This window comes from Conger conger, chromosome 9 (genome assembly GCF_963514075.1).
Source record: "Conger conger chromosome 9, fConCon1.1, whole genome shotgun sequence".
In the NCBI taxonomy this organism is placed as follows: domain Eukaryota; kingdom Metazoa; phylum Chordata; class Actinopteri; order Anguilliformes; family Congridae; genus Conger; species Conger conger.
The window spans coordinates 10897391-11003980 of record NC_083768.1 but is presented as its reverse complement, the minus strand read 5'-3'; the positions used below and the strand labels follow the sequence as shown (position 1 = coordinate 11003980).

The following is a 106590-nucleotide window of genomic DNA, read 5'->3' as shown; positions in this document are numbered from 1 at the left end:
CCCAAAATGCAAGATTGTCCTCAGACCTGGTGACAGTGAAGACCATAACACATGGATAACGTCACTGCCTTGCTCCTCTAGTCCCTGGGCCACGACTCGTGCTCTGTCAGGGTATGTTTGACATCCTGAAAAACAGCCCTGTCTGCAGCAAGTAAACGCTTTAACATGGGGTGAAGGTGATCACACTCTGGTATTAAATCTGACATCCATCTTGTCTTCTAAGAGCATGAGAGCACCTAAAGCATTGCAGAAAAATGTGCCCTACACCATTACCTTTCACTGCTGTAACTGTTATGTTAGCCCACCCGCTACCTGCATCTATTTATTTAAAAATGTACTCACTTAAATTAATAGCCCAGCATCACAAAATGGCCGCCAACATTTCATTTTGTTCTGAATCCAAAGGAAGCATTTCCATGAGATGCAGGCACATTGCCATGTTCCACAATACCACACACACGCACACACACACAGTACACGCATACACACACATAAACACATACACACAGTACACGCACACACACACACACAGTACATGCACACACACACACACACATAGTACATACACACACACACACAGTGTATGCACACACACACACACGCACACACACAGTACACGCATACACACACATAAACACACACATAGTACACACATACAGTACATGCGCACACACACACACAGTACACGCATACACGCACACACACACAGACACACACACAGTACATGCACACACACACACACACACAGTACACGTATACACACACATAAACACACACACAGCACACGTATACACACACATAAACACACACACACACACACACACAGTACACGCATACACACAGTGCATACATACACGCACATGCACGCATACACACACAGTACATGCACACACACACACACACACACACACACACATACACGCACACACACACAGTACATGCACACACACACACACACACACACACACACACACACACACAGTACACGCATACACACACACACACACACACACAAAGGCCCTTTGAGCAGACATGCCACGTCAGGCTCCAGACGCCATGCGGCCTGCATCTGAAGCACAGCCCTTCATGGGGAGATGGCTGATGGCAGCCCTCCCAGACAGAGCAGGGATTATACCCATCCCGCCCCACAGATCTTCAGTAATGGGGGAACTGTGCTTCAGGTTCGCCTGGCCGTCCTGTCTCCACTGGAGGAGATACCCACTGCGCTCTATCTAACCTAGCACGAGCAGCTAACGGGCGGCAGGGCTACTGTATGTCAAAACATGAGTGTCACCACAGATTAGAAGCCAGCTCTGTGAAATGCTAACATTGTAAATACATCTGTGTAGACAACTCTAATATATACAGTATATTTAAAAATCTGTACACCTTCAGTCATTACTGTGTCACCATTACAACACTTACGTTGAATTGTGACTTACGGTTATGGACAAATCATAATTGAATCCTGACTATTGGGTCTCAGCAAGCAGCTTTTAGACAAATAGCACTGTTCAAGAAAATCAAGGGATTTTTTTAAAATGGAGAAGTTGATTATATATCTAGCCAATAGACTGAGAATGTTATTGAAATGGCAGTTGGTGCAGTAATCAAATTTTAAGTGAAACAGTTGATGGGATACATGCGTTATGTCGGACATGCAGTTCCAGGATAGCCTCTGGAGACATCTCCCTTAAGCTGTACGTCTGGGGATAATTAGGTTGTGATTTAAGGAGAACTTTGTCTTCAAATTCAATTTAAGCAATGTGATGTTGGCTGTACTGGAGCATCCCAGCTAGCACGATAACCCATGGCAAAACAAATGCATTCTGTGTAAACCCCTCCCCCAATAAACCCCCAACCACGGTTCTACATTTCAGCCTTTTTCCGAAGCAATTTGCTCTGAGTTAGGCATATGTTAATGCATTTGACTTCAGTTCAGTTGTGTGATTTAGAGCACTCAGGCTTGTCAAACACCATTCCAGCTACTTATTATTTCTGACCCTCCGGAGATTTAGGTCAAGGTGGCCCGCGTTTGACGCTACGGACAGACTTGGGGAGTGCAGATTCTGAAGAAGTTCAGCTGTCCGGTTTTTCAATTACTTTTCAAATTTTTTCTTAGTTTTTTTCTTTTTCATGAGATAAGGAAGAAGAGTTATTGATGGAGGTCCTAAGCAGTTATTTTGCATGTAGAGAGAGCCTTTTTTTGTAGCCAAGGGGAAATTTGAATTCAGGGAACAATTTAGTTTTCTTGCTTTTAATAATTGACCTCTACAAAAAAAAAGCATCACCCTTGAGTTCATTCATGCCTTGTGGCACAAAATAATGAACTTTTTTCTACCCATCAAATACAAGTTTCTCATCTCATTTCAATATAGCATTAAATCAAAAGTCGCGATGACCTTGGACTAACAATTGCTACAACATCTCTATGTAATTTAATGTCAGTTTCTATATAAAACTGTATCAATAGGATGCCTCCAAGAGGGAGTTTTTTTCTGCAGAGTTAGGTTTCTGTTTTGCATAGGAATGAAACAGAAATCGGGGGGAAAAGGGTACATTTAATGTGCTGCTGGTTAGCTCATTCATTTTTGACACCAAACTGAGGTGCATTGATGTGCCCCATGATCTCGGACTGAACCCAGTGCCAGTGCTGGATGTGACTGGCAGATGGAGTGAACAGCTATTTCATCACTCAGGGTACGGGAGGATTCATTGGGTTAGGGGTCCAAGTTTCATCGCCCCCTGTTGGCCAATTTCGTGCCCGTGGACTGCATGCCAAAGCCAAATATGAAAGGTCCTCCTCTGACTCAACTCTGTGCAAGCTTAGCTACAATCTGCAGTGTGAAAAGAAGCAGCTGACGACACCGCATGGTTCAGAGGAGAACTGAAATCTCCAAAATTAACAGTAGAAACATTGCAGGAACACACCGTATACACACACACACACACACACACACACACACACACACACACATACAGTATAAGAAAGCACAGAATGAAATAAGTGCTGAATTTTTTAATACATTAAAAAAAAAGACAACTGTATGTATCCATTTGAAGCTCATGCACAAACAAATGTCAGAATGAACATACGTCTCAGTCCAAACTCTTCTCCAAATGCTCCCTTAACCTTGACTGAAGCGGACCTGGAGGAGCAAACACCACTGACATTTGCAGAGTCAGACGAAGAGGGGGGATGAGACGGCTGGTGAACACACACACCTGGTCCAAGGCAACGCACACACATACACACATCCGGCTTGCTGGCACAGTGGTCTAGTGCAATGTGTTACTGTGCAATGGGCCTTCACTTTTGGAGAGCTAAGGTTTTTTTGGAATGTTTTTCTTTCAAGGGCGGCATGGATGGTGCAGTGGGTAGCACTGCTGCCTCACAGCAAGGAGGTCCTGGGTTCAAATCCCTGTCGATCGGGGCCTCTCTGTGCGGACTTTGCATGTTCTTCCCGTGTTTGCGTGGGTTTCCTCCAGGTACTCTGGTTTCCTCCCACAGTCCAAAGACATGCAGGTTAGGCTGATTGGAGAGTCTAAATTGCCCATAGGTATGAGTGTGTGGGTGAATGGTGTGTGTGCCCTGTGATGGACTGGTGACCTGTCCAGGGTGTATTCCTGCCATTCGCCTAATGTATGCTGGGATAGGCTCCAGCCCCCCTGCGACCCTGTTCAGGATAAGTGGGTTAAGGTAATGGATGGATGGATGGATGGATGGATGGATGGATGGATCCTGAAATTCAGGGAGTGGATGCCACTGTAATCGTAGGATGGAATCGCTGCTTTTATTACATAATTCTTGGGTCTTATCGCGCAGTGTGACAGCAATGAAACACGGGATATTGTCAGGGCTACATCGCACAGTGTAAAAGATGGATCAACAGCTGTGCAGATCTTACTGTGACTACACTGGGGCTTACATTAGCAGCAGGTCGATAATGTTCAGTTAAGAGAATTCTTATATATTTGTCTTATACCTTAAAGATAGATAGATAGATAGATAGATAGATAGATAGATAGATAGATAGATAGATAGATACTTTATTCATCCCGAGGGAAATTTTAGGCATTCAGTAGCTTATACATACACATATATACACACATATCTCACACACATAAAGATCAAAAATTAAAAAATCTGAAATAAGGTGCTATGGTAATAAAAATAAGGTGCTATGTTAAATTAAATAAATGTGCAATCAAATAAATGTGCAATCGTGGTAGTGCAAAAAGTACAAAGTAAACAGTAAACAGTAGATGTGGTGGAAGGAGCAGAAAGAGACTCATGGTGAAAAGTCCAGTTATCCCGTTTTGTGTATTGTATAAATGAATGGCCCATGGAACAAAGGACCTTCTTGACCTGTCTGTTGAGCATGTCAGAGACAGGAGTCTGCTGCTGAAGATGCTCTTCTGTTGGTTTAGTGTGTTATATAGTGGGTGGCGGTCATTGTCCATGATTGCCAGCATCCTGTTCAGTGTCCTTTTCTCTGCTGTTGATGTTGTTAAGCACTCCAGCTCCATTCCAACTACAGAGCCAGCTTTCCTTACCAGACTTTCCAGTCGCCCAGCGTCCCTTTTCTTAATGCTGCCTCCCCAGCACACAATGGCATAAGAAAGGACACTGGCGATGACAGACTGGTAAAACATCCAGAGGAGCGTACTGCAGACATTGAAAGGCCGCAGCCTCCTGAGGAAGTAGAGCCGACTCTGCCCTTTCCTGTAGAGTGCATCAGTGTTGGCTGACCAGTCCAGTTTATTGTCCAGGTGTACCCCTAGGTATCTGTATGTGCTGACCACCTCCACATTGACCCCTTCAATGGAGACTGGCAGCATAGTTGGCTTCGTCCTCCTGAAATCCACCACCATCTCCTTGGTTTTGGGAATGTTCAGTTGCATATGGTTGACATTGCACCACTGGACAAAATCATCCACCAGGTTCCTGTACTCATCCTCCTGCCCATCCCTGATACACGCCACTATTGCAGTGTCGTCTGAAAACTTCTGCATGTGGCATGACTCTGAGTTGTGCCTGAAGTCAGATGTATACAGGGTGAACAGGACCGGTGAAAGCACAGTCCCCTGTGGTGCTCCGGTGCTGCTGACCACCTGCTCTGAGGAACAGTCCTTCATCCTGACGAACTGTGGTCTCTCCGTCAGGTAGTCTGTAATCCAGGATACCAGGTGAGTGTCTACCCCCATCTGCACAAGCTTGTCTCTCAGTCTGGCAGGCTGGATGGTGTTGAAGGCACTGGAGAAGTCAAAGAACATGATTCTCACAGCACCTTTCCCCTTGTCCAGATGAGAGTGGGTCCTGTGCAGCAGGTAGATGTTGGCATCTTCCACGCCCACCTTCTCCTGGTATTCAAACTGGAGCGGGTCGGGTGCGTGGCGGACCTGGGGACCTGGGATCTGAGGATGTTAAAGGGCTAAGCACTAGACTGCATACTCCCAGGTAGAAGTTATACTGCTGTGCCTTTGTGTAACACACCTAACCTTTTTTTTCTCCTTTTTTTTTTCTCAGTAAATACCCAACTGGATTGAATAGCTTTCCTACCTCTTTATGTATGCTGCAAAAGCTAGCTGAAAATCAGTACAGTTGGGTGTATGTTCTCTACAGGAGACTGAATTTAACAAATACACTAGCATTTTCCCTGCTGCAATGTTTTGATCTTTTACTGCACATTTCACAAAGGAAGAGACATTTCAATTGCTCCAGAAAGGAGGATATCACCACACATGGTGATGCTGTTTGAATGCCATAGTACCAGTGCCAACCTCTGAGTATTTGTTTCTTCTTTCTTACAGCATACGTTTTCTGAATTTGTATTTGGTAATTATTGGGTATTGCCACCTAATACAATTATGGACTAATCTGCATAACAAGAGCTTTTCATGAAAACAAAATGCTTGTTTGAATTTTGAAAGACCATTTTACCTTCTCACAATGCAGTTATCGAGCTAGTCAATACTCCCAATTTCTAGTCTTTAAGAAAATATAATGTGGTTTTTCAGAACATGACCATTAGCTAATGTTTAGTATTTACAGGATCCCATTTAGAATTTGTTCTGAATTAGTTTCACATTTATTACACAGTGAATGTGTTTACACTGTAGACAACGGGTGAATCTAAAACTACAACACTGACTGTGGGATTGCATCAAATGCACTCAAACCCTCCAATAACTGCCACTTGCCTTCATCTTGTGATTTCGCATCCTCTCCTTATACCACGGCGGGTTGTAAGTTTCAAGCCAATTAAAACGAGCGTTCATGGAGTGACCCTCAATTATTCGCGGGGCGACATGGCTCAGGCAGTAAGAGCAGTTGTCTGGCAGTCGGAGGGTTGCCGGTTCGATCCCCCGCCCGGGCTGTGTTGAAGTGTCCCTGAGCAAGACACCTAACCCCCAAATGCTCCTGAAGAGCTGGTTGGCGCCTTGCATGGCAGCTGATCGCTGTCGGTGTGTGAGTGTGTGTGTGCATGAATGGGTGAATGGAGAAGCATCAATTGTACAGTGCTTTGGATAAAGGCGCTATATAAATGCCTGCCATTTACCATTTATTCTTGTAAATGACAGGTCAGACCTGTCTGTTTGGAGAACTCCACCGATATAAAATATAAAGACCACCTGAAAAAAACACACAGATAATTTACACTCACAAGCACTTTATTAGGTATTTATTAGACTTATTTTTTAGACTTCTACTGCTGTAGCCTGTCCACTTGATGCATTGTGTGTTCAGCGATGCTCTTCTGCATACCACTGTTGTAATGTGTAGTTATTTGCGTTACTGTCACCTTCTTGTCAGCTTTGACCAGTCTGGCCGTTCTCCTCTGACGTCTCTCATTAACAAGGCGTTTCAGTCTGCAGAACTGCTGCTCTCTGGATCAGCAGTTTCTGAGATACTCAAACCACCCTGTCTGCCCCCTCACCCATTTCTACATGATTGGATGCATTGCACTGCTGCCACACAATTGGCTGATTAGATAATCGCATGAATATGTGTAAATTAGTGAATAAAATAATAAAGTGCTCTCTGAGTGTATATTTTATCTCTGGAAATATACCTGCTTGGACACTAGACACAGTAGTACCTCCAACACATTCAGTGAGATGAATAGGAAGTTGCCTGTTCCTTTTTTAATGCAAATGTCTGTCCTTGAAAAGTTTTTATGTCCTTTATGTTTTAAGTCACCTCACCTCTGTGATGAATCCGCATAGCAACTCACTGTCTTATTCGAGCCCCGTGTCCTACATTCATACTGTGTGCGTTATTTGGATTATTATCTCTTCTTCTTTCACTTTGAAGGGCTCTCTTTTTGTGGCTTTTTCTTTGTGGGCCCCGTGTTTGCTCTCTCTGTTGAGATTATGCGCAGGAAGTCACAATCACAGACGCTCACTCTGTGCTCGTTCTTCATTTGAAATGTCAAGGTTCACCTCCCGCATCCAAACCTCCCACACCTTCCTGGAGATCTTCTCAGTTTTAAAGTGCACTTACATTGGTCTCTGCATCTGCGTTGAAGTTGACTGTTTTTTTTCTCATAGGATTTACACTTGACCTAATTAGGGTCACACTGTCTTGATAATTGATTATGGCCAATATATTTGAGTAAAATACTTTCCCTTGGCAGCCAATACAAATACCGATGTGCCATCATTTCATTTCACATTTCATACTTTTCGCACATAATGAAAACCAAACCATTGCATCTGTCTCTGTAGTTCTCAATGGACACTTGACTTTGATGCTAGGTCATATCATGGCCAACAATGGTCACAGAAAACAACTTTTACACTCTATTATTGGCATTTGGCAGACGCTCTTATCCAGAGTGATGTACAGTTGATTAGACTAAGAAGGAGACAATCCTCCCCTGCAGCAATGCAGGGTTAAGAGCCTTGCTGAAATCTGGCTGCGCGGATCTTATTGTGGCTACACCGGGATTAGAACCACTGACTGCGTGTCCCAGTCCTGTACCTTAACCACTACGCTACAGGCCGCCCCACCAATGCACAACTAGACCACCTTGCAAGAATATTCGACTTGAAAGCCTTTTGGTCGACAGTTTTTTCTGATGTTGAAAAACTGAAATAACCTCAAAGAGTGCACTGCTATTAATTCTAATGCCGGAACATGCAAATACAATATGTATAATTTAATATTTGATAAAAGGAATCTTGCCACTTGAAGGCTTGTCTACCAGTGACATTTTAAGAAGAGAACCTTCAAAGACTTGAAGTCTGAGGATTATGTAAAAGAAAACATGGATTTTTTTGAATGCCTTAAAACATGAAAACGAATGCTGCTTTTTGAGACTGATTATAACCATTACATTGCATTACATTTACAGTTTATTTAACATCACTGATCATTAATCTTCAACGATTTCGTAGTTAATGCATTTAACTGGTCGTTGGAAAGCGTGTCCTTACGGTGGTTCACTCTAGCCCTTTGGGACTCAAAGCGATGAAACCAATCAAGTGCACTTCATTTCCGATTTCCAATATGTGATTTTTCTCAACAAAAAAAAAAAAAAAAAAAATTCTCACTGTTGAGTGAGAAATGAAAAGCTAACGCTTGCTGAAACTTCTTTTCCAGAGAAATGGCGAGGACAAAGAGCCGGGCGTCTCTGCTGCAGTGATTCAGCGTCGCCGCGGTGGGCCTGGTTAATCAAAGCCCCGACCCCTTTTCCGGGAACCCTCGCCGAAGGAAGAGCCCCTGGGTGGTTAAGAGATTGGGCCGCGGCTTACCTGCACCATCACCGGTAGGGAGCCCTGCCCCGTAACAGCAGACAGATAAGCAATTTCTCACCTCGCTATAGGGCCTCCCCCCCCCCCCTTCCCCTCACGCCGTCCCCCCACGGCACTCTACCCGCCCGGCCCTGCTACCTAGCTGCAGGGGTCGGATGCAGTGTCAGTGTCAATTAGAGAGCAGGGTGCTCCTCATCTGCATCTGGGTCTTGTCCCCACGGCAACCCTGGGCTGGACGTGTCATCGGTAAGTCAGTGGCCATGAGAGGGGGGGAAATAAACAAGTGCGACAGGAGATGGTCTCGCTCGTGAGAACCTATCTTTCAGCTCCTTTTGAAAATAGCTGGTATTCGCGATACTCTCCGGAAACATCCACGCTGTCCTTTGTCGTCATTAATCGTCTCTGTTGTTATAGAAACACACAATTACATTAATTTAATTGCAAGTGCAAAATGCTCTTGCTGGGTGTGTGGGTGTGTGTGTGTTTGCGTGCGTGCGGTGTATTGTGTTTATGAGAGAGAAAGAGTGAGAGAGAGAGCCAGTGTGAGAGAGAGAGTGAGTGAGAGGGTGAGTGAGAGCGAGAGAGAGCACGTATTTTGTAGTTTGTATGTTCCTACACAAATACGTCTTGGTATACAGAAATCCCCTAATGTATAGACAAAATTCAAAGACATGGACAAGATCTTGCAAATATTGAAATAAAATGTATTGGTTATTCTGTTGGGTGGACCGTGCTTTTGTGTGGTTGCTACATTTAACCCAATTTCAGAAACAGATGGGCATTGTGGTTTGTCCACTAGATTATAATTCTAATTCTAATGCTAATTAGCAACTGAACAACTTACAGTAGCACACACTGTTTCACTGTGCAGCACTATATTATTGAATTGCACTGAAAGTGGTGTTGACAAAAAAGATGGCTCATTTCCACTGAAATTATGTAAATAACACATGGCTATAATATATGAATAATATATTCATTTGTTTATTCTATTATTTCTTATGCCCTCAGCTTTTATGAATTCACCACTTACAGTATCCATGCACAGATGCTATTCTTATACAATTGGGTAGCACTATAGATTACCAAAATAAGTACTGTTTAAACAATAATCCCCCGATAGGTATTAGATTTACCAAGCTGTCACTCTACCACCGAAACCCACAAAGGTGTGTACGCCACTCACTTATACAGAGCATGCCAAACAGTACTACAGGAGAGCTAGCACTGACTGGGGCAGAGGCCGTACTCTCTCACTGATATGACTGAAAGCCTCTGAGCATCCTGGGAACCACAGACGGAATGCAATACAGCAGTGATCCAGTGATCCTAACTCACAACAGTCCTTGTGGAATTAAACCAATTTTGCATTCATTATACAAAATAGATTGGATATTGACATAACTCGAGCTCAATTCTTCTAGGTAACCTAAAATGTAGGCCCGGGTTATGCTGGTTACAAGCTCCATTACCCGTTCAGGCCTGTACAGTAGCACTTTAACCCTTTGAAGGGTAGGTTTTTTTGGAGGGGAATATTCTAGAACTCCATTGCTTTCCATTACCAGTAGTGATTGTCACATTAGCATTAGAATTTTTGAATTTAGTTGAGAGCATACTGATTGCATTATTTGAGATCTTAGACCTTAAAAGGGTTAAACTAATATTGTGAGTCCTATATATTCTATTTTTGTTTATGGTATGATGATGTTCAGAATAAGCCTGCCCATTCCGTCTGTCTATCTCAGCCCTATCCAGAAATGAGTTTCCTGGCCACTCCATTCTCACCAAAGCGGACCTTCATGAGAAAAGTACTGTACACTTTCTCAAAGAGACGAAATTATCTGAAAATGAAAACATATGAAGTCATTACTAATTAATTCACCGCTGCTTCATCAAGGGATGTGCTGGGTCTATTTCTGCAAGCAGAGGTTTAATTTTTCATACTGGATAGACATCTCTGATAAATACATCCGATAAGAAATCTGGTGGAGTGAGGACTGATGAGACACGACAGACTGAAATAGGATCCTCCGCCTGAGCCACACAACAGAAAGTGATCCCCATCACATTAATCTGCAGAAATGTCTTCAGTGTGTATAATTCAAAATCATTTATTAAAAACAATATACAATAACTATAAGTACAGTATTTCTTGTGCAGCCTGTTAGTCAATTCTATATATTCTATTAATTAACAGCTTTTTTTTTTTAGTGTCTCATGAAATTAATTTAGGGAAATAATGATTGGGGGAAAAAAAAAAACCAATAAGAAAGGTTTTGTCTCTCGCATTCTTACCGTTTTGGTTGTACTCGAAAAATCTGAAAATAATCCAACTTATAACGATTTACCTAGCAGCTCGGGAAGGTCCAGATAGAATCAGCGTTCCGATATGATTACAGCTGTCAAACAGCTGAAGCAGTGTCTGGGTGGGGGGTGTAAAGAGGGGGTGGGAGTGGGGTGGGGGGGGGGGTGTTACAGGCAGATTTAATTTCAGATAATAAATACTCTGTTTTGCTCAAAATATGAACTGCAAGGACCTGCAGCATAAGAGCAGTACACAAACAACTGAATAAATAAAATAAATACAATTAAAAAATAAAATAAAATAAATAGATAAATACAAATTTGTCAAAACTGCAATGGACCGTGGTTGTGAGTAGCGTACATTTGTATGCATTCAGTCTAATGGATGGTCTAGCCGAATCAGTTGAAAGACCAAAGGCTGTGTTATATTAACTCAATACATTTTGTATACACCCAAGTTAAATATTCACTCACTAAATGAGCAGCAAAAAAAATTAATGAATGTTAAAAGAAAATTGAGGATTATTACAGTGTCATTTCTTTTGAGTGACTCCAATGTGCTGGAGGCACAGAAATAATTTGACACTTAATCATTGTGATTCTCAATGCTATTGTAATGTGGAAGACCCGTTCGATCTCCAAATGTTTATTCAACATGTTTTAATGTTTTTAGAATTTCTCAAGTCCTTCCCCAATGATAAATAAAACAAGCACTTAACATTAAATATATCATTTTGAATATGTTTTCTCTAAAGTTGTGACAATGCGAAACTAATTATAATGCCAGCTTCACAGAGGCTTTTTTAGCTGCATTTGCAGCCAGTAGATCTTTTGCAAATTGCTCTGCAGACAGGATGTGACTCACACTTGAGAAACCTTTCATAAAGACTCAATTTTCACACTCTATTGTATACCCCTTTCACACACAAAACCCAGGGGTGACACAGGATACTGAACAGGGGTTCGACCCACGTTTGACCCACACTGCACTATCGTGACGATTAAGCACCATTCACACACAACCCGGGTTTGTGAGCTTACTTCTGCAAACATCACTGCCAAACAGGCTTGTTATGTTCTGACTCTGTTAAAAGTGAACGTTTCAAAGTGCTGAATGTTTACCCTCGATTTGCACTAGATAATGCTCCGGTAAAGAAGGTATGAAAGTATGGTCAGGCAATCCTAGACTTTATAGGACTACTACAATACGTAAGGGCTTCTTGAAGCATCTTTACGATCAAGAACAGTGGAAGCAGTTTCTGAGTGGGCTGAGAAGTCATTGCCAAAATCTACAGAGGAGAAGTGCCTTCCTGGAGCCCCCAGTGGGTACTACAGTGACCCACGTAGAGTAACCCACGTCCCCCACTCCTACTTAAGCTGAATCAGGTCAAACTCGCATAGAGAAACCTACGTCCCCCTGTTCCTACTGAAGCTGAATCAAGTCAAACTCCCGTAGAGTAACCCACGTCCCCCATTCCTACTTAAGCTGAATCAGGTCAAATTCGCGTAGAGAAACCTACGTCCCGTTGTTCCTACTGAAGCTGAATCAAGTCAAACTCCCGTAGAGTAATCCACGTCCCCCTGTTCCTGCTGAAGCTGAATCAGGTCAAATTCATGTAGAGTAGCCCATATCCCCCATTCCTACTGAAGCTGAATCAGGTCAAACTCACGTAGAGTAGCCCATGTTCCCCATTCCTACTGAAGCTGAATCAGGTCAAACTCCCGTCGAGTAATCCACCTCCCCCATTCCTACTGAAGCTGAATCAGGTCAAACTCACGTAGAGTAGCCCATGTTCCTCATTCCTACTGAAGCTGAATCAGGTCAAACTCGCGTAGATAAACCTACGTCCCCCTGTTCCTACTGAAGCTGAATCAGGTCAAACTCCCGTAGACTAATCCACGTCCCCCTGTTCCTGCTGAAGCTGAATCAGGTCAAACTCCCGTAGAGTAATCCACGTCCCCCTGTTCCTCCTGAAGCTGAATCAGGTCAAACTCACGTAGAGTAGCCCATGTTCCCCATGCCTACTGAAGCTGAATCAGGTCAAACCTGTGTAGAGTAACCCACGTCCCCCTGTTCCTGCTGAAGCTGAATCGGGTCGAACCCACGTAGAGCCCAGGCCATGACCAGGGTCATGACCCTGACCCAAGCAGGATAATGCGGATTGACTCTTTCTGACACCAATGGCAAACACTGGCTATACACACACTCTGAGAAATAAAGTGACGTTGGGGGTACATTACTGTTATTCAAGGATCCAATGCAGTGTGCCCCAGCAACAAGCATTTGGACCTTTTTAGGCGCTTTCCGTGCCTTTATTTCGGAGAGTGCTTTCCGTACCTTTACACTGAAAGCAGAATTAGATAGGTGGATGTGTTGTGCATCACAGTTGTAAATATAGACTTGAAGCATGAACATACTGTAGGTGGTGCATCCTGGTCTGAAGTGCATATGGTTACATTTGCTCACTCAGACACACCACAGATAGAAAAATTTCCTACATGAAAATAGTTGCCAATATAGAGTATGCTTTTGGCATTGTATCCAATAAATTTTGACTGTATCTTAGTCATTCAGTTGCTCACTATACACATGAATTCACTTAGAATAGACCTCTAAGTGAATTCTGATTAACTAGAACTAACAATGTTTTCGAATGAAAGCCTGGCATAGTGTGGGCATTATTCATTCTGTCATTTGTGCTTAAGATTAAACAGATTAATTTAATATTAGCAGGGTAAAGGTCAATACGTTTTGCCGACTCTGTAACATGTACTAGTCTGAAACGTGTAGGTGGCTTTCCATAGCCAAACTGTAAATTAGGCCTTTTTTTGAGAATAATTGGAATTTAGAATAATTAGCTTGCTGTCTGATTCAGCAATAAAATGAATGGTATGCTGCTATTTCAACAGAAGAAATGACTGTATGTGCAAGACTTGCCTTTGTTTTAATTCGGTGATTACGTTTGGTACATATTCAATTTCATTCAGTATCTAATTAAGACAAATGCACTTCTTTTGTGCTCTTGTGAGCACTTCATATGGCACTAAAAGCCTTTGATCCTCCCCCAACCCGCTGAATAAACAAAAGGTAGGATAAGCATTTGTGTGAGAAACTGACGGCAGACGCAGTCTCCAGGAGAAACGAAGCAATCCATATTTTTAATTCAGTCCCGGAGCCACACAATGCCAATGACATTGATTGAGACGTAATGCATTTTGTAGCCGTGGCGGCTGGGGTGGCCTGTAGCGTAGTGGTTAAGGTAAAGGACTGGAACCCGAAAGGTCGGTAGTTCTAATCCTGGTGTAGCCACAATACAATCTGCACAGCTGTTGGGCCCTTGAGCAAGGCTCTTAACCTTCCATTTCTTCAGGGGAGGATTGTCTCCTGTTTAGTCTAATCAACTGTATGTCACTCTGGATAATAGCGTCTGGGAAATTCCTTTAATGTAATGCTTTTCATAGAGGCTTTGTGTCTTGGATTAGGCCATCCTAGTTGTTCCACATAAAAAAATACTCGCATTCGATTAATCTATTTTCTCTCTCACACACATACAGTACTGTGCAAAAGTCTTCGGCACCTGTATAGCATTCTGTACTGATAAGATTCTTTCAGAAAATAATTCAATGAAAGGACCTAAATAAACATACTATACATTTTACATTGCATTTTTAGCAATTTGGCAGAATAGTTAAAAACTGAATCAAGTCAATCATTTTTGTGACCACCATTCGGCGTTAAAACTACATCACTTCTCTGAGATAGCCAACGCTGTCCTGCAGTTCTATAAGACAATCAGCAGGGAGGTTGTTCCAAGTATGTTGGAGAACTTGCCACAGTTCTTCTGCAGACTTTGGTTGGCTCCTTGCTTCTGATCTCAGACAGCCTTGATCAAGTTTTTATGTAAAAAGTAGTAAATTGCTCACAGTAATATGTTACTTTTTAAAATTAAATACAAAAATGTCTCTGTAAAATTAAATCTTTTGGAAAATGAATATTTGGAAATCTCAAATGTGTTCTTTTATGCTAACACACACAAATAAATAAACATATATCTAATAAAGTCTAGGGTGCCTAAGACTGCACAGTAGTGTAGGTCTGGCATGGAACTAAAAATAGCAGTAGTCACTCTCCTCAACGGTCCGAGACCCCGCCATCTTCGCCACGCTCCTGGTGTTTTTCTCCAACCTGTCGTTACCCAATCAAACCCCTGGGCATGTTCACAACTGCACCTCCGTCCTTCCACTCAGACGCCCGCCCTCCCAGAACAGCGACCTCTGTACTGCTATTTACTCCATGAAATAAGTGACTAAATAAGGCAGTTAGACACGGGCATACCCCTCGATATGCTCTGACTATATTTACACTTCAGTTTGAATTACTTTCATCTACATGGAATTAATGCGTTTAGACAGTGGTTGCATTGTGATGCGGTTGATCTGCACGCACGAATTAGCTGTGATAGCTCACCCGTGCATGTAGCATTAACAGTAAACAACAACATGAAGCCACAAGATCTTTCGATCTTCCTTTTTATTGGTCTCTGGGGCTGAAGCCAACCTGATGCCTCCAGTAGCTATGTTCCATCATACCGACGGAGATCTCCTCAAATATTAATGTTTCCATCACATACTTCCAATCCTGCTTATACAGAAGCATCCCCTCACAATGAAATTACGCTCGCCCCCCCCCCCCCCCCCCCCCCGTTTAACATGGATGATGTCATTCCATACCTGAGCTGTGATAGTCTTGGCAGAGAAAACAACATCAGAAAATGAAATTTAAATAGGTGGCACAGATGGTGCAGTGGGTAGCACTGCCGCCTCACAGCAAGGAGGTCCTGGGTTCAAATCCCGGTCGGCTGGGGCCTCTCTGTGCGGTGTTTGTATGTTCTCCCCGTGTTTGTGTGGGTTTCCTCCGGGTACTCCGGTTTCCTCCCACAGTCCAAAGACATGCAGGTTAGGCTGATTGGAGAGTCTAAATTGCTCGTGGGTATGAGTGTGTGAGTGAATGGTGTGTGTGCCCTGCGATGGACTGGCAACCTACCTTTCGCCCAATGTATGCTGGAATAGGCTCCATCTCCCCTGCGACCCTGTTCAGGATAAGCGGGTTAGGATAATGAATGAATGAATGAATGAATGAATAAAATAAAAAATAAAAAACACATATGTAAGTGGTATAAATAATAACTGTAAAGATATGATTCCACTCATTCCCCCCCTTTAAGTGCGGAGCATTAAAACAGATCTGTATCAGATGTGTCACAAAAACAAATGTAGGTCGCATAAATGACCACTACTTGTGCTTAATGCAATGATGTGATGGAGACCCAGAAAGGTTTGTGCCAGGTTTGAGTCCACCAGCATCATATCTGAGCGAGAGTGGGCGGATTGAAGGTGAAAGAAGTGGTGGTTGATTGGACATTTCTTAGAAGCCCATTGCGGGGAATGCTGAGGATTGCTTGGGCATACAATTACAATTGGACAATCTGACCTTGAAAAATGTGAGCATTGGGGAGCCGCGGTGGCGCAACAGGCTAAGACGCAGCAGACTTGCGGTTGCAGTTTGCTGCAGTTGCACACCGGGGACCGGGGTTCGATTCTCGGTCCTGCCAAAAGCCAAGTTTGGCCGGCTCACGTGGGGCAGCAATAATTGGCTCGCTGCTCCAGAGGGCGGGACTTGGCAGGGTTATTAGATCGCTGCACAATAAGCACCTCGGGCGCCTCGGAATCACGGCAACGGGCACGAGACGAGACGGCTTGAAGAAGGCGTGCCGCTCTCATTCGGGCCGCCGAGGGACGGGGTACAGGCGGTACATCTAATACGACTACCTCCAATTGAATCAGACGAGGTACAATTGGCTACCAAATTGGGAGAAAAAGGGAAAAATCGGGGAAAAAAAGAAAAATGCGAGCAAATCACATCTTGCCCAATGTGTTCATTGGTTAATAGGTCGTAGGACACACAGTGCAGCGCATGAACAAACATTTGGATCACTTCACACACTAAAATAAAGGCACACAACAGGCTAAGATGCAGTTTGAAACTTGCGGTTGCACACCGGGGACCGGGGTTCGATTCCCGGTCCTGCCAAAAGCCAAGTTTGGCCGGCTCATGTGGGGCAGCATAATTGGCTCGCTGCTCCAGAGGGAGGGGCTTGGCAGGGTTAGCTGATCGCCGCACAATAAGCACCTCGGATGCCTCGGAATCATGGACACGTTTAGAGAGATGAGACGTCTTGAAGAAGGCGTGTTGCTCTTCCTCGGCCTGCCAGGGGGTGGGGTGTGGATGGTGCATCTAACACTAACTCGAATCGGAATAGAGGGGGTTACAATTGGGAGGAAAAAAATAATAAAGGCACCCATGAAAAAAGCTATGAGTGTCAGCATTAGATACATATCTGCATTAGATATCTTAGGCTGACACAAGCACAAGGATCCAGTGAGAGCATAGCACAGCAGTACATGGACTGCCACTGTACGTGACAGAATTAATGTTCTGTAACTTTTTAGGCAGCAAAAAGAAGGAGGCTGGAAACTGCTATTTGCATCTCGCCCAAAAAAACATATTTTGAGTGCCAACAACCTGCTGTTATGTCCATTACTTATGATTGGATGCTGAAATAATTGACCAATTTAGTTTGCTAATGTCGCACGCCTTTCACTCGAGGTATAGCTGATACGATGCCTGTCGCGGTACTTTGTCAGTTCTGAGAATTGTGTTGTTCAACATGACGTCAAAAAAAAACAAAAACACCTTGTCATTCTCCATTAAAATAACAATTGTGAAAAATTGCTTTTGGAACAAGGGAGATGCTGAGAAGTGTCCAATTTGGGTAATATCCTTGTCGTGACCAAACATTGTTTACTGTATATCACTTGGTGAAGCTTTACAAATTGCCCTGCTCTTTTGTTGTGCACTTCAGTGTTCAACAGCGGCTTAATTTCAACGCAGTATGCTGGTGGAATATGCTGGTGGAAAAGACGCAGCGATTAATCTGTGTCCCCTGTAAGGGGCCGGTTTCTCTGGTCTTAATCTCAAACACCATATATTATATTATGCTGAAACCTATACTACAAGGGATATAAAATAAAAATAAAAATTATATATATATATATATATATATATATATATATATATATATGTATATATATATATATAATATTTCCACCGTTACATGATTTTGTCAAAAACACTTCTATGTTGTCAAAAAATGTGAAAAACCTAAAACCTTTTTTTTCCTGCCAATTCTCAGGAGGTTAAAACTGCCATATTCTACTGCCAGTCAATAGAAAAGATCTAGTCAGTCAGAATGAAAAGCTGTCCTTGCCATATTTACAAAAGCTGCTGCATACTTTTCCCCCCTCGCATAAGCACGTGCCTGTAGGAACACAGTGATTTGCAGGATGGTTACAGTGTGCGGATGAGTTCTATCCGGTGGAGGTAGAGAAGCCACAATCAGTATGCAATAAAGCAGGAGAGAGAAATGATACCCTATGGTGCAGAATGGAAACAACACAAGAGGCAGGGGAGGAATCTGAATGACTTTGTATCTCTTATCAGACTGTTGTCCAATACTGCATTTATGTGCTGCAGCGATGGTATATGTGTCTGAGAGCAATCAACAATATGATATGCCAAGTGTGGAGCTTAATGAATTATCTATACCATATCTGGAAATTGAAAACTTGCAAATAGATTCTAAAACACCAGGCAATATATTTTTTTTTTTCTCATTTTCAGCACACTGAATAACATCAGATACCACTGATGGTGTACTCATACAATGGCACAGAAATAAAAATAGATTGTTTATTTGCAACATTTTTCGACACGGTTCCACGTGACTCTGTGTCTGTTAGTTAGCGAGCTGTCGTGTTGGTGTGATGTATGACATTATTCAAATAAAAACCAGATCCAATGTTCAGGTGCAAAATGTTCCTACATGGAGCAATAGTAACTCACACATAACCAGAGAAACACACATCCGGGTCCCCTTCCTAATCAAACAGTGCGACGGTGTTCGACGCTACTGTGTATTGGATCTCATATCAGGAAAAACAAGTCGATGTAATGTCTAATCGAGCAGGATTAAGGCGGTTGGCGATCTGTGCCGTCGGGTAGTAATTGGAGAGAGAGGATGAAGAGAGGGTGAAGAGACATTGAAATTTCAGCGCTGATGAAATACTGTTTCATGAGCTGCTCCGCTATAGCTTTGAAAGCAAGCACTAGTTCAATGAAATAAAATCATTTCACTTTTTTATCTTTGTGGTTACAGCTTGATTTTCCATTAAGATACTCTGTGTTATGAGCAGTATTGCGGTGTGTTAGATTTCAATTCAGGAAAGAAATTAAAACTCATGCATTGGAAAACATACCCGATGTTTTATTACAATGTCTAAGTAAATTTAACTTAAGTTCATTGCCTGAACTCATCCCGACTGCGCTTTAGAGTAAAATGAAAGAAGGGGGTAAATGCATGTGGTTTGACTGATATTTGCTGCATGTGAACTGGTGTGTATAAGTGTTCAAATTTGAAATATTGCTATCACACCTGGGTGAAAAATGTAGTTTTTTTTTTTTCTGGATCCAAATATATTTTTTCATGCTGACCTTGTCAGTTGTACTGGAACCTATGAAATACTCTCGAAAAGTGCAAACCCCACCACTTGGTTGGCTAAATTGCACCAGGAAAGATCAATTGTGCACAGAAAAAGATTTGAATCCAAAACAGTGACTTATTTGACCCAGGTCTGTGTCCTCCGTTTTGTGTCCTCATTCTAGTCCTCCATACGGGGCTGACTGACAGGAGCCCTCAAAAAAGAGTGCTGTAATTGTGCAGGTGTTGGGAGGGCTGAGGTGGGGGGGCCCAATGTGAGGTCTTCACACGTGGCCCATAATCCCCGGCAGTCCTCCTGCATCATGCTATCCCGGCACTGGGGCTGCTGAAGTCTATCTGCCCATGAAGTAGGTCCTGTTAGATTAAAAAAACTATGTTCCTACAAATGTAATGTATTTGTGTGTTTTCCTGTCGACACATATTGGTTTGAAACGTAGGCCTATGTTTCACATGAACAGATACAGCTTATGAAATTCCTTATTACATCGACATATGTTATGGCTCATAACAGTTTCCATACAGATTACAGATTTTTTCATGTAGGCTATTTATTTATTTTATTTAGCCAACAATCCTTATTTTACTGCAACCTGAATAAGAAATAATACCAATAATAGCTGAGCACAATTATATGAACATATTGCATTCACCTAGTAGTGGATGTATACTGCAGCATTACATATCTGCAGTATAAACTGTGTTCTGGTGGTTGTTCGGAGACTTGGTGTAATTTTCTATGATAGCTAGCGCTACACTCCTACATGGATGAAACACGTTCAGCGTGTGCGCGTTTTCGGTTTTCCAACCAGGAAAGAGTCATATTCCTCCCTGGGAGGTTGTCTGGGTCGGGTGTTAAATATGGAGCATTACATTACATTTCATTATTGGCATTTGGCAGACGCTCTTATCCAGAGCGACGTACAGTTGATTAGACTAAGCAGGAGACAATCCTATCCTGGAGCAATGCAGGGTTAAGGGCCTTGTTCAAGGGCCCAACGGCTGTGCGGATCTTACTGTGGCTACACCGGGGATCAAACCGCCGACCTTGTGTGTCCCAGTCATGTACCACTACGCTACAGGCCACCCATTACACATTACAGATACACACTGTCAGAGCCAACGTAAACATAATAATGATACCCTGAATACAATGATCATGTAGCAGACCCCAAGTGTATCGTAGAAAAAGCATACATACATCCCAGTATTTTAGCAGGTGCTGGAATCATTGAGGAATTACTGTGCTAAACTAGACTGATGATTTACACTGATGACCCTGAGTTTCCCAATCATATCCACAAACACTTGAGTGTTTTTATGTGTTGAAATATTTGTGTCTAGGCTCCTAATGTGCAATTTCCTTTCTTCTCATAATCTTCTGTACTGGTCACCACAAGAGGCCACAACATTTTCCAGTTGACCCAACCCCGAAATCTTTCATAATTTCATTCTTATTACTCTTTATTCCTCTTATTCTTCCTTTGGAAAATGCCCTCTGTGAAGCAGTGTGTGACAGCCCGTCTGTGAAGTGTGCTGTGCTACATGAAGACAGATTGACCCAGATTGTTGTGACTGGTTGTCATTTTATGGGTGAAGTCATATAAAGGGAGACACAGCGGAGGGAAGAGGTGCTGATGTGCCCCTCTGATAACGTGTCATTTGAAAGCGTTGTGCCACTTTTTTGTCACTTTGATGACCGTGGTCATTCTCAGGATAACCAGGATTTACTGTACAGTGGGAAAAAAAAGTATGAAAGATGGAACAGAGGAACAGAAGGGACAACTGACGGTCCTGAGTCTGGAATAAACTATTTACCATTTCGGTCCATTTGGGCTTGTTCACTTGCTCAAAGTTGATTCGGTAGATTTGCTGTGGGGACTTGCAAACGGAGAGGAATGAAGAATTGGTATGATAGCGGTCACAGTTCACTGGCTCAATTAGAAAAATCCTTGAAAGTGCAGCCTCAGGGGCATGTTTATTTATTTATTATTATTATTATATATTTCTTTACTCATTTATTCACTTCAATAATTGAGCCATTTATATTATGCACAGCATTAGTAAGTAGCAGCATATAAATGTCGGCAAACTAGCTGAGGTTTCTACTGTATTTGGCACCCAAGTCTGATGAATCACAAATTGAGTTGAAAGTTTAATATGGATCTGAGGGGAGAGGACCAAGCAAAGCTTTATGGGTCAATAATTTACATACTTTAGAGTTTAAACCCCAAGACCACTAAACACAACAATACAACTGGAACAGCTATGTGAATCTGTGAAATAAGGATTATCTGTTCCAGCTACAATGCTGTGGTTTCTGGGGTTTGAGAAAAGCACTCTGCAGTCGACCCTGTATGATTACTCTGGGTGACTTGACTGTTTTTGCTATCTGTGTGTTCACTCTTCTCACTTGAAATTAATGTTTTCACACTGACGTGACACTCTGATGGCACATTGGTTTACTGGCAAAAAACATTCACGGCTGGTTCCTGAATTATTTTAGGATCAAAGGTCCTACACTTTACAATCCCAAAAAAACCTGACTTCAGGGTAAGATTCAAGATTATTCAATTATCTGTGGTGCAATTCAGAGGGCCTTAACAATGCCCCCAAACAAAGTCTAGAGTATGTTGCGTTCCAAGGCTTGGGCAGATTGCCGTGTTCATGCGTGTGTGCACACTGTGATGGGTATTGGCAGTGGGATAGGGGAGGGTGAGCCTTCGCCGCTACATAGCGAGAATCGCGGCCCTTTCAACATAGCAGGTAGAGCAGTGCGAAGTGAGAAGCAGCATTGTGATACCGTTGTCACATTTGATTCATCTGCTCATCCGCCTTCCCCCCTGCCTTCCTTTATGGATTATGAGACGGCGTCGGAAACGTGTTTTACGAGCTCCTTGACAACAAAGCCCACAGAAGCGGCAAAGCAGAGGAAAACGGCCACAAAACGCTCGCAGATGCAGAGGGAGATAATTCTTCAAGGATAGCGACTGTTCTCATTAAAATACTCGTCAGAGCGGGTTTAAGACTTCTGACGGCACTTGAGGTGATAAAAAAGAAGAAGAAGAAAAAAAGATGGAGCCTTCAGAACCGGGATCAGCTTGATCTTGGGCTGAACCAAAACACCAGTGTAGGCTGTAATGAGGAGAATTTTATCGGTGCAGTGAGTTGTTTTACACCTTTCTGTCGGTTCATTTTCTTATTTTATGCCCATGTACCAGCCCCTCATTCTCTCTGCCTAACATCTACTGTATTCTCAAATTAGGAGAAGGACAATTGCTAAAAGCCAAGAACCAATTGCATCTATTTTTGTGCTAATCCATTTCCTTGGAGGCTAGACAATTATGAACAAAAACACTTGGACTAGATGTAGAAGTCCATGTGAGATCTGTGATTTCTAAAAAAAAAATAATAATAAATTAAAACAAATAAAAAAGCTCAAAATGAATTGCAGAGAAAAGTTTTTTCTTAGAAAAGTGCCTGGTAAACTTCTAATGTTCAGTGTAGACATTCTTTGTGACTAGTGCGACTAGTCTGAATTGGGTCCTGGATTTATAGCCCAGAAGACACACTGCTCTCCTTCACCATTTTCAAGCAATTCTAGTCTGTGAGATTGCCTCCGCCAATGACCAATGTTCACTTGTTAGTGTTAACTGATCTCTCCTGCTGTGATCACACCTTGGCCCAAAGTTCTGTGACCTTGTTCACCTGCATCAGGTGACACCCTTTTAGGGCGAGTATTGGCTCAAGTGAGCTCTCTCCCCCCTACTAAGGCTGTGTTCGAATTGGCCTGTGTCCTCAAAAAGTACTTTGTGTGCTCTCTGTAATGCATTCCGTATGCTGCTTAGTGTGTGTTTGTTTAGTACGCAATGGGCAGTGTGCAAAACATTTTCTCCGTACTTTACCTACCATACTGTGGAATTGTTATGGAAACATTTCGCCCGTGTGGCCGTGTTCATATGTTGGTGAAGAAAACCGTAGTATTTAAGAAAAAGTGAGACGTGTGCTCCCCCCAAAATAAACTCAGTGAAACTCAAATCATCCTGGGATTTTAAGTACAGTGCAGGTAAAATTGATCAACCAGTGTATTCAACAACAACACTCACTGAGCACCTGTACACCTACTTATTAATGCAGTTATCTAATCAGCCAATCGTGTGGCAGCAGTGCAATGCATAAAACCATACAGGTCAGGAGCTTCAGTTAATGTTCACATCAACCATCAGAATGGGGACAAAATGTGATCCCAGTTATTTTGACCGTGGCATGATTGTTGGTGCCAGACAGGGTGGTTTGAGTATTTTTGTAACTGCTGGTCTCCTGGGATCTTCACACACAAGGGGGCGGCCTGTAGCGTAGTGGTTAAGGTAAATGACTGGGAGATGCAAGGTCGGTGGTTCTAATCCTGGTGTAGCCACAATAAGATCCGCACAGCCGTTGGGCCCTTGAGCAAGGCCCTTAACCCTGCATTGCTCCAGGGGAGGATTGTCTCCTGCTTAGTCTAATCAACTGTACGTCGCTCTGGATAAGAGCGTCTGCCAAATGCCAATAATAATAATAACAACTCTGGAGTTTGCAAAGAATAGCGTGAAAAGCAAAAAACACCCAGTGAGCAGCAGTCCTGCAGGCGCAATGGTGTTGTTACTGAGAGAGGTCAGAGGAGAAGGGCAGGAAGGAGTAACGCAAATAACCACACATTACAACAGTGGTGTGCCGAAGAGCATCTCTGAACACACAACGCGTCATAACTCTAAGTGGCTAGGCTACAGCAGCAGAAGTCTAAAAAATAAGTCTAATAAATACCTAATAAAGTGCTCATTAAGTGTATACTCATTTGTAGGCAAGCGTTCTGATTTAGACACGGCCTAAGAGTTTGCCTTCATGCAAACCTATAAATATCACAGGGTTAGACACAATCTATACCATCATACACCATCCTGCTTGGTGACACTTCCCCCCTGAGTATTTCAGATGAATCATATTTGTTGAATTTAATCCAAAAATAGACTGATACAAGTTTTCACACTCTATGATTCACTGATCCACTGAGTCAAGTCAGGAATAAATGCGAATACAGACCAGTCCAATTGCTTCATGTGTTTTCAGCATTATTATACAAAGAAAATAAATTGCAGTAGCTTAAATGTTGAATTCACCTGACAATACAATTGGTTCTCGAACCATACCTTCATGCAACTGCATCTCTTCTTCTCTCTTTCACATGCACTCACTTCATTTTGCACTTTTCATTCTTTCCTCACACACTTGAGTCCTCACCTTCATCTTGAATTACACCCACGCACCAAAGTAGGTTCTTAATGTGAAATATCGGACTTAGAACCACCTTTATTTGCTTTAGCAATACAGTATAATAGCTATTTTGATATTTAATCACTATTTTTCTTAGTCAAGAAGAGTGCTTACAAATTGGACTTAAAAAGCACATACTCCGAGCAATATCAATTTAGTCTGACATTTTGCCTGGGCTTTAACCTTGGTGCTGGTGCTTTTTCTAAAGTTCACATTGAACTTCTTTCTAAATGTTATTCCATTGAGGGCCTAATATCATAAAAATTCTAATATTGTAATTATTATTGTAAGGCAAATCATATACTATGTTTCAGAGAGCAGGCACAGGTGTCATTTATTCAAGTTTCATCTGAGAATACAATAACCTGTATATTCACTACCATACAGTATAAACTCTTCTCAACTGATCATGATTCCGAGCAGAACATTTCATTGTCTGAACTATGATCTGTCAGATAGTCAGTGAATAATAATAATGTTTAATACCAACATTTAGAATAGGCCCAATATTTCAGATTGCAATTTTGTACCTGTCCCAAACCCATGGGCCATGTGGTGCTCCATGAAACCGCTTTGGGCAATATTTTGCTTCACAGATGCCTCATTCGTAGCAAGCAGCCAAATACACTTTCCGTTCATCCGAGTTGGAGCTCCAGGAATAGAAAGTGTTTTTGGGAAACGCCAGTCGGCCCCAGGCGCGGCCAACGAGGCACATCTGACTGCACCTCTTGATGAGGAGCAGGTGATAATTCTCCGTGGCATTGAGCAGAGCCACCACAGGTGGGAAACAGGGCTTCCGTTGGGCAGGTACGGAGCTTATCTGATGGGTGTTTCGCGCTGGAAGGCTCCTTGGCGCGAGAGCCAGCTCCAGGGGCTCAGATGGGCAGGAGGAGCCGGGCCCCCCGAGGAGGGAGGCTCTCAGCCCACTCGGGTTTCCAGGCCACTTAGCGAGGACTCCTAAAAATTATGATTTTTCAAGAAATGTTCCGAGTGAAAACGTTCGACTTTGACTCAACATTTTACTCTTTTTAATGTTTCACTTTGCGTCGATGGAGGCCATTTTTCGCATACAGTACACACTCTGACAAAGGCATTACATTTACAGTGATGCGACGGGCCTACGTTTACGACTGGCCATTTGTGAGGCAAAAATAAGATTATGGGAAATGACAAAACAAGGTAAGAGGAAAAAGTCAATAATTTGTTTTTTAAAAATCCTACACCATGAAAAAATATAGGTGTTAATTGATAAAGTTACTTCAATAAATTGCCTCTAAATGCAAATGTATAATTTGGCTGAAAGCAGCGAACATGCATTTTCTCACAAAAACAATTTAATGGATGAGAGCACTTACCAAGTGCATGGAAAGTTAATTAACTTCACAAAGGTCAGAATTAGAAATAGACCACTGAAAGGTCATCCTGGGGTTGACATTTGGTGGACACAGCTTAACAGGGCCATGGTGTTAATGGGTGTTTTTGCAGGTTGTCACCGTTATTGCATTGCTACTTTAATTCCTTATCTTTTTTTACATGGAAAGTTCTACTTAAATGGGAAAAAATGTACATGGTCTTCTAGAGCACTGTGTCGTGCACTTTTTAATATTGTCACCCAAATTACAAATACCTTTTAATATTGTGAACCAAATTAGAAATTAGTACATTTTAGGGATGCATCAAATACACACACTAGCCTGGTGGACCACAGACCAGGCTTACACACCTCTTACACGCATTTTGTGTTCCTAGTCATATTTTTAGAAACACAGTTCTGTGGTATTCTCTGAAAGGTTTGGAAGGCCTTGGACCGGGTCACAGGACAGAGGGACAGCATCCCACAAGCTTTACTTTTGCCCACCGGGATAATCTGATTACGTGTGGAGGTGGTTCCAAAACTTTTTGACCCTTGGACTCAAGTACCCGTTTAGCAACAACACATATCACATTTTGCTTGCGTAATTGCTCAAGCAATGGTCTGTCTTATAGGCATGTTTAATTAACGTGTCCCATTTCAGTGCCTCCTGTTCCCCCAAACCCAGCAGGGAAATGGGGCCAGTGGTGAGCCGAGTGTGTGAGCTGCCTTTTAAAGGACTTCCGCACAGTTCTACTTCTTCTATGGTGATGCAATCGGCTCACAAACACCACGCTCCCCAACACTGAAAGATGTCGATGAAACTGATTTTGTTTCAATTCTATTACGTAAAAAGCCAATTAAAGAAATATCCCCGGAGCATGACAGGGCTCAGCACAAACCGACAGCAAAAAATATTGTCCAGAATTATTTTCAAGGCCAAAAAATCATATGGATTTGATTTAACTGCAGCGGTATCTGTCTGGCTCATATCAGGATTTGTGGAGCCATATTTCAACATCGAGAGAGAGACGGAGACGAAAAAAACACGGACGAAACGCGACAACCGACACTGGCACAGAGGAAAACAAACACCCACGCCGTCGCCATTGTAATCAGGGCCAAAGATGATTATTTACAGCGAAGGCGCGGATGGAGTGCCAGGGCGGGCGAGAGTCTGATTTCACTCTGCATTACGGCACAATGGAGTGTTGATTGGCAGTGCTTAATAATTCTATCTTTTTGGAGTGGGAACGAGAGACAAAAGGCGGGCCCGGCAGCGTCGAATCAATATGCGTCCCCCCTCCGAGTGCTAATAAAGGAGTCACTCTAACGGCCCGACCCGGGGCCGCAATCATGGCCACCGCCCGCCTTTTGTTCTTTGGCTGAATTTGGAAGCGCGCCGAAAGAAATTGAAAACGGTTCTCCGGTGTGTTTGCAAGGCCGCGCGCGGAATATTGAATTTTCCCAGGGTTTTTTCGCCGGAGTGCCGTTCCAGGCACTCGGGTTTTTCGGGAAACGCGAGGCAGAATGCCCCTGCTCTGGAAGTACTTTTTGAAAGGAGGGTCGAACAGGTTTTGGTGAGGCGGTGAGCGGCATCCTTGCAGATACAAGGCCAGGCCCCGAGAAAGTTCTTATGGGAGTGCAGATGCAGGTAGACCCTGAGAAGGTCCTTATGGGAGTGCAGATACAGGTAGACCCTGAGAAGGTCCTTATGGGAGTGCAGATACAGGTAGACCCTGAGAAAGTTCTTATGGGAGTGCAGATGCAGGTAGGCCCTGAGAAGATCCTTATGGGAGTGCAGATGCAGGTAGGCCCTGAGAAGGACCTTATGGGAGTGCAGATACAGGTAGACCCTGAGAAGGTCCTTATGAGAGTGCAGATGCAGGTAGGCCCTGAGAAAGACCTTATGGGAGTGCAGATGCAGGTAGGCCCTGAGAAGGTCCTTGTGGGAGTGCAGATGCAGGTAGGCCCTGAGAAGGTCCTTGTGGGATTACAGATACAGGTAGACCTGCAGATACAGGTAGGTCCAGCACTCCTGCTCAGTCCCTCCATTTTGTTTCATGTGTCAGAATTTGGACACTGAAGGCACTGGATGAAGATCATGGCTGTACTGTCATAATAGCACATCTTCTTCAAGGTTGTTCCAGAGCAATCCTGTACGCAAAGCAAATCTGTAAGTGACATGCTTAGAGTCATAAAGGTTTGGGGTCCCTGGTGTAAAATCCAGCTATGACCAGCTTAACATCTCCAGCTACCAGCTGTTTCAAAACATCGTTTCAGCTGCTCAAACCATGTTGAATATGGAGCGGGTCTGAACTGGGCAACCTACTACCAGCTATTTCAAAACCTAGCTTGAGCTGTTTTGTTTTGTTTTTTCCAGCGAGGGAATCAATTGTTTGGTCTTCTTTTTTTTGTTCTTTTAAAGTCCTACTCTGAAATAAATGAACGAAAGAAAAAACAAGAGCCTTCAATAAATAATTGTATTTGTATGATGCCTACAAAAGAATTGTCTGTGCGATTGTCCAGCAGGCTGTTCCTTAAGGCCTTGCACATTCAGCGAATAAAACTTCACTGCGTTTCCCCTGTCCGTGTCCACTTCAGACGCCCGAACGGGCCTGCGAGAAAAGTGCTTAAAGAGGTTTACGATGAAGAGAGCACAAAAGTGTGCACTCTCCGCTGCAGAGTGCTGGAGGGTGCTCAAAGCCAGGTCCTCGTGCGTTCCTGAAGGGCTCACTCATGCCACTTAATCCATCAACATCCCCCCCCTCACCCTACCCCCGCCCCCCCCCCCCCCCCCCCCACCCCACGTCTATCGCCCAATCAAAACAAGAGCCGCTGCTGTGATCTGGAATTCTGCTCAATTATTTTTCCAAACCGCACATTTACCTTAAAATGTCGGTTAATGCCGGGGGCTGTCTGTGTCCTCGGCTACTGGCTCTGTCTAATTCACTGCACAATGGCAGAAGCGCTGTCTGCCCTGAAGACCATAACCCGGGGCAATAAAGCTTGGCAATCGCTTGTCTTATCTAATATTTTTACATAAAATAATATGCCAACATCTGCCCAGAGACTGGATGTATGTATCACCAGTACCACTGACTATTTACCGAATCGTAGGGTGCGAAACTATGAGTCTATATATATTTTTGCTTAGTCCGGTGAATATGCAGATCATGTTTCCTTGTATTTTCATATTTTGCCATTGAATATGCGAAACATGCTTTAGAGACGTTGATGGGGTAGGGATATTTATTGGGGTGAAAGGTACCAAACCCTTACAGCTTCCAATTCAGTTTATATGCGTAGTGCATTTTACAGACTGTTACTATACAAGGGCAGATAAACGTAAACATAAGCCCTGAACCCACAAATATAAAATTTTACATTATTGGCATTTGGCAGATGCTCTTATCCAGAGTGACGTACAGTTGACTAGACTAAGCAGGAGACAATCCTCCCCCGGAGCAATGCAGGGTTAAGGGCCTTGCTCAAGGGCCAAACGGCAGATTTTATTGCGGCTACACCGGGATAAGAACCAGCGACCTTGCATGTCCCAGTCATTTACCTTAACCACTCATGAGACTAATGGCAAGTTTAAGGGCCTTGCTCAAGGGCCCAACAGCCATGTGGATCTTATCGTAGCTACACCGCTGGTTCAAGTCCAAAGCTACACCGGGGCTTTAACCAGTAATGTTCTGGGTCTCAGTCATAGCCACAAGGCTACATGCTGCCCCAAAATACACCGGTCTTATGATGCAAACTGCATATTTAGCAATCCATTTGTAGAGCTGGGTGTCAACCAAGGCTCATTAGATGAAGCATCTATTACAGCAACACCAGAGACATTAAACCCAGGCTCTGACCTTCAGGTGTAGTCTGGTCATATAAACGCAATGCAACAGATTACTGATATCATCTCTCACACTGGTCTTAAAACCAAGATTCAGCAAACGACTAAGGTTCAATATTTCAACAGCTGCCCTGCTAGCTCTGAATGAGGCAGGACATTATTTAACACAGACTTTTAATTTAATTTTGTAGTATGGCCTTGAATTTACAGTGCTGTCTTACACAGAAGCAAGACCCCTTTTCAATATGCCCAAGGCCATATTCTAATCATCAGTTATTAATGCATTGATCAATACACAATTTTGGTGGGACATATAGCTTTTATGCAAATAAAATGAGAAACATGCTTTGCTAATAAAACCGGCTCACTTCGAATTATCAGCTATCCCTTGGCTATATAACATGGCCCACCCACACAAATTAAATATCATAAATATAAAATATAACTTCTTATCCACGCATGTGTGTCACTTGCCGGCATGTATGTCACTTCTATTTCTTATTTATACTCTGTGCACATTATGTCTCTGACGTATAACTAGAACTTGCAATATTTAGTTTCCTCCCCCTCCCCCCCCCTCAACATTTTTTACTTCCAGTAAGCACTTTAGCATTGCAGTGATATAGAACTTATTAACATGGCGCTGACAGAACTGCTGACCAGATGAGAGGAGGAAGGGGCTTTCTGAATTATGAACACAGCCACACGGGCGCAATGACACGACTCCGTTCGTGTCAGTCTCTCACATTCCCCGCGCGAGGGGAACTCTTTATTGAGCCCTGCCAGAGAACACAGGTCCAAATCATGTAAGGACTGGCACGCACTCGCAGATTTAAAGCTCGTTATGCGCCGTGTAATTGCAGGGTCTCTCGTGAGCTGGGCCGCTCTCGAAATTCTGATGAGTGAGAGTATCGCACAATCAGCCCGACTGCCAGAGTCAGGATGCTTGCTTTCAAGTCCTGGGAAACAAAGGGAGTTGTGGGTAAATGTTGGACAAATACGTCTGCAGTGAAGAGTTGCGGTCAGAGTAGGGTAGGTTCAGAGGTCTATTATGGAGAACAGCCAAAACGCTGAATCTGCCTTCCAGACTGACTGGGGAAGGTCGTCCCTCCATTGGGGGTGGAGGAGAGGGGCGAGGCGGGGCGGATGGACCGGCCGCAGGGTGCTCGGAGACGGGCAGCCAGCTGGCGGGAGGAGGCTGAATGGAGGGCTCTGGCACGAGGGCACGGTGTAATCATCGTCTGAGGATAGGAAGGGGCAGGGCCGTTCACAGCTTGGTACGCCGGTGTGAGAAACTTCAACTGGATAAGGACAGCCACTGGCAGCAGGCGAAGGGTGTTCAGAAGCAGGGTTGCGTGAGTGAAAATACGGGCTAGCGGGAGGATCTCAGCGGCCTGATGCTACGCGCTGGGCTCTCGGGTGGCTGCGTAGACTCTTGGGCGAGGAGGGGTTGGATCCTCTCGACATTGTGACGGGAGAGGCAGCAGACCTGGTTGTTCCGGTGAGTTCTGTGAAATTCAGCTAGTTATCCAGAACCACACCTCAGCTGAGCGGAGCAACTGTCAGCTTTCGTGGACAGACCATAGCTGACAGGAACAGGAGTCGTGTCTTCTCAAGGTTGAGTGTCAATCGGTGTGTGGACATCGATGGTGCAATGTTAGGGGGGCGTGCAGCAAGACATGCATTGACTTCGGTATGGGATGGGAAAACTTTAACAAACGGGTCCCAAAAAATAAAGCATTCGACTTTGAGCTACTGATATTTGTTCTATTATGACATAATGTCTTTATATGTTTTCTTCTTTTCTCAGTAAAATGTTAAAAATAAAAATGGAATTGAAGAACCATTGATAGTATTATTATACCCCAGCATCAGAGTGATGAGGAAATTTTGCAGAGCGTGGACACGGCTAACATGGATATAGAGCCTGCGACCTTCTGGTTAATGAGAAAAAATCAGAAACGGTATTTGAGAGCTTTGTTTTTTTTGTTTTTTTTATACAGATCCTAGTTGTGGAAGTCATTTTGGCCTGCTTTCTAAATTCTCTGGGCACCAAAACTCTAGAAAAATGAACAGATTTGACAGTGATTCTCCAGAGACTGATCATACTTTGCAGTAGTCTGGAGCAAGATACTCTTCCACAGTTAAAAAAAACCCCCAAAAAAACCCAGTTGTTTATTTCCAGCAAGAGCACAAGCAATTTGTCCTTAGACTAAGACTCTGTATGAATTACTTCTTTTTTTCTCTTTTTTCAATAACCACCTTTTGGCATAGGTCGTTATTGAAATTTCACTTTTGCAAGAGGCGAAAAAAAAGAAAAAGAAACTGAATGTGGCCCCGGTCACATTTTCTGCCCAAAAAAATGCCATGCTTAAAATTTGGGTTCTGCCAATCATTTTTAATTCTCATAAAGTGCTACTATTACAACCTTTTTTGACAGTGCCTTGGAGAAAGGGCGATGGAATATAACCAAATTTCTATTCTGAATTCCCAATTAATTTTATTTCTAGTTTCAAGGTGTGTAAACCGAGATACAAATTGTTGCTTATATACAGTATATATAGATAAGTGGACACGATGTTCCTGAATGACCTTCAGTATGAATTTCAGTCTCTTCCATGGTAGACTGTCAACAAATTTCTGGAAATTGCCATCTCAGTGCTTTTGTTGTCCCCAAAGACATTTACTTTTCCGAAGGTCATTCTGAAAACAGGAAACAATGACCCTTTGATCTTAAATCTGGGGAGGGGGGGGCGAGTGTGTGAGTGTGTGTGTGCGTGTGTGTGTGCGTATAAGGGGTGGAGTGGTCAAGAGAAAATGACAGGGTGTTTTTTTATTCGTCTTTGATGTAATGACGGGTTCCGAGACCAAAGTGGCACTTTGTCCGATGAAAAGCTGTCCTCAAAAGCAGAAAGGCTGCTCGCCTTCTCCTCCTCCTGCAAATGATAGGGTTCGCTTCCTTGACCGTCATTAGGGGAAATTGCTGAAATTGCTGGATGAAAATCTGGCCAAAAGTTTTAATAAACATGTAAAAAGTAAAGAGACAAAGGGGACAGGAACATTTGGTAGGTACAGGAATATTTTGAGGGAAAATGTCCCTAGAATGGCACAAGGAAAACAAGGTTTCTGGCTGCTCAAATCCTACTCACCAGGGACAGATGCAAGCAGCCTGCTCTGCACACAATCTGTACACACACCCGCTCTGCTACTGTAGTTTAAGCAAAGTCCTTTGTCATCTGGGGTCCTTCCGTGTGCGTATACATGATATCAAATGTATGATTGCACAAATATCAGCTACTTGCTACATTTAGGCATGCGGTCACCCTGCCTTCTCTCTTCTTCTGGATTCCTTCTTCACCCTACATCCCAAAGAATGGACGAGACAGCAAACTTTCGGCCTGCCCCAGGACCTGACAAAGCAGTGAGGAAGTTGCTTTCTTGTCAACAAGACCAAGCGACAATGACAATGATTGAAACAATTTAGTAGAGTTCAAGGGCACCCTCCCTGTCTTCCCCACCCCTGAAACGTCCCTCACATCCTGTCGATTTTCTGGCAGTTCCAGGGACGGGGCAGTTGATTGAGTCTCCTGATAAGAGCTGTTCTCTTAATCTTCTCTCTTAACCAGCCCTCTGAGCCTGAAGACGTCCTCCGCTCTTGAGTGACCACTGGAGATGCTCGTAGGCCTTTTCCGCTTTTTGTGTTTTTTAGGGGTTTTGTTTTGTGTTTTGTTTTGTTTTGTTTTTTTGCACCGTTGACCGCACTCCCTGAAGGCGGCCATTTTCCATTTACTCTCTGGCCATCCACTCAGCCACATCACACACGGCTGAAGCCCTTCCTTCCCCTCCTGCTGTGCCAGCCTTATCTCCAGGAAAGACCGCTCAGTTCTGAAGGCAGAAATCCTATTGGCGAAATTGATCTGGAGATGTGTGGTTGTTGTCTCGTGTTTTCCCGACTGGGCGGCCCAGTGTGGGGGACTTGGTGAATCTGAAGTGCTCTGTACGGGGCCCCGGGATGGCGTGTTGTGTGGTGTGGATGTAGCGTTAACTCTTTGAAAAACTATGCTTGGATAAATAGACGAACCGAAGGAAAATCTATACACACTTCATCAACGCAACATATTTCAATAATTCAATAATTGGAAACGGCACAATGACCGTGGGGGAAAATCCATTACAGATACATGGTACATATGGCTCTGTGGATTCTAGCTGGATGCAGATGTACAGTGTTTGTTTTTTTGTTTTTGTTTGTTTCTTTGTTTTGTTTTTGTTCACTGTGCCAAAAACATACAGTATATTGTCAAGATCTTGACAAGCTGCCTCAGTAATTGACTTGAGGCCTCTGTTTGTGTTGTATAGTCATTCTCATGCAATGCCCCTGCGTGTCTGCATTTCCAAAAAAAATAAATGTTTAATGAAATTCTGCAGGTAGAGCTGTAAGTTAAAATTATATTCACTGTAGGGTTTCGCACATCTTTATTTAAATCTACTGCATCCACATTTCTTAACTGAAAGCCCCTCTTAGTCGTCTTGTTTAGCATTTTTGGTGCTCACACATTCTGTCTGTATTTTGCTGAAGCATGTGTGAAAATATACCGCTGTTCTCACACATGCCTTGTGTATGTGGGTATAGAAACAGCTGCAGCTGCCAGTGGAGATGTCTGAAACAGAACATGGAAAGACATTTAACAACCTGTCACAGGGCAGTGTCTACGTCTGCGGTAACATAACAAGTGAAAGTGTTAAAGTGAAAAAAAATGTTTCTTTCAACCTATTTTTAAAAATGAAATTAAAATGTGTCACCCATCGTTGCCCATGTTTTTAGGATATACTTTAATTGTGTTTAATTGGAATCGTGACCTATTTTGATGCATTTTTTACCAAAACAAAACACACTAATACACATCTGAGAGGATAGTGTCACAGGTTTCAGTTTTACCGTAGATATTTAAATTGGTAATAGGTGACACTGACATATTCAAGAATACACAGCTGATGTGTGGTGAGCATTCTGGTACAAAATGGCCGCCCTGCATCAGTCAGGTGTGTGCCATACACTGCTGCTGGCTGAGACAATCTTCCCCCTCATCGTTGTAAAGCGAGTTTGCCGGGTGGTGAGAAAAGTGCTTTATAAACGCAAGGAATTCATTATTATTGCTGCTGTTAGTTATTTAACTGGACATGATGCACTATAGTAATACAGACCGGGGCCACATTCAGTTTGCCACTGGCAGTTGCATCCACAGATTGATAGCTTGCTAGTAACTAAGATAAAGACGGATGTTTTAGTTTTAGTTCAGTTTTTGCCACTGATTGCTCGCCCCTATCTCTTTGCTATCAGTCAGCGAGATATATCCCCATCAATGGGAAAAGACTGTGCACATATACACCCCTCAAAATCACCTTTAATGCCGAAACCGTCCGCGGCTCTCACAACAACGCCGCGACGTGCCCTCTTAACGGCGTGTCACCGGGCTCGGAAAAACACCGCGGCCCTGACGGATAAGTGCACTGTGTCGGCTCGGGCTCCATTTCGTGCTCCGGACAAAGAGCACCGCGAAGAAAAACAAAAGCAATCACCGGCGCCGCAGATGACTTCTCCCAGCTGGGGTTTCTGGCCCGGGCTGACCCTCCGCAGGGAGGGGAGAGCTCGCGATTATTGATTCTTTCGTCTCTCTTCCAGGCGCGCGACGCCGTTCGCCCGGGCCCCTGGATCCGGGATGAGCGAGCGTCTCCCGCCCTGTCTCCGGCCGCACTACATCACCCGTCACTCCCAGCCGAGCGCCTCGCTCGGGGATTAATGGACTCTGGTGAAATGTGCCCCTAACACGGAGACAGAATGTTTTTTTTGCTCATGATGTGAGTGTGTCCGCGCTCCTACGCTACGGAAGAACAGGGCCGGGCGGAGATCTTTTGAGGGGCAGGTGCCTCGATGTCTCCTGTTGGACTAGCCACCTGTCACGGTTGAACGTGTCTTGCACAGGAATTAATGGACGCAGGTGAAATGTGCCCCTAACGTGGAGACAGAACTTTTTTTTGCGTATGATGTGAGTGTGTCTGTACTGATACACTACTGTAAGAGAGGGTTGTGTAGAGACTGTTTCAGAGACTGGTGTCTCGATATCTTGGGCTGGACTAATCACCTGTCACTGTGAACAGAACATGTCTCGCCCAGAGATTAATGGACGCAGATGAAATGTGCCGCTAACACGGAGACGGTACTTATTGCGTATGATGTGAGTGTGTCTGTACGGATACACTACTGAAAAACAGGGCTGTGCAGAGACCTTTTGAGGGCCGGGTGCCTTGGTGTCTCCAGTCCGATTAAATCACCTGTCAATCTGAATGTGTACTGGGGAATAATGAACTTTAACATGGAGTCAGTGCTTCTGGTCATACCCTGGGGAATGTGCCTATCTATGACTGAACATGTCCTTAATTTAGAGGAGCTTTCTTTATGACATATGTACCAGCTACATCTCATCAGTATGTGCAGTTATAAATGTGGACATGGATGCAGGCAATCAAACTGTTGATATTATGTATTATGTATTTACAGGCTATACCTTTACATTTTTAGATCTTAACCTTCAGTTTCAATGTACAGTGTAATGACTATTCAATGCAGGCACCACATTTAAAAACAAATATAACATTCATGTTTCTAATAATGAAATGACACCCTTTATTGGCATTGTTTAAAGCACATTAATGTGTAAATGTGTTAAAAAATCTATATCAATGTTCAACTTATTTTTTCATTATCAGCAACAGCTATATAAAGCATTGTAATAATGAACTATGAATGCAGTGGGCCTTTGCCAGGAAATAATAAGAAATACTAAATAGGAATATGAACAACAATATGAATAAAAAAATAAAGAATATGAAAATGAAGACACCAGTGTGAGAGTTGCATGTGTCATCTCCAGATAAACAATCTATTGCGCGGCTGCCACTGGAAGCACTATCCGTACGCATGTGACTAATCAAATGTTGTTGCCAGAAGCAGAAGCGCAGAGAACAAGTGGGATTGCTTGATGTAAATAAACATAAAATAACAGGCTCCCTCCAAAACAACCATCTCCTCTTCATGTTCCTCTCATTATTCAACCTCTGGGTCCTCCTGTCCTTCAGGCGGGAGCGGAGGAGAGTTTCCTCCAGGAAATACACGACTCTTTCTCTCACTGTGATCCGTCGCTTCGCCGAGACTGGGGGTTTTTCAGGGGCACTTGAAACGCAGAGGCACAACGCACACAACCCGGCGTGAAACTCTTCCCTAATAAATAAACGAAACGCATGCGGCAGGCGGGGAGCGGAGCGCCGTGAACCTGGCCGACTGGAGCCGAGCGCTCGGTCTCCGCGTGAATAAAAAGCAGAGCGTATGAAAGCTTCAGGAAACAAAACCAGCGAGAGCGGCTTCATTCCGCGCGTTTTCATTACATTCCGTGAACTTTTGCTGGCGGAGTACTGCCGGCTTTTAATCCAAGCGAGGTTTCAGGATCTCAAAACCTCACTGAGGCAGCAAAAAAATTAAATAAATAAATAAATAAATAAATAAATCTATTTCTTGATACCTCATGTCGGAGATGTTTATTCATTGATCCCCTTCCTCCAAATAACCCCCTCTTTTGCCATGCATATCTTGTGAAACAAACACCCGCCGCTTCAGAAACCTCAGCGCGGCAACGCGCGGTTGGAATGTTATGCTGTTTTTTCGGCACGCGGTGTCTCGTAGCTCGCACCCGTGTGAGCCAAACAGCCACTCCGTTCAGACTCCATCTGGCTATTAATACGATGTGTGTGTGTGTGTGTGTGTGTGTGTACTACGACACTACTCCAAATGTGAATATACATATGTACATTACATCACAGGCATTTGGCAGACGCTCTTATCCAGAGCGACATACAGTTGATTAGACTGAGCGGGAGACAGTCCTCCCCTGGAGCAAATGCAGGGTTAAGGGCCTTGCTCAAGGGCCCGACGGCTGTGCGGAACCGGCTGTGCAGAACCACCGGCCTAGCGGGTCCCAGTCATATACCTTAACCGCTACGCTACAGGCCGCCCTTATCCAGAACAACGTACAATGTAGTGCAAATCGAACCCAGGGACAAGTGTGATGAAGACCTCAGAGGAAAGTAGAGTACAGTCATAGCGTGACCATGTAGATACAGTACAATTTGACCCCTTGAAGAATACATACCAACTAGCATACCATGGTTGGCAGCTAGAATACCCCGAGTACAACGATAACTATATACAAGTGCTATTATAATCTATGGCATGTAAATATGCTATATTAGTTAGTTGATTGTGGAAACATGATTTAGTTTTGTACAAGATCGCACACAGAGCAGCAGTGTAGTGTATTTTGGTGGGAGGGAGGAGCACATCAGAGGCTGTGCTGACGTCAGCGTGAATGTAATGGTACACGCCACACTTTAACTAGAAGGGCCTCTTGAGCTGACATATGTCAAGGTCCTCATATTATTGCACTTGTTACAATGGCCGAGTCCTGTCCCCCTCTCTCCGATTTCTCATTTAAAATTTGGACCTGGTCCACTCATCCATGAACCATGACTTCCACACAGCGTGTTGAAGAGAGAGAGGTGCTCCACCTGATTGGAGGAGAGCCACTCTCTCTATTACCTACGTACTTGGTAGATGGAGAGCAGCTTCAACGGAGTTGAGGCGACGACGGCCGTATCTGTTTCTGGTTTTCATGCCCGTCTCTGATCGTAGTTATTTAATAACCCCTAACGTTTACGCCATCTGGCATTTCGGCTGCAGCGTGTGCTAAGCGTGTGAATGACAGCCGAAGACTGTTGTGTCCCTGTCTCTGTGTTACGGTGATCTAATCTACAAGTGAACCAGTGTTGGTGCATGTAGCCAGTTTGCTTATTTATTTAGAATAATTGGGGGAAATAAAAAAACATGCATAGCATACACAGCGGCCCTCCAGGACCTGGAATTACCAACCCCAGAGCAATAGTATGTGTGGGTGTTCTGGCTGTACCACACTAGCATCAACAAATGCTTGCGGAGTAGAGGGCCCATATCCTTTATCCAATGAGACTTTAGTAACTTGATCGTTATCAATCTATATGTATGCCTATTTGACCTATTTAAAATGGCTATATATCACCCACAGACAGTACTGTACTAATCTAAAGGGTGTAGGGAGTAGGGTACTCCGAACCTAGTGCCCAACACTAAAACCACAAACATAATAATTGTGTAATGCGTTTGGTAGCCATGCTGAAGTGTGGAGCATCAATACAGGCCAGATATTCCAGGTCTATGTCACAATATGAAGAATCCGAGGCTCATTATTTATTGTGCGGTGAGTTGATCACGAAACGTTCATTACTACAAGCCTCCACGAGAGAATAAGAGTGAAAAGGAGTCTTTTATTTCTGTATGTTTTACACATGAAAAGCTGAAGGCCACACTGTGGGGCACTGTGTTCTTGCATTGGCTACACAACTGCTATTATATTTATGCAAAACTGAAAAGAAAAAACATCAAATGATGATCCTGGCCATTGAAATTTGAAGAAGGACAGAGGGATCATTTCATCACGTCGTTACCTCTGCCTGGTGTGTGCGCCGCGCATCTGAAGAAGTAACGGGCGCAGGAAAACTGCAAACGCTCCGGGATTTTCATTTGTTTGAGGGCGTGACTCATTGCTTCCTCTCTCATGCTATGATTGTATTGTGGCGAGCTTGTGGGCTACAGCCCCAGTGCCCCACTGCTGGAACACAGCGTTCGGTCTTCAGAGCACAAACACAGATAAACACAAGTTACACAACATTGTATTGTTGTGTGTTGATTAGTTACACAACACTGTATCGTGTGTTGATTGGTTACACAACATTGTATCCCGTGTTGATTGGTTACACAACACTGTATCGCATGTTGATTCTGACATTTCACCAGCCTGAGAATAACCGCACATGCAAAAGGTGGGCGGGGCCACCCCATCACAACGTGACAACAAAAGCCTGTTGGATTAATGCGCGGAGCGGTTCTGAGGGGTCAGCTCTTTGCGATACTGCGGTACAAAAGGACCACAGCTGGCGTGATAATTACAGTATTTTAATGAGTTTTCCTGAAGCTTCTGTGGAGATAATTGGATTTTTCCTACAGCTGTTTTATGAAATCCTATATTTAATTTCTCAAGAAAATCAATAGCCTTGCTAAATAATAATAAAAAAGGAAAATGTGTTGAGAATTACTTGACAACCACTTGAATCTGTGTGTGTGTGTGTGTCTATGTGTGTGTGTGCGTGTGAGTGTATGTGTGTGTGTGTGTGTCTGTGTGTGTGTGTGTGTGTGCATGCGTGTGAGACTGAGGAGGGGGAAATGTATCTTGTGCGCTACACGAGACAGAAAAAACCCAAGGCTGCTGGGCTTGAGTCTGTTCCTGGGCCTTTTGTGCGAGTATCCTTGTGCGAGTATCCTTGTGCGAGTATCCTTGGGTCGACTCAAAAACAACGATCATCCAGGAGATCGACCACAGGAGACAAACTGCTGAGCTTTTCCTGGAGGAAAATGTGCAAGGCATGAGTTGTCCACTGTGACCGTATGTTCCGGCTGCTTTGAATGCAGGTATACACTCACGCATGAGGAGGTATAGGTATACACTCACGCATGAGGAGGTATAGGTATACACTCACGCATGAGGAGGTATAGGAATACACTCACGCATGAGGAGGTATAGGAATACACTCACGCATGAGGAGGTATAGGTATACACTCACGCATGAGGAGGTATAGGAATACACTCACGCATGAGGAGGTATAGGTATACACTCACGCATGAGGAGGTATGGGTATACACTCACGCACGAGGAGGTATAGGTATACACTCACGCATGAGGAGGTATAGGTATACACTCACGCATGAGGAGGTATAGGTATACACTCACGCACAAGGAGGTATAGGTATACACTCACGCATGAGGAGGTATGGGTATACACTCACGCACGAGGAGGTATAGGTATACACTCATGCATGAGGAGGTATAGGTATACACTCACGCATGAGGAGGTATAGGTATACACTCACGCATGAGGAGGTATAGGTATACACTCACGCATGAGGAGGTATAGGTATACACTCACGCATGAGGAGGTATAGGTATACACGCACGCATGAGGAGGTATAGGTATACACTCACGCATGAGGAGGTATAGGTATACACTCACGCATGAGGAGGTATAGGTATACACTCACGCATGAGGAGGTATAGGTATACACTCACGCATGAGGAGGTATAGGTATACACTCACACATCACAGAGGAGCGTCGCCCCTCACACCAGCTGGAGGACCACAGTGGGACACTTTACACACACACACACACTCACACACTCACACACACACTCACTCACACACTCACTCACTGACTCACACACTCACATACAAACACACTCACACACTCACTCACTCACACACTCACACACAAACACACTCACACACTCACTCACTCACACACTCACTCACTCACTCATTCACTCACACACTCACTCACACACTCATACACACTCACTCACTCACACACTGACACACAAACACACTGACACACTCACTCACACACACACTCACTCACTCACTCACACACTCACTCACTCACACACACACACACACACACACACACACACACATGCTTTCTTACACTTCCCACCCAGACATGGAGCTGGTCCAGGTCCCCGTCCACGCTGCTGCTGAGTGGGGAAGCGCCCCTTCGTCACGGTGCTTCAGCGTGCAGTGACAGGGGAATCCGTGCTCATTGAAACCACGCGTGTTCAGAAGCGGTGCACGCGCTGCACTCTGCGGCCCCGATAAAACGTCCGGTTTGAATTCACATGGGGACGAAGCAAAGCAGAAGGGTGTGACAGAACCAGGCGTCGTTGAGATGTGACCTTCCGTATCGCGAGATCACAACACACTTGCGCATTAATTGGATACTTTCCCGAGGCAAGGCCCGAGACAGTTTGTTCATTTCCAATGGCATGAGTGTCAATTCGACTGGCTTTCTCACAGAAGAGTAATATTGCATTGGCCCTGCATAATGCTGGTAGACTCGATGATGATGCAGACAAGCTGTACCAAACACGTGGTGGTGATCACCCCCCGGACCCCTGGGGACCGCAGATCAGGGTGGGGTAGGAGCTGTCTTTCCAGACCGAGGGGGGGTTAGAGCCTAATTGAACAAAAATAAATTACATATTCAGTTTGCTCAAACATTCTCTCTCTGAAATATTAACTATGTCACTTACTTTCTGGCACACATCCAATCTGATTCTTGTTACGCATTGAGCAGTCAATTAGGTGATGCTCCACAGTATTGCTGTCTATATTTAAATGAATACGTGACACGTATACAGTACGTGCTGTATGGGAATGATATCGCATTGCTCGTTTTTATGTATTTTACGGAGTTAGCTGTCCAATGTAAAACCCGGAACAGCTCTTCTCACTTATATAAATATTTATAAACCTTTATTTGACTAGGAGACTAGTCTTACTTCAATCCGTGTTGCCGATTTGAGTGAGGTCTGGGTATTACTCAGTACAGTTATCCAGCTCACACTCTAATCCTGCGCGTGTGAGTGTACCTGTACAAATGGAAGCCACCGTATGGGGGAACTTTATTTGGAACACCAGTACACCTACTTATTAATGCGATTATCTCAACAGCCAATCGTGTGGCAGCAGTGCAATGCATAAAATCATGCAGATATGGTTCATGAGCTTCAGTTAATGTTCACGTCATCATAATGGGGACAATAATGTGACTTTGATCGTGGAATGATTGTTGGTGCCGGACAGGGTGGTTTGAGTATCTCAGAAACTGCTGATTTTCCACGTATAACAGTCTCTAGAGTTTGCAGAGAATGGTGCGAAAAGCAAAAAAAAACATCCAGTGAGCAGCAGTTCTGCAGACATAAATGTCTTGATAAGAGGGATCAGAGGAGAAGGGCCAGACTGACAGGAAGGTGACAGTAAGGCAAATAACCACACATTACAACAGTGGTGTGCAGAAGAGCATCTCTGAACACGTCAAACCTCTAAGTGGATAGGCTGCAGCAGCAGAAGACTTAATAAGTCTAATAAATACCTAATAAAGTGTTCACTGAGTGTACATAAACTTGTAGATTACTGGATGTGACGACAGTTAGGCGGTGGAAAGTACCGTATGCCTATAATTCAGTTCTAATCACAGGAAAGGAAACATAAGATTCTGGATGCGCTAAATGGCCGCTTCTCTTCATTATATATTCTTCAGTTGGAAAACCCACACAGCGGAGATATAATGTGTAAATATCTTTGGCTGATGTGAGGTGTGGCGCTATATGCCAGACCTCTAATCTAATCACTGCCACTTTCAAAAAGGCAAATATAATACATGTGCGCGTTCCCAGTCAGAGCATCATACATTCTGAAGGGGAGGATTAAGGATGTAGCATGTAGGATGTTCAGTGAGAAATGATTTCTATAGCTCATGCTGGAAAATATTTTTCTGTTCATTTTAAGCCCTGGCATTGTCAAGGGTTTATGAAATGTCCCTGAATATATGTGTGTTTTTATTTTTTTTCCACCTTTTTTTTCCTTGCGCAGGTAATGAATGCCTTTTTCGCATGCCCTCATTCCTGAAAATACAAGGTCTCTTGTCATATAAAAGAAAGCCTCAGGAAGTGAATTGAAATTTTATTTCTTTATTGAAAATTATACACATGACTTCAAGTCAAGAGCAATTTTGAAATTTCCAATACAAAACTGGGCTGATTACATTTCTATGTACAAACGAAGAGAAAAAGCAGTGGAGCGTGAATCTGTGATTGTCTACCAGACTGCGCAAGGCTCGCCATGTTATTCAATTAAGCAGAAATGTCCTCTCTTTTGGTTCAAGAAAGGCCACTTAGATATCCACAAAACCATACTTATGCTCGCAGAATGTAAACAAGCAAGGCCGTCGTTTCACTGGACACGGTCTGTTGTTATGGCGATCTCCGTCACACATGACCCGTCTCAATTATTTGGCTGCACATTACCACAAAAAAAAAATATTTTGAAAGAAAAAAGCAAATAAATCAAATAAATTGAAGTAAAGAGAAAGAATGCTTCGTCAAGTCTGCTTACAAACACCACTGAGTCTCATCAATAAAGTTCAGTTACACTGTCAATATATGGTAAAGTATAAAGAGAGATAGAGGACACATTAGTCTCCATGTCTGCATAAAATAGTCGGTTGTTTTATTTTGAGAAGCTATGTGTTGGCTGCTTGCCCACAATTGAAGGATAGATAGCCATTCCCCTGGAACGACAGAAGCAAGTCTCGTTGTTCCAAAAGATCGTACAATTGCACAACTGAATCAGTCGCTCTGCAGAATGCCAAGAGTGCCTTCACCATATAGGAGTCCGTAAGCTGGGCTGTTTATTTGCAGATACACAGTTCCGGTAGTGACACACCAGTCAATACTGCTCAGATAATGATGTAAAATTAAGCCCAATAAATGATTATTATTATTTTTTACAAAAGGCAATCATGATAGTGGCTCTTTTTTTTTTTTAAGTAAATGAAACAAACATGATGTGGAAAAAAGAGCCGTGACATCATCAACACTGCCTTGCTTTGAAAAAAAATGAAAGTGCAGGTTTTGTAACTGTACTCAAGAAGGGTGCCTTCCTATACAAAGGAAATTAAATAATCGTAATACATGCTTATCAACCGTCCTTACTACCTTTATTTCTGTTTTATGTTTCATTAGTGCCTGCAGCTCCTGTGCTTAGGAAACACTGCAGCATACTAATACTGTTTTTCGGTCAAACTCAAAGGCTCGACGAAAATCTATAGACAAGCACCGCTTTAGGAGCCAATCCCCTTTTACAACTCACACCTGTGTCCTGCCCCGAACGTCCCGTGTCTACAGCCAAGCCGCGGCATTGACCAGGCAGACACCCCGTCCATGTAAAACGGGGAAGCCATTTACCGGAAGGATTCTACTTTACTTTTGTGAATAACTTGGACACCAGAATAGCACAGAGGAAGAATGATGTGAAATCGAAAATTGTACAGATTGAAAATGGGCGATTTGTCTTTCCCGGCTCATTCAAAGCGGTTAATGACACATGTGAACCCACCCCCCCCTACCCCAGGCTGGCAGAGATAGAGATGACACGACACGGGACCTTCTGGTCTGTGTCATACACCTTAATTAATCGCTCTTCTCTCCTCTGTGAAATCGGCGACGCGCAAAGCAAAGGATCTCCGCTCTCTCAAAAAGAATCAGGTTGTCCAAACGACGCTTTCTCCGCGGGTGAAACATCACCGAGCGTCCGGCCGGTCTGCCTCACAGCGTGAGAGCTCAGCTCGCTGTAATTATCCGGCCAAGGCGCCTGGTCTTTCCAGTCACATTCTCGGTGAAAAATCCCGATTTATCTCCCACAGTCCGCCTTTTAGTTTACTCAGATAAAATACATTTCCTGCAGCTTTGGTTTACATGAACTCTTTCTGTAGAGGAAGACACTTGTATCTCCTTTTGTTAACAATAATGTTGGATCGACACAACATGCATCACTAAAAAATGCATGGCGATAATTCGCTCAAAGATTCAGCACGGTATGCCATGTTAGTATTTAAATTTTATTTTCTGACGTTAACGTTACTTTTCTTTACCAACTAAGCTACCACGATAAAGTTCCACCTCTTCTAAGTTCCATTGTGCCTATCCCAGCTCATCTCTGCTAATTCCCTTAATTAAAATGGTATTTATTAGGACTTAGTGCCAAGGCGAATGAGATTTCGATTGCCCTTTTAGATTTCGTTTAGCAAACCAGTTAACAAATAATTAGATTTGCTTTACGACGGCAGCCGTTCTCAGACAATATTCTCCATCTTCATTATCTCCACTTTGCAGCAAAATGACTAAATTATTCTTTGAGGTAATTAAGAAATCGTATTAGCAATGGGGTGAAATGTGCCTCCAAAATCCTACGGATAGCGGTTGGGTAGCAGAGCTACGAGATGGGCGTATTCGCAGGAATAATGATGACACGCATTTTTTATGTTGAGGAGAGAGAGAGAGAAAAAAAGAAAAGATGTTTGAAGCCGGGGAATTTACTGCATGGGGGAAAAGGCTAAGGCGGAGAATGGCAAGAACCAATCTCTCCGGACCGGCAACCAATACACATTAACCGCAGGAGCGTTCCACAGAGGCAGTTTTATTACCTGACAGCGCCCGTAAATTGACAGCAAACCGCAGAACAGGACTGCAGCCCCTGCCTCTGCGTTTGGGTCATGGCCTTCCTGTGCCCGCGAGACTCTGTCTGAGACAGACAAGAGAGCCAGGCTGTTATTACCTGTCTCACCCGCAAGACTCTGTCTGAGACAGACACGAGAGGCAGACTGTGATTACCTGTCTCACCCGCGAGACTCTGTCTGAGACAGACACGAGAGGCAGACTGTTATTACCTGTCTCACCCGCACGACTCTGTCTGAGACAGACACGAGAGCCAGACTGTGATTACCTGTCTCACCCGCAAGACTCTGTCTGAGACAGACACGAGAGGCAGACTGTGATTACCTGTCTCACCCGCGAGACTCTGTCTGAGACAGACACGAGAGGCAGACTGTGATTACCTGTCTCACCCGCACGACTCTGTCTGAGACAGACACGAGAGCCAGACTGTTATTACCTGTCTCACCCGCGAGACTCTGTCTGAGACAGACACGAGAGCCAGACTGTTATTACCTGTCTCACCAGCACGAGAGCCGGGCTGTTATTACCTGTCTCACCCGCGAGACTCTGTCTGAGACAGACACGAGAGGCAGACTGTTATTACCTGTCTCACCCATGAGAGCTGGGCTGTTATTATCTGTCTCACCTGCGAGAGAGCTGGGCTGTTATTACCTGTCTCACCCACACGAGAGCTGGGCTGTTATTACCTGTCTCACCCACACGAGAGCTGGGCTGTTATTACCTGTCTCACCCGCGTGAGCTGGGCTGTTATTACCTGTCTCACCCGCACGAGAGCTGGGCTGTTATTACCTGTCTCACCCGCGAGACTCTGTCTGAGACAGACACGAGAGGCAGACTGTTATTACCTGTCTCACCCATGAGAGCTGGGCTGTTATTACCTGTCTCACCTGCGAGAGAGCTGGGCTGTTATTACCTGTCTCACCCACACGAGAGCTGGGCTGTTATTACCTGTCTCACCCACACGAGAGCTGGGCTGTTATTACCTGTCTCACCCGCGTGAGCTGGGCTGTTATTACCTGTCTCACCCACGTGAGAGCTGGGCTGTTATTACCTGTCTCACCCGCATGAGAGCTGGGCTGTTATTACCTGTCTCACCCGCGTGAGAGCTGGGCTGTTATTACCTGTCTCACCCGCATGAGAGCTGGGCTGTTATTACCTGTCTCACCCGCGTGAGAGCTGGGCTGTTATTACCTGTCTCACCCGCACGAGAGCTGGGCTGTTATTACCTGTCTCACCCGCACGAGAGCTGGGCTGTTATTACCTGTCTCACCCGCACGAGAGCTGGGCTGTTATTACCTGTCTCACCCTGTCGCCAGAGCAGCCTCCTGTCTCACCCGCGGCAGAGCTCCGAGTGAGGGCCAATGGGAAAAGACGCTCCCAAACGGAACGACAAAGCACAGGCAGCCTCAGCCAATTAACCCTTTAAGGTGTACGGTCTTAAATAAGAGTCTAGAATGAAACTGAACATTCGACTGATTTTATAATTTTAAACAACAACAAAAAAAACATCTCTCTCTTCACAGGGATGAAATCTAACTTTTCCCCAGCAACACTTTGAACAGAAGGATCATTTTGCCACATATTTTTATGTCTGTCGGGCCATGCCCACCTTCCTCCATTCACTTATGTTAAAGTTGGAGAATAAGCCAAGAAAACAAGATTTTTGAGCAGATAATATACCAGCACACTTCCCAGTTCTGTTTTCAGTTGGCCCCGATATACTGTATCTTTATTATATCTAAATGAGCCACAGATGGCATGCTTTGTGCATTCATGGTTGGTGAAAGAGCCAGTTTAAAGCATTTAAACGGACTGAAATCATGTATGGAGAGCACTGTTGTTCCTGTCCAACAATTGAAAGCCATAAACAAGTTCATGGCTGTTCTTAACTAGTACTTCACATCAGTCAACCTATGTCAGAGGGCAGCTTAACGTGTGTGTGTATACACATGACTGTGTGCGAGTGTGTGTGTGTGTGTGTGTGTATGTGCTCATGACTGTGTGTATGAGTTTGTGTGTGGGTGTGTGTGTGTGTACACATGACTGTGCGTGAGTGTGTGTGTGTGTGTGTATGTGCTCATGACTGTGTGCATGAGTGTGTGCGTGGGTGTGTGTGTGTGTGTGTACACATGACTGTGCGCGTGTGTATGTGCGTGTGTGTACAGAAAACAGTCGCATCCTTCACAATGAAGGATGAGGCTAACTCGTGAAAGCTTTTTAAACAGCTGACCACAGCTGGCCCAGTGCCAGTCACCACTGAGGACCTCTCCTCTCCTTCTGATGAAGCCTTCAAGCAGGCACCTTCCAGGAGAGGCCAGGGGGCTGCAGAGCCGGGGCCACATCTGCAGGAGGGGCAGCGGGCCAGGAGAGCTCCCTTCCTCCCCCTACAAAGGGAGCACTCCACCTTGATGACAAATGCCACTCAGATATTTTATTTATTTTCAACCCGCAACAGAAAAGAGATGAATCCTCCACGTTCAGAGGAAGCGGGGGGGTTCTAATCGTTTTCTTGAAAGAAAAAAAAAAAAACGTCAAAGGATTTCTTATTGAACGATACCTGTGCCTGTGAAAAGGAAGAATGTTTTTCATCGTTGTTGCTGCGGTTACTCTAAGAAATGCCAAAACCAAGGTTCGGTTTGAATTGAGAAACGTGTAAAAATAATACAATAATGACTGGCAATATAATAATATATCAATCTATTTTTATTGCAAGTCATCATTGTTGTAAAGCTCCAAAAAGAAGTGTGAACTTAATTCCTCAGTATCGCGTGAAGGCTCCTTGACTTGTCCTTGACTGCTCCATGCCCCTCTTAAAAGCACATTTTTATGAAGTTTTACTGTAGTGTCCTTGATACCAGAAGCCGTACTGTTTGGCCTGCCTATAATTTGTGTCTAGTAGTCAAGATCACAAGGTTTTACAAGCACAGCCCCGGTAAAGCAAAGGTAGAATACAGGGAACTCCACCTCCCACGGATGTAGGACCCTTCTTCAGGATGCTGGACCCAGTGCACATTCCCAGTACAGCGCTCCTTCACACTTATGATTATTAAAATCTACTGTAGCTGTCAGAGCATGTGAAATGTAACCTTCCATTTTTTTAATGAGTTGACTTTTTTTGACACCCTCAAAATTGATTTGAAAAGGGGTTCAGATGTAAAATAACTCCTAAAATGTCGAAATGCAGACCTACCCGCTACTGCTGTCCCGCAACATGATGCTAAACACTCTGAGTACGCACCCGGAATTCACAGACCTAAGGGAACAGGCTCCTGAACATAACTGCACTTTTCTTATAAAAAAAGAAAAAAAAGAAGAAAAAAAAACACTACTCTGTGTCAAATTGTTTACTGAAAGAATGAAAGAGAGTGTTTATTCTCCTGTTGGGATGGGAGAGGTGTCAGTGTAAACAGGAAGCAGGTCCCTTTCCTCAAATGGCAGATCAGGGCTTGACAGCAGATTCCAGGGAGGATGTAAAAAGTCTTTTGCACAGTAATGGAGCCATGTCTGGCAGACACATCTTTCACAGGAAACATTGATCAAATTTATCTTGTTCTCGCTCACCCCCCACCCTCGCCCCCCCCCCTCCCCGTCTGTGGTATGTCCATATGGTGATGTATTCCAACAAGGAAATCCATGAAAAGATCCGTGAAAAAAAGAAAACGGTCGATACTGATCAAGATGTACATAGCGGAATGGACCACTGGGCTTGTTTAAAATGCAGCTGCGCTGACTAACCACTACAGATAAGAGTTGATAGAAAAAAAGGCTTTCAGTTTTGCTCAGAGATATAACTGCAGCAGGATTCCGGTGAGCGCTTTGCAACCGTGATGTTGTAAGGACTTTGCTTAGCTGCGGGGAAGTCTCTGCAGAATGTTCCGGACGCTTGTCCAACACGCCCTCACCACCGGGCCCAACTCCCACTGTAGCGTCCAACACTTAGCCAACCTGTCTTTTATAAACTGTCCTTTTTTATCACCAAAAAAAGTTCCTAAAGTTTCTCTTTTTCGCGAATCCGTAACACACAAAACTGTCAATAATACATTTATCTCCGTTTCTCCCGCCCCCCATCTCCTTTTCATCTCATTTTTAACTCTTCAAGTATCCGATCAGATTTTCTTCACCATCCGTCTAAAAAGTTTCCCCGCACGTTTCCCGGGCGATGACGGTTTGTCGTCCGCCGGTTTTTTTGTAATCCGCGGTCGGAGCCTGAAGGGGGCGCCGGGGGGGGAGGGGGGCGGGGGCGGCGGTGGCGGCGCTATGAGAACAGGTTGCTCCCGTCCGCGTGGCCGTACAGGTCGGCCAGCTTCTTGAAGCGCGGCCCCCACTCGCTGAGATAGTCGTAGTTGTGGTCGGAGTCGGCGCCCAGCGACTCCAGCGAGCTGAGCGACTCGGCCGCCGAGCCGCTGCCCTCGAAGGCGTACGTCTGCAGGGAGTCGTAGGGCGGCGCCGACGGGTCCAGGTCGGCGTCCTTCAGCCGGTCCCAGATGAACTCCCGGAAGACGCCGTTGTCGGGCGCGGCCTTGTAGGGCGGCGGGCGGGCGGGGAACAACGGGGCGGGCGCCTCGGGCGTCACGTCCCGCCGCGCCTTGTGGTCGCGGATGACGTTGAGGTTGCGCAGGGCCACCATGTCGAAGGCCTCCGTGTCCTCCTCGCCCCCGCCCTCGTCGTCGTAGCGCACGATGTTCTCCCGCACGTCCCTCTCCTCGTCCAGGATCAGGGGCTCCTTCTTCCTCCGCCTCATCGTCACGATGAGCAGCACCAGCACTGCGGGGGGGGGGGGGGGGGGGGGGAGCGACATGTCAGGAATCGTCACAATCATCTGTTATTTAGCAAAGCGATTTACGGTTGATTTGACTAAGCAGGGGGACAGTTCCCCCTGGAGCAGTGTGGGGTTAAGGGCCTTGCCCAAGGGCCCAACAGTTGTGCAGATCTTATTGTGGTCTTATTGTGGCTACACCGGGGTTTGTAGGTCCCAGTCTCCAACCTACCGAGTCTCAGTCATGTACCGTAGCCACTAGGCGGGAAGCCTGGAGCCTATGTGGTGGGGGTACAACAATATCTCCCAAAGAACCCAACACCCAACCCTCTCAAACCAGTTCAGCAGCCACATATATAACATCATTCACTCAACCTCAACTTCAGCTTGAAACGTTACTAAAGTTTTTAGTTATAAAGCAGTTTGAGTAACAACAAAGTGTAAGTGCCAAAAACATGTCTGTGCAGAGAGAAAAAAACAAAAAAAAACAACAAAAAAACCCATTCATTTGTGAAAACAGGCCATATTTCTCACAAACAACTTTCCGAGCGGCCTGTCTGCTTCTCTTGTCCAAAACGAAAGTGACATCTCAAACCGGGCAACCCCCGATGAGACGACCAACTGCTCAGAGCCGCCCGCGGCCCGCCCAGCCTTCCGCCCAGCCTTCCGCCCAACCGCCAAACGCCGGAGATGGAGCGGAGGAGTGTGACGCTAACAGAACGCCAGCCGGCCTGACTGACTCAAGAGAGGGGAGCGCGGGGGGGGGGGGGAGCGCGGGGGGGGGGGGGAGCTCTGAATGCCCCCCGCGTCCAGCTCAGAGCCCCGATCTCCCATCAATCGATCAATCAAACAATATTTACACATATTTACAAACACATTCTCTCCAGAGGGTGCAGCTCAATGCGCTGTACAAACATTTAAGACGAGACAGAGATAAATCAAGATGAAAATGATAAAAAAAATTAGGGGAAACACACAAAGTGGCGCGTTTCCAGCAGAGGAGGAATCGGAGGTGAAGATAGAAAGGTGGTGCGGGGAGAAAGGAGTCGGGGGAGGTGTTGTTTATCATTCACATGGGCCAATAAAGCCAGCAAACATACACACAGTGAGCACTTTATTAGGTATTTATTAGATGTATTTTTTAGACTAGAATATCCACTTAGACGTTTGAAACGTCAGAGGTGCTCTTCTGCATACCACTGTTGTAATGTGTGGCTATTTGCATTACTGTCACCTTCCCGTCAGGTTTGACCAGTCTGGCCCTTCTCCCATGACCTCTCACATTAACAAGCCGTTTCGGCCTGCAGAACTGTTGCTGTTTTTTGTTTTCTGCACCATTCTCTGAAAACTCTAGAGACTGTTGTTTGTGAAGATCATCAGTTTCTGAGATACTCAAACCACCCTCTCTGGCACCAAAAATCATTCCTCTCTGGCACCCATTCTGACATTGGGTCTAAAAAACAGCTGAACCTCTTGACCACTTCTGCATGCTTTTATGAATTTAGCCACATGATAAATATTTGCATTTACAAGCTGGTGTACAGGTCTACCGAAAAAAGTGGCCACTGAGTGTATTTATAGTATTACTGACAGCTAAAAGAACCATCCTACATTATTTAATAAATGTAAATCTAGTAAATCTGTAAATCACCATGAATAAACTATCTAAACATGAGATTTAGGATGAAAACATGTACCTATGTAATTATTATATACATACTGATTGTTTTAGATTTTAATAATTTAAAATGCTAATGATTAGCTAAAGGCTAACCGTACCTCAACTATCACCCATCATTTGTGGAACTGCCCTGAATTCTTAAAACCAGAAAGTAATTTTCAATACCGTGTTCACTGCAACAGCCCTCCTCTGAATATCCACCAGAATGTGTAATGCTTGACTCATCTGTCACAATTCCACAAAATTACGATCAAAGTACTCTTCAATGTAAGCTTTAGGCCTGATGGATTACTAAATATGAATAAAATGAGATAAATACACACATATACTAACACAAGAGCTTTAGAGCAGCCAGATATGTAGTAAATTACACTCTACTACTCACACAAGCTGCTTACCCTGGAAAGTGCAATGCTGAATCCTTTTTAAGGGAAAAGCATATGACTATCTAAAAAAATATATAATACATGAATAAATAAATAAGCCCGGATTAGGCTAGTCGCAGAATAATGCTCTCCCCTGAACGTACAGACACAAGAGAAGTGCTCAAGGGTTGTGTGTCCAATTGGTTTCGATTCATTTCAGTTTCACAGGATCTGTTCCAGGGAAGAATGTTCTGAAAGGAAACAGGGGAAACGTTTTGCCTGTTTTTTGTCATCAAAACAAAAAAAAAGGTTAGCTGTTCACTAGCACATGCACACGCACACACACACACACACACACACACACACACGGTTTATCAGACCTGGGTCGAATATTGTCCAATTGTTTTGAATTTAAAAAAATGTCAACGCTTTACTGAGGTTGTCTGGTGTATTGGAACCGATGACATACACTCAAAAAAAGAAAAGAAATCCCCACCCTCTGGTCTTCTTGGTTGACTCTGTTGCACCAGACAAGATCAATCGGGCACAGAAATGAAAAAAAGTATTTTAATCCAAAACAATTACGTATCAGCCCCAGGTCTGCTGTTTACATGTGTTGACTTCACAGACTCGCCTAATCCATAACAGCTTGTCTTTTACATTCGCACAGCACGGATCTTCACTGGTAAATAAACTTTGAAGGTGACAGCAGCCTTACTGTGTTTGGAGTCAAACAGGTTCTGGTTATTATCGGCGCAATTATCCAGCTACAACACCTTGACATATGTTAGCTCCCGCCGGTTAACACGAAAAGGACACAACCTGTAATCGCCTACGAAGCTCTTTGCCGTCTGCTGGCTGCAACACGGAGGGAACCCTCCGGAAAAGGACGGTCCCCCCCCAGCAGCCCACGTCGAACTTTTTACTTTTTAACGTCCGAAAATAAGCGGGCGCGGGGGCAGGGGCGGGGGCGAGCGCCTAATGATCCGTCCGTGAGTGAAATGCGGCCCGCGAGCCCATGTCTTCCATCAGGAGCGCACGGCGAGGCCCTCTCCGCAGGCGAGGCGCTCTGAGAGCGGGGGAGCGGGAGGAAGACACCCCCCCCCCCGCGTAATAAAACACTGAATAGAGAGGGACGCGGAGGAGGAGGAGGGGCGGGGGTGGGCGGCTCACGCCTCGACTCGGCCGTAAATCTGGGGCCCGTTTGTATTTTTCCTGTCCTGACGGGAAAGCCTCTATCTTTCCAATTTATTGGCTAAGAGGCGGAGCGATTTAGGGCTCGTAAGTAAAAGATCGGAGCTGTACTCTGAGCCGGCAGAGCCTACCTTTACTCCCGAATCAGAGTCTAACTTAATAAACCGGGTTCTGGGAGGAGATGTTTCAATTTTATTTCGCACAAATTGCCAGTGGCTCTACAGTAATGACACAACTGGATGAATATTGAATGGCTAGAAAGAAGAAAATCACTTCTATTTATGACATAATTCGAAACAAGACAATACACATCGTAGCCCACTGCATGGGGGAAGAAGTCAAATGTACTACAATCATCCCTTTATTGAGCTCTGCTCAAAAGCCCGTGCAGCGTACACATGTATAAAGGCTTCATTTAGCCAAAGCCCTGCCTTTTGAAACAAGATGGATGAAGGGATGGAAAAATGGATCAATTCAACATTATCCTCAATTTGCCGTAATTGAATAGCCAAAACAATCCATCATGCCGCAATCGATGCAAAACGGACGGCAATATCTCGCTGTGCCTCGTTCTCATCGCCGTGGTTACAGTGAGCTGGCATTGTTGGATTACCCCCGCTGTTTGTTCTCTCACTCCCTCTCTTGCTCTCTCTCTCTCTCTCTCGCTCTCCCTCTCTCTTTCCATCCAAGCACCCTCGATATGAGCCAAACACATGGCCTAAGGACTCCGAGGTGGTGATTCTGTCTGTTCCAAAGCCCACAGCCCCGTTGTGTACCCTGAATATCCACGGAAACCTGTCCTCAGCTCTGGCACCATTGGTGGAAATTCCGTGGTGCTGACCAATGACAATCTATGGCAAATCTTAGAAATCTAAGTCTCTCCCCATCAACCGGTCATGTGATCCCAGGCAATATATGACAAACATATCCTGATTTGGTAATGTCATCATGCAATACTGTTTGTGTACTAAGAGCTAAACGTGTGGCTTCATCACTGCGGTACACCTGGCTTGGATTACATGGAAAAATTTTACCACCTAATGGTTTAATGAATATAAACGTGTACTGTCCCTTGTACTTATACGATCCAATAGGAACCTTGTGATTCCGTCAAAAAACCCTACCTAGTTACAGGGTTATTTGCCAGCAAAAGGGTTCTTTGTATGGGAGTTTTCACACTTCACACCTATGACAGAGTGTTCCATAAAGGGTCAAAAAAGGGTTCCCCTATGGAGACAAAAAACCCTTAAGTTTAGAACCGGAAATTGACTGCCTTCTGGTCCAGTTTCAGCTCTGGGGTCGGGTAAAGTGCAGTACAATGCAGCTACCATGGTGACGCAAGTTCTTTCTTCCCCATTCAGAACGCCGATGACTAAATGCTTTCCAGTCACTGTGTGCTAAATCACCCCGACTTTGCAGCAATCCTTTCGGAATTTTCCGGAAAGCTGGCACGGATCCCTCCGTTTGGAGTAGCAGGCGAGGGCAACATTCACATTAAGGGGGAAGGCAAAGGAAGTTTAAAGGCCAGATTTACTTGCATAGATAAAATCTTACAATGTGTCAAGTGAAAGTCTTTTTTAAAAATAGTGAAATAGCAAACTGTGACCGTTTCCATGTATATTCATTCAGACACGTGTAGCCTCGGCTCTTACAGAGCTGAGAGTGAAGAGAGACCCAAGAGTCAACCCGTCAGGGTGGGGTCAGGGTGACTCCATACACACACACACACACACACACACACACACACCTTGGTGAAGGACAGATTCCGGCACAACAGAAAGTACAGCTTCAGTGCTGACTGAGGCAGAGATGACCGTGTAGGTATATGTGTATTACTGTGTAGGTAAACTACTGTGTATGTGTATTACTGTGTAGGTAAACTACTGTGTATGTGTATATTACTGTGTAGGTAAACTACTGTTTATGTGTATTACTGTGTAGGTAAACTACTGTTTATGTGTATTACTGTGTAGGTAAACTACTGTGTATGTGTATTACTGTGTAGGTAAACTACTGTGTATGTGTATTACTGTGTAGGTAAACTACTGTGTATGTGTATTACTGTGTAGGTAAACTACTGTGTATGTGTATTACTGTGTAGGTAAACTACTGTGTATGTGTATATTACTGTGTAGGTAAACTACTGTTTATGTGTATTACTGTGTAGGTAAACTACTGTTTATGTGTATTACTGTGTAGGTAAACTACTGTGTATGTGTATTACTGTGTAGGTAAACTACTGTGTATGTGTATTACTGTGTAGGTAAACTACTGTGTATGTGTATTACTGTGTAGGTAAACTACTGTGTATGTGTATTTCTGTGTAGGTAAACTACTGTGCAACAGTCGTAGGTGCAGGTGTAAAAACACATCCATAAAGTGAAGATGCTTTCAAAAATAATTAAATACCAAATAATTTACTATAAGGGCAGTAAACAGTTCAAATAAAACCAAAAACAGTTAAACCTAAATCAGATCAATATTTGTGACCACTCTTCGCCTTTAACACGGCATCGATTCTCTGAGATAAACTGCCCTGCAGTTTTACTGTATAAGAGCACTGGCTGGCGGGTTGTTTCAAGCATACAGGAGAACTTGCCGCAGTTCTTCTGCAGACTTTCACTTGACTCTGTTCCTCCAGGTATTGCCAGACAGCCTTAATCAAGTTGTTTTTTTTTCTTCTGAAAAGTGGTTCATTACTTATTATACAACGGATAGGTCTGGTCCATTGTCTCTATTGGTCAGTTTGCGTTCCAGCCGTGCAAATATCCATGATATACTAAATGGAATTTTCACACATCTTTTAATATTACTCAGCGTTTGTAGATCTCTGTTATCTACTTTGTAACCAAAATTAACATTATAATCATTTTGCCGCAAGTACCCTAACATTACCAAAGTAAAACACAATTAGTGATTTTAAAGTGTTCTTTGACCTTCTCGAGGATTTGGAATGGAGTAGGAACGAAGAAAATAACTAACAACTAAGGCAACATCCTCGGATCGAAATACCAGCAAGACCGCCCAACCCCGGCGAAGCAAATGATGACTTGGTCTTAAAGACGCTATGAGTTATTTCAATAACTGCACGTTATCTGACAGTGTCCAGATAAACATCTACAACAAAGATAAATTAACTTGTGTGCCAGTGGCGTCAGATGTAACGTAAGCAAGCTAGCTAGCTAATGTTAGTGCAGTGGGGATACATTATTGCAAGCAGCTAACGTCAGCACCGTTGCTTAACTAGTGCAGTGGGGATAATACCGTTGCTTGGCAACCAATAAACTACTGTTAAGCGGAAGAATACATTTACCATAAAACATAGTTCCATTAAAAATACATTCTTGTAAAGTTTGTCTTGTCTTTATTTAGTGAAAATTTGAAAGATAAATGTGGTAACCGTTGTATAAAAGCGTTATGGAACTCGAACCTGTGGTATATCCTGGATAGTGACACAGCTAGAGGGTGTAATGGCACGGTTCTTGTTCCATAACGCTTAAATATGGACTTTATTCAATGAAATAAAAACATGTATTTTTTGGGAAAATTAATGTTTGGAAATCTCATATTTGTTCTTTTAACACTAATGCAGAAAACAAAAGAAACATCTAAGACCAAATATATATAATATTTAAGCCTTTTATAATATTTAATATATTGTATATAAATGTTTAGGTATATTACTGCATAAGTACATTACTGTATTGCATACCATATATTCATTGGTTATGGGTATGCACTTCGCTCTGGATAAGAGCGTCTGCCAAATGCCATTAATGTAATGTAATTTACTGTGTATTACTGTGTAAGTACATTATGTGGAGGTATATTAGCAGTAAGAGCCCAATTTTGGGCATGTGTGCCACTGCTTGGTACTGATCTAACAGAGGTACTGGCCCATCCAGGGCCCTCTGATGAAAGGGCCCCTGGCACGGTGAGTCAGTCCCAGGCCCCAGCTGGACTCCGCTGGTGCGGAGAGGAGGAGGACAGCCCTGCGGACCACTGTAATTATGCTCCATGTCATGGTGCGGGAACAGAGCAAGTCAACAGGGGAAACAGGGTTCAGCAGCAGATGTGATAGCTCCAACACACACTGGTACCTGCTCTGGTAAATCCTAGCTGTGAAAAGGTATCTGTGTTTACATAGACGAGAGCATAAGCTTAATCGGCTGTGGTGACTATATGTAAGTTTTTGGATAGTGACACACTGTTTGTTGTGTTTGGCTGTGTAATACAGCACACTGGATTTGAAATGAAACAATGAATGAAGTAGTACAGGCTTATGTAGGAACTGCAGCTCTTTCTATACATAGTCTCCCCCATATATAAATATATATATATATATACTGTAAAGAGAAGGTGGATGTCTTAAAGAGCACACTATCCTTCTTTGACTCTGATGTTGTTTATTCGCATATCTCTCCCCAATTATGCATAGTCACACACTGGGCGACACCCCTGGGAGTCGCACAGGAGATGCAGTTATTTTTCACCAGCGTTTCCTTGGAGAAAGTGTGACTTCTTTACATAAATAAACAAACAAACAAACAGAAATCATCACAATTCGTGGGACCCTGGCAAAAATAGGGCACCGAACAAAGACGAAACAAACCCAACGACACAAAAGCTAGATTTCGATCGGTCGATTGGTCTGTCTGTGTAGTCTCGTTTTAAGCCACCTACTGTGGAACGGACCCTTGCTGCTCAACACAGCCTTGGTGTGACTGCTTAACCAGCTGGTGTGACCCCAGATTGCCCTGGTTCCCTCTCCCTGACCGAGCCATACCGCATGCACATTTAATAATATGCCAGTGACTCAACATCATTTTACATGTCGTGATATTACGCTTTTTTGTATTTGTTTAATAACGTGTTTGACCGCTGGTTGACACCACCAGCTGCCATACATTTCTGTCTATATAAAATTGTTATATTTCTATATGCATGCACAGATGCACGTACTGTATGTGTGTGCGTGTGGGTATAAGGTAACCAACTGGCAGATGTTGTTGAGAAAAACACAAAAACAGATGGGGGGGGGGGGTGGGTAAAAAGAAGAAGAATGCATGCCATTATAACGAAATGCCACATTGCATTTCCAGTCAGCCGCTGCAAGGCTGACCTCCCCCCTCCTCCTCATTGGTCCCCGTGAGTGGGACCCCGGATGACCTCACCCCTCCGGCTCCAGTGTGGGCCGTGATGAGCCCGGGTGCTGCCGGAGTGACAGTGGCCTTCACGGCAGCTGTCAGTGGCTGAGATGCGCTCCCTAAATTCTTTAGATTGCATCAGAGCGCGTCGCCGGGGCCCCCTTCCTGACCCCACCTGGCTGTGCAGAACAGCGCCACGGAGGTGGAGCTCCACGCGCCACGCTACTGCTAACGTCTGTCTGATAACCCACCTGTAAATCACACAGGGGGATAACTAACGTCTAACTAACCACCAACCTAAAACTAGAGTCACGCCGCTACGCTATTCACTAACTAACGTCTAACTAACCACCGACCTAAAACTAGAGTCATGCCACTATGCTATTCACACAGGGGGGTAACTAACGTCTAACTAACCACCAACCTAAAACTAGAGTCATGCCGCTACGCTATTCACTAACTAACGTCTAACTAACCACCAACCTAAAACTAGAGTCATGCCGCTACGCTATTCACTAACGTCTAACTAACCACCAACCTAAAACTAGAGTCATGCCGCTACGCTATTCACTAACTAACGTCTAACTAACCACCAACCTAAAACTAGAGTCATGCCACTATGCTATTCACACAGGGGGGTAACTAACGTCTAACTAACCACCAACCTAAAACTAGAGTCACGCCGCTACGCTATTCACACAGGGGGGTAACTAACGTCTAACTAACCACCAACCTAAAACTAGAGTCATGCCACTATGCTATTCACACAGGGGGGTAACTAACGTCTAACTAACCACCAACCTAAAACTAGAGTCATGCCACTATGCTATTCACACAGGGGGGTAACTAACGTCTAACTAACCACCAACCTAAAACTAGAGTCATGCCACTACGCTATTCACACAGGGGGGTAACTAACGTCTAACTAATCACCAACCTAAAACTAGAGTCACGCCGCTACGCTATCCACACATGGGGGGTAACTAACGTCTAACTAATCACCAACCTAAAACTAGAGTCACGCCGCTACGCTGTTCACACAAGGGGGTGAGGATATGCAGTGGCTGGATAGCATGTAACAACACAAAGCTCCACGCTGGATGCTACTGCTAACGTCTATCTGACAACCAACCTGTAAGTCACGCCGCTATGCTATTCACAAAGGGGGGTGAGGATATGCAGTGGCTGGATAGCATGTAACACACTTGTCTGGGATGGTTCAATTAGAATTTTCTGCAAATGTACTCAGTACTGGTCCTGCACAGTAAAATATTCAGTATTAAATCAAGTCTCACTGAGTACGCAGGGTCCGATTTGGATGCGTACTATGTTAGCAGTGAACACTGGACATTTTACTGTGAGTGAAGCTACAAGAGCAATCATGGCCACATGGAAACTACAACTGCAAAAAAAATAATAATAATTACATGATTACCACAGCAAAGGAAAATCAAGGTGTCATGTGTAGTCAAGTACCGTGGATTGATTTTTCATTTTTCAGGAGAGAATCCTGAGAGGCTGGTTGGGACCTGTTGTTTATGAATCATTACTTGAAATCAGCTTGGCTATGTTATCAGTATGATGTTTTGTGTGTCTGAGGGATCTATGCTGAAGCAAGACAAAATAACAAGTTGTTTGATGCGGCACACATTCATATTTTCATTGAATACTTCGTTTTGAGTCCCCCTTTTGTCATCTCTCCTTCTGTGGTGTGAACTGTGCGTTTGCACTTCATTCTGAGGAAATGGCAGTTAAATAATCACTTGAACAAAGCCGAGAGCCTGTCGCACTGGCTGGCAGAGTCAGGGGTGAATGAGCCACTGACTTTTGGTGACTGCAACACGACGCTAATGAATTCCTCAAGATCTGCACCCATCTGTCCCCAAAGGCTGCTCCAGCCCCCCCCCCAAACATCCCCCCTCTGCCGTGACAGAATGGTACGAGCCGACATTAATAACCGGGCCTAAAATAACTGCAGAAGGCCTAATCCAAACGTCCCAGGATGATGCAACTGAGGGGTGGGGGGGGGGGGGGGGGGGGTTGGTGCTGGATGAGTGTAGCAATAACTCAAGACGCTGCAAGACTGCGGGAAAATTGAGTAAAACCCCGTCTGCCAGTAGAGTGGAAGACACAGCCAGTAGAGTGGAAGAGGCTCTGTTGCACTTTATGCAAATCTAGCCCAGAAATGTCTGTCTGCTCTCAGGCGCGGACGTCAGTGGTCACAGCACCGACTGCACTGATTTCTAGGACACAAATGACTAATTACAGTCACCGCGTTTATAACGGAGACTTTTTTAAGAGCAACGTACGTTTGATCGTCAAAGTGAAGTTGTGGTGAGATTCTTCTTCGTCTGTTTTAAAAGCGGTCTTGGAGGCGGAGATAAATTATTGGGAAAGCTCGTGTGGCGGTGAGGAGGACAGCTACCTTCCTCTTCCTCCCTTCAGCAGTGCAATCACAGCACAATCTGCTGATTGATCGCCGACTCGTTACAGGGAGATTAGGAATGGGAACAGTACAGCCTGCTGAGAGGACCGGCTACGTGAGCCGTGTTAATGGAAGAGAGAGAGAGAGGGAGGGACAGAGAGAAATGAGGGAGAGAGAAAAATAGATGGAATGGAGAGAGAGAGAGAGAGACAGAGACAGAGAGAGGGAGAGAGAGATGGATGGAGAGAGAGAGGGATAAGGAAAAGAGGGAGAGAGAGAGGGAGAGAGAGTGAGAAAGAGAGACAGAGAGAGAGGGAGGGAGAGAGAGATAGAGAGGGAGAGAGAGATAGAGAGAGAGAGAGAGGGGGGGAGAGAGAGGAGAAGCTGTCACAGGCTCCTGCTGTGACCAACACAATATTTACACACAGCTGCACTTTTTAAACAAGACGTGAGGAATAAGAAATAAAATCAGACACCAATTAAAACAAATAAATAAATAAACTCTCCCCCATGTTTAGTGATGTTCCCGACCTTTTTCCCCGAATCTCCAGAAACGGGAACGTTGCTCAGAGAGGGAGACGGAGCGCTACATTACTGGCAGCACAGAGCGGAGCCAACTGTCAAACCCTGAGGAAAGAGCCCACTCAGGCCAGACAACACAAGTCATGTATTATTAATGCAACTGCTGTGCAAGGGAGAGTCTACCCTCCGTTACAAATGGTCCTGACTCTCATCAACCAGCTCGCCACCAATAATGTCACGCACGCTTCACACCAACTTTGCTCAAATAAAAATCTAATTGTGACACGTAATAAATTATTAGCTTGCCAAACAAATGTAAGAAAACAGGTAGCGATGCTTTAGAGTAAAGCTTGTTTAGTTTGTGAAAGTATTGAAAGTATTGTTGCAAGTTCTGTTTTGTTGTCAATTTTTAAAGACAGGTTTTTGGTCTGATGCTTTTGCACATGTACACAATGATGTATGCATTGACTGAATGTTTGAGTAACGTTTTTCAGGAAAAACATAAACTATATGATATGATTTTCTGTTTGTATACTAAAAACTATATAAGGCGTGTAATAGTTCACAGCTTTGTACCAAACCACAACATAAAGCCAATTGTTTGGCCAATTTTCATTATTCACATCCCAACTGACACTGAGCTCATCAAATTTAGACATAAATATGATATAATTTTTTCATATTTGCATTCTCTTTGCATTCTATAGGGAAAATCTATATTTTAAATTAACCACTGAATGGAATAACACATTTATGATTTGGATACTGAACTGAATAACGAGCTTGCTTATTGTCAGTGCACTAGTAGGCTATTGATTTGGTAATGTTTGCAGCAACTGTTTCTCACTATGTTGTGATACACAGGCACACATACACGCGCACACACACACACACACACACACACACACACACATACACACACACCAATCTAACTGAATCTTGAGCCGAAGGACCTCAACAGACATTGGCAGACGGCAGCATTAAGACTTCTTCTCCTTTGGGAGACATAATGTGGTAAATTTGGAAAGAACGTATGTCAGGTCATATGTCAGGCGAATAATCCATATCCGACTGAATTAAATAATTACAATGTCATCCAGGAATGGAACCACACTCCCGGCTCAGAAGGACCTTCCCTCAAAGGAGCTTAATGGGATATTACTTTCATTCCAACTGAACCCAGGACAGTTTTATCTGCGCAAATGCTTGTTTGAACCGGCAATGCAATCCAACCGCAATGCAAAATGCATGGTAATTACAGCACTAAGGCAAGCCAGCGTGTGACACAAACCGCACAATACATTTCCCCATAGTCTGAGAGGGACGACTTAATCAATCAATCAATCAATCAGGCACCCATAAACCCGGGCGTGCAGTGAACCACTGCAGAAACACTTGGGGATTTTATCACTTGTGCCAACAGGGCAGGAGAGAGTGCTCATCAACAAATCGATATTTGGTAGTGGAAATGAATACATCTCCATTACAGTACGTGGGGGTTATGAGCAGGGTGATCAGCACCGTGACTAACCAGCTCTGGGATGAGCAGAGACTTAATGCATTTAGGAATATAGGTATAGGTGTCAATAAGTCAATATATAATGCTTTGTAATGTGTTTTGATTATTCTTATAACACACTGTTTGTAACTACACTTATATTGTGTTAAGAGCACATAATAACAGTTTACACGCATGTTATAATGCATTATAGACATCGGCTTCATGAAAAGTGTTACCATCATTTTCTGTGCTTCATTTTGTGAAATATTTTGATCTGAGACATGAGAAGGCGGAAGGCGTGATGGTTTTGTTAATAATGTTCAGTGCAGGAGGATGAATTGAGACGTAGGCCTCAAAATGCTTAACAACATGTTATGATTATTCTTATAAAGATTTTGTAGGTATTTATAAATTCTGTACACTGTATTATCAGCGGTTTATAAGTATAAGTGTAGTTATATAATATAATAGACATAGAAAGTGTCTGAACTAAAACTGATCTTTTAGTACTGACAAACTGGACTAAAGCTGGAGCGGGCGTGGCTGGAGAGGGCGTGGCCAGAGTGGGCGGAGCTGGAGCGGGCAGAACTACAGTGGGCAGGGCCAGAGTGGGTGGGGCCAGAGTGGGCAGGGCCAGAGTGGGCGTGGCTGGAGTGGGCAGGGCCAGAGTGGGTGGGCCCAGAGTGGGTGGGGCCAGAGTGGGCAGGGCCAGAGTGGGCGTGGCTGGAGTGGGCAGGGCCAGAGTGGGCGTGGCTGGAGTGGGCAGGGCCAGAGTGGGTGGGGCCAGAGTGGGCAGGGCCAGAGTGGGCAGGGCCAGAGTGGGTGTGGCCATAGTGGGCGGGACCGCAGCAGGCATGGCCAGAGTGGGCGGGGCCGGGGCGGGCGGGACCGGAGCGGGCGGGGCCGGGGCGGGCGGGGCTTACCCAGCAGAGTGAGCACGCAGGCCAGGATGGCGATGAGCGCGCCGGTGCTGAGGCCGGCGGGCAGCATGTAGGCCTCAGCGGGGCTGCAGGACTGGGCCACGCCCTCGGGGTCGCAGTTGCACACGCGGATGGACAGCGTGTTGGTGCTGCTCAGCGACGGGCTGCCGCTGTCCACGATCAGGATGGGCAGCCGGTACAGGGCCTCCTCCCGCCGCCCAAACCCCCCGCGCTTCGTCAAGATGGACGCCGTGTTGTCTGCGGCAAAAAGCACAAAACCACTCAGTCTCAGTTTCAGTCTTAGTATTCAGAATAAAAATCTTATTTCCGTTCCTTTTCTTTCCTAAATAAGACTAGATATTTAGGAAATATCTAGATATTGCCAATGATACGAGAGATTTGGAAGAATATTTCACTTCAAGCAAACCTTAAATCAAGCTACTATTTTCTACTTGAGAGAGAAAAACACATTTACCATTACGTTATTGTAAGACTAAAACACATGTTAAGACAGTGAATGTTAAGACATGTTAACATGGTAAGGCAGTTTCCGCAGTGCAGAGATGAGTGCAGGGTCAGGCTGTGTGTGTGCAACAGGCTGCGTTTTGTTTTATTGATACACGTTTGTTTGTGTACATACTGTACATAAACAAAACCTGCAGGTGCGTGGGACATTAAATTAAGATTCAGTTAGTCTCCTCCAAGCCTTGACAGTTGATTAGGGAGGCAAATGGGAGGACTAACTTTGTCAATGATCCGCCAATAAATCAATGCTGACAGACTGTTAGTGGAGTTCTGCGACTTCAGACCCACAATCATCTGCACTATCATCTGCCCTATGCCTCGATAGAGTTGTTTCTGTTATGTTAGCAATGCTAACCACACTGCCCTACTCCAACCAACCCCCTCGACCTCTGCCATACATCTCTATAGAGTGGTATATGTTATGTTAGCAATGCTAACCACACTGCCTTACCCCTACCAAACTAACTAACACTAACATTGCTCTACACCTCTCGAGTGGTGTTAGCAACGCTAACCACACTGCCCTACCCCAACCAACCCCCCCTCATGTCAGCCCTACCCCTCCATAGAGAAGCTAGAAACACATGGATCAGTTACTCCAACAATCAATAGGAAAAGCACAATAAGAAAAGATCAGTCAATGGAGAAACAGAAACTAATATGTACGTAAAGAATGAAAGAACCCGATACATAACGAAGGAGACGCGGCCACACCTTTGTTATCTCTGAGCGTGAAGTTGAGGTTGCCGGCCGCCTCGGCGGTCAGGGCGAAGAAGAAGCGATGTCCGCTCGGTGGCTCGTCCCTGTCGACCGCGCTGATGGTCTGGATGACCTGGAGCGGGAGACGGAACACACTGAGCCCCCATGGCTGGATGGACACCGAACACGACCACTGTGCGACCGCAGACGGCTTCATCCTTTCCACTGTGGTCAACCATCATCATTTAATACAACGCAATTAAAACTGACACATTTTTTTGGGCACATTTGTATTTTTATATTGCATCCGCAGATGAAGGACGGAGATCTGATCGAAGCAACCCCCAGAGCTCCCATTATTCTGAGCACCTAAACCTCAAAGCCCTTGACACAACCATCCTTTCAATATAGACATAGCCAAGAAAGATTTTTAAAAAATGCGGGAAAGATGATTATCCTCCCAACCATCAGGTGGCGCTGAAAGAATATTCCCCTGAAATTGCGTGGTGGCCTAATCTCCGGCAGGCATCGGCTGGGGAAGAAACACTCGGCGCAAAGCCCCGCTCCCCGGCCGGGGACCTGCACATACTCAATCCGCCATAAAATCTCTCCGAGCTGGGAGTCGGCAGGGAGGGAAAGGCGACCGTAAATAGACTCATCGGAGATATATTTTAACCAGCAGTAGAAATATGACCTTGTGGCTTTCCCAGACTTATTCTGTATTTGCTTTATTTATGCAATGATGGGTTTATACCCAGCACTTACAGTAAGTGATTATTTGGCAAGGGAGAGAAAGAGGGTTTTGGATATGCTTTATTTCTCCTCAATATGTAGGGCTCACATAAATAAGGCCGGGGATTTATTCTGTTCAGGTGACTGATGTGGCCATTTCTTCCCTCTGTCACCGCCGTAAAAACGTGCGCGGCGAACCTTTTTCCTATCTCTGGACTCTTAACAGTCGCGTACAAATTACAGGGATCTTACAAATCAATGGAAAACACAATTTAGAAGATTAACAAACAACAGAGGCCTATAGCGGAATGGAAACCTCCTGGGTTTATTATTTAAGTGGGTGCCTGGGTGCAGGAAGTGTAGTGCAGCTGAGGGGAAAAAGGACAGAGAGAGAGAGCCAGCAGAAGGGTTCAAATTACAGGCTAGCCAGGGGAGCATAGCCCCCCATAAGAGACTCAAGCTCCCCCAAATCAGACCTGAACCCCACCCCCCACCCACCAATAGCAATAACAGTGACTGCAAACCCCCGCACATTCACGTTGTCTGGATTCTCTGAACCGGGGTGAAACTTGCCGACCCAGGGTGGGCTGAGGGAACAGTTCTTGGTGGCCGTGGACCAGACCCGGGGGTTGAGTCCAGCTGGGCCAGTGGTCAGACACCTCATTTCAAAACAGTCCCATCAGCCCACACACTCTTGCCCACACACTCTTGCCCTGAGCAGACAAATAACTTCTGACCTGACTATTCAAAGCAGGCTCGAGGCCATGATTATAAAACTGCCCTCTCATTGTACTCTTCTTCTGAACTTTTTTTTTTTTGTTCTCATGAACAAAACTGTCAGTAATACAGTCTATAACACACTCTAATGTGCAAAGCACTTTCTCAGCACCTCCGAGTTTGACATAACAATTAAAGTAATATACTGTGATGACCGGAAACTGCTTTACAGATTCTCATTGGGAAATATTCCACATTAAGTAATTCCATTAGGGATTGAATCCTTCACTGAAGAAAGTGAAAAGCGTCAATTGGAATATTGTTTCCCTGGCACTCCCTCAAGACTAACAGGCCGGGGCTCTGAGCTCAGTCCATCTGCAGCGGGACCTATGGCATCTCACCAAGCACAATACGCTTAAAACTAATCGCCAGATCATTCACTTATGAATCATAGATAATCAATTACTTATCGTCGGTATTTCAGTTGATTATTTTCACTGGGTTCTGCTGTGATGTTGACACGCCAATAGACAAAGGACTCTGACATCTATTCCAGGGCTGAATTCAAATATTCAAATATTTTTCTATGCATTATTGAGCTTGTCAAGTGTATTGAAACCTATGAAAATACAGGATTCCCATAAAGTGCATCCGCTGCATTCTGCTCCTATTGGTTAGCTCGATTGCACCAGGCAAGATCAATTGAGCACAGAAAAGTATTTGAATCCAAAACAATTACGTATTTGACCCAGGCCCGATACATACCACAAGCATTAATGGAAGCAAGTAGTGAAATTGGCACAGTGAAGCGGAGAGGATGTAAAAACGCCCGTTTAAAACTGACCGTTCAGAATATTTTCATCTGAAGGAAGGTATTAAAAGAGTTTTTTCGCGGGACATAAATTAAGGCGGCGCCGATCACCCTTCAGAGCCGTTCATTAGCGGAACACCGATCCGCTTTCCCGTGTCGTTAGCTCCTCCGCTCTTCCGAGATTAATTCTGTCTTTTTACGGGAGGCGCGGGGGGTGGGGGGGGGTGCGAAAGGAGAACGGCGCAGAGACGTTAAAATGCACCGCCCGCGCGGCCGCCCGGAGGAAAAACGAGGCTCCCGGGCCAGACAAATCAGCGCTTTAACGGGGCCTGCGTCGCTACGACGGCGCGAGGCTACGCCGGGGCTGGATTTACGGCCGGGCGGAGAGAGAGCAGACGCGCGGTCGCCGGCCGGCGGATTAGACGGAGCGGAGCGGAGCGGTGGCGGCGTAGGCCGGACCCACAGCGCCGCGGGGGGGAGGACATCGGGAAACGTAACGCGCGGGGCGTAGAGCGCGGGCTGCGGAAGGAGGCGGGTGTCCAGGGGCTTGGGGGGGGGGTCCCTCTGCCTCTCGGCTTTAACTCGGAGCAGTAACGGAGCCCGCTTCTAACGCTCGAAACAAATCCTCGCTGTTTGTTTTACCGTGCCGTTATGATGGCGAGCCGCCCAGGCTTCCGGTCGGCTCTGACTGGAAGAGGAAACTGACGTGTCTTCCTCCTGACACGCACGACTGGGAAGTAACTCTGAGGTACGGTACGGCTGCCAACCGTACGCCCTGGGCACGGGGCTCACACAACTCGCCCTCACACACACCTGTAGTTCCCCGTATGTGTGCGTGAATGTCCTGTCACAAAAAGTGTAACCGCCCCCCACCCTGCCAATAGAACAACCCCTGCACCCCAACTCTGTAGCAGAAGGCTATATTCCAGGATGCAGATTGAGTGCACAACATTACTTGAGATTACAAATCTTGAGAATGTACATTTCCTGCTAATCTCACTTTTACCATCGCACGGATACGCACACCCGTGCGTTCTCCGTGACTACGTTCCACTGCACACCCGGACGGAATCACTTCCCGGGTAATGAGCGTGGCGCGAGTGTGTCCGTCGTCCGAGAACGGAAAAGAGACGGAGAGGAACGCTGGCGCCGTGCGAGTCGGAAGTCGGAGGCCCTCGGATTTGAGCCGGCGTTATTTCAATTTGAAGGCCTCTGCATTTGATTATCCACGCTCCAGCGGTTCTCCAAACCAACTTTTAATTTGATCTTCCCATGCGGCGGCATCAAGGGAGCTTAGAGCCGGGCGGAGGGGAGGGGAGAGAGAGGAGGGCGGCCGGCTATTCGCCAGGCGGAGGAGTAGCATGGGCTTATTTTATTGATATTGGCTGAGGCCGGCTCTCACCAGGGTAACATGCCAATTATAATGCTCAACTGCCGACTCGGTCAAAGACATCAGAGAGACCAGTAACCGCTGGGGAAGAGCGCGGCAAAAACTCAAACAGTCATAAATATATAGAGCAATTTCCATTTCAGAGCCGGAGCCCGAGACACCTGTGTCCACTGGGCTCCACTGTGACGGGAAAGCAATTTGGCCTCTAATATGAAAGAGAGCCTTTGAACAGAGCCTCAGGACGTACGGCACCCCGGGAGGGACAAAAAAAAAGGGCCCGCGATGTGTAGCTACAGAATAGCATTTTCCAAGGGATCACTGTGAAGTGTTTTTGTATTATTATTGTTATTATTGTTATTTTTTCCAAAAGACGTGTCTTGTTTGATGAACCCACGGGCGTCTTGACACTCCAGCGAATCAGATGTCCCTGGACCGGGGGGTGGGACGGGCCCGGCCTAATTGCGGTGGAAACAAACGCCGTGGCGTCCCAGGGCGAAGCCGCTCTCCTTTCTGTGTCTGTCGCTCCCTCCCTCCGCTCTCCCTGTCTCTTTCTCTTACTCTCTCCTCTTTTTCCGTGCGCGGAGAGGGACGAGGCCCTGACGGGAGAGACGCATTGTTGCTAAGCGCCCTCACTCCCGGCTCAGAGTCGTCCAATCAGGGACGCAATCAAGTTGTTTGTTTTCGCCGATTCGACCTCGTTATTCAATTAGAATTAGATGGCGGGGCAATTTTCCGCCGGCACGCGGGGGAGAGGAGACGGACCGGAGGGAATTAGCAGGTTCAGGGGGAGAAGAAGGAGAATTTACACTCAAACGCATGTGCAGATATATTTTTTTCCGTGCGCTGATTTCTCAGCACTTAGGGACCGGAGAATATATTACACGCAGGAGAGATTACCAGAATCAGCTTGACAGCCGGATGAAGACCTGCTAGCTCTTGCCGCACTTTCATTTCTGCTATATCTGAGTTGTGGTGATTGCTGTGTTCTGGCTATGTCAAGTCCTAACAATACATCATTGATTTCAACTACTAAGAAACATGAACTGAAAGGTACCGCCGCGGAATTAAATTTAATAAAAGCGTGAGAGCTTTGAATTTGGCTTCATTTGTCTGTATGTCTACTTGTCTGCATGAAACAAGTACAATAACAACATTTTATTATCCGCTGTTAGGGGTCCGCAATGCACACAATAATATTTAATATCCGTATCCGTACCTGAAGCATCGAAGTACAACTGAAACCTGCTCCGACTGGTTCTCACTATTGTGAGTAAGATGGTATCAACTTCTGCCAGGACTCAAGAGTCAACATCCGCCCTTTGACTTGAGTTGGATGGCTTAAAGTAACCAACTGCCATTCTTCTGACCTCATTAGGACTGGGGCATCAAGCCAGGAGCCACAGCCTCTAAGCCAGCGCATTCATGCGGCACTCAAATTTAGAACACGGAGAAGCGAAATACAGTAAGCATCACGCTGTTTGCCCCTCCATCTCTGAACCTACAGCAGATTTATGTAGGTTTTGCAGCACAGTGGCAAAATGGCCCGGTCTAACTCGATTGCCCTTTTGTAGCTTTTATCCATATTTTTATTTGCTGGTCTCTGCCTCTGTGCCAGAATGAGCATATGGAGCAATTAAGGAAGGAGCTGGTTTGATTCAGAAGACCCAGCAGTCACCCAGCAGTCTCTGCACGCTGCTGTCTCAGATCTCACACACTGCAGATCTGAGAGCACAACATAGCCCTGGATTCAGTCAAAAAGAACCGGAGAAGGAAACAAGCTGCTGGATCCCGAAAAGAACAACCCACACACACACACAGACACACACAGAGACACGCACAGATACACACAGAGACACACACAGACACACACACACACACACATACACACACAGAGACACACACAGCACACACACACACACACACACACACATACACACACAGAGACACATACAGCACACACACACACACACAGGGACACACACATACACACACAGAGACACACACATACACACACATACACACACAGCACACACACACACATACACACACAGAGACACACACAGCACACACACACACAGCTCACACACACACACAGGGACACACACATACGCACACAGAGACACACACATACACACACATACACACACAGCACACACACAGCACACACACACATACAGAGAGACGCACAGCACACACACACAGGGACACACACATACACACAGAGACACACACACAGCACACACACACACACATACACACACAGAGACACACACAGCACACACACACAGTGACACACACAGATACACACAGAGACACACACACACAGACACACACATACACACACAGAGACACACACACAGCTCACACACACAAGCTCGCAGACACACACACGCACAGCGCAAACACAGCATGTATACACGCACACATACAAACACATAAGTCTTTCTCTCAGAGTTCATTATCATGTTAGAGCAAAGGGCCTTTTTACCTTTCCTGGTTTTGTTGACAGGTTACTTCATCATGGTGGATTAATTTTGCATTAAATGGCTCCTTAATATAAAAGGCCTTTGAGGGTTTGAATGAGCCGAGGGAGAGGCAGCTTCCCACTGCTTTGGTTCATCCACGCACGGCAGGTTCACTCAGGCAAGCAACGGCCGGACTGCTGCAAATCATCGAGCTTCAAGACCGGTGACACAGAATTAATTAACGGGTGCCGACGCTAACGATCCTGAAAGGCCCCGCCTCCCACCCAGGCGGCTGTGCTGTAAGTGGCTTAATTAGTGTGGAATATGACAGCGACTGGATGCTATTAAACCAGGCCCCAGTCGGAGTCAGGAAGGCAGAGTCCCTCTCTCCGAGGGAGGTGTGGGGGCCAACGTGACTGCGCCAGGGACGTCACTCCTTGGCCGGTGGGGTGTCAGGATCCATCAAAACTGCAACCTGCTAGAACATTTTTGTAATTTTGTAATTTTTTTTTTACCCAGCCGTGTCAACGATCGCACAACGCGCGGCCGTTGCGAACGTCCTGCAGTAACGGGATCGCCATGGGAACCTCACGAGCGGAACGGTCACAGCCGGCGCGGGCGGATCCCCAACGGGACCGCGGTCGGTCGGACCGCGGTCGGTCGGACCGCGCGGCGTGACCGGCCCGGAGAGCCTGGGCGCCGGGGCCAGCCGGCAGAGCGGGCGGCGGCCTCCACGCGCCCCTGTTTCACACCCGCGTGTGCGGGCAGGTGAGCAGAGCTCCGGGTAAACACAAGCCTCGTTGCAGCGACGTGCCACGGTTTGCCAAGGACAAATGAAGATGATTTATTAGACGGTTTAAGGTCTTTATCGCAAACGGGCCGGTGGTGTGAATCTTTCCCCCGGCGCATAAAGACGGGGGGAGGGAGCGGGACGTGGGGCGGGTGACGGTGGCGGACGTTCGCAGTCGGAAGGAGGCGACACGCCCCGCTGCTGATGACACCGCGAAGGAACCGGTGCCGTGGTTTTTCCTCCGAAACGTCCGCACTACTCCGTTTCAGCGCCACTTTGAACAAAAGCTAAACGCTCAGTGAGCACTTTATTAGGTATTAGTCAGATTGAATTTTTCACACTTATTAAGTCTTCTGCTGCTGTAGCCTATCCACTTAGAGGTTTGATGCGTTGTGTGTTCAGAGATGCTCTTCTGCATACCACTGTTGTAATGTGTGGTTTATTTGCGTTACTGTCACCTTCCTGTCAGCTTTGACCAGTCTGGCCCTTCTCCTCTGACCTCTCTCATTAACAAGGCGTTTCTGTCCGCAGAACTGCTGCTGCTTTTCACACCCTTCTCTGCAAACGCCAGTTTGCGTGAAAATCCCAGGAAATCAGCAGTTTCTGAGATATTCAAACAACCCTGTCTGGCACCAACAATCATTCCGCAGTCACTTAGATCACATTGTTTCCCCATTCTGATGGTTGATGTGAACATTAACTGAAGCTCCTGACCCGTGTCTGCGTGATTTTATGCAGTGCACTGCTGCCGCACAATTGGCTGATTAGATAATGGCATGAATAAATAGGTGCTCAGTGAGAGTATTTCAGCTCAGTTATAGCAGATAGCTGTTCAGGCAGTGGGTCATCATTTAAAGACACACACTGACAAACGGATTTCAGAACCTGAAAAAAAAACCTGCCTCGGACAGATGCAGTAAACATCGATGAGCTACTCTTTATTCCCACGATTACGTCTACTTTCATCCATTGCAATGCCAGACATCAGCACTGTTGTTTCACAATCAGGGAGACGGACTCGGTGGCATAGAGAGTATCACTGTCGCCTCACAGCAAGAAGGTACTGACACTACATCCCAACCAAATTTCTGTGGGAAATTTACATCTACATGTCCGGTCTGCCAGGTCTGCCAGCTCTGGTCACCTTATGGTTCCCTCACTACGAGCACCTGGCGGTCGAGCTGCACGTTCACGCCTTTCTGTTCTGGTTCCTCAGTGGTGGAATGACTTGCCTACCACTGTCAGGACAGCTGAATCCCTCCCCCTATTTCAACGCAGACTAAAGACACACCTTTTCAAACTGTACCTTAGTCCTCCCTCCTGATCCCCCCCCTCCCCCCTTTCTGATATCCCTCTTGTCTAAAAATTGCACTTACGATGACTGTATTTTTTGTTTAGAACAGCACTTCATATGTATTTTACTAGTTACGGATGTGATGCTTTAACTTGTGGAAGAACCTATGCACTTGTAAATTGCTTTGGATTAAAAGCGTCTGCCAAATGACTAAAATGTAAATGTACTGTCCGCGTGGGTGCCTGCTAGTTTCCTTCAAGTCTGTAGACATGCAGTTGGCTAACTGGAGTGTACACTCCATTGGTATGCATGTGTGAATGGCGTGTAGGCCCTGCGTTAGATCCATGGTGTATTCCTGCCTCTCACCTAATGCATGCTGGGATAGCATCCTCCCCCACCCACTACCAGGAATATAAAATGGATGGCTGGAACAGGCTAAAAGCCGTTTTTAATGCTGTATTTTCTGGGTATTTCATTAGCATTTCTGCCTTTGCAGTCAGACACTTCACACCTCTTTTCATAGGAATGCTATTAAAACTTTAAACTGAGTGAAAAAAAACTATAAAAATGAGTCAGTTAGCTTTTGTATACTTCTGCCACTGGATGAATGTTGTTAGGGAGAAATGTGCACTTTCTCATTCAGGGGCCAATTGCTGCTCTGGACTCTTGGGCCAATGAGGAGACTGAGTCCTCACCATGGAGACGCCATGGTAACCATGGCCACTTAACTCAACGCCCTGCATCCAGACCCCAATGCCATTCCAGTTTCCTAATTCCTAAATACAGGACAACGGATGCATGATGGGATGACATTGGCTCAGGAGGTAAGAGCAGTCGTCTGGCAGTCGGAGGGTTGCCAGTTCAATCTTGCCCTGGGTGTTTCAAACTAATTGCTCCCAGTGAGCTGGTTGGTGCCTTGCATGGCAGCTACTTGCCGTTGCTGAGTGTGCGTGTATGAATGGGTGAATGAGAAGCATCAATTGTACAGTGCTTTGGCTAAAGGCGCTATATAAATGCAGACTATTTACAGTTACAGTTGCAGGGCTTTACAGTAGAGGGCTGGTTATAGCTTCACTTGACTGAAAAACTATTCAAGCAGGGTAAAGATGTTATTTTTTAATGCTCATATTAGACAGTCATGAGCTTTAGGCTATGATTATACATGATACAAGTAAATGCGCTTTCCCCATGACCTGAAGCACACAAGCAAAGCTTATCTCATGGCCAACTCACAGATTTAGGTCGCTACCCTTGTATTGTGCAGTAATCATGGACGTGTTGTGAAATGGCAGCATCCATGTTCACTGTTGTCTTTCCATAAATGTGCATAAACAACAAAATAAATATATTGCAAAACCTAGAGTATATATCACATATAGTATGTTTGTACACATATCATTATAAAATATTTGCATAAAATTACACTGTTCCAAATTTTTTATCAAGATATGTATTTTAGGTCTCATACTTTACAGTAGACAAAGCAGAGTTTGAAAAAGCAGTTTCAGAAAGTAAAAGACCTGCCCAGCATTTGCTAACTAGCACATTTCTTCACCCAGGAGGTAGAACTAATCAGTGAAATGAGTTCATGAGTGGGAGAAACACATGGCAGGACTTTTACTTTCTGACCCCTGGACTTTCCACTTGTCTGATGTACCTTCATTTTACAGCGGTGTAAGCTAACGGGAATAATCGGGCCGTACCTGTCCGGGGCTCGCACTCTCACACAGGTAGGTCTCGTACTCGATGGCAAAGACTGGCGCGTTGTCGTTGATGTCCATCACCGTGATGAGGGCGATTCCCTTTCCGACTTGGGTCGGGTCCTCTGTAACGAAACAGAAGTGGGTGAGACGCATGCAGCTAACCTCAATTCCACAAAGCCATCCTCAGCCGATTGACCAGTCAATCACAGTGCGGCTTTCTACGCAGTGCGTATGACTCCGGCATATGAGTGCCAACCAAGAGATGACATTGCAAAAAATGAGAAGACACAACTTCTCATTTCAGATGTATTGCACTGTTTTGAACGGAAAACCGGCATCAAGTACGTTCCTCCAAAAATAAGCATGTAGGGAACCGCGAGTTCAACGGCATGCGCACCGCGGTAAAACTAAAACAAAAAGTTCTCATGGTTTATTCTGAAACCAGAACGGGTCTGCAGAGGTAGCCGTCTTTCTCGCTGCGCCAAGGGCAGTCCGGGAATTAAAGTGCCGTTAAGACAGACACTGAGGGCCTCTGTTTGTTCGGTGCCTCCGATTGCCTGCACTGATCATGTTTGTGTTCAACTAACTCATTTCCTGAGTCTCCTCAGCGCGGGGGGAGGGGGGGTCACAAACCCGGGCGTTTTTTTTTCTTCCCCCGTTCAAAAACTCAAAAGCTCCTCCTCCTGTTTTATTTATGCGGGGGTCTGAAGTTTCGGCCGGGCAGACTGATCGCACGCTTGTAAACGAGACTTTTTTTTCTTTAATTCCGCGTGTTTATTTTGAAGGAAGGGGCCCCTCAGGAGGGCTGTGGCGATGGAGGAGATGGCTGCTCGGCCGCGATTGATGCCAGCCCATCAGATGCGCTCTCATCAGCTTCCCCCGTCGGTTTTGACTGCTGTCAACAGCAGGCCATCTGGAGAAGGAGTGAGAGATCTGTCTCTTCTTTCAGCCTCACAAGCAGATGCAAGTGGGGTTTCCAGGCTGTCCATACGCTGACTTAATTACACAACAGCTATAGATTTGGCAGATCCTTATCGCCATCATGGATGCACCAAAACACTCTCAGAACGCTATTACATACTATGTTATTGGTGCCAAGTATAGTTTCTTTTAATTATTTTAAGTGTTCCACAGTGGAGGGGAACCCATCGTTGTCAAAGGATGTTTCATTTAGGAGGTTGAGTCTGTGCCTCTGACTGGTGGTTGAAGAGCTTTTAAAAAAGGTAATATGTCAACATACACTCAGTAAGCACTTTATGGGGTATTTATTTGATTTGTTTTTTTTAATTATTAAGTCATCTGTTGCTGTAGCCTATCCACTTCGAGTTCTGCTGCTGTAGTCTCTCTACTCACAGGATTTATCTTGTTTTGTTTTTCACACCTCTCTCTGCAAACTAGTCTCTTGTACTCCTGACCCGTATCTGCACGATGTTATGCATTGCACTGCTGCCACACGATTGGCTGAATCGCATGAATAAGTAGGTGTACATGTGTACATGTGTTCAGTGAGTGTATGGTCAAATGCATGCAAAACATACAACAAAATACACAGCCCATATTTCAAAATATATTTTCTGTTTCCAGAAAGAAGATATAATCACAGGAAAAAAAAAAACCTCTAGTTCACGACTAGCTGATTTTCATGTGTCGTTTTGTCTGCCCTGGAAGCACTGTGTTACAGGTCTGGTGCTCATCTAGCCCCGCAGAGCTAACATTAGCTAACTGACCGGAGGGGACAAATATGGCGGCATTTCCTCTTCGGCGGGGCCTGTGTATTGATCCAGGCTGTTCTTCAGCGGCCGTCTGTTCGGCGAACAGCTACCACAGCACCCTCCATCGGCCGTGCGGGTACCGAAGGAAGCGCCGCAGCAAACGCGAAGCGTTCTCACAACGTTACGCGAGCGTTCTGTCAGCGTTGCGACATGGCCGCGGTGTTGGGAGAAAGTTTCTTTGCGCTAGCCGGGCTAGCAGCTGTGGGACAGGCGGCGCTAATCTGCCTCCCTCCCCCCCTCCCTCCCCCCCCCCCCCCCCCCCCCCCCCGGTGTGGGGCGCGGGCCTCGCAGTTTAAGCACAAACGCGTCCAGACGGCAGGGAAGAAGAAGAAGAAGAAAAGATAAATACACGCTGGCGATTACAGGCAGCCGAAATGAAAAAAAAGGCAAATACGCGCGCGGGTTTCTCCTCTCTGCCGCTGCTGGAAATAGACTGCGCACATCTGGCAGATATTTCACACACCTGCTGTTGATTTACCAGAGTGAAGGGGTGAGAGGAGGAGGAGGAGGAGGAGGAGGAGGAGGAAGATGAGACATGCAGCAGTTAATTAGACCTCTCTCTCTCCCTCTCGCTCTCTCTCTGCCTCTGTCTTCAACAGGTTGTTAGAGACAGAGGCTCAGGAGCATTGGCCCCTCTCTCTCTCCCCTCTCTCCCCCCCTCTCTCTCTTCTCTCTCCCTGTCACCCTCTCTCTCTTCTCTGTCTTCAGCAGGTTGTTAGAGACAGAGGCTCAGGAGCATTGCCCCCTCTCTCTCTCCCCCCCCTCTCTCTCTTCTCTCTCCCTGTCTCCCTCTCTCTCTTCTCTCTCCCTGTCTCCCTCTCTCTCTTCTCTCTGTCTTCAGCAGGTTGTTACGAGACAGAGGCTCATGACTGCCGTCTCTCTCTCCCTGTCTCTCCCTCTCTCTGTCTCTCTCTCTTCTCTCTCTCTCTATCTCTCCCCCTCTCTCTCTCTCTCTCTCTCTCTCTATCTCTCCCTCTCTATCTCTCCCTCTCTATCTCTCTTCTCTCTCCCTGTCTCCCTCTCTCTCTTCTCTCTGTCTTCAGCAGGTTGTTACGAGACAGAGGCTCATGACTGCCGTCTCTCCCTTTCTCTCTCTCTGTCTCGCTCTCTTCTCTCTCTCTATCTCTCCCTTTCTATCTCTCCCCCTCTCTCTCTCTCTCTCTCCCTCTCTCTGTCTCTCTCTTCTCTCTCTCTCTCTCTATCTCTCCCCCTCTCTCTCTCTCTCTCCCTCTCTATCTCTCCCTCTCTCTCTCTGTGACAGCGACACAGTCACTTAATGACCCCACAGAGCACGAGGCGTTATTTACAGCAGCCTTCATCGTGACACAGGTCTGGCCTCGTTCCTTTCTTTCCGCTGGTTTCCTTTCTGAACCCGTGACCCGATGCCGCGGACCTGTCGTCGCCACGGCGCTGTATGACTCACAGGCCGCCGCAGGAAGTAAATGAGTGACGACTTTAAACACAAAGAAGTCTTCGACAGCCGCGGATACTGGAGAAAACCGGTGAATGTGTGAAAGACTGTCTGGTGGACACAATGTCCCACTAAATGCTTACAGCTGAGACAGATGTTATTTCTTTCCCTGACAACAACTAGTACAAATTACACTTAAGTACATCATGTTTATTTATTATGTATATTTTTATGTAATTAAAAAATCTTTTTTTCTTCTTTTTTTTGCCCAAGATAAATACATACAATGTATGAACTACTTCTGAACTTTGTATCATACATTTTACTTTAAACCATGATCACCATTTATTTATGGAAAGTCAAGTGTAATTGAACTACCAGAGATTTAGTTTGGTTAAAGCAGACTTATTAAGGCATACTTTTATCTATATATTATTGTGGCTACACCGGGATTAGAACCACCGACCTTGCGTGTCCCAGTCATTTACCTTAACCACTACGCTACAGGCCGCCCCTAAAACGCAACGCAATGTAATGGCTTGTTACATTACATTACATTACATTAATGGCATTTGGCAGACGCTCTTATCCAGAGCGACGTACAACAAAGTGCATACCCATAACCAGGGATAAGTGCGCTGAAAGACCCTAGAGGGAAGTACGATTTCAACTGCAGCGTACCGCAGTACTGTATGAGGTGTATCATAGCGAGTCTGTATTAGCATGACGGGGGAGGCAATGCGCTAAGGAGAGCTTCGGATCAAGGACATCATCAAAGGACATAAGATCTACAAAGAGCTGGGCAAACTTTTTAAGCGATTTTTCTTTACTTCGCCACACCTCGAATCAAACGCCGGCCTCTTCGATTCACTTTCCCTATCTGCGCTGCTCCGGTCTCATTACCCCGGCGTAGACGTGTTCGTGATGTTTCACTGGCGGAGGCTCCAGACGCCCCGCTTCGGTGTCCTAGCGGGCTCTGCTCTCTCAAAAGATAAATAGGAGAAGACATTTCAATCTTCTCTGCCACGCCGTATTCCACGGTGCCAGGGCGCCGCGTCACAATGATCTATAGAGCCGGGGAGCACGCTAGCGCCAGGAGAACGTGCTAGCGCGACGGCGAGTCGGAAAAAAAACTATCCCGGGGCGGACTGTCTCAGCCCTGTTCATTTTGGAGATCGCCGTGGTGACGGTCCCGGGAGCACCCACGTCTAGAGAGCGAGGGGGAAGGGTCGAAATCGCCCCACGAGCTCGAACACACTCCCCTGGTCAATGGACAACCGGTCAACCCTGCCAAAGAACACCCGTGATGAGATGGGTGAAGATACGAACACGTGAGTTCCCCTGAGTACAATATGAAATATCAATCCTACTAAATCAACTAATACAAAATATGCTACAGCCACTCATGTGCTGGGGACTGAATGTTTTTATCATGTAACAGAACACCTAATTCTGTCTGCCAAAACACTTTGTCAGGGATTATTCTATATGCGCATCCAACGATAACACCTTTTTTCATCTGAAGCTACAGGATGTACCGTACATTTTACAAAAAAAGCCCACTTAGGTCCAAGAGTGAAGGCCTCAGTTTGTCATTCCTTTGATTACTACACTCGGCTGTTTCCTGAGCTTTCACGCGGGATTCAGGTACTCTTCATTCCTCCCTCCTCCTCAAGAGCGCTCTCCAGTCTGGAGAGGAGGAGAATCTGACCACAGGAGCCGTGATGTCACAGACCGAGTTCAGCGGCAGCCAATGTGTGCACGTCTGCGAGTCACATGACTCAGACCATCTCTGGAAATGGAGTCAGCGGCGTCAGGGCAGCGGAATGAAGACGTCACCACGGACAGTTCAAGTGGGAGGGGGTGGGGGCTGTGTGGCTGTGCTCCAGCCGGTGACAGCTGAACGATGTTGGTGGGCAGAGTCTCACAGTGTCTGTGTGTGTGTGTGTGTGTGTGTGTGTATGTGCACACATGGATGTGGGTGGTGTGTGTGAGTGGTTGGGTGAGTGTGTGTGTGTATGTGCACGCGGGTGTGGGTGTGTGTGAGTGGGTGGTTGGGTAAGTGTGTGTGTCTGTGTGTGTGTATGTGTGCGTGTGGGTGGTTGGCTGAGTGTGTGTGTGTGCATGCGTGAATGTGCGCGATTGTGTGTGTGTGTGTGTATGTATGCGTGGGAGGTTGGGTGAGTGTGTGTGGGTGGTTGGGTAAGTGTGTGTGTCTGTGCGTGTGTATGTGTGCGTGTGGGTGGTTGGGTGAGTGCGTGTGTGTGTGTGCATGCGTGAATGTGCGCGATTGTGTGTGTGTGTATGTATGCGTGGGAGGTTGGGCGAGTGTGTTTGTGTGTGCATGCGTGCATGTGTGTGCAGTTGTGTGTGTGTGTATGTGTGCGTGGGAGGTTGGGTGAGTGTGTGTGGGTGGTTGGGTAAGTGTGTGTGTCTGTGTGTGTGTATGTGTGCGTGTGGGTGGTTGGGTGAGTGTGTGTGTGTGTATGTATGCGTGGGAGGTTGGGTGAGTGTGTTTGTGTGTGCATGCGTGCATGTGTGTGCAGTTGTGTGTGTGTGTGTGTGTGTGTGTATGTGTGCGTGGGAGGTTGGGTGAGTGTGTTTGTGTGTGCAGTTGTGTGTGTGTGTGTGTGTGTGTGTGTGTGTGTGTGTGTGTGTGTATGGGTGTAATCTATTACTCACGGCTCTCCAGGGCGAGGATGGTGATGTTGTGCACTGCGTTGACCTCTCTGTCCAGCTGCTTGGCGGTGCTGATGACCCCCGTCATGGCATCGATGTTGAAGAAGCGCTCCAGGTCTGTGTTGCGGTCTATAGAGTACCTGGACACAAGGGGGCTGTGTTTCAGAGAGGGGAAGGCTGACCGCTGTTCCTGTACAGCTAACGGCAATGTCCGATGCCACTGTGTTGCCATGGAAAACTATCTTTCTGGTACAAAACAATCACTAAAATTCAGTATGCAAATTCCATTGTTAGTTATTTATAACATTACCTATTTGGCCAAACATGAATATGCCTTTACAACCACATTCTATGGATTTCCAGTATATATCAGGCAATGTAATCTTAACCCTGTGTCATAATTCACCTCACAGGTACATTTGCACCAGGTTCCTATACAGGAGCATCACTGTAATCACTGTATGGAAATTTCACACGAGAAAAAAATTATAAATAGAAATAATTTAAAAAAATAGCATAAACAGCAGCTTTTGTTTGAACATTTCTGAAACCTGCTACAGAAGTTTCCTTTTTCCTGATTAATTAGGTCCACATGATGAGACGCCAGTGCACTGAGGTGCCCTGTCACTGGATTCACAGGTACCCGCACCTGTCCAATTAGCCCTGGAGCTCCCTGCTGTCAGTGCCACTTTAAACAGCTGACAAAACCTGGCGTAGTCTGCGCACAGGCAACGCGCGGCAACACAAATCACAGACGCACCGCATTCATAATGTTCAAGAAATGTGCTTCACCGAAAAACAAACATTTTATGATCCTCAATTTCCGATTCTCTGAATCATAAACGAACGCATACTAACCAACAAAATGCCATCTCCCTTTGACTGCCCTGCTAATCCCTGCTATGGAATGATCCCTTCTTGTTAAACAAAGATGACATTTACGCCTAGCAAATGCTAGCCTGACACACACCATGCATTCATGCACAAACACACACACCCACACACACACACACACACACACACACACACAGCATTTCTTTCACACCAGGGGGAATACATGATAACATCCTTCCTACTTTAAAAGCCAAATCCTGCTGCCCTTTCATGGATATTGTTTTTCAATGTAAGCCGTATTCTATGACTAAATACAGTACATGCTGCTCATCAGCTTTTCCGTGCTCGACTGATCTCGCCTGGCGCAACCAAGCCAACCAGGAGGGCCCGAAGGTGGGGTTTTCACTTTTCGAGAGTCAAATACACCAGACAGGCTCAGTAAAGCATAGAAAAGTATTTGAATCCAAACAGTTATGTATTTGACCCAGGTCTGTTTTCTCCTTTGGAGGAGAAGGCGAGGTAAAATACCATCTTGTTTCACATCAATCCCAAAGACAAGAGGGCTTTAGGGAATCCTGCATTGGCTCTGCCTCAGCAGGGATGAAAGAAAATGGAGGCGATTTCGTTTTTTTTTCTCTTAAGGCCAAGCAGGGAGAATGCCAAACATTTTGTATATGCGGGGGATTCGCACCACAGTCATTGTGCTTTTCAATTGATTGAATTATTGAATTACGTTCCCATGATGAAGTGTATATATTCTGTCCATTTGTTTATTTATCCAAGCATAGTTTTTCAAAGAGTTAACGCTACATCCACACCACACAACACGCCAATCCCGGGGCCCCGTAGAGAGCACTTCAAATTCACCAAGTCCCCCACACTGGGCCGCCCAGTCGGGAAAACAACCACACATCTCCAGATCAATTTCGCAAACTCACAGACCAATGTGAGCGAAGACAATCCCCGATGTGTTGTATCAATGGTTGGCATTTATATAGTGCCTTTATCCAAAGCGCTGTACAATTGATTACTTCTCATTCTTACACGCACTCACACGCCAACGGCGATCGGCTGCCATGCAAGGCACCGACCGGCTCGTCAGGAGCATTCGGGGGTTAGGTGTCTTGCTCAGGGGCACTTCGAAGGGTGGGATCGAACGGGCGACCCTTCGACCGGCAGACAGCCGCTCTTACCGCCCGAGCCGACGTCGCCCCGCGTTGTAGAGCGTAGAGCAGCAGGCTACACCCGGCCCGGCCCCCCCCTCCCCCCTTACCTGATGGTGTTGCCGGTGGAGTCGGGGTCGTGGGCGGAGACCGTGCCGATGACGGTGCCCACCTTGGCGGCCTCGGACACCGCCATCCGGCTGAGGGGGGAGGAGAAGACGGGCGGCTCCTCCACGTCCTCCACGGTCAGGCGCACGGTCGCCGTGTCCGAGAAGGGCCCCGCGCTCAGGAAGCGCGTGTCGATGTTCCGGTTCGTGGCCTCGATGCGGAGCGTGTAGCTGGACTTGGTCTCGTAGTCCAGCCCCTGCGGAGGAAACGCGGAGGCCCGAGGAGTCAGACGCGGGAGGCGAAGCCAGGAGGAACTCGGACAGAGCCGACTCAAAAGGGCTCCCCTCCCACACGCACACACGCACACGCACGCACACGCACACAGGCCACACAGACCGTCTGCGACCTTGTAAAGTTCCCACATCTGAAATGAAAAGGTAAACATACCTTTCCGCCGCAAATTTGCTATTAACTTACACTGCAACGCTAAAGCAAAACATTGATTGGAGCAGAGAAAAGAAACTAAGAAATATTCCATTTCCAGCAGGTTTGCGAAGATTTTCCCTTGCAATATGTATGAATGTCTTTATTGTACAGAAAAATGCTCTCCTTTAAATAAAAGCTGACAGTCACTTCCACAACCTGATAAATGAGTAATTGCTTTGGAATCTGGGCATTTCAATTTTGCAGGTACCTAACAAATAAGAGCACGGAGACATGGCTTCCAGCCCCTCAACAATTAATTATGGCAACTTCATTTACTGTCCTCAGCCGCAAAAACCAAGATAGGCTAAAAGAGTCAACGGCTTTGGCAGCCATTCAAAGATGGAGGCCATAGATGTTGGAGATGTGGTTCCATTAATTAACCTTGTTTATTTCTATGGGGATGATTAATGTGCAAGCTGTGTGATCCGGAGAGATGCTTTTCATCACTTTAACACCTCCAGAAATACACACACAGGGGGAGTGCTGCTACAGAGATACACTCTCTGCATACAGAAAATCTCATTTTCTATTTTCACTTCTTTTCGCATTATGCATTGTACGCGCATGTGTGGCAGATTGCTTTTTCTACAATAATGTACTGATGCATTGTACACAGAAAATAATTCACTCCCGATGGAGATCTTGTTTCTCAGATGAAACATTCAGTAAGTGTAGGGTTTGAGAAACAGTTATTCGAATTAAAAAAAAAGAAAAAAAAAAGATGTTTTTTTATTTTTATTTAATTAAAGAATGGAATTTATATTCACTATAAGTGGTACTCAAAAGTAGCACAGTAGCAGCCCTCATAGATGATGCAGGCCACAATATCTGTAAATATATTGATATTGCTTGAGAGGGCTTACAGCCAAGCAGGGTAAGGGATGGATGATACATCCACACATCCACAAGACATGATGTGTCTTCAACTGCAAAACTGCCTACCTGGTCACAATGCACAACAACGCTGTCTCAACCGTGCAGTTATTTAACACATTTCAAACTGAGGCATTATGGGTGTACTTGTATGCGATATCTTAAGAACCGTTCATCTCCTGAGGTTGTAAACTAGCAGCCCTACCTGCACAACAACGCTGTCTGAACCACGCGGTTATTTAACACATTCGGGTGCATGCGATATCTTAAGAACCGTTCCCCTCCCGAGGTTTTTAAACCAGCGCCCCGCGGGTCCCGGTCCCGGGGAGGTGACGGGGCGGGTACCTTCTGCAGAGTTATGACTCCCTCCTGCGTGTCTTTGTCGGGGGTGACTCGGAACGCCCCCAGGCCGTCCCCGTCGATAATTCGGAACTCCATCTCGGCGTTGGCTCCCACGTCGGGGTCCGCCGCCTTTATCTTGGCGACCGCGGAGGCCAGCGGCAGGGATTCCGGAACGCTGAACTGATAGGATTCTGCCCGGGCCCCAAACACAAGTTATTGATGAGACCGTGTTCTCAATCTTATCGCCCGCCCGCTAAACCTCCCCCCCCCCCCCCCGGCCCGCGGATTAAGCCGGGCCGCAGCTGAGGGGTGATTGCGAAATGTCCCGAAATGTCACCGGGAGGAGCGGCGAGACTCGGTGCGCTGGGAGCGCTTTCAACTGGGCAATACAGACGCCTATCTGTCATCGGCCCACTGGTGCACAATGTGTCACACCCACACAGCCACAAAATGACCTGTGACACAGGGAGGGGTGTTTTTATACCACCATTCCACACACAGGCACACATGCACACACATGCACACACACATGCACACACAAATGCGCACACGCCCACACACACAGACACAGACACGCACACACGCGCACACACACATGCACACACAAATGCGCACACGCACACACACACACAGATACACAGATATACACACACACACACACACACACACACACACACACATGCACACACAAACGCGCACACACACACACACACACACAGACACGCACACACAAATGCGCACACGCACACACACACACAGACACGCACACACGTGCACACACACAGATATACACACACACACACACACACACATGCACACACAAACGCGCACACACACACACACACACAGACACGCACACACGCGCACACACACACACGCACAGATATACACACACACACACACACACACACACGCACACACACAGATATACACACACACAGACACGCACACACAGACACGCGCGTGCACGCACACACACAGACACGCACAGACAAGCACACACACACACGCGCACACACACACACGCGCACACACGCATGCACACCCACACACACGCGCGCACACACACACACACACAGATATACACACACACACACACACACACACACAGATATACACACACACTCGCACACACACACAGACACGCACACACACACACGCGCGTGCACGCACACACACAGACAGACACGCACAGACAAGCACACACACACACGTGCACACACCCACGCGCGCACACACGCACGCACACCCACACACACGCACACACACACAGATATACACAAGTACTCTTGCACTTCATGTTTGTTAATTGCAGTGCTCGCATAAACAACTAAACCCAAGACTAATTTCATCATCTTTCACACCGAAATGAAGAAACAAAATTATGATATGACTCTTACTAAATAATTAAAAAGACCTGACGAGAATGGATTGCCGGAGGGAGGGGTTTTCATTTGAGCCAATAACAGCGCTCCTGCTGATGGGTCAGTAAATGCACAGTAACAGCCTGTCAGTAAAGTACTGCATGCTCAGACGCAGGGGCATTTTGCAGCAACATAACGGAGACGTGTGCTGAATGCACATTACACAATGCAAAGTTACGTTACCGCACATCAACTTCAGTAGGGTTAAGCCAGCGGAAATCTAAACAGTAAGCTGCAGAGAACGTTGAGCTAATCAACTGGGAGCTTGTCTTCTCCCTGCACCTGCCATTTTGTGGTGGATATACCGGCCAATTCCAAAATGGCCACTAATGCCACAACCACCCAAGGCAAAACCCATCAGTGTAGTCCTAAGACAGGCATAGCAAGTAGCAAACACAAAAGCACGTTAGCATGTTTAAAAGTTGCTTGCCTTCTGCTCCATTGCTGTGCGTCACAAATAACTGCTAAAGTTATATTAATGCGTTGTCTGATTGTCTCCAATCTGTCAGCTCTTTCCCTTTAGGGTTGGGCCAGCTATGGCACCTTAAAAGCATGTTTCCCCACGGCCATAGCAGCGACAGAAATCCTCCAGTGCACTGGGCAGCACTGGGCAGTACAGTTTTAATCCTTCAAGGTTTGAGAGCACAGATATAAAGATTCAAATGATCTCAACGGCTCTCTAACATTCTTACGCTGATCTAAATCACGATCACCACCGGCGATTGAAAGCATTCTTTCCGGAGCACTGATTTTGGCAAAGCCTTTTCCTGCTCACCCACTCTTTAAACTTTTTTCACCCAAATACTTTTTAATGGCGTGACCCAAATGAGAAATTTACTGCCTTTCGGGGACCGTTCCAACACACATACTAGCCAAGCCAGGACCTCATCTCAAACACTCTCGGGACCCACTTTGTGCCCTGGCTCACAGTTTTAGAAACAGTGCTTTAAATGATGGGCAGAAGCCAGGAACAGTTGCACTCTCAAATTTGCAAAAGTCCAGCCTACAGCAATAACTGAAGATAAAACATTTTCAAATAAACTGACCTGACTAAACTTGACCACTTCAGACCAGCTCCCAGCTCAACATGGTTTAGCTGGTTGACCAGTTCATACCAGCCCTCAGCTTGACATGGTTTTACCAGCTCAAGCTATGTTTTGGTCCACATAGCTGGTTAAGCCAGGTACCAGTGCAGACAGGCAACCACCACTATCTAGTTGACCCAGCTAGACCAGCTTTATAACCAGCTTGGCCATGCTGATTGACCAGCACATACCCAACTAGACCAGTTTATCACCGGCTCAATTTTCAAGCTTGTCAGACACTGGCAATAGCAGGATTCTACAGCAGGGGGGGTGTATGTCAATATCGGATGGGCAGGAAGAGCAGAGGACAGACAGGGCAGAGGCAGGAAGTGACTCACTGCGAGAGAAGCGGGGAGGGTTGTCGTTGACGTCGGTCAGCGTGACGGTTACGGACGTGGTGCCGGAGAGCCCCCCCATCTGCCCCACCATGTCCTTCGCCATGATGACCAGGAGGTATTCGTCCCTCGCCTCCCGGTCCATGTTGGGTAGGGCCGTCCTGATGATACCTGTGGAATTGAGGTGGAGGAGGAGAGAGAACGATTAGAGTTAACGCATTATGAGGCTTGCCGTGGACGGAACTCCTCTATTGAGATGGATGAGGACTTGGGTCCCCCGTAATTAGTTTTGATTTCTACTCCATTTAGAGCGTATTTTAAACACCGCAATGCGCGGCGAGTTCAAAAACGTCTTTCAAAAATCCGGACGACGCATCATATCTTCTGCTCTTGGCTGTCGTATTTACTGAGAAAGATCGCTCCCGAGTTTTAAATTCACCTCAACCGATCCTCCGGCGACATTAAACCGGGACACGCCCTGCATGCGTTATGAGCCGACGCGGTGTAACCGGTGTTAATCACGCCGTTCAAAGACGTCTCTCATCCCAGAGGTAACCGCTTCCAGACGCGGCTGTGCCAAACGCTTCGCACCTGCCTGATAAACAGAGCTAAATCACAGCCGTAAAAGCCCTCTCATTGACAGGGGGCACAGTTTGTTCAATTTGAAAGATGTCAAACCAGGTACGTGCGATGTATGGGTTTGTGCCCATGTGGTTCCCCTTAATAAAATGCAGTAAAAAAAACTAAACAAATGATATAAAGAGGGAGAGATCTCACCGATGGAAATCAGTCGCTTACAGTGATACTTCTAGTAATAGCTGTGGAACCTCACACCCTCCCTCACTTTTCCTTTATTCATTTTCCTCTTTCAATTGACACCTCTCTTTCTATCTATCTATTTATCTATCTATCTATCTATCTATCTATCTATCTATCTACCTATATGTCTTGTTGCCTTTCTATTGCTCGCTCATCCTGAAAATATCAAAGTTGGTTAATTTAATTAGTTGATTATTTGTTAATAATTGCAGTATGTCGACCCCTGACTCAGAGCAAGGTTTTCCAGATGGCAATAAACAGCTGCAGCAGGCATGCAGTGTGTACTGCCAATTAATAACTTCTGCTTCCACGACGAAAGGCGGCTTTTTAAACGAGCAAACATTGTAATCCGAGCAATCGGGAGAGAAGATACAGGATCCAGGCTATAAAGAGAGAATAAAACGGAGAGGAGATCTGAAGTGCGAAAAGCAGTGGCAGATGTTGGGGCCTGCGCTGAGACGGCAGGAACAGGACGGATCAGATCGAACGTGCGTAACGACGCTCGAAAAACCCGATCTCCGTGAGGGACAGGGGGGCCCGCAAGCATCGCTCCACACCCCCCCGTCCCCCCCTAAAACCGCCGTCACCCTGGAGACAGAGCGATTAAATTCCCCGCTCCCGTAACACAGCACGGGCCCACGTCAAGCTGTGCCACGCGCTTCTGCCCGGGGGCCAGAGCGGGGTGCATCGTGGGCCGGTGTTTACCCATCAGGCTCGGCGTCCCCTGCGCGGGTCCACCCGTCAGACGCACACACAGCTGCAGACGTTCAGCTGCGAAGCGTCTGCCGGCCGCCATCTTGCGGCTCGGGTCATTGTGGCTATGTCGAGTTGGGCTATGCGTGTGCCAGCCCCATGGCTGCGGGTTTGAATCCAGGAAAGGGGCGGCGGTATCGGGGGGGGGGCCCGCGTGGTTCCTGCAATCAAAGCGGTCATGGGGAGGAGGGCTTTGAGCACAAGATGAGGGTTTTGGGCTATTTCCTGGAATGTACATTTATTAAGGGAGGGGCTGTGCGGTTTTGTTTGAACCCTGTAGCTCAACCCTTTTCAACCCTGCTTTGAACCATTTTCTTCGCCGCAAACTTCAGTCGATCACCAAGGTCGACTTGCCAAGCAAGATGAAAAATGCTGATTGAATGCAGGCCATGGAATATTTGTGTCCCTATACTGCTGACCTAGAGTTAATTTATTCTGTTATTTAAGCTTCACTCTTTGGCAAAGTGAGTAAAAATGTTTAATAAACTGTTTAGTAGATCCGGTAGATGTTGTTTTTCTTATCAGTCACAGAAGAAGTGTCAATCTAGGCATATTTTCAAGGCAAGATAATGCTGTACAGTGATGCAAATACTTTTTAATTAACATTGCAAATATTTGCAATGGACATGTGGAGTGTGATTACGTAGTAAACCAGACGAGTGTACACATAATACAAACAGATTACACGCAACACAAACGTATTACTGCGGAACGTGAGATCTGCGTTTTCTATTGCCGAGTGCACTTTTAGCTTTTGATTGGTGTTCCCTGTGTTGTGAGTAATGGGTAATAAACCAAAACCCCCAGTTATGAGTCTGAAAGGGCACTTGGGTACGGATTGACACATCTTAATTAAAAAACGGAATTATCTTTATTGAAGTTGCGGTAGAAAATTCCCAGAAATCCTCTGCGTTGAGCCTGGGGTGTTCCGCAGCGCGCCAACAATCGGTAAACAGCAATGTCCGGCGGTTAGGACAGGCCTCGGATCGAGGGTCTTGGCAACCTTTTCCGTTCGTTAGCGTCTTCTTTGTTGTTTTTTTTAAATTTTATTTTACAGCGGGCCTTATTTGACACTTTCACATTCAATTAAATTATTCTCTTCCCCATGACCGGAGCCGAGGAGATGAATCTGTATCATTAAGCGCTGCCATTTGAGAAATATCAGGTACGTCAAATTGAAAATGCATGAATTCGCTCTTCCTCCTCAATATCCCGCTTAAACATAATTTGTTCTATCCAGCTGTCTGGGCCTTCCGCGGGCCCCTTTCATTAAAGGCATGAAAGACTATGGTAATTGGGCACAGCTTTGTGACTTAAGCAAGCAGGGCCTCCGCCAATGACAGCTGGCGGTAACACATTCCTGAGGTTGGGTTTTGGGAGAGGAAAGGGGAAAGAGGAGGGAAAGAGGACCGTGGGTTTTTTTGGGGAATCAAAGTCGGCGAACTCAAATAAACATGCAACATCGGAGGCTTCTCAGAAGCGGTCCGGCTTTAAAAGGCATCAAAGTCTCGTTTTGAACGGAGCCATATGTGTGCCTCAGAACCGCCTTCTTTCAATCTGACAAATGACTAACGCTTTTTTTCATTTAAGCATTAGAACAACAACCAACTCCAACCAGCTCTGAACTGCATTGTGGGCTCGCTAAAAGATTCGTTAAGTTACGGAAATTAATGTTATTATCGTCCCCCATCAAACTAACCGACACAGCCCGATATTTAAATAAGACCTACCCAAATGTAATTTTGATTCTGCATGTTACAAATCAAATGCGTGAGCAACAGTCTCACTGCATACTAGAAAGGCAACGTAATGTCTATGAAACATTGATAGCTTCCTGTATCTCAAAATAAGTACAGAAATTATTAATTTAGGCAGCTTCTGAGTATACATAAAGAAAACAAAAAAAACATGAGCTTTCTAATTCACGGCCAATGGACTGTTTATACACACCTTGTACAATCGGTTAATAAGGCTTGTCGGATTATTTAGCATGAAGTTGAGCAGGAGCCCGCACTGCCCCTCGATAGATGAAACCTGTGTTTCATCTCAGTTAATCAGGCGAAGATCAAGATCACGACTGATGCTACACCACACCATTCGATGCCAATTGTTGCGATGTTAGCGAGGGGTGGGGGGGGGGGGGGTGTTGGGAAAGACTTAATTAAAAATCGGCCATTCAAGAGACTCAATCATCTTCAAAAGGCCGGCTTTAGAAAAGGGGAACAGCGCAAGCCGTGGGCTTTGTGAAAGCGGGAGAATTAGCGCTCGCCTTACGAGGCCAGCGCGCTGTCGTGGGAGCCTAAATCGAGTTTCCGCAACGTCCGCTTCACTCCATCTCAAAAAGACTTAGAAAATAAACTAATTCCAACAGGAAAGTAAACGCCGTATAACTTATCGCACTGCAGCCTTTTTTCCTCAAGTTCGGCCTTTCACAAGGAAGAGAGTAAATATCCTTTCACTTATATTTATGTGACGCGTAGTATTTCTCATCTTATATCTGCTATAAAGTAGACCGCAGCGGTGAGATAACGCGGCGAGGTACACGGACACGGGCGCGGCGTGAAGCGCAGATAAGGGCCCGGAAATGCATTAGCCTCGCCGGGGCGTCCAGGTAAAAAGCCCAGCTATCTCGTGGAGCATAGCGAACGTAGCGCACGGGGACAGTGAGGAATGATATCAGGGTGGCACGGGGGGGGGTGCTGTGGATAGCGCTGTCGCCCCACAACGAGAAGGCCCCCGGGGCATGGCTTCGAGTGGAGGTCGCATGTTCTCTCCGTGTCCGTGTGTGTGACAGTCCTCCCACGCTCCAAAAACAGGCTAATAATTGGGAGTAGTTGCAGACAGATTGCACCGTAAGAGTGTGTGAGGGAATGGTATGCACCTTGTGATGGATTTTGCGACCTGTCCAGAGTGTGTTCCTACCTCTTGCCCAATGCATGCTGGGATAGGCCCAGGTACCCGCAACCCCCAGAAACAATCAATGTTCCACTCATTAAGCATTCTGCTGTGTAACAGCGGAGTGCAGTGCCGAAGGTTCCCATCCTGCCCAAAAAGCTGTTGCTACGACTCCACCAGGTACTGAGCCAAAATCCGTCAAGGTACGCGGTCAGTCACTACCAATTTCGCTTGAGTACACTTTAGCCCCGAGGCCACCGGAGAGAGGCAGATAATTTGCTGCCTGCATGGGCTGCTATTGACAGAAGAGCGTAGATTTGGAGCGAAAAGAACCGGCTTTTTCAGATAATGGCGCGCCGTAAAGGCCAGCTGCGGTTTTTATGGGACAGCCTCTCGGAAGATGTACTGGAGGAGCAGATATACTGTACGAGGTGTCGTTTTACGAGTGAGCGGACATTATCTGTGGAGGACGGCGCAGTGGCTGCGGGGTATTAAGAGGGGAAAAAACACTTTATGCCCCTACTTCATCCCGTACGCTCCCACAGGTACATCATGGTCAGGGAAGCCCAGCCAATACTTACAACTCACACAGTCCCCTGACATTATTGTCTTCGCTGCCGCGTATGCCCTTCAAGCTACGTACTGATTGGTGTACCTCAGAGAGGTCATTTAAAATGACGGGAGAGGGAGGGTTCATAAACCGTACAATGCAGTGGTTCCCAGCCCTGTTCCTGAATAACTACTGTCCTGTAGGTTTTGACTTCGAACCCTAACAAAGCACACCTCATTCTACAGCTAGAGCAGGGCTGCCCAAGACAGTTCCTGGAGATCTACCATCCTGTAGGTTTTCACTTCAAACCCTAACAAAGCACACCTCATTCAACAGCTAGAGCAGGGCTGCCCAACCCTGTTCCTGGAGATCTACCATCCTGCAGGTTTTCACTCCAACCCTGACAAAGCACACCTCTTTCAACTGCTAGTGCAGGGCTGCCCAACCCTGTTCCTGGAGATCTACCATCCTGTAGGTTTTCACTCCAACCCTAACAAAGCACACCTCTTTCAACTGCTAGTGCAGGGCTGCCCAACCCTGTTCCTGGAGATCTACCATCCTGCAGGTTTTCACTCCAACCCTAACGAAGCACACCTCATTAAACAGCTAGTGATTAGCAAAATCAGGTGCACTACATCAGGGTTGAAATGGAAGCCCACAGCATTGGATGGTAAACCCCAAGGATGATGGTTGAGAACTGCTGCTATAAAAGGTGAAGCAATAACACCACTGTATTGGCTGTATTTGTATGTAATAACCAGTGACAAGGCACTTCTCTCGCTAGCAAAGCAAGAAATCTGTAAGCACACAGTAACAGGCCTGCCTATTTGGGGCCTTTGAAACCTCCCTTTCCCATTATTGGAAATGACCACCATGAAGTTAGCAGCTAATAAGTAATAAACCAGTAGAATTTGGCAAGAAATCCAGAAAAAAAATGAAAAAAAAAATCAATTAAAAAGTAAAAACTGACAAGTTGTAAAATGTGACTCATTACATTGCAGAGATGGGCTTGTTTTTAATGCACTCAAGAAATGAGTCTGGAAATGAGAAGAAGAGCACTGACCTTTCTGCGGAGTGGGCACATTTTCTCTCACTCCCTTTTTGAATATTTGACCTTTTTTTGGTGGATAAGCCTGCGGCTGATTAGCAAATTGGACAAGGCTCTTAAATCTAAACGGACAGATATGAAATCTCTTCAAATCTCCGCCGCCGCGCAGTCAATTCCTCCATTAAACGACCGGAGAAAACAAAGGAGGACCGAGGTTGAAGGCTTAATCTGCCTGATCCCCTCCACAGGCTTGGGCGAGAACAGACTCGACAGAGGATGCAGCTTGTCGGGCGGGCCAGGTTTAACTCTGGAACGGACGGTCTTTACGATAATGTACATTTCATGAAAGTGTAGGGCGGCCTGTAGCGTAGTGGTTAAGGTAAATGACTTGGACACGCAAGGTCGGTGGTTCTAATCCCGGTGTAGCCACAATAAAATCCGCACAGCCGTTGGGCCCTTGAGCAAGGCCCTTAACCCTGCATTGCTCCAGGGGAGGATTGTCTCCTGCTTAGTCTAATCAACTGTACGTTGCTCTGGATAAGAGCGTCTGCCAATAATGTAATGTAATGTAAAGTGGGGGAAGATCGCGCCCCATCCTTACACGGATATGTTCCTGTCAACGGCGCCTCGTGGCTGGTCCGTGTGTTTAAATCCCAAACGGCCCATGGTAAATTTATTCAGATTGTGCCACATAAATATTGCTCCTGGGTTGGGAAGATAAGTCTCATTTAAAATGGTGGGCTTTTCTGAGAATCTAAGAAGGATGGCTACAGTATGAGAGGCGTAAGAGATTACTGCGCCTATGCGTTCCCACTGAGGCTTCCCCCGTAAATGAGATGTCATTTCTTCTGTTCTTCAAATCTCTGAATCCTCACCTGAAGTCTTCCCACGTTGTTGAATAATGTTTGAATCACCTTATTACACGCCCATGTCTTCACAAGAAAAATATTGTAAAAGAGCTGAGGACAGGGAGATTTTATGAAGCACGATCACACACAAGAGCCAGGATCTCCAGATACTAGTTAGTTTGTTCATAGATCGATGTTTCTACAAAATCCAGACATTCATACAAAATCACCTCTGGTGCAAAAGGCTTCATGAATGAAAGAGCTTCTGTGTTTTATTGGCGAGTAACTGACTGTGCATGATCTCAACATCATAGTCCAGACCAAGTCCAAACCAGACCTGACCAGACCAGTCCAAAATGAAATTCATTAAAAATAAAATAAAGCGTGCTCAGTTGAGTTTTATATAACAGTACATTGATTTATTTAGTCATTAGTCTCAGACTAATGTTTTATTTCATATCTACATTCTCACACATGCCATAGTTCTGTATTTGTGTAAAACTATTGCGTGTGGTTAATTTATTAACCATTTAACAATAAAATGCAGCAGTTGAATATGTAACTGTTTTGCTCACACACCAAACAAGTCAAGTCATTCACACAACACCAATTAACACATTAGAACCCAGGATGATCATAAAGAAATAATATTCAAAACAATATCACAAATAATGGTAACTTATGTCTACAAGACACTGAAGATAAACACAAGTAGCATACACTTACATATTTGATGGTACAGAAATACAACAGTACCATACCTCATACCAATAAATACATAAATACATTTACAAATAAATAATTATTCTAGACACCAGAAATATAGGCATATAACACGTGGCATAAGATAAGCTTAAAACTTATATTTAGAGTAGACCGCACAAGCTATTCAGCAAAAAACAGTCATGGAGCATACGTACGGATATGTACAGGTGACATCGAATCAAAATATTCTATATAATATATATATATACTATATAAAATATTACATAAAATTATTATCTTGATAGCAAGATAGTTAAATATTGAAATATTAGGGAGCCAGAACAGAGATTTTGCAATATTGCACAAAATGTAAGATTACTTTAGGAAATTATGGACAGCGCTTGTCCACAGTATTATTATTTACAGTCCCTGTAAACCCAAAGGGTAATGTTAGAGGGTAGGGGACAGGACTGCATTGCCTGCTTACCTGTCTTTGGTTCGACCGAGAAGTAGGGCTGTCCCTCCAGGATGCTGTAGACCACCCGGGCGCTGTTTCCATACGTAGGGTCATCTGCGTCAGTCGCTGCCACCTGAACCACTGAGGTCCCTGTAAAACGGACGCCATTACAGGATCGACTTCATCCGCGTCATCTCAGGCACATCTTCGGCCCAAGAAACGCAATACGTGACAAGATGACAATATGCAGACAAAACATGACGTTGCAAATCCACTACTTTGTATATGAAAACCTGAGCAGGTCAACTGTTACGATCCGATTTAACTAAAACTGATTTGCTATGTGCAAAAACCTTTTAGCACACACATAGCCAGTAACACAAACAATGATTGGTCATGGTACAGTATTTGTTTTGCACCAGTCACTGGTTCTGTTATTAGTTGTGAGAGTTCTGAAAGGTTTTGCATGTCAAGTTTTGCAAGTTACTTTCTGTTCCAGCCAGGAAGTGTGTACCATCCAGGTTCATTGTACTGCACATTATTTCCAACTGAAAACTGGATTTAAAAGATATTACTGTGCCTTTTTATATCCTCGTCCTTTTTTTTAATTTTAGAAAGTGTCTTACGTACAGTGTTTATTCAGGGCATGCATAATTCAGAGAAACAATGGTTTGACTACAAAGCAAATGGGTTTTTCAACACTGACATTGAGCCTTCACAGTGCCAAAAACCCAAAGATGTCATACGTGTGCTTCCATTGGGTAATTGTGAACATTCAATGACAGTTCCGCATCCTATTTAAACGCACATTCAAATCTGCTTTTTCTCACAGGAAGACGTTTCAGTCACAAATAAGCAAATTGAGTCTTATGAATGCCATGTGATAAATAATACAACCATTGACTAGTCATGTTATTTATGCAATTAGACATTACTTGTTTGGTTTACTATACTAATAGTTATACATAAATGTTTTGGAGCTTACTCAATGCAAATTCATGCAAATGTAACATGTTTATGTCTGTATTCTAAATAGAAAATACGAGGAAACAAACAGCTAACCATTCTGAGGAAATTAAAAAGGCTCATGATAGCCATTGAACAAATGTCGTCTTCCCAACTATACACTTTCCTTGGGGGCTCATTTTAAATGATTTACCGTATTTACTTTTTTTTTTATGTTCAATTTGTCTCAGTTCGAGCTCTAAATAAATGAAAAAGATGCCGTATTAAATGTGATTCAACCCCATTCTTTCAGATCGTCTCCAGTCCCTGAATCTCAGTGCAGAAGCCCTGCTATAAAGGCCCTTTTTTCAGGTATTGAAATCCCGGGTGGCTGGCGATGAATTGTTCTGCTGGACATGCTAGATTGGAGCACTCAAGGACACTGGCAGTGATACACTACCTTCCGGAACATTCCGGAGAGTTTAGGGAGGCACAGTGCTTTAAAAACTCAAATGTATCATTCTTCTCGAAGATTTGTATTATGAGTATGCTTATGGTGATGACGATGATGACAATTATTAATATTATTATTATTATTATTATTATTATTATTATTAAAAAAGAGAACAATAGATTAACATAATCAGTCTCTGCTACAGCTTTACACCATTATATTCTGCTCCTAACGTTGTCATGCCCTAGCACCAGGAATTGCTTTCCAGTTGAGTTTACCGGTGCCTCGGTCATGGGCAATGGCGGCAGTACAGCTAACCTGACATGCGTGTGTTCAAGTGTCGCGTTACGGAGAAGGTGTGGTTCAGGATCGCATTCTCTTCCCCTCCCAATGAATGACTAACGGACCCCTTTGACCTTGAAATTGATTGCATAAAACATTTCTGGATTTTAATGTTTTTCCATTAAAATGGGCGCGTAGCTCTCTCAGCTTCGGTACTGGAGCCAAATACTGGAGCCGCAGCTCACAATAAGGTCACGCTTGATGTTAGCAGTAAAAAAGCCTCGTAAGAAGAGCTGGTCCCTTACAGGCACCGTTTTTTATTAGCCTCTGCAGATTCTGTCTCTCATGAATAGCAGGGATTACAATTAGGTTTTCAGTGACAGCGCACTGTTAAAATTCCTGGGGACCTTCCCGAAGTGTGTCACCACCGGAGAGGTGCAGCAGCTCCCTGAGACCTCCGTAAACCTGGCGTGTTGAATAAAGGAGACGAACGCGGACGGTCTGTCGCCTCACCGTGAAGGCGCGCCGCGAAAAGGAATTCAATCGCCGTGGCGTTTTGCACAGCGCGACCCCTACATTCCGAAGGTCGCAGAACAGAGTTTTGCCGCTTAATTAAGGACACAACAGGAAGCAGGTAGGCGCTATGAACTCTGGGACAGTACGAAAGCGAGGCGAGGAAGAAAACATTTCAAAGGAAAGAGAAAAAGTCAGACACCACGCGTCTGTCCTTCAATGGCCTTCGTCGGCTTCTCATTTGGTTTGGAATTTCCGGTGTTCGTAGGTCAGATCAGCCACCACATCCTCTCTCAATGCAGAGCGCAGACTAAATGACAAACAGTCGGCATTTATATAGCGCCTTTATCCAAAGCGCCGTACATCTCATTCACCCGTTCGCACACCGACGGCGATCGGCCGCCATGCAAGGCACCGACCAGCTCGTCAGGAGCATTTGGGGGGTTAGGTGTCTTGCTCAGGGACACTTCGACACACCCAGGGCGGGATGGAACCGGCAACCCTCCGACTGCCAGTCGACTGCTCACCCACGTCTAGCGCGTGCTCCCTCCGAATCACGACCAGACTTCATCTCTCCGCTCTGCCGTTCACCAGACGCCCCCCGGTACAGCGCCCGAGGTCTCTAATTCCTCCACAGCTGCCTCAGGGAGCCTCCACCTGCCCTGCTGAACGGAGGGCTTCCTATCGCACCATGAGGCATTAATGCCCAGCTGAATGCTTGGCTCCTTGCCCGGATGGCGCCGTGTGCGTTTTTGTGCTGCCCATCAAAATATCGGCCCCATTCGGCACCGGAAACGGTCAGGTTTCCTTTACGGATCTTTGGGCACACCACCGCACCAACGACCTGTGTCTCAGCTGGACACACCGTGTGTAGAGCATGTTTCTTTTTGTTTACACATTGGCAGACGTGCAATATCCAGGTTCAGAAAGTAAACGTACCCTTTATTTTGTTCCAATCTCCTGGATTTGCCAATTAGCTAGCGACTTCATTAATTCAGCTAGCAAGTTAATGGGTGGAAGCAACACACATAGCACAGCCTGTAGTGTAGTGGTTAAGGTCCACGACTGAGAGCCGCAAGGTCAGTGGTTCAGTCCCTGGTCTAGCCACAATAAGATCCGCACAGCCCTTGAGCAAGGCCCCTTAACCCTGCATTGCTCCAGGGGAGGATTGTCTCCCGCTTAGTCTAATCAACTGTCCATTGAAGCCTAATCAACTGTACGCCGCTTTGGATAAAAGCGTCAGCTACGTAACGTGGCAAGAACTTTACTTTCTGAGCCCTGGACCTTCCCCCTCGGCACATGCGTGTGTAAAGCTGTACATACGTGCACTGGTTACTGTATGAGCGGAGGTTGACACGACAGTACCGTAAGGGTTACACAGCCAAGCTGTGGTCAGTAATCTGTCACCATAGCAACAGCGGGTCGGGATACTGTACACTCTTCCTTTCCATTCCGGCCGGTGTCAATACAGAGCTTGCTCTGTGTCAAACCGTGTCGTGCCCAGTCAGACCATCATCGATCCCGACGACACTTGAAATGATTTTAGAGGACAAAGCCCATGTGGACCGAGGTGCAGGGGCGATGATTGGGAGCAGGTGTGGGCTAGCCGAAGCCGTGAAGCCGGCGTAGCTCCTTCAGAAGACCCGTCTCGCACCGATTCAGATTCCTCTCGCCTCGTATCGTATAACTCACGTACAGCGCGCAAATGCACTGCCGCCAGAAGCCTTTGGGCCAGGAGGGCTCACATTTACATCCCAGCTCCACTCTTAATTGCCCAATTAAACTCAATATTTTCTGTTAATTGAAGTCATTTTTCACCCTACCCAGGTCTTTCGCTGCTAATGATTTAAAACATGTCCATAAAACATTAATCGAGGATAAGAGTTGCATACTTTATTGTAGTTTATGGCACTGTAAATTGTTTTACATAGATAGCTACAGCGAATGGATGATTTACTGACTCACCTGTGGCAGTGCAAATGTAAATACTGGAGGTACCTGCTGAAAATTCCAGCTTAAACCGGCCTTGGCTGGTCAAGCTTGTTTAAGCTGTGTTTTCAACACTTTTAACTGGTCAAGCAGCTGTTCACCAGCTGATCAACCTACATAGTCAGCTAGTCGACCAGTTTGACCAGCTTAATTTTGTTTTGCCCAGCTTTGTCCAGCAAGAGACCACCTCGAACCCATTAGAAGTGTCAAGAAACACAGCTTCATCAAGCTGGTCTTCGCTGGAATCTTCAGCAGGGTTCTTACGTGGTTTGTTCAGGGAACACTAGTCTGCACACAGGGTTAACATTACCAGTGAATTATAGCAGCCAATACCCTATGGGGCAGCCTCAGGAAAGCTCACTAAATTGGATAGTTAACTGTGGGCCCATGCTTTATATATTTTTTTAAAAGATCACTTATATAAAACAACACTGTGGACAGAATCTTCCAGTACTCCCACATGCTACAGTACATGAAGCAGAAATGACCTCCAATCGCACGGGTTTTGCAAACCCAAAAATTAAGTATATTCACAGACTTAAAAGTATTTCTACCATGAATGCAGTTAGTCTACATCCAAGCCGGCAACTCAGCCCCAAAGCAAACAACATTAGGGCACCCTGAGTGGATATTGATGTTTCTATCACGCACTCCATTTCCGTGAAGCAAACAGCTCCTTCAGCCCCTGGCCAGGAGTGATCTTCGCATGTGCAAAAACAGAGCCGAACGGTGCGGTTTTAGGCCATCTTCCGTCACCTCCTCACTCATTCTCACTTAATGGCCATGCCATGGTGCCCACGACTGGCAGGAGGTTATGTAAAGAGTCTGCGTACAGCACTTCATTAGCCAGAAATGACATTGTCAAGCGTTATGAGTGCGAATATAAGTGTGACTTTTGTCGTTAGAAGTGTGACTTTTGCCATTTGTCATGGCGGTCTTGTGAAATGACGCCGGGCTTACTTTTAAAAAGGCCTGCGTTAAAATCTTCCTGAGAAGAGTAGGGTTCAGCACTTTCCTCAACAAAAATCATTTTAGTTGTGGTTTGACCAAGGGCTGGAGATGGCATGTAATGTGTGTGGCGTGATGAGAAATTGAGCTTTAGAATAACAAATGAAAAAAAAACAAAAAAGAAACTATTCATAGATATTTGGTAACACTTTACTCGCCACAGCTAAGATAACACTGTCATACTCATGACATAACTACTGTATGATGGCATACCAGATGATGTTTATGTCATACTGTTATATTTATGTCACTATATAATATTTATGACACTAACGTGTACTAATAAAAGTATGACAGTTTTATATCATTTGACACAACCTGACGTCGTCTGTAACGCCATCTTTTGACAGCTGTTATGTCACGGGTATGACAGCGGTATGTCAGCCTTATGGCGGGGGATCCAGGTAAAGTGTTGGGGCGACATTGGCTCAGGCGGTAAGAGCCGTCGTCTGGCAGTCGGAGGGTTGCCGGTTTCATGGGCGGGTGTGTCGCAGTGTCCCTGAGCAAGACGCCTAACCCCCAACTGCTCCTGACAAGCGAGTCGGTGCCTCGCGTGACAGCCAATCACTGTTGAGTGTGAGTGTGCGTATGAATGAGTGAATATGAAGAAACAACGGTACAGCGCTTTGGATAAAGACGCTATATAAATGCCAAACATTTACCATGTTTTTTTTTTTTTCATGAATTTGACCTCATTTAGTGTCTCTGCTCGGACCCTCAGCTGGCCCTCCTAGCCCCTGATACAGGCGTGCTGCGCCCTCAGCGTTCCCGCTAATTCCGCTTCTGTGTTTGACGGTGCGAATCAGCCGCACCTGCCCCGGCACCGTCCAGGAGCCTCCCCTCATCCCTTTATCCAGAGCTCTCAGAGCCACGCGGGGGCCGAACACCGTACACAACCGGGCCTGTAATCCCTATTATACTCGCCTCGGAGAATCCCCTCAACCAGTGACCGGACCGGCGCGCAATCTCGTCCGCCCATTCAGGCCCGAAAGAGCCGCGTGTCCCTCCGCCCCCCCCCCCCCCCGTTTACCGATTCACCGCCGTTTTAAATCCGGGCCCGACGGCAAAGCGGGAAAAAGAATAAAGTCCACCGCTCCGGTCGCCCCCGCCTCGGGCCTGTCTTTAAACCGTTAAGCGTAATTTACGGCGACTTTTATGTCACTTTGTCCTCCGAACGCAGAAAACTTTCCCCGCGCCGCCAGCTAAAAGGTGTTCCGCTGCCTGGCGGGGAGTCTCATACATTTTAAATGAGAGCTTAATCCTCCCTCTTTCAGCGTTCAGACAGCGTCGGCTCCGGGCGAGCTTAGCGTCTCCGCCCGCCGGAAGGGTTACCTCGGCCGCCCCGTTGGATTTGAACGGGCTATCTGCGCGCACAGCTCCTCCGTCGCCCATTGTCTTCCCCGGCTTGTCCTTTAGCGACCGCTCGGCTCCTTTTAGCTACTCTTTTTTGTTTTTTCATGCACGGCTTTTGTTTTACGATGAAAAGGCCTCTTGCCAGGCTGTTGGGGATACAATAATGGAGTCCTGTTGGTGCACTGAGTGGGAAGGCGTTTGTCTCTCCGCATTCAGTTGTCCCACTACGGACACATCAGGCAATTGGGGAAAGTGCTTAAATTCCCTTCTTTTTTTTTTTGCTAGGGGCTCACGAGCGGTTTAGGAGCTGAAAGCGTTCCCTGAAGCAGCAGGGCGGACCCTCGTTGGCAGGTTCAAACCTTGGCTATGCTCTTTAGCTTGCCTTTCGATGGGTATTGCCTGTAGTCTGTACCATCCAATACAACAACAAAGTCTTATAATGTCAGGGGTGGGAGCGACCATTGAATTTCACCATTGGAAATTTCACACTGGGAAGAAAATAAAAATATCTATATATCTAGCCTGAAAGTGTATTATTTTTGTTAAACCAGGCCTCCCCAACTCTGTTCCTGGAGATCTACTGACCTGCAGGTTTTCACTCCAACCCTAACAAAGCACCAGAGCTGGAGTAGATTCCGGGTTAAGGTGAACACCAGCAGGACACCAGATCTCCAGGAACAGGATCGGGCAGCCCTGCCTTAGACCGTCGCACGGGTTAGCAGAACGACGACGGCTCGGGTGACGCTATCATCTTTAGCGCATCCTAACGACGGGCGCTGAGCTCACCGATGGGAGACATCTCAGGCACCCCGGCGGTGTAGGGTCCGTCCAGGAACTTGGGCTCGTTGTCGTTGATGTCCTGGACCTTGATGACGAACTCGGACTCGGGCTCCACGGGACGGCTGGAGAGCCGGTCCACAGCCTGGGCCCGCAGGGTGTAGTAGGCCTGCTCCTCCCGGTCCAGACGCTTGGTGGCGTGGATGTCCCCCGTGTTCTCGTCGATGACGAAGATGGAGGTGGCGCCCTCCCCGTTCAGGACGTACTTCACCCTGCCCTCTCCTTTGTCCACGTCGGAGTGGAGCTGTGCCAGAGACAGAGGAAGGGTGGGGGGGGGGAGACAGAGGGAGACAGAATGAGACAGGAGGGAGGAAGAGTTTGACAGTGAGAAAGAAGGGAAGTGAAATAAAGAGACAATGAGTAAGAATGACAGAGAGAGGGAGAGAGGGAGGGAAGGAGGGGGAGAGGGAGAGAGAGGGAGGGAGAAAGAGAGAGAGAGGGAAGGAGGGGGAGAGGGAGAGAGAAAGAGAGAGAGGGAGAGAGAGAAAGAGAGAGGGAGGGAGAGAGAAAGAGAGAGAGGGAGAGGGAGGGAGAGAGAGAGAAAGAGGGAGAGGGAGAGAGAGAGGGAGGGAGAGAGAGAAAGAGAGAGAGACAGGATGAGAGAGAAAGGAAAATCAAGAGAAGGGAAGACAGTTACAGAAAGACAGGAGAAAGACAAGAGGCAGAGAGAGAGGGGAGAGAGAGAAAACAAGTTAAGGACTGTGCGTATTCAAATAATAAAGAGGAGAACAGTGAGGAGACTCTCCTAAACTGCATCAGTCAGAGTGAATGAGCGGCCCGTATTGATGTTCCCGTTTTGAGTGGAAACATTCTCTTTATTTATTGGTGCACAGTCAGCGGGTTGCGTACAGGAGACAAGATGTAAAGATTTGATCCTGAACCGAAGGGACTTCACAGAGGAAAAGATGGATGGGTAAACTAGACAGAGGCTGGTTTAACTTAGGCCCATTTCTCATATATATAGAAACAACAAGCAGCTTCGGGACAGATCATGCAGTGATGACACGACTTCGTACAGCGCTGCAGAGTGTGAATTGCAAACCGCAATATCCCATTGCACCCAGCACCAGTTCCAACACCTTTCAAATATTTTACACAGAAACAGAACCGTATTACATTTTTAGGATTGGTCTCATGCTATTTCATGTCAAACAGTCCTTGTGGGGGCTTGAACTGTCTGTTGGTCTTGACTGCTGTTCTTTCTCACTCCTTCCACTTTCACAAGCGATTTGAGAGTTTCCGGAGGATGCACCTCCACATATATTGGCGGTGGCAGTGTGTGAATTAGGCCAGCAAATTGCGGCTTAACTGATATTGCTTCATATTTCAGGTCGGAATGGTTTGCCGTCTCTTACGGAAATAATAAATCAGTACTTAACACCTTAATGTTACAAGAAGCGCCATAAACCATTGTTAGGAAAATGTAGGCTGTTATAGAGAAAATATGCATATAGCAGGGTTTTTTTTTAACTGTGAAACGCTGCAGTGTTTCTGCTTGGTGTTTAAAACCTCAGTATTTATTATACAGGGCGTCCGTCATCAACAACAGATGCATCTCCAGCAAAATGCAAATAAGGTCCCAATAGTCTCCCAAAGGTATTCCCTAAAGTGTGTGGCGTGCTGTTTGCAAGGTTTGCCAGATCCTGCCGCATCACCAGAAGCTAGCAAAGGTGTGAAATGGAGAATAATTCCCGCCAAAACAACGCTTCTACCGATTTTCAAAACCACGGCTGGAACTTAAAGACAACATGTAGCTTAATCACTGTGCATAGCTAAACTTGCATTGTACTTCTATATCCACTTTAAGTGAATGGTCATTCGATATATGTTGCACTATACCTTACTTCTAGAAGAGCCAGTGCTATCTTGTAAAAAAAAAAAAAAAAAAAAGTAGAACCACATTTAAATAATGAATACAGTGAATTAAATATTTGCGGAACTCCAGGGGAAACATGTGGTTTACGTGTGGTTTGGTTGTTGTTTCGCTTCCTATTCCACGTGCGCTATGTCTGACACTTCTATAACAAAGCCGGCTTTTTGCAACCTTGACAAATGTATGTGTCTCTGAGGAAAGGGGATTAAGTAAGCGTAAAGGGCCATTACAGAGGAGCATCATCATTTAAGGTTTCTGCTGCAATCCGGTCTTACGCGCTTTGGTCTCACGAGAAACCCTTTCCCTTTGTTCAGCGAACTGTGTACAGCGTGGAGCCAAGTTAAAAAACAGTCCGTATCCACCAGTCTGGGAAGAGCCGGGCTGACTCGCGGTTCTGTAGCGCAGCTCGAGTGCCCAAATGAACAACCGCCTGTCAGCACACTTCAGTTTAAATATACTTTTTTTTCCCCCCATTAGGCCGGGAAATGAGTTTAGCATATAGCCGCACAACACCAGCCAAATGGTTAATGAGTGAGGGAGACCCTGGCACAACGGGAGACATTACTGAGAAGTGCGAAGAGGGAGAGGGCGATGCGCGGAAGTAAAAAAAAGTCTGACAGGCGGGTCTAATTTTCATTCCGCATCGAGAC

At 45.7% G+C, this 106590-nt stretch overlaps 1 protein-coding gene across 1 annotated transcript; it reads right to left on the bottom strand.

Annotated features, from left to right (window-relative positions):
- Window positions 1-45361: 45361 nt before the first annotated feature.
- LOC133136450 (cadherin-7-like) lies at window positions 45362-104044 on the bottom strand. The gene is made up of 10 exons (XM_061253932.1): window positions 104017-104044; window positions 88615-88782; window positions 85771-85958; window positions 84069-84322; window positions 81965-82101; window positions 76100-76221; window positions 66213-66330; window positions 64977-65231; window positions 50745-51226; window positions 45362-45739 (listed from the first exon to the last, which is right to left on the bottom strand). Exons 1-10 carry the CDS (start codon window positions 104027-104029, stop codon window positions 45665-45667), a joined length of 1812 nt encoding a protein of 603 aa, XP_061109916.1. The 5' UTR covers window positions 104030-104044; the 3' UTR covers window positions 45362-45664.
- Between the last annotated feature and the right edge of the window lie 2546 nt (window positions 104045-106590).

Bases quoted from the DNA above. Each gene is read 5' to 3' on its own strand.
- LOC133136450 (XM_061253932.1), bottom strand. The intron at 66,331-76,099 runs GTACGGCCCGAT...CTCCCGCTCCAG, and splicing joins AGAGTGCGAGCCCCGGACAG to GTCATCCAGACCATCAGCGC. The intron at 65,232-66,212 runs GTGTGGCCGCGT...TTTTTGCCGCAG, and splicing joins CACGCTCAGAGATAACAAAG to ACAACACGGCGTCCATCTTG.